At 38.8% G+C, this 139,378-nt stretch overlaps 15 protein-coding genes and 2 long non-coding RNA genes across 28 annotated transcripts in view; 6 read left to right on the top strand and 11 right to left on the bottom strand.

Annotated features, from left to right (window-relative positions):
- LOC111330924 (zinc finger protein 330) overlaps positions 1-4,171 on the bottom strand; it is a 5,596-nt gene extending 1,425 nt beyond the window's left edge. The window contains exons 1-8 of one of the 2 annotated variants that reach the window (XM_022935921.2): positions 3,948-4,171; positions 3,833-3,852; positions 3,461-3,531; positions 3,271-3,350; positions 2,730-2,856; positions 1,625-1,729; positions 731-777; positions 1-109 (exon numbers count right to left, since the gene is read on the bottom strand). The exon at positions 1-109 is cut by the window's left edge and continues 9 nt beyond it. In XM_022935921.2, the coding sequence (XP_022791656.1) occupies positions 1-109; positions 731-777; positions 1,625-1,729; positions 2,730-2,856; positions 3,271-3,350; positions 3,461-3,531; positions 3,833-3,852; positions 3,948-4,064 (676 nt within the window). In that variant the 5' untranslated portion in view covers positions 4,065-4,171. The remainder of the gene's footprint in view (positions 110-730; positions 778-1,624; positions 1,730-2,729; positions 2,857-3,270; positions 3,351-3,460; positions 3,532-3,832; positions 3,853-3,947) is intronic. The other variant, XM_088744779.1, reaches the window with a different exon arrangement.
- A 1,178-nt stretch (positions 4,172-5,349) lies between these two features.
- On the bottom strand, positions 5,350-8,763 carry LOC111330874 (beta-1,3-galactosyltransferase 6). The gene is made up of 3 exons (XM_022935849.2): positions 8,696-8,763; positions 6,561-7,018; positions 5,350-6,327 (listed from the first exon to the last, which is right to left on the bottom strand). Exons 2-3 carry the CDS (start codon positions 6,972-6,974, stop codon positions 5,554-5,556), a joined length of 1,188 nt encoding a protein of 395 aa, XP_022791584.2. The 5' UTR covers positions 6,975-7,018; positions 8,696-8,763; the 3' UTR covers positions 5,350-5,553.
- Positions 8,764-14,770: 6,007 nt separating this feature from the next.
- LOC111330929 (neuropeptide FF receptor 2) lies at positions 14,771-17,002 on the top strand. 2 transcript variants are annotated; one of them, XM_022935929.2, is made up of 2 exons: positions 14,771-14,932; positions 15,666-17,002. In XM_022935929.2, the coding sequence occupies exon 2, from the start codon at positions 15,743-15,745 to the stop codon at positions 16,811-16,813; it is 1,071 nt and encodes a 356-aa protein (XP_022791664.1). In that variant the 5' UTR covers positions 14,771-14,932; positions 15,666-15,742; the 3' UTR covers positions 16,814-17,002. The 2 variants fall into 2 exon arrangements, with proteins under 2 accessions (XP_022791664.1, XP_088600899.1); XM_088744773.1 differs by lacking the exon at positions 14,771-14,932 and adding an exon at positions 14,940-15,467.
- Positions 17,003-18,413: 1,411 nt separating this feature from the next.
- LOC111330927 (tubulin alpha-1D chain) lies at positions 18,414-22,464 on the bottom strand. Its single transcript, XM_022935925.2, has 6 exons — positions 22,305-22,464; positions 21,825-22,047; positions 20,534-20,682; positions 19,294-19,686; positions 18,906-19,193; positions 18,414-18,788 (listed from the first exon to the last, which is right to left on the bottom strand). The coding sequence occupies exons 1-6, from the start codon at positions 22,305-22,307 to the stop codon at positions 18,486-18,488; spliced, it is 1,359 nt and encodes a 452-aa protein (XP_022791660.2). The 5' UTR covers positions 22,308-22,464; the 3' UTR covers positions 18,414-18,485.
- A 709-nt stretch (positions 22,465-23,173) lies between these two features.
- Positions 23,174-26,710, bottom strand: LOC148717043 (tubulin alpha-1D chain-like). The gene is made up of 6 exons (XM_088744772.1): positions 26,556-26,710; positions 26,092-26,314; positions 25,398-25,546; positions 24,662-25,054; positions 23,702-23,989; positions 23,174-23,582 (listed from the first exon to the last, which is right to left on the bottom strand). Exons 1-6 carry the CDS (start codon positions 26,556-26,558, stop codon positions 23,280-23,282), a joined length of 1,359 nt encoding a protein of 452 aa, XP_088600898.1. The 5' UTR covers positions 26,559-26,710; the 3' UTR covers positions 23,174-23,279.
- Positions 26,711-27,954: 1,244 nt separating this feature from the next.
- LOC111330928 (uncharacterized) lies at positions 27,955-32,877 on the top strand. Its single transcript, XR_015995236.1, has 2 exons — positions 27,955-28,633; positions 31,615-32,877. It is a non-coding gene; the product is annotated as an uncharacterized LOC111330928 (long non-coding RNA).
- Positions 32,878-33,453: 576 nt separating this feature from the next.
- Positions 33,454-37,475, top strand: LOC148717042 (uncharacterized). The gene is made up of 3 exons (XM_088744774.1): positions 33,454-36,072; positions 36,163-36,408; positions 36,807-37,475. The coding sequence occupies exons 1-3, from the start codon at positions 35,828-35,830 to the stop codon at positions 36,967-36,969; spliced, it is 654 nt and encodes a 217-aa protein (XP_088600900.1). The 5' UTR covers positions 33,454-35,827; the 3' UTR covers positions 36,970-37,475.
- LOC111330901 (uncharacterized) lies at positions 37,301-42,152 on the bottom strand. Its single transcript, XM_088744771.1, is given in 10 exon segments — positions 37,301-37,437; positions 37,738-37,929; positions 38,171-38,215; positions 38,218-38,318; positions 38,705-38,876; positions 39,119-39,554; positions 39,833-40,373; positions 40,659-40,882; positions 41,035-41,481; positions 41,811-42,152. Coding segments are annotated over 10 exon segments (2,568 nt in total). The 5' UTR covers positions 42,084-42,152.
- A 5-nt stretch (positions 42,153-42,157) lies between these two features.
- LOC111330886 (uncharacterized) lies at positions 42,158-60,975 on the top strand. 5 transcript variants are annotated; one of them, XM_088744768.1, is made up of 22 exons: positions 42,158-43,819; positions 44,385-44,771; positions 45,226-45,279; positions 45,972-46,219; positions 46,313-46,402; positions 46,890-47,025; positions 47,361-47,584; positions 47,718-47,791; positions 48,063-48,129; positions 48,229-48,438; positions 48,944-49,131; positions 49,511-49,967; positions 50,158-50,362; positions 51,027-51,196; positions 51,400-51,624; positions 51,920-55,406; positions 55,656-55,839; positions 56,320-56,645; positions 57,274-57,499; positions 58,617-58,678; positions 58,767-58,865; positions 58,996-60,975. In XM_088744768.1, the coding sequence occupies exons 1-22, from the start codon at positions 42,979-42,981 to the stop codon at positions 59,028-59,030; spliced, it is 7,995 nt and encodes a 2,664-aa protein (XP_088600894.1). In that variant the 5' UTR covers positions 42,158-42,978; the 3' UTR covers positions 59,031-60,975. The 5 variants fall into 5 exon arrangements, with proteins under 5 accessions (XP_088600894.1, XP_088600893.1, XP_088600892.1 ...); XM_088744767.1 differs by having other exon boundaries at positions 45,948-46,219; positions 47,364-47,584; XM_088744766.1 differs by having other exon boundaries at positions 45,948-46,219.
- A 2,554-nt stretch (positions 60,976-63,529) lies between these two features.
- LOC111330891 (uncharacterized) lies at positions 63,530-78,339 on the bottom strand. Of its 5 annotated transcripts, XM_022935873.2 has the most exons (6): positions 73,695-73,892; positions 73,527-73,550; positions 70,838-71,007; positions 68,961-69,028; positions 63,931-64,150; positions 63,530-63,675 (listed from the first exon to the last, which is right to left on the bottom strand). In XM_022935873.2, the coding sequence occupies exons 1-6, from the start codon at positions 73,699-73,701 to the stop codon at positions 63,601-63,603; spliced, it is 564 nt and encodes a 187-aa protein (XP_022791608.2). In that variant the 5' UTR covers positions 73,702-73,892; the 3' UTR covers positions 63,530-63,600. The 5 variants fall into 5 exon arrangements, with proteins under 5 accessions (XP_022791608.2, XP_022791605.2, XP_022791609.2 ...); XM_022935870.2 differs by lacking the exons at positions 73,527-73,550; positions 73,695-73,892 and adding an exon at positions 78,222-78,339; XM_022935874.2 differs by lacking the exon at positions 73,527-73,550.
- On the top strand, positions 74,044-104,075 carry LOC111330890 (uncharacterized). The gene is made up of 15 exons (XM_022935868.2): positions 74,044-74,206; positions 74,324-74,471; positions 79,029-79,161; positions 84,383-84,497; positions 85,023-85,078; positions 90,210-90,239; positions 96,974-97,047; positions 97,218-97,248; positions 97,375-97,457; positions 97,610-97,673; positions 98,025-98,143; positions 98,636-98,691; positions 98,802-98,870; positions 99,226-99,332; positions 99,691-104,075. Exons 1-15 carry the CDS (start codon positions 74,044-74,046, stop codon positions 99,790-99,792), a joined length of 1,350 nt encoding a protein of 449 aa, XP_022791603.1. The 3' UTR covers positions 99,793-104,075.
- On the bottom strand, positions 101,399-108,986 carry LOC111330897 (uncharacterized). The gene is made up of 7 exons (XM_022935879.2): positions 108,558-108,986; positions 108,193-108,311; positions 107,142-107,211; positions 106,071-106,187; positions 105,003-105,191; positions 104,663-104,773; positions 101,399-104,384 (listed from the first exon to the last, which is right to left on the bottom strand). The coding sequence occupies exons 1-7, from the start codon at positions 108,726-108,728 to the stop codon at positions 104,208-104,210; spliced, it is 954 nt and encodes a 317-aa protein (XP_022791614.1). The 5' UTR covers positions 108,729-108,986; the 3' UTR covers positions 101,399-104,207.
- Positions 108,987-111,815: 2,829 nt separating this feature from the next.
- On the bottom strand, positions 111,816-118,361 carry LOC111330918 (protein Wnt-3a). Its single transcript, XM_022935917.2, has 4 exons — positions 118,142-118,361; positions 117,777-118,024; positions 112,719-112,984; positions 111,816-112,424 (listed from the first exon to the last, which is right to left on the bottom strand). Exons 1-4 carry the CDS (start codon positions 118,210-118,212, stop codon positions 111,954-111,956), a joined length of 1,056 nt encoding a protein of 351 aa, XP_022791652.1. The 5' UTR covers positions 118,213-118,361; the 3' UTR covers positions 111,816-111,953.
- Positions 118,362-119,932: 1,571 nt separating this feature from the next.
- On the bottom strand, positions 119,933-120,247 carry LOC148717041 (uncharacterized). Its single transcript, XR_015995506.1, has 2 exons — positions 120,110-120,247; positions 119,933-120,031 (listed from the first exon to the last, which is right to left on the bottom strand). It is a non-coding gene; the product is annotated as an uncharacterized LOC148717041 (long non-coding RNA).
- A 146-nt stretch (positions 120,248-120,393) lies between these two features.
- On the bottom strand, positions 120,394-125,466 carry LOC111330933 (thioredoxin-related transmembrane protein 2-A). 2 transcript variants are annotated; one of them, XM_022935934.2, is made up of 8 exons: positions 125,236-125,465; positions 124,396-124,462; positions 123,842-123,955; positions 123,325-123,401; positions 123,045-123,151; positions 122,628-122,693; positions 121,642-121,771; positions 120,394-120,798 (listed from the first exon to the last, which is right to left on the bottom strand). In XM_022935934.2, the coding sequence occupies exons 1-8, from the start codon at positions 125,374-125,376 to the stop codon at positions 120,691-120,693; spliced, it is 810 nt and encodes a 269-aa protein (XP_022791669.1). In that variant the 5' UTR covers positions 125,377-125,465; the 3' UTR covers positions 120,394-120,690. The 2 variants fall into 2 exon arrangements, with proteins under 2 accessions (XP_022791669.1, XP_022791670.1); XM_022935935.2 differs by having other exon boundaries at positions 120,478-120,798; positions 123,842-123,880; positions 125,236-125,466.
- A 2,927-nt stretch (positions 125,467-128,393) lies between these two features.
- LOC111330938 (dual adapter for phosphotyrosine and 3-phosphotyrosine and 3-phosphoinositide) lies at positions 128,394-134,896 on the bottom strand. The gene is made up of 10 exons (XM_022935942.2): positions 134,745-134,896; positions 133,189-133,311; positions 132,580-132,713; positions 132,065-132,225; positions 131,507-131,554; positions 130,911-130,973; positions 130,592-130,677; positions 129,971-130,058; positions 129,091-129,121; positions 128,394-128,504 (listed from the first exon to the last, which is right to left on the bottom strand). The coding sequence occupies exons 1-10, from the start codon at positions 134,801-134,803 to the stop codon at positions 128,494-128,496; spliced, it is 804 nt and encodes a 267-aa protein (XP_022791677.2). The 5' UTR covers positions 134,804-134,896; the 3' UTR covers positions 128,394-128,493.
- Positions 134,876-139,378, top strand: part of LOC111330899 (cilia- and flagella-associated protein 65-like) — a 26,129-nt gene continuing 21,626 nt past the window's right edge. The window contains exons 1-9 of the mRNA XM_088745529.1: positions 134,876-135,005; positions 135,572-135,740; positions 136,408-136,510; positions 137,249-137,284; positions 137,466-137,596; positions 137,878-137,992; positions 138,122-138,212; positions 138,631-138,785; positions 139,192-139,305. Of these exons, the coding sequence (XP_088601655.1) occupies positions 135,592-135,740; positions 136,408-136,510; positions 137,249-137,284; positions 137,466-137,596; positions 137,878-137,992; positions 138,122-138,212; positions 138,631-138,785; positions 139,192-139,305 (894 nt within the window). The 5' untranslated portion in view covers positions 134,876-135,005; positions 135,572-135,591. The remainder of the gene's footprint in view (positions 135,006-135,571; positions 135,741-136,407; positions 136,511-137,248; positions 137,285-137,465; positions 137,597-137,877; positions 137,993-138,121; positions 138,213-138,630; positions 138,786-139,191; positions 139,306-139,378) is intronic.

Genomic DNA, 139,378 nt, shown 5'->3' with positions numbered 1-139,378 from the left:
TTAGATCTTTGGTCTCTTTGGTCTGGTATCCACATTTTGGACAAGGTAGGGGCTGTCCTCTCGTGTACTTTACTCCTTTTCTTCTGACATGATCTTCGCAGTAACATGCCTGTACGAATTTTTATATTTGAAAGCTTTCACTCTGGCCTGGGGCCGACTTTGGACCAGGGGGGTCCCACTTCGCTAGCAGTGATGGACCGGAGGAGGGGGTGGGGGAAAAGGGCTATATCCTCAAAGACACAGGTGAGTGAATCGCGAAAAATGAGGTAACACCGTAATTACATTACTGTTCATGGATAATTTTTCTGTGTTGGTTGGTCGCGGAACGCTGTGACACGGTTTAGTTACTGTCAGTAGTAACATAAGTCGCAAGTGGTGTCCAAAACTAATTCACAGAGGGAGGGGGTCAGTAGGTCCTATGTATTGCAGCTAATTTGTTTGAGTTCTATACGAAGATTCTAACTCACCAAGCTGCATAGGACTGACAATTAAATCTAAAAATTACTGAGCCACAAGGCCAGAGGCTCTTGGTAACAAACCAGGTCGGTGAAAAGAAATATTGAATGAACTTTGTTTAACACACTGTTTAAACAGTTATATTTATCAACAATTTGATAAAAAAAATTAAAAAAAGCTGGTATGGCAGCTAGGTATACTGTGTGTGGAAAAATCACAATCAAAATTTTTCCACCAAAAAAAACAAATGTGCATTTGATAGAAAAAAATTTACCTTGCACTTGAGGCATGAGTATTGACCTAATCTGTTACAGGAACCACCTGGTGAATGTAAAATAAAACACAAAGCTAGATTACCTGGATTCTACTTTACAATCCAACTGATTTCTCTCTCTAACAACCCTTTATATACCAGGCATACACAGGTAGCCCAAGCTCAAAAAATCACTTAGCCTTCTTAAATATGCAATGCCTCCCAGTTAGCTCAATGGATAGAGCGTGGGACTGTTGTGCGGTAGGTTGAGGGTTCGAGCCCCGGCCGGACCAACACTCAAGGTCTTAAAATAAGTGAGAAGAATATGCTGCCTTTCGATCAAGAAATGGTTAGATACTCTAGTCTTCTAGGATAGGGACGAATAAATGAAGGTCCCGTCTCCTGCAGCATTAGGGGTAGGAGACGTTAACTTCCCTCGCACGAGATTGCTGTGATGGATGTCCTCCCCTGGGGTGGGAATTGGCCCTGAAAAGCCCCCATGGGGAGTGGTCAACTATGTATGTAGGTAGGTAGGTAGGTAGGTAGGTAGGTAGGTAGGTAGGTAGGTACTGAATGTTAACATTGTGCAGTGGGTGAAATACAAGGTTTTTTACAGGAATAAATGGCACGCTCCCAACCTTAAATTCCCAAGCTAGTTTTGAATAAAAAGAAACTAACCTCACTTACTGGTCTCTTTTTCTCGTATGTATTTTCTGGGCTCATTTAGGGTCATTTGATCCAGATTTAGTTCATTTCCTTTGCCCTCTGTATAATCCTTTTTCATATAATCCTTTTCAATAATAATATTCAATAACATAATCCTTTTCAAAATAACTTCAGATTTAATAGGGTGAGAGTGCAACTGTTTTTTCCCTTATGAATCCTTTAATTTTGTCAGCTCATCAAAAAACTTACATTTTAATGTCTCAGACTCAAGCACTTGGCATTTGGCTTGATGCTCAAATTGATCATCTTCACACAAATATGATGCACAATATGAACACACAAAAACACGTCCACCTGGAAATAAAGAATGTGGTTGAAGATTTGATGCTGTTCCAGTTAAGGAAAACCAAGAGGAGCAAGAACTCTTCTAAAAGTCTGGCAAAAGGGTTTATATGCAACGTATAAATTCACAATTTAAAAAGCCCTTATTGCAAGCCTCTATGCACTTTAAAATATAAAAAAAGATATAAACAAATACTTTTAATAAACATGGGATGGGTAAATTTACAGAAAGAGAAGTGTGGTTCATGAATTTATAAACCAGTGTGGGGCATAACACACAGGACCCACAAAGTTTTCTTTCATTTCAGAAAGGCCTCAAGATTTCCCGCAACCCTTGCAGACAAGTAAAGAGATTTGAAGTTTTTCACTTAATATTTGTGATGCAAGAGATGCTGTTTGAACTCTGTCATTTTTGTATGGAGCTTGTTGTGCTTGGCCCGTACTGCCACGGCCTCAAGCCAATATTTCCCAGTAAAATCCTCAGGCTTAGTTAACCAATTGAGCTAACCGCCTCCCGGTTAGCTCAATTAGTTAAGCGCCAGACTGTTGTGCAGGAGGTCAAAGGTTCAAGCCCCAGCCCGACCAACACTCAGGGTCTTAAAATAATTGAGAAGAATATGCTACCTTTCTATAACATCGATCAAGAAATGGTTAGATATTCTAGTCTTCTCAGATAGGGACAAATAAATGGAGGTCCCATCTCCTGCATCTATTTATTAGTTAATTTGGTTAGGCAGGGGACAAGAACCCACTTCACGAGATTACTGTGATGTGGTCTGGCCTGGTACTGGGAATTGGGGGAAGGGGGCATGTGTTATATTCGCCTTCATTTGATTGTAAACTGCTCAGCAGTCTGGTAAAGTCCCCCGCACAGTGTTGTAAAGCACCATGAGTTCAAGATATGAGCTTATATAAATACAAGTTATTATTATTATTATTATTATTATTATTATTATTACTTAGTAAGAAGTTATAATTCTGATAAGTTGACTTTTTGCGATGTAGTACATACCATGATCCCACACACCTCGTTGACATTCAATGCATTCACCATCTCTTACAGCACAGTCACAAGCGTGAGTGGTTAAACATTTTTTGCTGTGACAGATAAAAGCCTCACAAAAATCACAAATAGCTCCCTACAAACAGAAGGAAGTACAAATGATGTCAACAATAGATACTGCAGCCCACCTTTCTTTTCCTGAAAGTATATCTCAAAAAAGTTACACGCTGCAAATTTTGTAATCAAAGTTAAAAAAAAAAAAAAAAAAAATCCACAACTGTTGGTGTTCTGACACTTTAACTTCCAGGAGTGACCAAGACAGAATTTCTCCCAACAATATCAATACAATATCAAGCAGATCAGTGATTAAAATGGAGACAAATAGAAATTAGGGGATTTTAGTTGATCCAATACCAAATTCTCTCAAGTAACATCATGACACTTATATTACAGACAGTAAGGAGAATTATTAATGAGACCATTGGAGAGAGAGGGCTAAAAGAGCTGGTATTTCGACTAAAAACATCTCAATCAAACATATAGCACATACCACCATCCCAAAGCCAGTTGTGAAAGTTGCTCCGTGTTTAACAACACAGTCTCCACTTTTAGACATACATTTCGTCTTTCCTACACCACAGAAAAATGATATAAACTTTAGTTTCTTTGTTTATTTTATATGGACAGCATAAATACTCCTCTCATATTATAAATTGTCTACAGTATAAAGCTAAATTTACCACAGTTTCCACAGATAGGTAACTTCTGAACTGATGAGCAGAAATAACAGAAAGCTCGATTTTTTTGTCGCCTATGAAAAATAATAGAAGAAAGAGATTTCACACTTGTTCAGTTCATGAGCATGTGAAGGTAAATCAGTATCAAAACTTTGGGTTCTGTCCTCGTGTACCGGTTCACAAGAGCCGTTACAAAAGACCGAACAATACACAACAGCTAACCATGACTCCTAAACAAAGAAAGACCAATGGTAATTCCCTTGTGAACCGGTACACCAGGACAGAACCAAACTTTGTTGTTACGATATTTCTTTACCATGGCGGCCATGTTTCTTTCCATAATATTCCAAGCGAAATAGGAGCTATCATCCTTACCTTTTGCATTTGTCACATTCCTGTTGATTCATTAATAAAAAAAGGAAAAGAACAACGAATTATTAGCATCATCACCAATTTCGGACCTAGCTCAATATGGACGGTACAAACCCACCATTATCGCATTGCAGAAATAATCCGTAATAGGTCTATCACGACCTTCTCTTATTCCTCGCTGGCGTTCCTTTTGTTTTTCGGCTTTTTTTCGAGCCCCTGACTTTTTCTTAGGCATCTTGCATCAAAGAAAAATTACAAATTTCGAAGAATTGTTACTCGACTGTTTCACGTGCGCGAATGTGTGAAAAAATTTGTAACAGGCGACAAATTTGAGAGGAGTCTGGGGCTAAACGCATAAAGTAAGAGAAGGAATACTGGATAAAGACTCTCACAGGGAAACTGGACAAAGGAACGTTGTCACAGAAGTATATAAGATACAACGATACTTGTATGCTCCAAGAAGAACGATTACATGTCCCCAAAGATGGATGGGATCGAATTTTCATGGCTGGATTGACTATAATGATGTTTGATTTTGGTTTTATTGACTGAGTCGATAGAATCGCTCGAGACGTCAGCTTTGTAAGTCTTTACGATGGCCAATTTACTTTATAAACCTGGTTGATAAAACCAAAATTACCTTGTTACTCCGACCAAAGCAGCGCCATAGTTTCTTTAGAAACTTACCCCTTTGAAAGTGATGTTTATTTATATTTTCAACACGGTTACTACAATGTTATCGCGCATTTTCAGGATTCTTGAGGTAAAAAAAATTCCGGTAAGTAGGGATTTAAAAATGGAAAGATTCAAATTTACGAGGATTATTCTACTATAGATGAAAAGTTAAGTGCTCTACATTCAGTTTATTAAATACGTCAATTTGAATTAGGCCCTAATTCAAAGTAGTTCAGTGAACTACTTAAAGGCTTTGTAAGGCATGAACAGAAACTGGCTAAGTTGGGATGACAAAAGTTACATTTGCCCAAATGTGACCAAGACGGGGCTCTGTCGTGGAATAGGGGGTCTAAGAGGTAAGCAGCACAAATGCAGAAAATTTTGACCGAAGTACCCCCACCCCCTCCCCGCCCGTTGAGCTCCGAGGAACGGATTATGTCTGAGGACAAATACGCAAACACAATTTAACTACAGAGGCTACTCTATTTGTTATGAATAAAGGCTGATAGTTTCTAAAGAAACTGTTTGGGGCTTCGTCGGTGGGGTTAACGAAATAATTTTGATGTATCAACAAAGTTGAAATGGTAAATTGGCCACCGTAACGATTACAAAAGCTGACGTTTCGAGCGTTAGCCCTTCGTCGGAGCGAATAAACTTGCTCCGACGAAGGGCTAATGCTCGAAACGTCAGCTTTTGTAATCGTTACGGTGGCCAATTTACCATTTTAACTTTGTTGATACATCCAAATTACTCTATTTGTTACTCTGCGACCATTTATCGCTGCGCACGGGAACAGAAACTTCTGTTTAATAATTCATGATTTCGAAGGTAATTATCCACCGTAGTTCTTACATTTTTAAAAATTTAATTGAATTCAATCAAAATATCATTTCCTAACACCATCTTATGAATAAGGGTTTCAATTTACCCTTGTGAATTGGTTCACAGTTTGGAAAATACTTGGGTTTTTTTTCTTTTTACATTGTCATCTTTTCTTTAACTGTGCTTGAGAATTGAAGCTTTGAAAAGTAAAACCCCGGTAATCGAGGCTATTCGTCTTGTTGATCTTTCTCACGTAGGGAGCTTTCATCTTCACGGCCAGTAAATTTGGAACCCTTCCAAGTAGGATTTCGTATACAAGGCTTAGGATGAAAATGATACTTGCGTGAAAACCTTCGATGATCAAAGTTTTTGAATGGGCAGAAGGTTGAGAATTTAGGGATAGTGTCTATTTCTTTTGCACCATCATTTGCAACCTTCGCAAACTTCCTCATCTCGTCAACATAGGTACCATGTATTCCAATATACCAGTCACACAGGTTTCTCATTTCTCGAAATTCTGGAATAAAGGAAGCTGGTGGGTCGTGGTGAAGCCTTGTGTCATGGAAATAAAGCTTAGTCATATGTTTCATCCAAATACTATACTGTTGATCAGCAAATGGGTGACAGAGAATTTTGTTCTTATCTTGCGCCAAGAATTTGCGGATCATGTCGGCAGAGAATATCACAAATGCTTCGTCAGCCCAAGTCATTTCAACCTCACAATGAAAATGTCCCCACACGAGATTGCGCTTCGGTCGCAAAGGAAGTTCGAATAGAAGTCTGTTTAAACAAATGAAATAGTCGTCATCCAGCTTGAGAAGATAATTAAAGTCAAATTTGGCTGTGGCCCACTTGATGGAATTTAGAAACCTCTGCCCAAATTGAACACCAGCTGGAAGCGGTTGTAGCTCCAAATCTTTGTAGCTGTTTTTTTCCTGGAGTAGCAGGGTAAGAAGAGTTTGGTTCTTTATGATGCCATCTGTAAAGAAGACGCATTTCACCTGTTCAATAGAAATCATCAACCAGCATTAGGCGACTGTACTCTTAGCATGCTTTTATATAAGGAATGGAATATCGTTCTAGTTTCACAGGATCAACTGAAAGGGTTATATTAAGATCATAAGCCTTAAAGCTACAAAGAAACATTAAAGCATAATACGTACGCTTACTAGCAAGGCAGGCGTCGTATTCAGAAACATTAATTAAAGGTATGTGTGTATTCTCAACGTCTCACCTTTTTCTGATTGCAATATTTCCACCATGTATCTCTTATGGCCTGCCTTCTGTCGAATCTTTGTGGTGCACTGCCAACAGTAACTAACAAAAGCACTCGTTCTTTTCTCCCTCGTAAGTCTTTGAAGTCCATTAGGGGAACTGATTTTCCTGAATATGACAGATCATCTATGTTGCGCTGAGAACCCTTCCCGTTTACCATGAAGTGCGTGGCACGTTCAATGCTGGCTGTACTTCTGCTTCCGTGCGAAATATCTACTTCTAGTCTGGTGACAAATGATGGACTTCCTTTTTTCATCGGCACAATCAAAGGATAGTATTGAATGTAAATAAACGAAAATATAAAAGATACAAATACTAAGATAAAAAGCAACAGATATATCTGGTACGACGTTCTTTGTTCCACATAACCCATGGCGAACGCGTGACGATCTTCTACTGATGTTTTTACTCCAAATGCTGAGATAAAGGGGAAAGTGAAAATGTTTCAGTACTGATACCAGATATCTGGCCGTTCGGCCTGATGTTACTGTGTAAGAGGGAGGTGATAGGTTCACACATCGACGGAAACAACTTCAGCCGAATTAACTTTACGCGTTTCCACCAAGTTGAATTACGGACATTGCTCTCAAATGTTTGACGTGATATCATGATCGAGGATTTTAGAGACCAATATTCTATTCGCCAGTTAGAGTGATTTCATCATGTTTATGAACTGTAACGTCATTCTTTAGTTAACAATTATTCCACGAGCGCGCGTTGGATATGAGATGATAGATAGCCAACGAGGCACGTAGCCTAAATTATTAAATTTATGAAATTTTTAGCTCCCTCTTAATTTTAAGCTGATACGTGCGCTTACCATGTTTGTAGATTATGGTATATTGGCTCATATACCATAATGACTGAGCCAATAAAAAGTCTTGAATTGCATTATCCAATGATCCAGGTTTTAATAATTATATTTACTTTTTTCCTCAGGGGGAAAGGTAACGAATCATGCATTCTAAATGATTCTTAGCACAAGCTGACACTTTCATGAGTCGTCGAGTACATCTTACCTCCCGTTGCCATTTTTCATAGACATATTTCGTTTAGTCAGCTGGGCGTTACTTTTAAGGAAAGATGTCGGTTACTTTTTTTAATCAGTATCACCTTAAGTAATGCTTAATAACGCCGAAAATTTACTTGCATTTCGTCTTCATTGCTGTTATGTTTCCGCGTTTGAAAGGGAACTCAAATGCCCTTAGTTAAAGAAATGAACATTTGGTGTCTCAATTTAATCTATCTCTTATCCTTTATAAAAATATCATGCTAAAGCGACTGTATACCCTACAGAATGCCAAAACCCTTTTTGATCAATATCGAAAAAAGTTATTTTTAAACCCTCTCAGTATCTATCAGTTTTGCCTCAGAAATAAAACGTCTTTTAATACTCAGGCCAATCATTTCTATTGTTTTAGCATAATGTGACTGATGAAAATGTCTACATTAGTACACTTAGCATATAAAGCAAAAAGAAAACTTACAAAAACTTTAAGAACAGCATTGATCCAAAGTTAGGGCTTGAGAAACATTATGGAAATTCTGGCATAAACCAAGTATTGCTTCAAAACGACAACCGGCGAGAAAAACAAAAGGCCCAGCTAATAAGAATGTCACCAACATCTGCCAATATGCTTCAAATTTTTGATCAGGTTGTTACCGTCTAGATCTATGAAAATCATTGTGAAAAGGCCAAGCTGGTGTTTGAAAATCTCATCACTTTTAAGTTTATTTCATATGAAACGCACGATGTATTATTGTGGATTATAGAAACACATTTGTATGCTTCATGAATCAATTTTAGCTGAGAAATAAGTTCAAATTTACTTTTGAGACTACAAGTTTGCATTCTACTCGAAGCACATCTCAACAGTTATAATATTACTTTTAGTTTTATTTGACAGCAGTATATACAGAGTTTTCCAAACGGAAAATGATGTCACTGTAACATCCTTAGTCATTCTAAACTGCTGGCTGTGTATTCTTATCTACCGTTTAAAACTATATCAAGAAAGAACGATACGATAGTAAGGCGAGAAAAAATTATAAAGATGGGAATACACTAGGTTATGAAACATGTATACTGCTTACCTAGCTCAGAATCTTGCAGTAAGTTTTTATTCAACTTAGCTTTCCGTGTGCAACTGTCACCCAAATTGGTTCACTGCAAGGATATATTGCAGTATTGTCGTCTCAATTGTATCCTCTTGTACTGAATTGTGATTTACAGTTACTTGAAATTATTATAGTAATTAAGTTAGGTATGAATTTTAATAGTCTTCAAAATGATAAAAGAACAAGTATTCACCGAACTACGAAACAACATCGTCATTTTTTAAGAGTTCAAATTCTCTAGGGAGACAACGAAAGTTGTTTTCTTCACGATAAACACTCGAAAGGAGGTGATGTATCTCCTGATAATAACTTAATTCGTAATCATAACGAATTAAGTTGTTATCAGGAGTTACATCACATAGATATCGCATACCGTGATAGCTATCCAGTTCCCTTGGTTTTCCTGCAGTATTTTTGCCTGTGTGAACTCGGTTCCCTAGCACTAAGTGACTCACGCTGTTTTGGAGATATATCGCTCACCGTCACCAAAATGCAGTATTGAAAAAAGTAACATCTTGCGGCATTTTTGCTTACGCGAATTCGGTTTCTCAGCAATGACGCTCGCTGTTTTCATAGAAAATAGATGTCGCTCACCGTCATCAAAATGCAGTATTAATAAAGTTACATCGAAGTACACGTGAAGCAAAATTTATATTTTCGTTTTCTGTCAATATTTGAATTTTTAAGGTAAACAAAAAAACCATATGAGTGAATCACCAACTCTCTGTTACCAGTTCTTTTCGCATTGAAGGAGATACAACCTGGTGGAAAAAAGGCGTTCCAATGAGGACGGGGCAAAAAGTGCGTCATCATATATTTGTGACTTAGGAAACCTCCTACGATCATACTGCAATAATGGAAGAAACTATGGCGCAAGAAAAGTTTGGAAGGAAGAAACCAAGCGATCAGGATCCATCAGCACCGCTGCACAGGTAGCGGACGACAGGTCTATGAAGGGGTCTTGTTCATTTTCCTGCGAGCCCTCGCGGACCTCAAACGCGTTCACATCTCTCGCTATCTCGAAAGGCTCGAGCTTCGCCGCTCGTGTTACAGAGAAATATTGAGAACCTTCACACAGAATGGACGGAAAGGGGAAATTAACGCGCGGCTGGGGCTTCAATAGTCTCTCTCGCAGCCGTTTTTAGTCGTCACGTAACGCTCCTCCCACAAACGGCTGCTCACATTCGAACAACATTCCTTTCCGCTACTTCAACCAATCACCATTTTCGGGTTAAATATGTCGAGAACTCTGCGCGCCAAAGTAATCTAACCAATCATATTGCTTGTTTCATCTTGGAGTTCAAAGCTTTCACTCGGGGGTCTTACTGTCAGTTGACAAGGAAAAGCTTCTAGCACAAATCCGTATGGATGACTTCGAATAGGAGACACAGCAATAGAACCAATAGAAAATCTTGCCGGAAAATAACGTACCTGTTAGCTGATCGCGTTAGAAATACTAGAATTGGCTGTAGCATTAGAAGTACAAGTACGCCCACTGTACGAGAGCTCAGCGGACTTTGAAGTTTCGAAACGAGACTATCGGGTCACACAGGTAAAACTTTCAAGTAAAATCGACACAAACGGCTACGTTTGGAGGCCTTTTTATTCATTTTCTTAAGGATATAGCGTGTTCTCGTTATGGTTAGACATTGTATTGCGTACGGGTGCAACAGTCTATTCAGTGAATCGGCAACTGACGAGATCCACAAGATTAGGATCGAAACCGCGATCTTGCCAAACAAGTTCAACTATCAAACCAGAGGCGAACAAAACGCGCATAAAAAACCTCTCAAATAAAGAACTTACAAACGACCAGATTAATTTACTAGCAAAAGGGCTTAAATTCATTCCAACACCCGCTACAAAACAAAAACAGATCAGACAACAACTATTGTGTGACTTTGATCAGTTCGCAAGGAGAATGCGTCTGATTTACATGTTCCGAGGGGAGGACAAAAAAACCCATCCCTGCCACGTCAAATCTACATGGATACCACCAATACAAAAATCAGTAACCCTTGAAAGCTATTTAGAAGAGGTTAAAAGTGACCTTTCAGAAATAGAAATTACAAAGCCAAAAGATAATTTGCTTCCGGCCGAACGCAAGAAGCTGGGGACCTTGAAACGTGACTCTGAGTTAAACCTTAAAAAGGCCGACAAAGGAACAACAACCGTAGTCATGAACAAACGCGACAAAATTTTGCCGTTCCTTTCCGAAATGATAGCCATTCTTTCAAACTTCCTTTCGTGATGCCAGGACTAAGAATTTTAACCTTTTCCTCGGTAGAAAAAAACGCAGATTCCAGAGTTATATGGTCAGACATGGAGTGTTTCTGGTGTTTCTCGAGAAACGTTGACCCGATAGCCTCGTCCTGAAACTGTAACTCCGCGGACCCTTTGCATTACAGACACAAATGCGATAAGGGCTATTGTAAACATTTCGAGGATTTCCCGCGGCACGAAGCTTGGATTTCTCCACTGTCGCTCTCAACGTTCAATAAGCGCTTCGTTCTGGGAAGTTCCCGATCCTTGAAGATTCCCTTCAATTCATCTTTGAGCTCTTCAAGATGATCAGAGGCCTTTTTGAATTTGATCAATCGTCGGTAGCAAACTGACAACTCGCTGGTCGCTGAATAGCAGCCCACATTCACATCCGTTCTTTTGGGGGAGCGTTGCGTGACATCCAAAAAAACGGATGCGAGGGAGACTAAGACAGGAACGGCATGTACTAAAACCAGTAACACCGTAACACCGTAACACCCCGGAACACCGTAACACCGTAACACCCCGGAACACCGGAACACCGTAAAAGCCGAAACACGAATTTGACGGTGTTGTTTTGTTTTCCCATTACAGATCCTGTAAAGAATAAAATGTAAGGGTGTTGTAGGGTCTTAGCGCGCGAAATGTTTTCTTTGTTTTCTCATTATCAGTCATTAGGGTGTCTCTGTGTAGTCGCTGTTCCTCGTCGTTCGTTAGTATTTTTCGCTGGTTAGTTAGCTTCTGTTGTTTCTATGTCACGTATTTTTCGTTCATGAGTTTCTTTCGTAATATAGGCGTTAATTGCACTTTAAGTTGACTAGTCGTTTTCGCATATAACATATATTTTCTGCTGGTATACGGTGTTTACAGTTCACTGACAGTTTGTTTCATTGTCGTTTATATTCACTGTAGGACACGCCATTTGGGGGCGTGTCCCCTGGGTATTCCTGATTGGTGTGGTTACAGTATTTATAGACGGTTCAGTGTAGTCCTCTCACTCTCGCTTTCCACGCTGACATCGAAGTTGTAGCAATGGGCAGTAAGACAGCTCGATCGGAAGCAGAAGTCCTTATCACTCCGGCACCCGAAGTCACGGAGAACTCTTCATCACAGCAAGAACAATTAAATCCACCTTTGGTAGATCAAGTGTTGATGATGATGATGAAATCTTTATTATTATAGATCAAACTAAACACTTGCAGACATACTTGCAAATTTACAACGGATCTCTACAAACATTAAACTAAATAAAATTAAAAAGAGACCTATTTATAAAACAGCGCTTAAAACGCTCTGTGCGAACACACGGCAACGTATAATCATGACCACGCTGGCGTAAAGGACGTACACGTTTGCTCGGAAGGAGATACGCCAAACAATGCGCGTTTACATGTGTGACTTTCTCCCACAATTGTTTATCCCTAGTTAAAATTACATTGTTGATGGATATGCGATCCTTGGTGTAACCATATTGCCATGCTCGCTTACAGAATTTATCAATCTCTTTTCAAAACCTACCTGGCCTCCCAACTCGACGAACAAAGCAAGCATCTCGAAGGAAAGTCGAAAGTCGTTAAGGAAGCAACCGAGTTCAAATTCAAGGGTAATAGGAAGCAGTTCGAGTTAAATGCCCTACTGGACCACATCTTTGGTGAGATAGAGGTCAGCCTGAACGAACAGCAAGAGATCCGCAAGCTGGCGGCAGAAGGGCGACAGCTCATGAAGAGAAGACAGAAGTTAATAAAGCTCGCAGATAGAAGCAAAGACGGGTGGCTGGTTGTGTAGGAATACGAGTCGCACGAGCTTGCCTTCCGACTCTGAAGATGAAAAGAAAATTCTGAAGGCTAAGATATCGGCAGAAAAGAAAAGGAAGGAATCCAAACCTACTTCTGGCAATGCTTCTAGAAAGTTTAAATCTATATGTGCACGATCCTTCGCAGTAAAGCACTATTTGAGCAATAGTGAAAATCAGACCTGAAAAAAATTTCAGGCCTCTACGGGATTCGAACCACTGACCTCTGCGATACTAGTGCAGCGCTCTACCAATTGAGCTAACAAGCCAACTGGGAGCAGGCCATCAAATTAATTCGACATAAACCCGTAGAAGATAAATCAAACAACAACAAACATATGAAACATACGTATGAACTGCGGTTATGAAACGTATATGTGCACGATCCTCAATTGGTAGATAGCTCAATTGATAGCTCAATTGGTAGAGCGCTGCACTAGTATCGCAGAGGTCAGTGGTTCGAATCCCGTACAGGCCTGAAATTTTTTTCAGGTCTGATTTTCACTATTGCTCAAATAGTGCTTTACTGCGAAGGATCGTGCACATATACGTTTCATAACCGCAGTTCATACATATGTTTCAAAAGTTTAAATCTGCTAGCGATGTTCAGCTTTTTCGCGGTAAGACCTTTTATTTTCTTTGTGATGTCTCACGTTGGGTTGGATTACCTGAGCATCCAACCATCATTCCTTTGGTGTTGTATTTCTGTAGTATTTAAGGAGAAAATAATTTACGCTCGTCTGAGGGCAGCGAATTAGAACGCAACTAGTTTTTCTCAGTTCAGAGTTTTAGTCTTCCGTTAGTCATACAGTAGTTCGCTTTGAGTAGTTACTCCAGTTTATCTTTATTTCGCCTTTGGGCAGTTTCTATTCGTCCAGCAGTTTCGTAGAAATCGTAACAATGTAAGTATTGTCATTTCAAGTTTGTTCAATGGTTCATTGTATTTCTTTCCTGTCACTTTTACTAGTCCATTGTTGTAATTTCGTATTCATTTATTGTTTTTAAGTTTCAACCCACATACCGTCAACGTCATTCGTACCTAATAAATCGTCTTTGTCTTCGTGGTGTTGTAAGGTTACGATTACTGCAGTTACAGGTGTTACAGGGTGTTCCGGTGTTTCGGGGTGTTACGGGGTGTTCCGGGGTGTTACGGTGTTACGGTGTTCCGGGGTGTTACGGTGTTACTGGTTTTAGTACATGCCGACAGGAACTAATAATCGCCGGTAAATCAAAATAACTTTTTCAAAAAGCATAAATTTTCTTTTTTCTCAACTGAAGTGGAACAAATAAAGCAACGATCACTTTACAAAACCTTCTTCGGCGTTTCCTCCATCTAGAAACTACGATCAAATGCAGAATTTGAAAACGCGGGAAAAACGATATTGATCGCAATCTCTTGTGCTTTGATTGGTCACATAAGAAACGATGTCAGTGATCTCATTGGTGCAAAGACAACAAAGGGAAAAGAATGTTGTTCGAATGTGAGCAGCTGTTTGTGGGGAGGAGCGTTGCGTGACGAGACTAAAAACGGCTGCGAGGGAGACTAGGGCTTCAAATGATGTTAACCATAGTAATAAAATACACTTACAACGAGCATTTTAACGCACTCTCTTCAAAGAATGATCCTTTCTATTTCGTGAGTTTCACTTTCTTCGAGTCCCTCCAATCTGCCACCCCTCATACGAAGCTAAGTGGTTCACTTGTTTCTAAAACAAAGATGACGTTGTTCTTTCATTTCCTCTCGGCTTGTCACGTAAGGAGACTCTCAACGAAGCGGGGGGGGGGGGGTGTGAGGGTGGCTTTAGCTTTTGCTATTATGATGGATAACGAATAACGACCGGGTTCAGTCTCTTTGAAAATAATTCTAAATTACACAACGACCCTCAAGTTAAGTAACTTCGATTGAAATTTAATAACCAAGTCGTCGCCACGTAATATTTATTTCAAGCATATATCACGTGCCATGATTGACAGTCTTCGGAAAACGGTGTCAAATGTTGCGCTTCGATAGAAATCATGGTTATTCGGTTTCGCAATAACTAAGCTCGGTCGAGGGTCTTCGGTAAATTCCACTCGCCTGCCTTTTACAATCAACCCGTGAATTATAAGTTTCTCTTACCGGACTGCACGCTTTTGGCGCACGTACCCAAAGGACACAGGTTTGTGAAATTGTTCAAAATTCGAGTGGGAATCAAGTCGAGGCAAGGACAATTTTAGGTTTTCTTTAACAGTGGCTGTCCCTGAACTTCTGACTAAGTCGGGGAATAAATCAATTCATGTATCTCATCTTCCATACCGTTATCATGGAATTACGAGAAAAATATCACGAAAGAACTGGCCACTTTTTGACCGCCTGTAAAGTTTGATAATCAGTTTTGAAAAAACAATGTTTCATTGCTCTTCACAATATAATTATTGATCGGTGCTATGCAGTTGTCGAATACAGAAGTCTCTGCAGTTTGTCCATGAAAGTCATTGTACCAAAAATCAAGATAAGCAAGACAATCGTTTTCAAACAACAACATTTATTTAGTGAAATTTCCCTGGATCAGTCAAGGTTTCTGAGCTATGCTTGAGCGCCCGTCGTGTCATGTCATGTGATGGCCACTGTCACGAGAAAAACCACGGACCCCAAGATGTTTTTTTTTTAAGCTAATCAGAGGATGATTTCGAAATGATGGTATAATATATCAGGTAAGGTATCATTAAGTTGACGGCCGTTTACCTGTATACTAGAGAAATAGAGTCGTTTTCTTGCGATTTAATCGCAAGTCAAAAGGTCGAAGCTCACAGAAAACTCTTAAGAGCCGCACGGGCCTCTTGTCATAGATGATATATACCACCATTTTATACTTCTTTACGTATAATATTTATGTATTTTTTCGGTTTCAGCGATAGAGGTCAGAAAGGAAAGTGAGATATCTCCACAACCGAGAGGTTGAAACTTATTTTTGGCATCGTGATACAACATGTCGACCCTTCCAAATGACAAAGCCGACATTCTCAAGATGACGTGCGCAACGGCCAAACAAATTGCCAAGGCGTCTGAAGTAACAGTTTTCTTTCTGATTTTCACCGGTATTGTTATCAACGCCACAGTCTGCGGAGTCATGCTGAAAAACAAGTGTGTGCTAAAAAACTTGTCAAACTTTTTTGTATTTCATTTATCTGTGGCAGATTTGATATTTCGGGTGTTAACCGTGGGACCTCTGATATATCTGAGCACAGTATTCAGCACAAAGGAGGGGACTGTCCCATGCAAGCTCCTGCATTTCTTCTCCTCTGCTTGCGGTGCGGCTTTTTTTGTTTCGCTTCTAGTGATTTCTGTTGATGTGTATCGTGACGCGGCATACCCTTTAAAAGGTCTTATGTCACGCCGTACGCCCTTTGTTGTGGTTTTTGTTGTTTGGTTGTACGCAGCTATCTGTAGCGGACCATTAATGTACAGTGCACAGAGTATCCTCTACACGCAAATATCAGAAGCTGATCAAAATTTAACGGAAGAGCTGAAAAACTGTAGCGTCCCTAAACTGTGCGATTTGTATCAGAATTGGAGTGGGCAGCTTTCTACCACCATGTACTTTCTGTTGGCTTTTACTGTTCCTTTGATTGTCATGGTTTTCTTGTTTGTTGTGACGTTTATTTATCTCAAGAAAGATGTCAAAAATGGTACCATCAGCAAGGAGACTGCCAACGCAAAGAAGAAAATCACGCGCATGCTGAGTGCACTTTCTATGGGCGTGGTCATCTGTTGGGGCCCTTCTGTGTTCATCTCCATGCTTCGCTCTTTTGACGTCCTTGCTGAAGTGCGCCCCGACATTGTTTTGATCCTTACAATCATAACAGAACTGATGAAGTTTGTTAATTCACTCTTCAATCCATTAATTTTTGCTTGTTACATACCCAATTTTAGGAAAGATTGGTTTGGGTTCTGCTTATGCCACAGGTGCCGAAAGGAAGAGATCGAAACTCCGAATCCCGCCATACGGAGAAGGCAAATCCAGTCCACAGAATATCGTGACAGCCAGACAATGATGTGACGCTTTACTTATAGTGTGACAGCGTAATACTCACAACTTTGATGATTTGGGAATTGTACAGCCTTTTTAAAGAAAGCTCAAATCAATCATTGATGCGAGGTTTTTGTCTCCAAGATAATTTTTTCGCCGACCGATTACGTTTATTACGCTGGAGAGAAACTGAGAAGAATTAAAAGTCAATAAATACAAGACTCCTCTCAGACTTACCCAGTAAAGTGCAACTTATAACCTTTCACTAATAATTCAGTCGAAGATGTTCACAAAGGGCAAGAGTTCCATAGAACCCGTACATTAATTCTACATAGAGTGTTGCAAAGAAACCTTCATCTTTAGTCTTTATGAAATGGAATGCATAATTAATATTGGGTAATGCAAAGTAACACATGGGGCTATGGTAGTTTAATTGAGAGGTATAAATACTGCCCAAGTCTTTCTTAGCTCGTAATCGAGGTTCGTACTCTTTGGAGTGGTGAATATTACACGACTTTTTCGAAAAATTCCAAGACCTAAGAAAAAGTGGTTCATTCCAAATGGCCCACAAATTTGCATAAATGTCACGAAATAATGCATTGTAAACAAATATGTCCGTGAGCGTAAATCTTACAACGCGTGCAAATAGGTGGTTTGCAACCAATCTCTAGAGACACAGGTAACAATGTTGAAAAGGAACAAATGCTTTTGGACGAACAAAAGCAGCTGATGAGATATCTATTGTTTACGTCTACCAACACGGCGGCAATGACGTAACGTGCAAATCTCCTCTGGGAACCTTAAGCAGTCACGACGGCAACGCCAAGACGTCGATTACAAAAATGAATTTCTCTTTTAAGAAACTACTTTCCATTTTAAGAGTTTCAAAAATGGCTGCACGGTTTCACCGTCTCTTACGGTACCACACCCCAACTTCAGCATAACGTATATAAGCATCTGAGTTCCAAATGGAAATTAAAACAATTTGCCGTCGCGGTATCCATTTGTAGACGACGCCAATTTTGATGATTTAACGTTGGGCAGAGGACGACTAAGAAAAGTTTTATAACGCATGCTCTGCCCATTAGATCTTTTGTTTTTCCACGTCCTTGATGCCTTCGCCATCGCGGTTTGCTGAAAGTCCCTAACGGCTTATTTCTGCTGAAATGAATTGTTTACTCCCCGGTAATTTTTCATCTTTGGTTATGCATTGATTTACACTCATAGAAAACCTGCTGCTTTTCCAGGAACCAAACCTAAATTTGACGACCTTCCGAACCTGTGAAATGAAGTTATAAAATTCCTTGACTTGCCAGGTTATCCGGGACCCGCCCGAAACTTTTTAATTATTTGTATCCACTCAGGCTCCTGAGTGGGTAAAAATAATTTAAGTCATACGAGGCGATTAATACCAGTGCTTGGCCTAAAATATCGCGAACGCGTGCTAAAACGGTGCAATTGGGCGAAGACATGCTTTGCAGCCAAGTGATTTGACCCTGACGTTTACCTTTCTAGGTATGTTTCGGCAATGTTGATCCATCAACTGGTTCTTCCTTCAACAAGGGATGGTTAAATAAAATCAAATAAATTTAACAATATAGCTGATATGGAAATAAATCCAAAGACAACGTTTTCCAGGGAAAAACTCTTTATTGCATATCTTCCAAAGCTCTGACAGACAAGTTGATAGACTATCACGTGACTAGTACTCGTCTCCTTCTTCTTCCTCCCCTTCAGCATCAACAGAATCCACTCCAACTTCCTCGTAGTCCTTCTCCAATGCAGCCAAATCCTCACGAGCCTCAGAGAACTCTCCTTCCTCCATACCCTCACCAACATACCAGTGGACAAACGCACGCTTGGCGTACATCAGATCAAACTTATGATCCAGACGGGCCCAGGCCTCTGCAATTGCAGTAGTGTTACTCAACATACACACAGCACGCTGAACTTTAGCCAGGTCACCACCAGGAACAACTGTGGGAGGCTGATAGTTAATGCCAACCTAACAACACAAATCAAAAGTTTTCAATAAGTGAAGAACAACCCTAAAAAACTAACAAGCCAGCAATTTGACAATTTTTGGAACATCTAGAATAGCCTTCACATCTTAATTAAGCACCTTGAAGCCAGTTGGGCACCAGTCCACAAACTGAATGGTCCTCTTGGTCTTGATTGTTGCAATGGCAGCATTCACGTCTTTGGGTACCACATCACCACGGTACAGCAAACAGCAGGCCATGTATTTGCCATGACGTGGGTCACATTTAACCATCTGATTGGCTGGCTCAAAGCAGGCATTGGTGATTTCAGCAACACTCAACTGCTCGTGATAAGCTTTCTCAGCTGAAATCACTGGAGCATAGGTGGCCAAAGGAAAGTGAATACGGGGGTATGGTACCAAGTTGGTCTACAAATACAAACAAGCTGGTTATCCACTAGATAAATTCCCTAACTTGCACCAGTAGTATGCTGATTCACAAAGTTTAAAGTACTCATCTGATAAATACCTGAAACTCAGTCAAGTCAACATTCAAGGCACCATCAAAGCGCAGTGAGGCAGTAATAGACGACACAATCTGACCAATCAGTCTGTTCAAGTTGGTGTAAGTGGGTCTCTCAATGTCCAGGTTGCGGCGACAGATGTCATAGATGGCTTCATTGTCCACCATAAAGGCACAGTCAGAGTGCTCCAATGTGGTGTGAGTTGTCAGGATAGAGTTGTAGGGCTCTACAACAGCTGTTGCAATCTGTGGTGCTGGATAGATGGAAAATTCCAGCTTGGATTTCTTGCCATAGTCAACTGACAGACGCTCCATGAGCAGAGAAGTGAATCCAGAGCCAGTGCCACCACCAAATGAATGGAAGATAAGGAAACCTTGCAAACCAGTACACTGATCAGCCTGAGAGGGAATTCAAAACATTAATATGTGTCTTACCATCCTGAGATACAAAATAAAAGAAGGAAACTTGGCACTAACAGTTTAATTCTATATCTTGATTTGGGACATTGTTATGACAGACACCACTTAAGCTGTGTTTACAGTTTGGCATTTACTGGGGTAAACCTTGAATGACTGAACCTTGGTACATCTGTCTGGTGTTTATACTGGCTCAAATATCGGAGGTAACCCTGCCATCAATCATGATTACAATCAAATCAAATTTGCAGCAAATTCTAAAGTCCATGTATAAAATACACGCGTTTATGACAGAAGCTGTGGCTCTCGTAGTCCTCCCAGTTTATTTTCTTGTACTTGGGCAGCAAGCCCGGGTCTCAAGATTTTGGCGGATCTTAATTTTGCAGCATCTCAAGAAGTTGAGGCAAAAGTGATTAATTTTGCTTCAATATGCTACTTGAAAGACAAGGCCTGCTTGGTGAGTTTGTTCTTGGCTGAGAAACAAGTTCTGGTTTAAAATCCTTTTACATGGAAACTTCATTGAAGATTTGTGGAAAGAAAACAAAGTCGTGGAAACATCACTGAATGAGACTGATGCAATCTGGACACCACAGGATGTGACATACTATGTGACCACAAGTGGATATATCTGTTATCTCACCTTGGTTACCAACCTAATCCATGCCTGACCAGGAGGTTAATCAAACTTTTACCTTTGGTTAACTTTCTAATGTCTTGGCCAGTGTTGACACATGCAAAATATTTACCTAGGTACATAAACTCTAAAACCTTAGTAAAACCCTGAAGTCCAAACATGGCATTCATTGAAAAAGAAACTTGGGTGGCTTACCAACTTCCTGATCCTGTCCAGAACAAGATCAATCATTTCTTTCCCAACAGTGTAGTGCCCACGAGCATAGTTGTTAGCAGCATCTTCTTTGCCAGTGATTAACTGTTCAGGGTGAAACAGCTGTCTGTAGGTGCCAGTACGAACCTCATCTGAAACAGCAAAATCTTTGTGAGAACCAGGGGTGGATCCAGTAATTTTTGATTGGGGGGGGGGTCCAAACTTTGGTTTTGAAAGGACTGTTGGATTCTTTTGAGGTAAATTTCTTCTCCCCCACATCCCCAACACCCCCTTCCTTGGCCGCTTACTGTTTACTTAGATTCATTAAAAAGATCAGCCAAAAAGTGATAGACAATCCTGTCGATGCAAGAATTTCAATTTCAAAGTTGTAAGCATGAGGTCTGTTAGGGGGGTCCAGATCCCCCAGACCCTCCCCCTGGATCCGCCACTGAGAACCCTTCCATGATCATTTGGTTTGATCAACAGAGTGGATAATGTAAATTGGCCACAGTAAAGATTTTCTCAAGCTGATGCTTCAAATGTTAGCCCTTCATTTACCTTTCACTTAAACTGACAATTGGCTGTCACCCAAAAGTCAGCTTTAGAAACTCTCTTTGGTGACCAAGCTACATCATTCACTCGGTTGTTAAAGCCAAATCATCTTGTAATACCCCTCGGCAACGCAACACCTCAGTCCACGGTTCCCCCCTGGAAACTTACCCTCTTTTCACGATCAGAGTGACGAGTAACAACTTTCTCACCGTGTCAAGAGAACAAGGCTAAACTTTTCACTTTCTCTGATCACCTTTTCTAACAAGCGAAAGAAAGCTTAACCAACGAACCCTAACATTGATGTAATTTCAGCTTTTGTTCGTCTCTTCAAACGAAGCATTGTGTACTCTGTTTACAGTTGTTGCTAAGTACAACACTCTTCGTCTAGCTGCTTTCTTCTACATTCGCTTCGACAGAAGGCTCAATTTTTAAGAGTCAAGAGTAATCAACGATATATGAACACTCGAAGCCCAAAAAAAGATAGCAGAGTAAGGATTCTAAAAACAGAACGCCTCCATTGATAATTAATAATTCAGACAGCGTATAACGCCTCAGCGAGAGGTAGATTTGGGCGGATATCTTCGAATCATGATATCATCTTCGCTTTTACCACAATTTACACACTGGATATAATGACGCTTGCGACGAAAAGTGAATGCTGACGAATTTCATCGACGTTTGATAACTAAGAAATTGTAACTTAACTAAAGGAGAAACATTTCCGACATATTTGAATACTTACCAACGACGGTTGGCTCCAAATCAACGAACACAGCGCGAGGAACGTGTTTTCCCGCTCCTGTTTCGCTGAAAAACGTGTTGAAGGAATCGTCTCCTCCGCCGATGGTTTTGTCGCTTGGCATTTGGCCATCAGGCTGAATTCCATGTTCCAAACAATACAACTCCCAGCACGCGTTACCGATCTGAACTCCGGCTTGGCCGACGTGGACGGAAATACATTCACGCTATGGACGTTACAAGAAAAATCGAGGAAACATATTAAATGTCGCAACTTAATCTCAACAAAAGCTTTTTCGAATTATTATGTAAAAATGAAAAAGTGGAAGGTCCAACACGAAGAACTGAGTGGTTCAAAAGATCGAATCGTAACCTCGAGAACGAACATGATAAATTACTTCGAAACATAATTTAATTAAGAGTGTCTTCGAAATCTTCGCAAAATCTCAGTAAACAAAGACCAAAAGGGGGAATTCATGCTTACCATGTTGATGTAGTGTTAGATATTGGGCAAGAAAATGCAGTATGAAGCGCTTAGAACTTCTCTCGGAAAGGCAACGGCTTTCGATTGAAGAACGAAACGGTAAATTATACCAAAGGATAATTTGCGCGCTTATAAAAGCACATACTCTTAGAAACCGCAGTTGTCATAGTTACCTATTGCGTCAGGCAAAAGATCCAATCAAAGCGTTGTATTCAAACAATGTCTTTCAGTTTCAATGAGCCCCACCCAATCCTGTATTGGCATATCCAGACGCAATATAACTCGGATGCGAGAGTCTCGAGAGTAACCCCAGATTTTGCCTCCGTTGCCCCGCTTAATATTTTAGAGTGCTTACTAGTTCAATCAACCATGAACTCAGGAATGAACCACGATTTCAAATAAAAATGACGCACTTTTCTCTATTAAGTAATGCACAATACAAGGACAGGGATCTGTCCCTCCAAGAAATTAGTCGAATAATATTTTCGGTAAGAACTTAAAACAAGGCCACCGAATACAGACAGACTTCATTTTTCGCGCTCTATGTCTCACTCGTGTGCGCTGGTTCTATTCCCAAGTTTTCGAAGATTCTCTCCATCTTGTATAATTGTTTGATTCTCTGGGTTTATTCACTTTTCTTTTTATTCATCATTCTAAATGTTTCCTGAAGTTATATATTTTTCTTTATCTTATGACACCTCTGTAACTCAAAGAAAGAGGTGGGGGGGAGGAAGGGTAGTCTGAGACTACGTCATTATAAAAGTTGGAAACGATGAAAGTTTCAATAAAAATAATCAATTCATGATCAGCACAGTAACTGGGGGCAAGGTGGCACAATATCCAAGAGCTGGGTAACATAATCTTGGAGCTGGATGCTAATGAGTTTTATTCAAAGTGTATTTTAAAGATGTTAAAATATACAATGAAAGTTCTAAAAAAAAGTTAGTTCCTGTCCTTTTAACTGAGATGAAACGACTAATATTCGTCTCCTTCTTCTTCCTCTCCTTCAGCATCAACAGAATCCACTCCAACTTCCTCGTAGTCCTTCTCCAATGCAGCCAAATCCTCACGAGCCTCAGAGAACTCTCCTTCCTCCATACCCTCACCAACATACCAGTGGACAAACGCACGTTTGGCATACATCAGATCAAACTTATGATCAAGACGGGCCCAGGCCTCTGCAATTGCTGTAGTGTTACTTAACATACACACAGCACGCTGAACTTTAGCCAGGTCACCACCAGGAACAACTGTGGGAGGCTGATAGTTAATGCCAACCTAACAACACAAATCAAAAGTTTTCAGTAAATAAACAACAACCCTAAAAAACTAACAAGCCAGCAATTTGACATAATTTTTGGAACATCTAGAATAGCCTTCACATCTCAATTAAACACCTTGAAGCCAGTTGGGCACCAGTCCACAAACTGAATGGTCCTCTTGGTCTTGATTGTAGCAATGGCAGCATTCACGTCTTTAGGTACCACATCACCACGGTACAGCAAACAGCAAGCCATGTATTTACCATGACGTGGGTCACATTTAACCATCTGATTGGCTGGCTCAAAGCAGGCATTGGTGATTTCAGCAACACTCAACTGCTCGTGATAAGCTTTCTCAGCTGAAATCACTGGAGCATAGGTGGCCAGAGGAAAGTGAATACGGGGGTATGGTACCAAGTTGGTCTACAAATACAAACAAGCTGGTTATCCACTAGATAAATTCCCTAACTTGCATCAGTAGTATGCTGATTCACAAAGTTTAAAAAGTAATAATCATCTGGCCCTGATTGTTCAAAGGGTGGATAATGCTATCCAGTGGATAAATCTCTAACCAATTAGCTAGAGCGCTGGACTGTTGTGCAGGTGGTCGAGGTCGATGGTTCGAGTCCTAGCTGGACCAACACTCCAAGTCTTAAAATAACGTAGGAGAATGTGCTACCTTTCCATAATATCAAGAAATGGATAGACATTCTAGTCTTCTCGGATAAGGACGAATAAACCATAGGTCCCGTCTCCTGCATCTCTAAATTAGTTAATTTGGTAAGGCAGGGGACATTAAAGAACTCACTCACGAGATTACTGTGATGTGGTCAGGCCTGTTTATTGGGAATTGGGGGAGGGGGCATCTTAAATAAGTTTCCTTTCATTGTTTGTAAACTGCTGATGCAGTCTGGCCAAAGTCCCCCAAAAAGTGTTGTGATGTGCATTTGATCATATCCACATGTTAATTTGCGCAATATAAATAATAAATTATTATTATTATTATTATGTTTTGCTAACACTTTTCCACTGGATAGCAATTTATTCATTGTATGGTGTTATCTGCTCTTTGAACAACTGGGCCCTGCTAAATACCTGAAACTCAGTCAAGTCAACATTCAAGGCACCATCAAAGCGCAGTGAGGCAGTGATGGAAGACACAATTTGGCCAATCAGTCTGTTCAAGTTGGTGTAAGTGGGTCTCTCAATGTCCAGGTTGCGGCGACAGATGTCATAGATGGCTTCATTGTCCACCATAAAGGCACAGTCAGAGTGCTCCAATGTGGTGTGAGTTGTCAGGATAGAGTTGTAGGGCTCTACAACAGCTGTTGCAATCTGCGGTGCTGGGTAGATTGCGAATTCCAGCTTGGATTTCTTGCCGTAGTCAACTGACAGACGCTCCATGAGCAGAGAAGTGAATCCAGAGCCAGTGCCACCACCAAATGAATGGAAGATAAGGAAACCTTGCAAACCAGTACACTGATCAGCCTGAGAAGATTCAAACAATCGTTAAAATCAGATACGATGAATATATGAACTTCATATATTCATTGTATCTGATTTATCATCACGGGTTTATTACGAATCAACTTAACGGCCTGCTCCCAGTTGGCTTGTTAGCTCAATTGGTAGAGCGCTGCACTAGTATCGCAGAGGTCAGTGGTTCGAATCCCGTACAGGCCTGATTTTTTTCAGGTCTGATTTTCGCTATTGCATAAATAGCGCTATCTACTGCGAGGATCGTGCATCATACGTAAAGGTTAAAATGTTTGACAAAAGAAAGTAGAATGTAAAGGAAGCGGATGTAACTTGCAAATCAAAGGAAGCTAACCAGTTTTCTGATCCTGTCCAGAACGAGATCAATCATTTCTTTTCCGACAGTGTAGTGACCACGAGCGTAGTTGTTAGCAGCATCTTCTTTACCGGTGATCAGTTGTTCAGGATGGAACAGCTGTCTGTACGTTCCAGTGCGAACCTCATCTTAAACATGAAATTTTTGTTAGCCTGTAATCTAATAAATCGATTCCAATAACTCGTGAGCGAAATAAGGAAATTCGTTATAAAATTACGCATCGCATGCACATATACAAGAATTCAAATCTTTAACTATTTAGTTTGTTTTATTTTTGGGGATCTTTGGTTTGCATTCGCATATTATTGTTGTAACTTGCCCAGTCGCCTTAAGTATAGCGGGATCTGTTTGTAAAGCAACAAAGTTAACTCGTGAGAGTGCCCTGAAGAATATCAATTTTACCAAAGTAAACCGTAGCGATTGTAACGCACAGAGACAAACGTAACACTAAAGGAGGATTTCATTTAAATTCAAATATTGGATTGAAACCAAAATGTCCACGAGGGCAGAATTAAATCAGTTTCGAGATACATTTCGAGTTACGCGATGTCAAGAGCACACCCTTGGATAACAGTAAGCAAGGTTGCAAATCGCTGATACAGCAATATAAAATTTGCTGTGGATCTCCCAAACACCAATTAATATTACAAAAGAAAGGTTTGATCGATCTTACCGACAACGGTTGGTTCTAAGTCGATGAACACAGCACGAGGAACGTGTTTTCCCGCTCCTGTTTCGCTGAAAAAAGTGTTAAAGGAATCGTCTCCACCGCCGATGGTTTTGTCGCTTGGCATTTGGCCATCAGGCTGAATTCCATGTTCCAAACAGTACAACTCCCAGCACGCGTTGCCGATTTGAACTCCGGCTTGGCCAACGTGGACAGAAATACATTCACGCTAGGAAGAAACGATATATGAGGTTTCTTAAATCGACTGGGCCGGAAAATACTGTCCAGACTTGATCTATGAGAGGAGAAAAACCTCTAAAGTAAGACCACAGATGAAAATCGACACTAAATTACTCGCAACTTTAGAATGAAAGCTACCGCCAGTTTTGAATTTTTCTCAACTCTACTGAGAAGGTAGAAAGTCTTTCCATATGGTTCGTTGGTTTAACTTTTCTTCCCTTGTGACTTACCATGATGACGAGTGATTAATTGCTATGAAAACTTGGTTAAAATCTTTAGATATATGGCACCTTCAGACGAGAGTAACGGCTTTCGTTAGAAGTAGGGTTCGACGGAATCAAACTGTCTTTTATGTGGTGTTTCCATAGGAACTTCTTTGTTAAGTTTCGACCAATCAAAATTTAACATGGAACGTGTCAAGCTGAACAGGTTATGCAGGTTTCTACGTACATACCCGCATTGTTTGTTATAGTTCATCACAGATGATAGTTACCTGGTGACGGGCTCGTGGGAATTTAACGATAACAATGGACTTAGTTTAGACGATTGTGACGCTGGATAAATTAACAAACACACTGTGGAATGACCAAACTAGTTTTACAAACCAACCATACTTTTGTACTTTCGGAACTGTCCTTTCTTCTACATGCAGTAAAACCTGGCGTGATTTCAAAGGGGGCGCTGGAGCAAGAGTCAAATTGCTGAAAGACAGGAAAAGAACATTAGGAATAAGACCTAGCGTGACTCTTAAACAACAGCAATAGCAGCTGTGACCTGTGCAACTCTTAGAGACCACCTTTTATATACCTACTGTTTTGATGTACAATTTATTTCTACATCCTTCATAATTTTTTATTTGTAAATAATTCTGTTTTATCTATCTATTAATTTACTTATTTATTTATTTATTTATTTATTTATTTATTTATTTATATTTTGTGTCCCTAATTCGTTGTGAAAACTAAATACATTGACACATTAATGAAGCTTTTACTTTTACTAACTTGGGAAATTCAGGAAGAAAAAGGAGTTGATGCCAAGGAAAAAATTCAGAAATGTATAAAGGGTAAATTTCTAATTCGAAAGAAAACGTTATGCAGCACCGGTGGGGTATCAGAAGATAATCTGGTTTTATCGACTGAGTTGATAACAAAGGTTGGCTACCGTAAAGAGTTTCTTAAGCTGACATTTAGAGCGTTAGCGCTTCCAAAGTCGTCGGAGGGAATATAGAGGAATTGTGGGTTAGGTGTACTAAATATGCTGAAAATTTTTCGCTCCGGACTTTTTTTTTTCCGGAAAGCCACAGAAGTCTGGAACAAACAATTTATCTTCCAGCTTGGAAGTCCCTCAGCACCACCAACAACAAAAGGACTTCTGTTTGTTTTTGAAAAGCTGAGCCGCAATAATGGACCACTTCTTGATACGTAAATCGGTATTCTTAACCTACCCCTGTGAGTGACAAAGAGAGAATTTCCCCTAACAATATCAACACAATATCAAGCAGACAGTGATGTGAATAATGAAACATATCAATGAGGCCGGGATTATTAATATTTGATCCAACACCAAATTCTTGGAACTAACATCACAAGGATTGTGTGACAGACAGTAAGGAGAATTACTAGAGATCTTGGGAGTGAAAAGTTTAATTATAATCCCCACGGTATCAACAAATGCTTTTTATATTCATGTCCACAGCCATAGCATAGCTCCATACTCCTGCATATAAACACACACAACCCAAAATTCATGTTTTCGCTCTGACGAAGGGCTAATGCTCGAAACATTAGCTTTAGCAACTATTTTAGGTGGCTAATTAACGTCATAAACTCACTTGATAAAATCTAATCAAAGTTTTTTTAGAAATGTAAGAGAAAAAAAACTTCGCAACAGAAGAGACTTGGAGTAAACAGTGCACTCGCTGTGAAAATAGATCAATTGCAGCCAATTGTGTCATCAATATTCTGTACAATCTTTTTTAACCTGAACACCGCAGGAAATATTTCTTTCGTCTTCATTATTTGAACAGCTGACTGAATGTTCGTTTGAGAAATTTACGCTCAAAAGTGAAATCGTCATCACTTTTTTTCAGAATGAAACTGAAAAGGGGAAATGAATGAAACATCAGACGGTTCTTCCTAGTCACTAATTGGTTCTTTTCATGACTGGGTCAGTTCATATGTCAGCGTGCGATCGAGTAAACGCATCATTTATACCCTTCAATTCACGAAGAGACTGAGTCTTCGCAAAAACAAACTCTTCGATGAAAAGCAGGTATTCGGGTTTCTTAACAGGATCCAGCATATAGGTAAGCTTGCATACTGAGGTAATTTTGCCGTCTCGATAACTAGATGTCTGATCATGTGCAACATACATGCAAACTTTTGTTTCACTGGGTTATAACTAGGCTCGTGGAATAACAAACTGTTTGTCGTTCATTACTCTGTCTCTTCGCGTATATCAAGAATTCGTTAGAAGCTTTTGATATCCGAGTTTCCCTATTAAAATTGCAATACATAGTTTGGGCGACCAAGGTATTTGTGCGGAAGAATCATTTTTCATTAATACATGCACAGGCATGCGCGGGAAACTTCCGGGACCGGGGATGAACTTTCACTTTCAGAATTACCATTACGCGGCTGCTTGCTTCCTATCATAAACAATCATAGTAGCAATAATAAATAATAGTAATAATTGAAAGAAGCACCTTATCATATCACCTTTGGCTATTATTATCAAATGGTATCATGTGATGTGATCCTTCGGGTAAGGAAGCATTCGCAACGTTAGTTTCGAAGCAGGCGGTGTGCGCACTCTGATTGCGTTGCATCATGGTCGTAAAACAAAAAGAGAGTTATTTACATCTTGACGCGTTCCAGCGAACTTCTCTGGCGGTAGCGAGATAGCGTGAATATACCTGGATTGAAATGGTGATTCATTGTCCGTTGCCGTTCCTTAGAAAGTTAAAAAGCTTGAAGGGCCTGCGTGACTCCTGACATTCTTCCGTGACAAATTCGTTGTTAGGAGGAAACTGACGTTGGTAAGAAAGATTCGAAACTGCAATCTGCCTTAGAATCTCCACACGAATGACAACAGTTACACTTACAGCCGATGGCGGGATGAATAATATCAAAGCCAGAAATTATATTCCTAGACGCGAGTTATTTGACAGGGAATTGACATGCAAATGCATATTAAAGAGACACAGACCTTCTAATACACGAACTTTTTCCACCGAGCGTAAATACGGAATTTGTAAAAGGAGAAGCTCCACGCCTCCTAAGAACGAGTTTCTCTCGCTCCACGTTTAGTAAAACGTACAGAGTTTCAAGATACGCTTCGAGAATAGAGGAAACCTAGATGCGGGTTTTGAGAAACGTATACGTTAAAACAAAGAAAATAGCGCGCGCAGAGAAGAAAATATTGCCTTTTGTAACACAACTCATCCGGCTTTGCCAAACCTCAAGAACATACAGACGGGGAAATGACATCTTAAAACTGACCGTTATTATTACATCGCAAAGGAAAGTCATTAAAAAAAAAGTCATCAGGGTTAGGGTTACAATTAAATGCCGCGGCGGAAATTCCACGTCACGCCCGGAGAGTATAAGCGAACAGTTGCCATATTTTTAATCAGTAAGCATCCCTTCGCGATCAGCGAGCGATCAACGCTATTGCATTGGTATCTGGTGCAGTTTGTAAGTTTTTTTTTTCTTTTTCCTCTACTTACCCCCCCCCCCCCACCCGTTAGGGGTAGCATCGCGTACGCGTATGGTCTTAGGCAATAAAGACCCAGTTACCCCCCAACTGAGTTGGTGTGTATTTAATAAGAGCTAAACTTTGAGGGTAAATTGAAAGATTTAAAAGCGCTAGCGAGTGGTAGGAGACTCAAAGGCCTATCAACACCTTTCAACGGTCGACTGCCTTTTGCTTTCCGGTGTACGTGTACCGGCGTGTCGTCTCACGCAAGGTAGAGGGTTTCATGGATCAAGTGCCCGGGGCGGGGGGGGGGTACTCCCTTGTTAGGGCTAAATGGGGACGTGCGGCCAGCAAGGTATGTTTTTCGAGATTTTTGTCTTAAACACGGTATCGAATTCATCATTTTTTGTCTTACTCAGGGTATCGATTTATCAATTTTTGTCTTAAACAGGATATCTTTTCTTGGAAGATAATCAAACAGCAACATTTTTACAAGCTCTAATTCTAATTAATATTGAATTCCGTTGATTTTGGCATTGATACCAGGCACATTAAATGTCTTAAACAGGGTATCAAAAATCGGAAATCTGTCTTAAACGGGGTAGGAAAATCAGCGATATTTGTCTTAAACAGGGTCAGGGTATGGGGGGCCGCGCCGCACCTCCCCACCCAGGAATATATCGAGTACCCCCCGGATCAAGTGACTCTTTTCATTGCTCTAATTAAACTGTCCTTCGTTAAAAGATCAGAATAGTAGATTTACCATACGATACTCGTGATTAGTTTATTTGTCTTCACTCAAGAAAGTAGACGATTGAGTACATATAGCAAATGTCCTTGCAGTAGTAACGCCATGTAATGCAACACACTAAACGGAACAATGGGCCTTTTCGTTGCCATAACAGGTCTCAAACACGATCACCTAAAATGCATAAAACATTTGTACCGTTGGAGAGCTTTTGAGAGCATTTGATCAGAGCTGTTGAAGAAAGATCAAAATGGCCATACAAATTTTTGAGAGGCTTCAAACTACGACGTACAACGAATTTCACCCTCTCGAAAACCGGTCTCAAATTACTTAAAAACAGTGCTTGCGTTTGTCAATACGAGACAAACATGTTCAAAAAATACTTCTGCACATTCATAATATATCAAATTACATTTACCCAGAGTGAAAGGAAAAAGAAACGGTCAAACTTTTGGGGAATGTTCAGGCAAAATGTGGCGATTTCTGCCGCTTTTACCGCCATATAAAAAAATAACCCTACCACAATGCAATGTAATCTGAGTGCGCACACCGCCTGGTTTCGAAGCGTCCATGAGAAGCCCAAACTCCTGATGAACATAAGAAAGATAAATTTAAACCCCTGGTACTCATTGTTTAACGTTGGTCAATGGATTCTCCTCTAAATCTTGTGTGAAAAATTCTCTTCTCCACAATTGAATACCCTGGGATGTATATTAGGTGATTATTTATAGCCAGGGGGGACCAACCTAAGTCCTCCAACCCCTCTCACCACCCCCCCCAGGTGATCAATAATGACCGGTCCCGTAGAATGATTGAATGACATCATCACGCTTTATTGACAGTTAAACTGACTTGCTTCTCTGCGGATGAACCTCAATATGTCGGGCACAACAGATATCCACGTACTGCACATGTCCTGCCACACAGTCAAAATCATCGATGTAGTTTGGGGAAAATCGGTTCCTTGTCTGCTGGTTATTGGAATATTTCTGAATGCAGTCTTGTGTGTTGATATGTACCGGTCCAAGACGTACAACTCAAGCTTGGTTAACTTTTTCGTATTCAAACTGTCGCTGGTTGACATCGTGTTCAGGTTGGCAACCATTGTACCATGGGTACTATTGCTGGTAAGCGATAGTACATCCTCGGAGACCCAGGGGCTGAGTGGATTTCAAGTTAGGGCACGAAGAGCCCCTGGGGACATTGTCTTACAAGACTAGTTCCAAACGGTCGCAGTCGTTCTGCCATCTGATTGGTGCCAGAAAATCTTTGTGTTTTTTCTGCCCAATCAGAGTGAAGTGTGCTTTAGAGTCCTTTCGTGTGTTTTAACACGGACGTATACTTGTAGCGCAGTTGCTCGCCATGTTTGTTTGGACCGTGCGACAGAGATTTGCTTGAGGTGAAAAGTTTCAGTCTCGGCACACAACGTAAGAGAAATCGATCAGATTGTCCGCGAAAATCTTACCGGAAATTATACTGAATACTTTCGCAGGTATCACTAGAGAACGTGTTTTAAAGTTCGCGAGGTTTGTATACCACACGATGGTTGCAGTCATTGATATGTCGCTTTAAACGATAAACGAGATTTAAACTTAAATCTTTCTAGATTTTTTGCATAATTTGCTGTGACTGAAACTTTGCCAATCCCGTGAAGTTATTTCGTCGCACGGGCCACGCAGGTATGTCGAGCAACTGGCGCTTTCGCCTACGCAGCTTTCTGCTTTCTCTGCGCGCCAAAATCTAATCTTAGTAGTAAAGTCATTCACAATACGGCCAAGGCTGCAGAGAACGTTAAGTTCGTGGACGACCTCCAGCGAGTGCTAAGAGAAAGCTTAGCTGTGTTTCCGGTTTGCTGATTAAAATCTGAACAAAAACTTATTAACGAGAACATCGTGGGAAGGAGAGATGTTTTCGGGCAGTTACCGAAGGGGTTTGGAAAGAGCTTAATCTTTCAACTGCTGTCTAGAGTGTTGAAATTCTTGAGCTGGGAAGGCCACGGATTCTCTTCTAGTCCCTTGGTCATTGTCATTTCACCTCTTCTGTCGATTGTTGAAGACCAAGTTAAATACCTTTGATCATTGGGAATCGATCCGATGCTGTTTTCAGTGGGAAAAACAAAACCAAACACCAAGAAATATCGGATGGAAAGGGCGGGTTTGCTTTATTGCAAATGTCAGCTTAGTAGTACAAGATCATCTACCCACATCTAATAAGCAAATATTTCCACGCGTAGCTTTTCTTTTTTTTCGAGCAAAGATGAGATTAGAGTTTGGCATGCACAGAAAGTTTCGCAAGTACCAGTTGCTCGACATACCTGCGTGGCCCGTGCGACGAAATAACTTCACGGGATTGGCAAAGTTTCAGTCACAGCAAATTATGCAAAAAAATCTAGAAAGATTTAAGCTTAAATCTCGTTTATCGTTTAAAGCGACATATCAATGACTGCAACCATCGTGTGGTATACAAACCTCGCAAACTTTAAACACGTTTTCCAGTGATACCTGCGAAAGTATTCAGTATAATTTCCGGTAAGATTTTCGCGGACAATCTAATCGATTTCTCTTACGTTGTGTGCCGAGACTGAAACTTTTCACCTCAAGCAAATCTCTGTCGCACGGTCCAAACAAACATGGCGAGCAACTGCGCTACAAGTATATGTCCGTGTTAAAACACACGAAAGGACTCTAAAGCACACTTCACTCTGATTGGGCAGAAAAACACAAAGATTTTCTGGCACCAATCAGATGGCAGAACGACTGCGACCGTTTGGAACTAGTCTTGTAAGACAATGTCCCCAGGGGCTCTTCATGCCCTAACTTGAAATCTTCTCAGCCCCTGGGTCTCCGAGGATGGCGATAGTACAGAAGAATCGAAAAACCCGTGCAGGGCGCTACAGGCAATTGACGCAATGTGTGGGGCAGCGTTTTTTATAACACTTGCTTTGATCTCTTGGAACTACTACGACAAACTAAATTTGAGAGTCACGCAGACATTCCCTTCTCGAAAAGCCTGTTGTATTTTCATAATAGTTTGGAGTTATGCAGCAGTTAGTGCCATTCCGATCCTCATTAGTGCTCGTAGCGCGAGGTACACCGAAATCCAAGAGGTAGGGGTAATTTTCACGGAAGATCTTAAAAACTGCACTGTCCCCAAACTGTGTGATTTGGAGAGAGGTCACGGGAGGGGTCAATTCTCATCCACCTGGTATTTATGTCTTGGCTTCTTAATCCCCATGCTGGCCACAATAACGCTGAATGCGATGATTGCGATAAGTCTCAAGAGAGGAGCCCAAGGGATAAGATCGACATCAGAGAGCCTCATCTTGGACCAAGAGACAACTCCGCAAAGTTCCATTTATGAAAAAGACAAGATGATCCGCCATATGCTGATTGTGCTCAGCCTGTTATGTGTTATTTTCTGGGGTCCTACATCTGTAATTTTCATGTTGCGATCATACAACCTGTTAGGCAATGCCTCGTCTGATAATGTTTTGAAACTATTGGTTTCATTCGAGATTTTAAAGTTCTTTAATTCCCTGCCCAACCCCTTCTTTTTTTGGTATTTCATGCCTTGCTTCCGCGACAAGTGGGGTAGTCGCTTAAATTGCTGTAAGCCACCTAAAGGGACTGTCTCGGTTGACAATAACTACGGATCTACTACCTTTATGCACGCATTGACCAGCACTGACGCATAGCACGCACAACACCGTGAATTTTAATTGACTTTGCTAGTATTACTTTTAGTTAATACTTTGTGATTAGTATTTTTAATTAGTTCTTAGATTTAGCTTTAATTATTTGTTGCTATTTGTAATTTATCTTTGTATTTAACAATTATTCGCCTCAGGTTCGGTGAATATCGTCGAATAATCCCCGAGACGAAGTCGAGGGGATTATTCGACGATATTCACCGAACCTGAGGCGAATAATTGTTTTAGTATAATTTCAGAGCTGAACAACAGAGAAATTTCTAAAATCATAACATTTTAGTAACTTTATTAACATTTCATTTTAACATTTTATATAAACCGCGTGGAGCGGTTTATATAGCGTCATAAGGAACCGCTCGACCAATCAGATCGCTTGAAACTCTTTGCTTAGCTCTGAAATTATGCTTATTTTTTTTACTTAAGAGGACCCTCCTGTAAACCACTTTTGTGACGTTGGCATCCTCATTAAAGATTATAGTATATATAACAACAGGGGAGGGGGGAATCAGTCGTCTCCACCAGAGTAGAGAGGGGGAATATAGAGAATTCAGTGTTTCTTTTGTCCCACTCACCCTTTCTCCTCTTCCCTCCTTTAGGAGCCCGGCTATTCAAGCTACGGTTTTCTGATAGAGTAAATTATCCATATTGCATTGATAGAATGTTTAAAATTTATATTTTAAGCTTTTTTTTCATTTGGATAGGCTCAGTCAGTCGTGCACAGTTGTACTAGGAACTTACTGTTCTGCTTTGTAGCAAACGTTTATTTGTAAAAATTATGTTGTATAGATTTTGAATATTAGTATTTGCACATAACCAGCAAGGGAGGGGGAAATCATAAAATTATAACCGGGGGTAGGGAGGAGATTTATATGGGGTATCAGGTAATTGTAATGGGACACAAATCAAATCCTTCAGGCCCCCCACCCGTTTGTTTATCTTTTAATGTTTGTTTTCTTTAGTTATTGTGAATACTTCTACCCGTTGTGTCTACGTTATATTTCATTATCTTTGGCAGAGATTGAATTTCCTTCAGAGCTGACACACCTTTGTCTCTCGTACTATTAAAGTGTATATGACACGAAATTTTTTTTTTCGTTGATAGCTAGTTCCATGTGTATAATAAACGGTTTGAGATTTTAAAATGAATGAAACAAATTTTTTGGTCGATTTTTAGCCCCCGAAACATGCTAAATTTATGTGTAAAATTGTTCCCGGAGACTGGGGCGAGAATTGTACTCGTGACGTCAGGTTGTTTGATCCTTTGATTGGCAAGGTCAACAAATATCACTGTTTTCCTTGTAACACGCTGTGATTACTCGCTTAATTCTATCGTTTCACGCTTCGAAATGTCCAGCGATTCCGAGAGTATTGAGTCGTCTGACTCTATAGAGAGTATGGATTGTGGAATAAGCGACAGTTCTGAAGAGGAATGGGGAGTTATCACTGGTGTGATAGCTCCATATCAAGATGAGCCGCTCGCGGACGAGAACGACGAAGAAACTGGCGTTTCGAGCGAAGAAACCGATGTTGATGGACTTACCCCGTCAACTCTGGAGGCTAGATACGAGAGAACTGTAGACGTAGATTCCTGGTTAGTAAAACTGGTCCTTTAAAATTCCTTCTATATATACTTATAGCAAATCTTTGTTAGACAACAATTCATTTTTGCTGTCTTCTTCAGGTGTCGCTGCGAGCAATGTAATACCGGGACGTTAGTTGGTTCCCTGGAGTTTCGATGTTGCAGAGAGGTAACAAATTCATCTGCAAAGATGGTTTTTGATGGTTCCATTGAACGGATAAAATGCATCACACAACACGAGGACTACGATGCGATTACAAACCGCGCAGTTCTTCTCCAAGTGGCTCCCTTGTTGAGAAACCAGGATGGAGGGACTTACCGTCGCCGAGGTGGAATGTCAGAAAACGAGTCAGTACATTTTTAGTAAAAAACAGAAATAAAAACATACAATGTTTAAACTAGCGTAATCACTTGGGTGGGCATAAAGCATTAAGCTTCAGATAAATCAGGGTAAATTAAGGCATCTCAAGCTGTAAAAGTTGACCAAGTTAGATTCGGCATTTACTTGGACTTTTATCTCATGCACTCACCTAACATAAAACAGGAACTAATAAGATTGCTTGCAAAGTAGCTTGTCGGAAAATGTAAGCTTGAGAAATGCTCTGCAGTTCATTATCAATTCGTAAACATAAATATTTTTTTATTTCAATGTGTGTCTCATGGGGAGGTGAAAGGCAGGGTCCTGTAGTAATGTAGGGCATTCTTACACACCTTCCCATATAATTTTCATTGTGCTTTTACTCTAGGTTCATTAGAGCTGTTGCATACCGATGGACCACGAGGTGGCATTGTGGCCACATGGGCTGGGATAACAGAAGACCACTACCAGCCTGTGTTTACCATAATATCAGAACAAAATACCAGTCACAAAATACCAGAGGTTTTGCTGCTGCTCATGACAAAGAGTAGCATGGTACACATCATCAAAACTATGACGTGATTCTTCTACACTAATTTCACATACAGTGTTTTGTGTCTCGGTAAACAACAATTTTCAAATTGATTGTTATGGGTGGTTGTTTCTAGTTCTATTGTTTGGTAATGTATGGACTGTGAACCAGAAACAGCGTAGGTTCTACATGCACACGAGTTTGACTACATTTAAAATTTCACCTTGTTGTAGGTACAATGCAAATATTGTAAGTTGATGAGTACAGTACAATGCAGGCATGGAAAATTTGAAGTAAAAAGGAAAATTGTACTATGCAGAATACCTTCCTGTGAAAAAAGTTTGGTCACTTTATTTTTTGCAAGGGCTTTTGTGACTTCGCAATGGTTTTAGGCATATTGAGCAATTGTAAGGTCGTCTTGAAGTGGGTTGACTGCTGCTTGGGGTATTGTCACTGATAGACATCTGTACTTTAGCCTGCTCTGCTTCTGTAAAATAAATAAATTTATTTAATTATGTTAGTGCATTTTTAGTTTGTTTGTTTGTTTGTTTGTTTGGCATGCTTTTACCATGGAAAAAACATGTAGAAGATATCCTCCGTGGAGACAATCAGATTGTGCATTACCATGATGGCAAACTTGTTCCCAAGGTCTATCTTTTCCCCAGTTCAAGTGGGTGGGAAGAAGATAGACCCTGAGGACAAGGTTGCATGACAGTTGGTACGTAGAACATTATGTCATATTTGAACATTGAGCTTCATGAGCTTTGAAGAGTCAAAGCAAACTAACCTGGTGGAAATAGTGACATTTTCTTCATTGCCTTTCTTGCCTGGTAAAACTTTACAGCATCCTCTTTATTTACTCTGTCTGGGAACTGCCGGTTGAGGGGTTCTGGTACCCTTGCTGCATACTTCTCATGTACTTTCTTCATTTCTGCCTTTGGCAAGGTGAAGAGAAGATTCTTCAGTGTGTCAACATACCCTGAAAAGATCACATCCCAATTCATATAAAATGTCGACGTAATTTGAAAAACGTGCAACAGCGTTTTATCAGGTATAAGGAAACAAGGTGAAGCAGAGTCTTTTACACAAGATGCTGGTCAGTAGTACTTATCATGGTAAAAAGAGTGATCTGACTCATAATTAACAAAAGAGCATAACATTTCCTACACTTAGTTCAGTGTAGCCACTGTACTTTTAAAATAACAATGGTCGATAATTACCATAGCTAGGTGGGGATGCCACCTCTCTAACAACGTCTTCTCCCGTTTAAATTTTGGATAAGTCACCCAAATGTAATCTTTTCCATCTCTTGATGTTTGGGTTTCTCTTCTGAGGTTTTCATTAAAATGCAAGCTTGCCAGTATGTGCCTAGAAAATTTTACTTTAGATGAGCAAACACATGAAAATCTGAAAATGAGATTGTGTATGATAATGGTTGGAACACAAGGGAAAGAACCAAGGAAAGGAATTAAGGGGATGGGAATGTGATAAATGATAAAAAATACTGTTTTGTGTACTTGCATACATTGTAGACATGTTGCATGATGTCTGGTCAATAGATCATGTGTAACATTTAGCAGTCACATACCCATTCATTTTGAAAAATGACAGTTTTTAGCTAAAACTGCAATACAAAACACTACTCTGGCCATAAAACTTCCAGGAATACTACATCTACAGAGTGTAAAAGGAAAAGGATAAAATATTGTATGCAACATATTTAGGTGAGAGTCACTAATACAACATACACATACCTGCAAAAAGAACCTAACCAAGAGTAACAAATCAACTTAGGATGCCAGTTGTTTAGGGTGGCATGGAAGCCTTCTAGGCAACTTGTCTGGGCATCTGGTGAGAGTTTTTTTATGTCATTCAGAAGGATCTTCTTTGTCAACAGCAATTTCAATTTGTCATATGCTGCAGTGCCTACCAAAAGTATTATTGAACAATTTTAAAATGACACACTACATTGTACATTGTTGAGATTAGAGGATGTAAAGTATGTATGAGCTCATTTGCCAATTTCAAATGATAGACTTTATCCCAAGAGTGTCATCATCCAGTCATTTAACTCCACACAAAGAATATGACAAGGAGGATTGAGAGAAGGGTAGCCACATGGGTACTGATACTGTATATCATCAAAAGCAACGAAAAAAATTCCTCACCAACTCTTATCCACTTTCTGGGTTCAAGTTCTCCATGATGACATTGTTGATAGAGTGGATCTGGGTGATTAACATGTTTATTACTGACATGGCGCATAAATGAATTCCATTTGGCGATGATAAGAGACTCAAAGCCAGCTTTTGTTGAAGTCGCACACCAGTACATATGTCTACGTATTCCTTCCATCCAATATTTGATTATTTCACATCCTTTCTCTTTACTTAAACTCAATAACTTCTTAGTTAATGATCTTGCCACATGCCAAATATCATAGTAATGCCTGGTATTGACACAATTCTCTTGAATCCACTTTGCTATGCCCCTGTGCAGGTCAGACACAAAAATAGCAATTGTCAGACCAACACGCTGCAAATAGGAAAAACATCTCTTTGCCCCCTCGAGTTCTGTCTGTTGGCTGCCACCAGTTTCATTTGCCTGAGTAATAAAAGGAGAAATATAAGGGAATGAAAGGTTACTCACTACAATTATAATTGTAATGTTCATGTTAATCTTGTTTGAAACAAACATAACTCCCACTGATAATAAATAATAATCTAGTAACTGGGAATGTACTACCAGTTAGAATACCCTGAAAATAGCATCGTAATAATACTATAAAGCAATGCAGTAATATCATGCAATTCCATTAATATTTTTTACATTTCTAGTAACAATTGATGATAATTTATTCTTCCAAAAAGAACTTGACTTACCTGAACTAATTCAAAGTGGACGATTTTCATGATTGTGGTGCAGAACATTGTGTAGACCCCATATTTGGCAGAGTGCCCCACTGAATCAAACCGTCCATCCCCTGTCCAAGCAACATTTTTTAACTTTCTGATCTTGCTGATGAGATTGGCTTGGTATGTTTCCCAGTGATGAAGAACAACTGGAACTAGGAATGACTTCTGGTGCCTAAAATAGGTACGGGCAGAGAATACATGGAGCCCCATGTGGCGGAAAACCAGCAACATCTTCTTTATAGATGCTCCAGCCATCAAGACTGCAAAGCTCAACAAGATATTGCCAGCAGGATATTTTCCAAGAACAGTAGGCTGGGATTTCCAGATGTAGTTACCATGGCATTTTGAACAGCTCTGTGTTACAGTAACCATGGTCCCAGCTTGCTTCATCCTTGCTGTAAGATTGCTTTCTTTACACTTGAAGCAGAAAAGTGTGAAAATATGAAGCAGCATGCTGTAAAATACAATGAACTTGGGTTCATCATATTCAGGGGTATCTGGATCAACTCTGCAAAATAAAAGGCATGGCTGATTCCTTTCAATAATATACTCAAGTTACATAATGAATTATTGTCAAGTGGAACAAACAATAAACTCAGACTCAAACCCAGTAGCTACTTATATGTTTTGAGGGTGAGAGAAGATTGGATATGAGAGTGAATTGATGAACATGAGGAGTTATGGATGGGAAAAAGGGCTATTTTCCCTTTGTCCTTTCCCATAACTCCCTAAGTGCCTCAATCCACTCAAGCAAGTGGTATAATTACAGTGAAAGCTACAATAGTAGTCTCACCTGATATCTTTTTCCATGCTTTCTTCTGAGAGATTCTCTTCCTCTTCATCATCCTCAGTACCTTCAGCTTCTGTGGAACCTCCTGCCTGTGACTTCCAGTCACCATCCTCATTCTCTGTTGCCATATCTGTATCACTCCCAGTGCTTGACCAGATAAAGAAATCTTTGGACCCACTTTCCTCCTGCATATCAATTTCCCCTTCAGACGCTGTTTCAATTACTTTCTATAATAACAAACAAACAAGAAGGAATAAATGATCCAGTACTAGTGAGAGTGAGTAGCACTAGGAACACTTGAATCGAGTTCAATATGGATATTCTTTCGCCATTATACAAAGCTACAAGAAAGCATAAATAGGTTTTGTTTAGCACTCACACTTTTGAGCTCTCCTATCTCCTTTTTCTGTTCCTTTACTATTCTCCTTAGACACATAGTTTGCTTCTTCTGATTTTTTAATTTGGATTTATATACACAATCTACACAAGAGCTGCCTTGCAATGGTGTTATGTTGGGGGATGGAGTTGTGAAAGAAACAGGTGCTGTATTGACTGGCGTAGCACAGGTATTGTTGGTGGAGGTCAAGGCAACTGGAGAAGTGAAAGGAGTGATAACAGAAACAGTAGCAATTGAGGCATTGGTGCTGGCGGAACTTTTATCAATTGGGCTCATGCACACATCTGTTGCGATGTTGAACGGATTCTCTTCATTTGTATCATCATCATGATCATCTACAAGGTGACTCATTGATTCTTCCCTGGCCTCATCAACCTTCCTTTTCTTCGCCTCCAACTCATGAAACTCTGCAAAGGCATCACGCCTTAGCTGCAGCAAAAACATAAAATATCCTGGTTGATAAAATATATCGAGCACAAGACACCCTTGCTTTTGCTAAGATTATATCCAGGATTCGAAACGATCACAAAGCTAGTATAAATCAATACTCAAAACTCCAGTGAACATGATGATGATTCAGTAAGGTATAGGTTTTAGCAGTTCAGTTTGCTTTCAGCACGGCAAAACCGCAATTAGATACGGACATTTTACACAATGCTTCCAAAAATTTTATAAACTCACCACAGAATAGGTTATTTACATCACAAAAGCTTACACATGTTAATGTTAATGATCGGAGATCACGAGAAAACGCTTACCTGTCGCCTTTTGCGATCTGTCAGAACTTCAGGACCTTCTGGTAGAACTGCATGTTTTGTTGGAACAGAGCCCTTGATAAGAACTTTGTTCCGTTTTACTTGCGTCATACCGTCCAGTGAAAATGCCAAGCTGCCCTCGTAACAACTTTTCTCAAAGTGAGCCGAACACAACGAGGCATGTTTGGCAACAGGTTCGCCGAAATCAACTCGGTGCCGCTGCACGAATTTCACCCATTGGGTTCTCACTGTTGGATTTACAGGAAACTGGTGCATCGGTGTGTGGCTGGTATTCGTACAGCTTCTATTGTTGGGCAAAAGTAAACAAAAATGTAAACAAAAGAATTTTAATCCGGCAGCCACTTGTGAAAGTGGTCTAATGAGAGTCAAACAACCTGACGTCACACGTTAAGTTCACGTGACCTTTCGGCCGCGCGTTCGAGGGGACAAATTTTAAGCCAACTTAGCGCGTAGTTTAACGAAAACTATGTGTTTATAATTATTTTCAACGATTTTTAACTCTCGAACCGTTTGTTTTATATATCGAACTAGCAGAAAAGAAAAAAAAAATTTCATGTCATATACACTTTAATCGTAAATCTTGTTGATTTGATCTTTGGACTGTCATGGTTAAAAACATTTTCGTGCGAGTAAATTCCTTCTTTGTCACGTCATTGTTGAATTCAGAGTGAAGAAGATCTCCTCAAACGCCTTCGTGTTCAAGGTATTTCTGTGCGTGAAATGAAAATACGTGACAAGGAGTTTTTGACCTTTCGTGACCCTTTGTAGTTTCGTGGTCACCTTCGATTGCTAAATGGATTTAATGCGAAAGGTATGACGTTGAAGTTTTTAATTCTCTGTCGATTGCAGACATATTCAAGAGAAGTAATTTTTTAAGAATATTTTCCTGTTATTAGTAATAAACTTCAAATAGCAAGCAAATGTTCTACAGATTTACTTGATCTGCCGCCAGGAAACATATCACTTTCCACATCCATCAAGTAAGTGTACGCTTTTGCAAAAAGCTGTTATTTTGGTAATGAGAGCCGATTAGCGGTATGGCCAGTGACGACCCACAAATATTTACCGATTACCCCGTGTGGTAAATAATAAAACCATTAAGGGCATAAGCCGTCAGCATAAAGTCGGAAGCGGAACACGTATTACAGAGATGCCAAGTACGATGGCCGCCTTCGACATCTTGTTGGCTCTGTATTTTCTAGCGATAACATCCTCTTACGACGTACACAACTCATTCAATTCACGCAATCAAACGCATCATCCCTTGGGAGAAAGATTTCCTTGGCATGTGTTCGTGAGTTCTGTAAAATGTAGCGGAGTTTTAGTTCAGGAGCGATGGATTTTATCATCAGCTTTGTGTACTAGACTGGTGAAAGAGAAATTGAACCTAAAGCGCAATGACGATAGCGATCATTCGACGGTGTTCATCAGAGTTGGAAATCATCATGTCGATCTCCAAGCATCAGGCGAAGACACAGCGCCGGTGCTGAGAGCGCTTGTATATCCTAAGTATAACGCTTCAGCTTCGACAGGTAACGTCGGTCTGCTGTACCTTGCACGCAAAGTTATGCTGCCCGATGATCATCCTGTATCTCACGCGAAACTACCAGATTTTGAGACTAACAAGGTCTCGAACCGTCTACTCGGAAAGATTACGGGATGGGGTTACTTATCTGGGCGAAGCTCCCAGTATAAAACGCTCCTCCAAAGTGACGTTTTATTAACTGCTGGCCGAGATTGTCAACGGAGTTTCAGGGACAGGAGCATGGGAAAATTGTTAGATGAATCGTGGTGTGCCGTAGCTGGAAAGAAAGGAATTTGTTCAACTGACCAAGGAAGTCCAGTTGTCGTCAAACAGGACGGTCATTGGTTTGTAGTCGGTGTTTACACATACGGACAGACTTGTTCTTCCGCTACCAGAGACGTCGCGTTATTTTCAAGAATTGACCCTGATGTGCTTCAATGGATTCAAAAACTCTTCACAGCTGGAGGTGGGAGGAAGATGATTTTTATTACTATTATTACGATTATTAAAAGCTGAACAATACATAATATATCATTAAGGTTACTTTATTTCCCCAGGGAGCGGGGGAGGGAGCACTTCCTAATAATAGGCCAATGGGGGTGTGCCTGAATGGGATCGCATTTCCCAACTGGATTGACTTTAATGGGGTTACATTTTCAGTTGAGGTACCAGGAAGGGGTCGCACAATTTCGGGAATTGCGAGGTAAAAAAATTCTGTCAAGTAGGGATTTAGAAATGGGAAGATTTCCGGCTTGAAAGTTGTTACCGTGTTTAAAGTCGTGTTTTGTTTTAAATGGCATTATAAGGTTAAGTTGGGATTGCGAAAATTACATTTGCCCAAAAGTAATTAAGATGGGGTCTATAAGTGGCCATAGAATAGTTTAGTCTAGGTTTCGAGAGGCCAACAGCACATACCAAGCAAAAACAAAAGGTGACCGAGATATCAGTTCATCCGCTTTAGACACGCACTCGCTCCTCAGCGACGTCATTTCTGCATCACAGAAACTTGTCGTCATTATTTTTTACCGCAGACAGACCACAATGTCACCCATCAGGTCACAAAATTCTTGACATTCCTACGCGTGCGCAGTCCAATCAAGTGGACTCTGTCCTTCCCCTGTGTGATAACAAGTTACAGGAGGCCTGGTACAAGTTGGAGCTTGATGGGATTCCCGCCGAAATTCCTACGAGCTGCCCTGAAATTGGTTCGTGTGGTACTCATGCTCAGATATGGTTGCCACCCGCGGGACATCCCGAGTTTGGAGAGGAAAGGAATGGTAGCGCATGTGTAGCGTGGAAGGGGGTGGACAGGTTTTGTTGCTTGTGGCGGTTACCTGTTCACGTGATTCATTGTGGTGGCTTCGTTGTTTATCGTTTACAGAGTACGGACGATTGTTCGGCTTACTGCGCTAAATCAGGTGATTAAAATTTGAACTGTGTCAGGCAAGCAATTCCACCCTTATAGATGTGTTATTCTATGTTTCTTTTTCAAACTTAACTCAAGGAAGTATCTCGGGTTGCTAAACTATCTCGTATTTTGTCAACCTCCCGAATGTTACCTAAGACGAGGCAATGTAAACACAAAAATTCATCTTTGCTTACATTAAATATTCCGAAAAAACATCCGTGAGACCAAAAAAGTTCACTTCTGTGTTTACATACTCTCGTCTAAACGTATCTACCGACCAAACAGGGTGCATCTACTGCCTTAAAGATATAGATTCCCTAAAAAAGTAAAAATCAGTGCAGCTCCGCTGTGCACTCACCCAGCGACAACACCGCACGTTGTCCAGGGTTTCATTTTAGCTTAAGCGAGCGAAAAGCCAAAAATATGCTTAAGAAAGGACTTGTGTTTTTTTTTTTTTTTTCCAGCCGGCAAAGTTCCTTGTGGACCCGGTAAAATAGGATATGCACCAAAATGTAGAGGTAAGAAATTCGTCAGCTGTGGGTTAGACGAGAAAATACATTAATGTAGAGCGCAACAAGAAAAAGTTATGTGATATCTCGACAATGTAGGAACTTTAAGAAGTTAAGCAGTTCTATTTTACAACACGGAATATAAAGTTATCTTCATTAAATACTTATCAATAAAGATTTGGAAATGCAAAGACAAGCAAAAACCAACAATAAAAACCGACGTTTCGGTGTCTTCATGACGCCATTGTCAAGGAGAAATAAAAATTACAAAGTTTGCGGCAAGGTGTAACACTAAATTAGCATAAATATGTTAGGAGCTAATTATACAAATACTTTTGCGCGAATGGAATCGCTTTGCACGTTCAGAGTGGGTTTTAGGTCTCTGATGAAAAGCATTTCGTTCACCAATCAATCGAACTTGTGAAGGTGTAAGGTGCTAAAACGTTTCAGTAGGTCTTTCGGGACTTCGCTGTGCCGTTCGTGGTAGTGTTTATATATTGAAGATGCCTTTCGTTTATGTCCATCCACGCGTGTGTGTAAGTGTATAATTAACTCCTAACATATTTGTAAAATAGAACTGTTTGGCTTCTTAAACTTCCTACATTGTCGTGATATCACATAACTTTTTCTTGCTTGTCTATGCATGAAATACTATCATCTTAAATATCTCTTCACAGTTCGTGAACAATATCCCATCCTAGATGGCCCCCCACAGATAACACCAGTAATCCCCCCGGATAAAATCCTGGCAAGTGAATCAATCCATCTTCTGTGTACGTACGATATCTTGGCTCCAGGACCCTATAAAGTTGGGTACAAAGTCACGTGGTATAAACTCATGAGCTTCTTGGGTGGGAAGCCTGGGAAACTGGTACTGCTGACCAACAGGACTGAAGAGACCGCGGTGGTGATGAGCACCAAGTCAGCTGAGTTTTACCTCGGTGACAGAGTTAGTGCTGCTCTGTGTTAATTTTAAGATGAATTTGTGGTTATGAGCAGTTGTGTTAATTTATAGTTATGAGTATTGTTTGTTTATCCTCAGATCATTTGTGAAGTGATGGCATTTTTCTTAGAGAGTCCAGAACGAACAAGTCCTACTTTCTCCAGCGACAATTTCTTCGTTGGAATTAAGGCAAGTCTAACTCTTCTCCCATATTTGGCTTAGACTTACGGTGGTAAATTGGGCTTGTGAGCCTTCTGGAAAGCTTTGTAGGCCCTCTCGACCAGTTTCAGTAAAAAGTCATAATCAAAGAGAATGTGACATATTTTCAGGGCATTCGGCTGGACGTAGAAAAATGGACCTTTTAACGATGTAAAACATATATCAACTCTCCTTTGCTTTACTTTCCTACAATAAGTTGAGCAGATACCAAAATTTCTATTTCTCGTTTTGCTTGTCATTTTTATAATATTCTTTAAACAGAGGGGTAACCTTGCGATGGACTAGCATCCCATCCAGGGGGGAGTAGTGACACTCTTAGCTGCTTCATGCCAAAGAAACCCGGATAAGCTCCGGATGGTGGGCGACTTGGCTCGAGTATAGATTATGGCACTGCCATTTCAGCGTCCTCTCTACTTAGTACCCGCCAGTAACCAAATGATGTCATCATTTCTGACAGGTTGAACCTCCGTTCATTGTCACCTCAGAGGATCATAAAATCAGGGAATTCACTTTGAGACTTACCGTGCCCCTTATCTGTCAGCCGGACCACCCCAACTGCACGATACGGATATCAATGCACTTGGTACCAGTAGGTATGAAGTATACAACTGTGATAGTTTGCAGTAAATGGCACCCTACGAACGACTTCTTTACGACATGTACACCACAAACGAACCGATCCCAACGACCTAACATTACCGACGGGTCGAAACTGACCAATCACGACCAATCAATTCACACGAACTGGATTTCATACACTCGACTATTAACAACTCTTCACTTGACTCTGATGATAACTTCTGCTAAAGTTTCTGAGGACAACAGCCCTGCCCATGCGCACACATTTGACGATGTATTCCGCGCGTGAACGAAACACCGATATTGAAGTGTAGCTAACTGGTCTGTCCGCTTTGTTGTCTCTACTCAGTAGACAATCTACAGATGTCATCAACGTCAGATATAGCCCTATCCACCTGTGAAGTAATACTGAAACCGCAACCCTGCTCTCGCCGTGACTGTGGGCGCAAGGTTGTTAGATTTGTTGCTGTATCAGACTACATCGATGACGGAGACCGCAGGACACGTATTGTAACTGAGCCTACCAGGAGCCAGTCGCTACTTTGGAATTCTTACGATCCAGCTGACGTTTTCGTAAGTATTACTCTTTCGAAGCAAATGCTACACATATATATACAAATTTTGTTTGTTTATTTAATAGAAAGCTTATCTTAGTGCTCACGATCTTATGTCATTCAGATTTCGTCCTGGTATTTCATTTTTACAGGTTCTCTCTAAAGATGTGAAAACCCCTCGATGTTACCTCTTTACGGAGTCTTACATGAAGACGCTAACCGGCAGGTCAGAGTTTATCGATGAAGGTGGTTTTCGCAAGAGTAACTCACTTCTGAAGTACAGAGCGGGTTGGAACCTTTTTTTCCGCTTCGTTTCTGATCTAGGTTTCATTCATCCACTTTGTTAGATAGGCAGACTATAAACTGATAAACGGATTAATAATGAATACATTATAGGCAAAGTAAACAGTATCAACACCTCTGAATAGCTTTGTACCTCACTCTCATACGAAGGCCTTTTCGACTTATGAGTATTTTCTACTTGCTAACTCTAACAGGTATTACCGGATTTCAACAGGAGCAACAACACTCCTGTTGTATAAAAGTGCAGCCAGGCTGTTTGAGGTTTGCAATAGTTGTTGTTGTAGTAGAATAGTTTGGTGAATTTTTATTTAGTAGGTCCTGAGCGCAAGTATCATTCATTGTTTGTTCAACCCATTACAGGTTCACACGCGATTGTGGGCTTGTAGCAGGTCTTCAAACCGGGGATTTTGCGCATGCGGAGTCGCTGTAAGAGATGGAGATGACGTAATCGAGATCAATATGTGTCGTGGAAGATTTGCAGAGACCAGTGTCCAAATATCTGTTAGGTCCAGGCCTCCTCTTGCAAAAGGAGTACGGATAACAGAGGCTCTAGCAGGAAAACGGTACACGGTGGGTGAATAAACACCAACAATTGAGTTATAAAAAGTCGTGACGCGACGAATATGATATTTTCCTTTTCCTAGCTGGGTCTCCTTTGTGAGAGACTCGGGGTCCTAATGATTAGTGGCTGGACACCGGGTCGAGAGAGGTCTGGGTGCAAGACCTAGCCGGGTCAATAAGGTGTGTTCTTAGGCGAAACACTTTACTGTCACAGTGTCTCCTCGCGCCCAATAATGGACAACCTCGTTCCCAGGGCCTTTAAGCCTCATGTAATGCCAGGGTGAGGAGGGTAACCTTGCAATGAACTGACATCCCATTGGGGGGGGGGGGGGGCGGAAAAGTAGTAATACTCCTTGTTTTTCCATGTTATGGAAACTACGATAAGCTCCGGCTGGTTGGTGGCTCGAGTACAGACTTGGGAAACCAATTAGGTTTTCGTTTCTTGAAGAAAATTCGACTTGCTGAGACACATCTTTGCGTGACCAGTAACTTTGATCTATTACTTCCTTTGTAGGTGTATTTTCCTTCAGGAGTTTATGTTCGAGTGGATGTGTTTAATTGGGGATTGAATGTACAAATACAATCGTCTGGACGAGACCTGAATCAAGTGACAGGTTTATGTAGCCTCGGTGAGGTCAGCAGTTCTTCTCAAACACCAAATGAAGGTTTACCACTTGAGATGAATGAAACACAACAGTGGAGGTAAAACCGCCCCCGCACCCCCCCCCCCCTTCCACACCACCTCCCACCACTCGAAATCTTGATCACTTACTTTCATTTCCTGATTGAAGTTCAGTTGAACTAACTCCAACCCTCTAACTCATTTCATTACCAGATCTCATTAATAATTCTCCTTACTGTCTGCCATACAAATCCTATGTTGTCAGTAAGTTAGAGAATTTGGTAGTGGGTCAAGTAATCATCGCCGAATTGAATTTTTCTTTATTCTCATTACTAGTCTACTTGATATTGTATTGCTTTTGTTAGGAGAAATTCTCTCTCGGTCATCCATGGGAGTTAAAGGGTTAACCCTTGAGAAAAACCAACCCATCATTACAACAGTGGTAATTTTTTTTGACAGGATTCTTGACGCCCATAGTTTATTTAATCATAAACCGGTACATTATCGACAACACCGGACGGAAAAGCCCTTCTGTTTGTGTACCTTAAACAGCAATATTGAAAAGAAAAGGAAGTGTGCTTCCTGTGAGTTAAAGTGTAGAAGACACCAGCATGTGATATGGCCAGCATTATTCCGTGAAAGAGATATCACCAGAAGAGTTCACGCGCTACAAATCGGCCGTGATCTTGAGCGTAGAAGTAACCGGTCAGATGGCTATCCCCCTCTCTTATACCATCCCACAAACCAATCAAACCTATCAGAGGAAGGAAGACCTGACACATTTTTAGCTGTCTTGGCTATCGTTAGTTACTGCAAGAGGCTGTTGACTGACACCCCGCTAGGAAAAGCTTGCATTCATTTAGTTGGTCAGCGTACTGTCGATCAACTTAAGAGAATTTGCATAAGAGACACGAGGGTACTGCAATTGCTTCTTCTTTGTTGTTACTTCTAGTAACCGTGTCCGTTTTTGCATGTTGATGTGTTTGTATGAACTGGTATCTGCGTGTGCTTTCCTTCATATTTTCCTGCCCCTTCTCATTCTCTTTATTCTTTATCTTATTGACGCTTTTGACGCTTCTAATCCAATTACACCGATGTGGTTTTAGTTCACCGGTGTGTTAGGCATGGCCTGGGGAGTAGCTTCAATATTACAAGACACGTGTGAAGACACATTTCTGAAAAATACCTCCCTGTGGGAGAAGTCTATCTCAACTGAAGGGCTGACACCAAGGAGGATAAAAAACGTTATGTGCCCACGACTGTGTAGTGAACGAGGAAGGTGTATCAATGGAGCCTGTAAATGTCGGCGAGGTATGCCAGAGTTTTAAGAATGTGTCGATGTTTTCACGTTAATTGAGTAACACTATCTCAAGAGCTTACTCAGTGACAGCAGGAGCACATACATTCATACATAGGTTAATTGACCACTCCCCATAGGGGCTTTTCAGGGCCAACACCCACCCATCCAACCTAGGGGACGACATCCATCACACAGTGCGTGGAAAATTGACGTTTCCTACCCCTAACCCTGCAGGAGACGGGGCCTAAGGTTTATTCGTCCTTATCCGAGAAGACTAGTATATCTATCCATTTCTTGATTATAGAAAGGTAGCAAATTCCCCTCACTTATTTTAAGACCACGAGTATTGGTCCAGCCGGGGCTCGAACCTTCGAACTCCCGCACAACACAATCCGGCGCTCTAACCAATTGAGCTAATCGGGAGGCGGTAGTGGGAACTGTCCCCTCAGAGGGCGGTGGAGATGGATCAAACATTTTCTGAGGAAGGAACAGCATGACGCGTATAGCGCTCACTGGACAATTGAAGAGAGGACCTTCGTAGATGCCCTATTATGTCATCTGGCATAACGGGCAGTAACCACTACCTACGTTAATTAAGCGTCAAATCGAACGCGAGAGATCAATATTCTTATCTATTGTTAGGGTTATGTTATCCACGAAGTTTTCTTTTATCAGGTTACACAAGCGATGATTGTTCTGTTCCTTCCCGAAGTCCACCACAACTCATCGGTGTACACAATGATGGAACATGTGATATGAAAGCTTTTCACTGCAAGCAAGTCAGGCTGGTTGGAGAGGGTTTTCACAACTCAAGAGAACTGAAGTGTTCCTTCGCAGAAGTCAAGGTAAACATATTCTTCTAACATCTCATAATCATTCCAGCCTTATTCGAAGTAAGCATTGATTTAGGACCGGTTATAAATGTATCATCATCAACTAGATTATCGGTGAGAAGCTATTTTCAGATACTGCACCGAAAGCAGCATCTGTAGCTAAGAAAAGTGATATAACCCCTCTCTCTTTTCTTATTTCCTCTTGTGCTGTCAAGGATACCACATTTGAAACTCAGACTTTCTTGTCCAAGGCCACATATGAAAGTTTTCGTGGTCTCACTTGCGAAACACCAGGGTCACATGACACAGAGAAGGCATTTATAAGTTACCAAGTACGTGTCAGTAATGATGGCAGTTTATGGAGCCAGCCTATTCCTCTTTTTATCTTTGATGGGGGTTGTCTTACATGTACCACTCGGAGAATGGGCTGTGAAATTAAGGTTGGTAAGTAGAAACAACATTTTGTCTCTTAAAAGTGAGTTTCCACATCTGCGGCGACTGTAGCAAAATCAGGTCTTGGTCGCTGTTTAAACGAATAGGACCTCTAGTTGAGTATCACTTAATAGCCGCAGTCAATAACTAGAGATACTATAAATTTTAAATACTTTTGTACGTCACGAACCTTTTTACAAAAGTCAAGTGAGAACTAGCAATAAAAGTACCTAACACAGACACAACTGTTGTTTGAAAGAAGCTGCGAGAGTAACGTCAATTGTTTCTTGATTTTATGTTTAGAGTGAAACATGCCATATTGATGGACGTTGTTATAGAAAAAGCGAATCCAGTCCTCAAGATCCCTGCAAGTGGTGTTCACCGACAAATAGTCAGCAGGCGTGGACCGACATACCATGTCAACATGGGAGTTGCAATGCCTCTTATTGTGTGCATGGTGTCTGCTTAGATACAACTATGGGAAGATATTTCTGTTTCTGTAATGAAGGATTTACTGGTGTAAATTGTGATATTGCTGAAGATCCTTGCATTTTTAACCCCTGTGGCGGTGGAGTCTGTGTTCGACTTGGAAGGACGTTTCGATGTCAATGTCCTCCGGGATACACTGATATTCAGTGCTCCGTGCCAGTCAACCCTTGTTCTTCAAATCCCTGTAATAACGGAAGTTGCGTCACTAATGGTTCACACTTTCGTTGCTTCTGCGAAGAAGGTTTTACCGGACTTTTTTGTGAAACAGGTGTTCAGAGTTGCCCGTGCAAACATGGAAAATGCGTTACTCGAAGAGGGAACTCTGTTTGCATGTGCGAAGAAGGATTCGCGGGAATATTATGCGAGGTGGAACTGTTTGGAGAGTGTGGCTTGGCGTCCTGTAAAAATGGTACTTGTGTTGAAGTAGATGGGCTAACCAAATGTGTATGCACTTCGGGATACACTGGCTCTCTCTGTGATATTAAGATCGGTTCTTGTCCGGATGCACCCTCTCTGCAAGGAGATTATAATTCCAGTTTATGTTTGAACAATTCGTGTTTGGGCGAAAACTACAATCTCACTTCTCTCTGCGAGGTCGGATTTACAGGGACGGTTGTTCGTAGAACAATTTACATGACACAAGGAATACGAACGCGAGGAAATACGAATCTCAATGTCACTATCTCTTTTTACCATAAATATTTCCATGGGTCTTCTATGTACAACGTCAACGTGTCATTTAACAGTTCTGACGAAGTTGCGAGTGACAAACGCATATCTAATCTTGATGAGATCACATATGTGTGTGAGGGAAATCATACGGGCTTCGGAAGGATTATTTCTTGTGAAAACAAGAACTGCATGATCAATGAAAGCTTATTGCTTTGTGTATTAGAATCTATTAACAGATCACGTGATTGTCGTCCCTCTGTCTTCGAGAAAGATTGCTTATGGTTAGGTTCAATTTGCGAATGTTATTCTCAGGCTGAGGAAGATGAGAACAACTCTTACAACGCATGCAAAGGGGGGACTTTTAGCTGTAGTATCTTTAATAAGACCACTGGATTACCGTGTGATGATGTAACTAACATTGCACTTAGTAAAGGATTTGTTACAGAATGCTCTGAGGGACAAAACTGTAGCCAGGCGGTTGATTTATGTTACCTTAATCCCTGTGTAAATGGGAATTGCACTTCTTCCATCGATGGGATACATTGCTTGTGTAAAACTGGTTTCACTGGTGATAAATGTGATAAACGGGACTTCTGCCAGCCCGATCCCTGCTTTAAGGGTAAATGTCACAACACAGCGAGCGGTTTCCAATGTGAATGCTCTAAAGGATATACTGGATTAACTTGCACTCATTTGAAAACTCGGTGTAAAATAAACCTCTGCAAGCATGGGGATTGCTACATAGAAACGAACGGAAAGCTATCGTGTGGATGTTACCATGGTTACCAGGGACCACGATGTGAAAATGTCGTCGACCACTGTAAGCGTGATACTTGTAAGAACGGGCTTTGCATCAACACCAGAATAGGATTTCAATGTCTTTGCCGCAGGGGATTTTCGGGAAAACGTTGCCACATTAATGACCCATGTGTTCCAAGTCTATGCGTGAACGGGAATTGCTCAACGAAATCAGATGGGTATCACTGTGTGTGTCACCAAGGGTACAGAGGAAGACACTGCAATGAGACCGCAGACCACTGCCTGAGTAATCCTTGCGCTCGTGGACAGTGTGTTGATGCTCAGGGCACATATTTGTGCAAGTGTCCACCAGGTTTCACTGGCGACACCTGCAACGCCACTGTTGATGTATGCCAGCCTAATCCTTGTCTTAATGGAAATTGTATCAACGTGAAAGTTTCTTTTAAATGCGACTGTTACTATGGCTTTGTAGGAACTTTCTGTGATAAACAGATCGTCTTTGACCCATGTGAAAGGAATCCCTGTTATAATGGTAAATGTGTCGGCGTCCAAACGCTGAAAAGGAGTGTTCCCTCATTTAATTGCTCGTGTCATGAAGGTTTTACTGGACAGTACTGTGAATCAGTTATCGGCCCGTGCAATACCAATCCTTGCAGGTACGGATTATGCAAAGCAACAAATGAAAGCGGCTTTCTTTGTGCATGCTTCGATGGATATCAAGGTGTTCTCTGTGATACGAAGATCAATCACTGCCTGACCGGGCCATGTGTGAATGGTTCGTGTATTTCCACCAATGCGTCTTTTGAGTGTTTGTGTCACCGGGGTTACGCAGGAAAGTTATGTGATCAAGCAATGGACATGTGTCGGCCAAATCCGTGTAAACATGGAAGTTGTCACCAAAAGGGGACATCATTCAGGTGTTCTTGTTTCGAAGGATATACTGGAGGCGTTTGTCAAAATAAGATTACTAACTGTAGTTTGAATCCATGTAAGCACGGAAGTTGTGTCGATAGAGGGCAAACGTTTCAATGTTATTGTAAACGACGCTATTCTGGAAAATTCTGTCACCTAAAAGTGAACCCATGTGAACCAAACCCATGTAAACACGGCTCGTGTTTGCATAGATACTCTTCATGGTTTTTGTGTCGGTGCGAACTGGGCTACACAGGTAAAAAGTGCGATAAGAAAATCAACATGTGCCAGTCACAGCCATGCAAACATGGGGAATGCGTCAACATGGGAATGTCTTTTCGGTGCAATTGCTATCCTGGTTATCGTGGACGTCTCTGCGATAAAATCGAAACCTGCCAATCTCGACCTTGTGAACGTGGTAATTGTTTTCCTTCAGGAAATTCGTTCACTTGCGCATGCCCAGAGAACTACACAGGTCGTTATTGCGAGAATATGATTGATCCGTGTCAATTAAGCCCTTGTAAACACGGCCGCTGTTCACTTCTGAACCAATCCATCAAATGCACCTGCAGCAAGGGATACACTGGTGATCATTGCCAAGTGACGGTGAACCCTTGTTTCGATCACAACTGTAAGCATGGGAGGTGTATAGCACATGGTGTTCAATTTTCATGTCAATGCCTACTGGGATTTCGTGGGAAATACTGCGAGACAGATATCGACGAATGCTTAGAAGCACCCTGTTTTGCTGGTGTCCAATGCACAAATTATCCAGGGAACTACAGTTGTGGTTCATGCCCTGCTGGTTTCATTGGTGATGGTTTACGTTGTGAGGAGATAGCTCACCCCTGCAAAAAGTTAAACTGCTTTAGAGATGTACCATGCGTCCAAAGAGGTCAAAGTTACCAATGTGGAAATTGCCCGCGTGGATTTACTGGAAATGGCGTTCTTTGTACCGGTATGTTTGTTACTCAACTGTTAAGATTCTGATTTAAAATAAAGAATACGGTCAGGCACTTGGGGTTTTGTCAGGAAAAACTTTACCTCAAAAAACCAATGTAAACACCGTGCTCTTGTAAGTGCTTTTACAGTTTTCATTTATTTTAACACGTTTTACAAAGATGTTTTGTAAATGGACAAAAGTGAGATACCCAGCTCAGTTTTGAAGGAAGTTAGTGATACACTGGCATATTACTTTCTCTGTCAGAGATAGATGCCTGCTCATCTAACCCATGCCATCACTTGACTCAGTGCATTAAAGAGAAGAGCTCCCCTGAGGGGTTTCGTTGTGGTCCTTGTCCTAAAGGGTACAAGGGAAACGGATTCACGTGCACTTCTTTGTGCCCTGTTCCCTGCCCTTATGGAATGGAGTGCAATGGTAATGATTGCAGGTAAGGTAATGTAGTTATGAGCTGATGAAATTGTGCCACAACTTGCTGAAAGGACTTTGACCGTTTACCATTTATTTCCTAACATCAGTCTGCATATTTTCCACACTGTTCCTTATGCATAACCTACGGCGCTGACAAGAAGAATTTGTCGAAGAAACAGAAGGTTTTTTTAGCTGGTGATCATATACTTTATTCTCGTAACCAGTAATGTGTGATTCAAGGGTTTTTTTGTGGGGAGAAAATAGATGCTAGTCACTCATTGGGGTCGAAGGGTTAATTAATTTAATAACTTGTTCCAAGACGGACGAAATATGGAAAATCGTTCCATAAGGAAACTTTTCCTTGGTTCAAAAATTTTTTTTAGCCATTAAGTATCGCCAAATATAATTCTGCTGTGTCACCGTGGTGATCGTAAACTCAGTTAAAGTGAACCAGTGGTGTACTCCTAATCGCCAAATGTCAATCATTTCTTTTTTCCAGGTGTCCGACAGGTTACCAAGGCGTTGGCTGCCAAACGCCATTTTGTCGAGCTGGTTGTTTTAATGGCGGTACCTGCATTATGCCCAACTTATGCGTTTGTGCAAAGGGTTTTGAGGGACCCGCTTGCTTGTCGCCCGTATGTCGGCCTCCTTGCAGGTATGGCGGAAATTGCATCGGCCCGGGAAAGTGCCGCTGTCCACATGGGTTTACGGGCCCGCGATGCGAGAAGAAAAGCTGCCTGGTAACTTGTTTGAACGGTGGAAGGTGTCGTGGACCCTATATTTGCCAGTGCATGCTGGGATACTCGGGACAAAGATGTGAAATTGGTAAAATTGTTTTTTCTCTGAACAAAAAGTTGCGGATAAGTTGTCTATTGATGTTGAGGTGAACCCTTTAGATCCCTAACATCAGAACACATATTCTCCATACTGTATTTTATACATTTTCTAAGGTGCTGACAAGGACACTTTGAGCTTCTATAGTTGATGATGAGTTCTCTTTTTCTCATGACCTGTAAGTGTGATTCAGGGGTGATCTTTAAAATCGGTCGTGGGGCAAGATGGCGGCCGATTTTCCGTATTTTGCCTGGGCACAGAAAATTAAAGATTTGAGCAAATAAAAAAATTGTTGCACAGGAATACTCCAAAAAATAAGCTTATTTCATTAAACAACAACAAACATATGAAACATATGTATGAAATGCAGTTATGAAACGTATATGTGCACGATCCTTCGCAGTAAAGCACTATTTGAGCAATAGTGAAAATCAGACCTGAAAAAAAATTTTTTTTTTTTTTTTTTTTTTTCAGGTCTGATTTTCACTATTGCTCAAATAGTGCTTTACTGCGAAGGATCGTGCACATATACGTTTCATAACAAAGAAGGAAATGAGGCGTTTCGTACGTTAATAACGAACTTTTTTCATTTCCTGTAATTACCGTTTTACTTGCCCAGCCCGTTGTACTTCAAGCTGTCAAAATGGCGGATTGTGCGTTTCCCGTGATGTCTGTGATTGTCCAGCAGAATACATGGGCGAGAGATGTCAATACCCTCTGTGTAGACCTCCATGCTTAAATGGCGGAACCTGTGTTCGACCAAATGTCTGCATGTGTCCTGCTGCCTGGAAAGGAGATCGCTGCCAGATACCAGTGTGCCATCTCCCATGTCTAAATGAAGGAAAGTAAGTCGTCCTATGCAAAATTAATCTGTAATGCGTACTTCTAGGAACACAGTGGTGAAACGTAGGGCATGCGCAAGGAGTTCAATTTTGGACGCCCGCGCGCCAATCTCCCGCGCAAAATTTTTAAGGAAAAATAAGAAACTACGGCTGTCTCGTAAATAAGCGAAAGAAAATTGAAATGTTCATAGAGTTTTTCAAAAGGAAACAAAAGTAGGGAAAAGAAAAACTCGAGACTTTTCGAACATAAACCTTATACGAATACGGGTACAGACTAAAAACATATTGACGACTTCAAAGCTGATTATTCATCGCAATGAAGGTGGCAGCGATTAACCACTTTACAACTAACGGGTGGCACACATCCATCTATCATTTTTTAATGGGAACTAAAGCCTAAAATTGAACCATTTTTAAACTGCAGCTTATAGTTCAAATAGCACTTTAAGCAAAGTAAACCACTATTGTGATGGAGCTTCCTAATAAAAGATTGTTATTATTATTAGCAATGTTCGAGGGTTTTTTTCAGTCTTTGGGCCCAACTTCGCCTCGGAAAAATAGTTTAAAGTGGTATTTTGGCCTCGTAGTACGGTGGCTCAGAAAAGCGATGTCAGCGGTCATTTTAGCTCGCTCTTACGTCACTGGTGGGGAAGAAAGATAATAAACCCGTACTCTTCCTTCAGAAATTTGGTTTGGTTATGGAGTTATCGAAGTTGCGTGACTTGTAATGGGGATTAACTACGAAAATGAAATAGTAACAGTTGTTTTTCTTAAGTTGGTTTCCACCACTGACGTCATAAACGACCGCTGCTGACCTATTTTGAGCCGACGGTCTTACAGCCCCAAAAGCGTGAAAAAGGCAACTTCAAATCGAATTTTCTCGTAAAAAACAAAAAGTGAACGAAAATGAATATCGACACTTTATCTTACTCCTCTAAAGCTAACTAGAAATGAATGCAAACAATATACCAATTCTAGGCTTCAGTTCCCCTTTAAATGGAAAGACAGCTATGCCGGCATACCAGTTCCTCTCAGCCGCCTCTCACGTAAACAAAAGCCACAGACTGAGTTACATTCAATTTTATCGAGGTGAACAAAGGATATTCTTTGTTATCCCCAGGTGTGCTCGTCCAAACCAATGTACCTGTCCCTCTGGATACACTGGCGTCATGTGTGAAAAAGGTACAGAATCTGATAACTGAGAAGCAATCTGACATTAGCTGGTTTGAGCCAGCTACAGGGCTGACGTTTTTATCCTTCAAATTGGCAGCTATTTGTAATCGGCCATGTTTGAACGGGGGCCAATGCTTTCGCCCAGGTGTCTGCGCATGTTCCTTTGGATTCACTGGTCGACAATGTGAAGAGACAGGTTAGTGATAAATCAATAACTTTGTTGTGCGAAAACGCGAAGAAAGTTACAAGAGCTGAGTATGGTGAGACGCTTAACAGGTGTGTTTGTTGATACCGTTGTTATTTCCTAAGTTTCCAATGTTTTTCAGACCCGTGGTATAACAAAAGAAAACACGAAAGATGACGAAATCTGTCTGACTCAGAGGCCAGCCCAAGGGACTTTCAACTACATATCAGCTTCGCCTTTTTTATTACATGGTTTTGTTTCTTGATGTCAGTGGACAATTATTTAACCACACATAGTACATTCCGTTCGTTTTACTTGAAAGAACCACGCCACTGGTCTGTATTTATCTCTACCTATAGAATTACTTGAAGATTAGGTTTAAATTATAATTCACTAGAAGGGAATCTTTTAAACGATTGGCTTGTTGCATTGGTGCGTATGAAAACAATAGCATCAAGATGGCGCGAAAATATTCGTTGAAATTCGTCCGCGGACCGCCCCGCGAACAATTTCCCAAGAGCAAAACTCGAAGAAAACTGTGAACTTAGAGGAATAGAGAATATCCAAGAACAAACGTTTGAGCATATTGGGAAGGCGAGTGTAGGCTATTGTGTTTGTTACTCTTTAAATAACTTTTCGCAGCGCACAAACACTAGTTTTCATATCAGCTCTATAGACAAATAAGCGACTGTTATTCTTGAGCAACAAAATCTCGTCCAGCTTTAATCAAGTTTTGAAGGATCACCTTTTTCTCGATGGATTCAATCTCTTAATGCTGAGGAATATCACCTGAGGTATATTTCCCTGTGTTAGCTAGAGCATATTTAATCACGGTGCGAAAAATCACCCGCCCTCGAGCGAAAACATTTGCAGGATTGTAATTCTTGTTTATATACACTGATTAGCTTTTCAAGTCAGACGTTGAACACCAAAACGTCTTACACTTAAAAATTTAAAAGACCAGTGTCGCAAACATATTCACGCGAACAAAAAAACCGCTTTGTAGAATTTTCGACTTTCCTATTTTTTTTCTTAAGAGGGCTTATCTCGTATATGTCCAAGTGCTTTATATGTTAAGTTATATGTTAGTGAAATATATTAGTACCTAACCTCACACTCATCTGCAATCCTCTTCTAAACGCACGTGACTGACGTGTACGGCATGGAAGCACAAGGTGAGATGGTTAAGAAGAGAGTTTTTTTCTTTCTCCTTCTGCCTCACAGAACTCACGTGATATGCGCGCATGGAGGAGACTTGGCAGAGTTCAAACCCCACATTTCATGTTCTGTCAACAGACAAACACCTCATCTATAAGACTCCCGCTCGTTTCACGAAAGCCGGTATTATTTGACGCAAAGAAACAACTCCGTAGACTGCAAAATAAACATCGCCACAGCCGGCATCTAAAGTTCACCTTTTGTTCTTATACATGATTTTGAATTTTTATGGAATTTTCGTATGCAAAGACTTATAACTTGTTATGTACGTCAAGAGACGTCAAATTAATCAATAGTTTATGATATTTCCGCTTGAACTGCTCACTATTTTAAGCAACATTAGAAAGTTTGATGTTTCGGACACAAACTTTTTTGGGGGGGAGAAAAGTTAATTATGTTACAAGTTCAGTGACAAACGCCCTTCCGGATTAGTCTTGGTTAGACTAGATAATATGATTGTCTACATCTTTCATGCCGGTTGGGGACCAGCCGCCAATGAAAAGGATTAATCATTGCGGTTTACTTGTCATTGCTGAACCTTAATGCACATTCCCCTTTCGATGCTACAATAAATTTGTGTGCCTATAGCTCTGATTTATTTTTGATGCCAGTGTTTTCCACCCATGCTTACGAAGATATCTTTAGCTTGTTTGATTATTTCTTCAGCAAGCAGTGACGATTCAAAGAGGGTGATTTTCACTGGATTGCTTGTAATTTGTGAACTTCTTGACAAGCAGTTGCCAGAGCCCAACCTTTTATAACATTTTATTCCTGTTTGAAGACTTTAAACAGTTCGGCGACCTTTCCGGTCGGTTGGCATGTAATATTATCCCATCGATTTTGTATTTTTTTTTCCTTTTGCTTTGACCCTTTCAAATAAAGGTGATGTTATTGAGAGGCTTAACTATCCTTTGCGTCTTTGATTGGTCAACGGTTATCCAATAGTTTACACTGACTCTTGACATTGCGACATCAACATTCACAAAAAAACATCAGATCAAATGACTTCCAAGTCCGTCCACTTCCAGCATTTCCACCGACAGGTGAACCCTTCTTCGGTCAAGCTCCTCCCAGCGAAGTTCAGTGGTAGGTGCCCTCTCCGTTTCACTTTTATTTTTAAAATTGCACAGGCTGATAACGTGAATTTTTTTTTTTTTGCGGGCTTGCCGCTTAATAGCCAAAGAATTGTAGACGGAGCTCGGTGTCGTCGGATGTCTGGCTCTTGTCAGGGAGACGCATTTGAGTGTTGTATCATTGCAGTTTATGTCTAAACCCGAGTCATTAAAGCACTGTGCTTTCGCCTGGTAGACTAGCGCAGGCCAGTCGGCCGGGCCCAATGTCTTGGCCACTTTTTAGAGTGAACAAGCGTGTTTCCAAAGATTTTTTTTACTCCTAATTCCCATTTATGTTGTTACGTTCAAGTATTGAGTCCTAATATTATATTAGCAGGCCAAAGGGTTATTCACCAGTGCATATGGTTGTGTGTATATCGCTGGGTATCAAACTGAAGCCCTCTTTCAGCTCCTCAGTCAGCCAAACTAATCCCGTCCTCAACTACGTTAGAACATTTGAGGGAGAGGATTCGTTGGAAATTCATGCACTAGGGTATCAATATAATTTGGATATATCAACAAAGTTGAAGTGGTAAATTGGCCACCGTAACGATTACAAAAGCTGACGTTTCGAGCGTTAGCCCTTCGTCGCTCCGACGAAGGGCTAACGCTCGAAACGTCAGCTTTTGTAATCGTTACGGTGGCCAATTTACCACTTCAACTTTGTTGATATATCCAAATTATTTTGTTACTCCCACCTACGCAGCCCCAAACAGTTTCTTTCGAAACTATCAGCCTTTATTCTAGGGTATCAATAGATTGGTAATACGAGTTTCTGATGAAATATTGTCCATCATTGACTTATGGGTATGTACTATTCGTTATGTGAAAGAGCCGACTTTTAACTGCACGCAGAACGTGTAATCCCCGCGAAAGGTATTTCTTGAATCTTCACTGGACGTGACACAATACGGCAAGGCTGCTAAATAATAAGATTATAGAACAAGGTAACAATGCGCTTATGAGTAATGAATTGTTTTCATTATTATTATTATTCCACTGATGCGCCATATTGCCATATCAGGAAAGAAGAACACGCAATAGATAAGCCAATGATACACTGTAGAACAGGGAAAAAACACAGAAGGTAAGCGAAGAAACAAAATGGCCAAACTTAGTAAACGATCTTTGACTTGAATGATGTCCTTTAGGCGCCGTCTGACTTACTAAGCGCCGCACTCTAACTCAAACATATATTTTTGGACAATTTAATGGTTTGGATTGTGTTGTTTCTGGCTTTTTCATGCACCTTGTGAAAAATGTGTTTCAAAAACTTGAAGCCAAAATGGTTTAAAATCTAACTTGCGCAGACATATTCTTCGTCGTTGTGATCTACAAATCGCAAAATATTTGCGGGTGTTATGTTTTTCAGAACAACTATAAAATAGTTGTTCTGAAGACCCGGCTACTGGCAGAACGCTGAACTTTTAGCACAACTACATGAGTCTTCCATGAAAAGTAAACTGAAAAAAACCCTCGCATCACAAAGTGAAGATTTCGGAGAACAAGATTAAGGAACAGGCAATTGTGGTTTTATGCTTCCTGCTTTTGTCTCCAACAGACTAGAAGGCGAAGTCAAGTTTAATAAACACTTCACAAAAATAAAAGTAAAGGAGTCGAAGGCTAGAAAAGAAAAAAAGGACCTTTACGATAAAAATCACTGTCAATGGACTTCAACAATTCTGTACAATGGTACCCTCACTTTCGGAAGCCAAACTGATTGATTAAAAAATAATTGCTGTTTCCTTTACTGTAAGACACTTTACAGGACAAAAGACAACCAAAGCTTCACTGCATCTCCGACAATCGCACGCGACAACAAAGAGGCAATAGACAAACATGACTGATACAGCTTTTTAAAGTGTTGCTTCTTCTACTAATCTACTTAGAGTTTATTTTTAGTGTTGGTTACACGTAAACAGTATTGAACTCGTGTAGTTTTTAGTATTTGATTCAACCGAAATAAGAGGACATTTAAAAACCCTTGCAGAGTTCATCTGAGATGTGTTTGTTTTTCTGCTCGTGTATTAATTTTATCATCTGATCACTTACGATTCTTCCATAGGCCTCGCTTGATGCGCGAGTGAACTTTAGTTACGGTTTAGCATAATTATCCCCCGCAACGCTACAACTGCCCTCCACACTCCCTTCCCCCAAAAAAACCCTATCTCGAGAAGACCCAGTCCCCCCCAAAAAACAAAACATAACTCGAGAAGTTTTTGCGTCAAAAGGACACAAGTGATGGTCGATAAAAATTCTTAGTTTATGAAAACCACGCCGGTTGAAGAAACGTAGAAAAAGAGAGTTCCCCAGCCGCAAAAATCACCCATGAAACACTAGTACGAGTTGATGGAATTATCAATTTAATAATCAATTTAATATCAATTCAAAGTCTATAGATAGCTATGCGAGTTTCACTAGCTACCTGTCAAAAGTGACTCAATTTCTCTGAGTTCATCAAGAATTTCTTGTTCTTTTGCGATCTTGTCCAGCTGTAAAACAAAGGAAACAGTTTTAAAAAAGAACTGACTCGAACAGACGACTCACTGAGGTGGGGGGGGGGGGGGGGGATAGATCGTAGGATTTTGGTTGTGCCACAATAAAATTTACATGATATCCCATAAAGCTCTCTAATACTATCCATGCCCCCCGGCAATAAATTATCACTGGTTCTTAATCTGAATTTGGTTTCACCATAATCCCGTTCATAGAGAAAAAATCCGATGAACTGACGACGAACAACTAACCTGCGTTGTCTCTAAAACCTCTCCCTTTTCTCTTTTTTCTTTTATTGATTCTATTTGCTGGAGTTTTTTCTTCAGAGTTCGTAGTCTTTTCTCTGAGGGGGTAAGACCGCTGGCTTGTGAGACTTGCGGCGGTGATTCAGAGTCCGATTTTGTTTCTTGGACAAATTTCGTTTCAGAGCACGATGAAGTATCAGCTCCTAGCATCTCAACCTCCTCCAAGCTAAAACATTAAAAAAAAAGGGTTGGACTTTGAGGGAAAATCATACCTTTCGCCTGAAATAGTAGCCCACCTCCGAATTACCCTTGGCCCCATTTTCAAAACAAGGCCTGGTGCTCAACCATTCTTGTGAAATTGAGTTTAATTTGCTTGTGAATGAAAACTTATAATCATATGAAAGGATGAGCACGAGGACTCGTTTTGAAAATGAGGCCAAGGTTAATTCGGAAATGGGCTATTCACCCAACTAGTCTCAGTGACATCTGGAGGTTTCGCCCCTTTGCAAGTTCTCTCCCAACCACCTTTACGAATGCGCCCCCTAACGTAAAACGGGTTGCTACCCAAATCATCCAATTCGTTTCTTATAGTGCGTCAATTAACACGGCTAAGAATTTGCATGTTGATTGAACTTTATCGTTTTCACAGCGAAGTTACATGTTGGTCGAAACTTGTCATGATTTCGACAGGAAATCATACCTTCTGTGGTAAGAAAACTCGTCGAAATATTTGGGTGCGGACTGTTATAAGTGAACGCAAAGTTGTTTTGCGTAGTAGGGGTTGACTCGCAAAGGTGGTAGGTGGTAAATAACTTGCAATGGGTGAAACCACTGTAAATAAAATCAATCTGCGGGATCAAACAGGCACACGCCGCCTTCTTTTCATTTGGGTTCTCTTGAAAACAGAGTTCGGAAATGTGTATCATTTGTTTGTCGTATTGCATCCCTGCCGTCAACGCGGTTTAGTTAATTTCCTGATGATTTCATTGCGTGCAGCAGTGTTGCAAATTTCTAACCTTTCAGCACGCGATGCAGTATATGTCACGTGAACGAAATCTCTAATCGTGTAAAAGCCAACACGTGCTCAGTCTAAAATAATCACTGACGTAAGACAAAATGCGTAATTCTAACAATTATTTGTTCAGGAAAACTGAAAGATTTATTGCGGTGTGTTAGACCATCAATTTCAAAACAAATTGTAACGGCACAAATATCTCTCCAGTCTGAAAAGACTACTTAGCTGATAAATGAATGTCCTGTTCAATTTCATAGTGGCATCTTCCTTCCCCACCCCACCCCACCCCGTGTGAGCGGTACTATCCAGCCACGTAATTGCACACATAAACGGAATTTGATAGCTTTGTCATTTGTGACGACAAAAATCTGATTTCCGGATCAACGTATTTCCTTGTGACAAGTATCGTTTAAAACAACTTTTGAACGAAAACGTGCTCAGAACTGCCCGAGCTACACACAGGTAAGTTTCACATTTGTTTTCGTTCTCCCATTATGTTTCAATTTAAGTTCACCCCACAAAACTCATCTTTCTAAGATGTCATGTTCTTTGTCCCAGATTTAGGTTTTCTAAATTTTCCTCACTACCTTGTTTTGGTTATCGCCATGTAAATGCTACCACAATGATTCGTGAATAACTTACAACTCTAAGAAACATTATAAATAGTTCAACAGTCCAGCGAAAACACAAGCTACTGATGCAATATATTTTTAACCCTTCTATTTGTGACTTGTGCAATATTTGTTGAGGGAGTGAGATGTGCCCATATTACTTATAGAAATGTTCTCCTTGGGTTGTTCGCTGTTGCTGGTTACCAAACATTACTTTCGAATTTATCGAAAATTTTGCAAAGAAAAAAAATTCATACAACTAGGTTCCCTAGCGCTAATATACAAAGGAGTTCTCTCCAATAAAGATATTTTTAGGTAGGTTTATTTGAAGTTACGAGCGCTGACTTCTATGAATGTAAAGTTGTTTCAAACTTATGTTGGATTCGTGTTGAATTTGGTGCCAACGAAACAAATTGAGGGCGAACCAGAAAAAAACATCTGTGTGATTTACGGGATTGTAATATTTTAAATATTTTTAAATTAAGGGGGATAAGCACGATATTGTGTTCTACTCATTGGGGACTTAAGGCAGTCTGGACGGCAACGCTGAGGAAGGCGTCGGTTGAAAAATTAAATTTACAATACAACTTTTGTTAGAATTTGGCAAATGGCTGGATGTGTTTACCGTCTCTCACTTTGCCATACCTCAATTTCAACATAAATGATGTGAGCAGCCTTACGTTCCAAATGGAAACTTACATATCAGTTTGCCGTCGGAGTTTCCGTTTTCAAACCACGCTAATCTGGTGATTTCGCGTTGCTGTTTTGCAGAGGACGGCTAAGAAATGTACAAAGTTTGAAAACGCACGTGCTTAGCTATTGTTCTGTTTATTGAAAGTCTTGTTTTGCCATGTCCTCGTTGCCGTCGCCTTCGTGGTTTGCCTAAAGTCCCTAATAATTACCTGTACAACAAGCAAGTTTAGATTGTTCATCTGTGAAAAACACACCCTATTTCAAAATATTTTAAAATAAATCACACAATCAAGCAGGGATTAAAATCTATCGTCTTGTCGAAAGTAAAGAAACATTTTCAAAATTCTAAGCCTATGCATGTCATTTAGATGAAGACAGACACCCAGCCCAAACCACCCCAGCCCGTGCCCGAAAAAAAAAAAAAGTTTTGTTTTTATTTTAAATTTTTTATTTTGTGTCTGTGGTTGGGCCGGTCACGTACGGAGAACTAAGATAACTAATAAACCACAAGTCAAACATTAATTGGTCTTGGAAGAACATTTCTTAAATGCCTTGGGGTATTGAGCTTTGGTAAAACGTAAAAACCCCGTTACTGCTCGTGAGTTTAGTTATCATTTCCAACGCTTTCTGTCTGCAAGAAGACAATGTTTGATGAACACCTTAAAACTATTTCGCCAACGACGTCTCAGTGCACTTTGCTTAACTAGGCTCATTCCTAATTCTCAAAGAATTGAACCACGTGTTTATGTCAATCAAACAATCATCTGGCAAAAAAATATTTGCATCAAGCTGCAGTTGAAAATAAAGCCACTGAAATTTTGAATAAAGTTGCACGCTGAAGGGAATCTAAGACAACTGTGAACAGCACCGTCAAGAGGGAGGTTTTTTTTTATATCTCGTTCGGAGCGATCTTTCCAAAGATAAACTCATTACTCCCACGTACGTAGGTCATGATATCAGCTGCCGAGATAACCTTTTTAGGCACGCTGATCGTATGAACGAAGATTCTAGGTCAAACGAAAAGAAAAACAACAAAGTTCTTTAAACGTCAAAACCTTCAGCTGGATGAAGAGTGAATGCAACACAAAAGCAACATAGTGTATCTGCCAAAATTCAGCGCACTGCTCGCTTTCGTTCAAACGCTGCAGAGACAAACATTAACTTTGAACTTTGACCGATTGAAGTGCGAGCATTATCTGCCTAATGAAAGATCAAATATTGATAACATCTGGTAAATTAAGAAAGGTAACTGACTCAACCAGAGCACGTACTGAGCAGACGAAGACGCAAAGCGATAATGACAGACCAACACAGAAAACAACAAAGTGGACACGAAGTCCGCTCGGGTAGGAGCGTGAATGGTTGCATGTTGGAAGCCGGATATACTCAAAACTTGAAACAAAAATAGTTAAAAGTTATATCAGACATAAATCATTTGAATGCCGCATACTTTGTTTGTTTGTTCTTTTATTTTTTATATATCGTTTTCAACCGCTTTATACATTTTCAACATTGAGGAGCCAGGCATAACCTACCAAAGTGGAGCAAAACAATTGGAGCAAAACAATTGGAGCAAAATTTCGAGATTCCTTTGCCACTTCATCTATCTTTTTCCCGTTTTTTCGTGTGGTGAATGGCTAGACTTGTTCGTGACTATAGATAGATAGATACCTCCAGCTGAGATGTAAAAACTACCCCCGGTTGGCTTTAAATAAAGTTCTAGACAACGCATACCTTCACGTAGAAGGATAGGAAACGAAAAGTACTTGAGACAAACGTAACATACATACACTTAATGCAATTAAAGATTTCATGTTTTGGAAAATGCTATCCTTTGAATGAATCTTAGGAGAAAAGTATGTCTGCATTGTGCGAGGTGACATCTAATACTGACCGAGAACTTACTGGAGAACGAGATGTAATTACATTACGTTTTTGGGCCCAGTTCAGATCAATCTGGCATTAACTATTAAAGCAAACTGCTCACGCAAACAGGCCCGCCCGTCCTTCTTTATTAATAGAAGCAATGCATACATACATACATATATACTTTATTGAGACTCCCTTCAACAGGGCTTTTCGGTCACAATGTTAACTAACTTATTTACTGTAATTTAATTAAAATAAAATGTCTTTAAAATCATTCAAAGTATATCCAAATTTACTACATATAGAACATATTGTTAAAAAGTTTCCGCTTAAAAATATCAATATCTTTAGTATTCCTAATGTTGTCAGGTAGACCATTCCATTCCCGTGGGCCGCGAAAATAAAATGCCCTTTGTCCCATCGACAATGTCAGTCTACAAGTGTCAACGGTCTGAAGAATTCCGCGAGAATTTTTTCACAAAAATTTCCCAAAGCACGACTTTTTCATTAAATACAAAAGCATCATTGGTACTGAATACCCCAACCTTCGTAAGCCGTCACTTCATTTTGGAAGTTGGTAGGGTTCGGATAAGGGGTGGTTCCATGCTAAAAACCAAGCGGGCAGACTAGATCTCGGCGTTCAAAAATCGCTCGATCCTTTCAAAACCAAGTGAAAATGAAATATGAACCCGTCAATCATTGCAAGTGTAACGTGAGTATCTATCTGACAACATCTGGTTCAAACACGAGTGATGCCGTAGAAAGTGTATACGTGTGCGTGCAGTTGTTCATGTATGATCACAGTATGAAATCAACACTTTTGATTGAAGTATTCATTCAGAACTCACCTGACACCAGCGGCACTGTCTTGGGCTATCCACAACTGTTGACGTAACCTGGCTGCAAGTTTATGATCCTATGTAAGTAAAACATGATACAGTCATGTCAGTTGTGGTTTCAATATTAATGTTAAGAACAGTTTTCCCTCCAGATGCTGAGGTTTTCAGCCGAATTTCTGTGCAAAGAATTAGCAGCCCGATTACACAATAAAAAAAGAACCCGCCTTTGCAGATTTCTTGAACCCAAGTTTTTCTAATTTAGATTTCAACCAAGCTACGTGGTCTTTGGATACACCTTAAGATTTTTCCTTTCAAGGAAAAGTTGTCTACAGAACAATTCTATTTTAATCTGAAGTATGATGTATTATAATTCTTGGCTTTTTAGACTGCAAACAAACACCTCTATAAAACTGTGGTAGTTGATAATCACCACAGTGTTTACGACTGTACTGGCTTTAATCAAATCTTACGATGAACAAAATATTCAGTTACTCTTCCTGAATAAATTAAACTGAAGCTTTGCATCAGATTTTTCTTGAAAACATTGCTAGCTTTAAAAGAAAATAAACTCCCAATGCAAGAGATTACAAATAGGTTCAAGCATTCCGTGTTTCCATAAAATTTACCGTGAGATAACAAAGGTCAACAGACTTTAACTTTATCAAAAAGGAACCAAGAACTACTCTGTCCAATCAATCCAAGGTCATTTCAAAATTTAATTCAAATCCTTCACTTTTGGACCCACAAGAGTAAATCGGAAGGAGCAAATTTATTGGTTAATGTTGTGTAAGCTGCAGGCCCTCAGATCACTGGTTAAACTATTTTCACCAACATTTAAAGGAGCCAGTTTTACAAGTACATGCAGTGTTCACCAAGCATTCATGTGGCCACTTTATGAATTCATACATTTGATAACTTTCATGAAACATACGCATCATACAGAAGTTTCAAGGGAGAAGACTTGTCCTCAAACTGTAGGGGGGATTTTTACATGTGTTTTAAGTCAAGAGATCAAATCAATCACATGACCTGCACAAAGTCTCCTTTAGCCTCCAACAAAAGTTGAAAGGTGACACATATTTGTGCTCTACTGGTTTTTGTTTTTTAGTTGCTAGGTCCTGTTATGTTAAGTGGATCACAAGAGTTATGTTGGATCCCTTCCATGTTTACACCGTAGTTCCTTAAAGGTTCATTGGCTAGTTCACAACAAAATATTTGAAAAAGTGTTTCATCCCTTATCAGTGCACCACTAAAGCCATATACAGTGAAGATTCTATGCTATAAAAGGATTGGGAATTCTTTGGTCATTGTAGTGTGTTGAAGAACATAATGTATTATCACAACAGCTCTAACTTTGACTATCGTTTTGTCCTGCTAATCAGTGTTAATTTTCTAACATACTTTAGCACTTTCTTCTCACCCCTTCAAATTTACTTCAGGCATGAGCTTTACCTTGCTAAGACAGCATGTTTTAGTTGTATCAGAAGTCATGGGGAATCAGCTCTCGTGTGATTTGGTGCTGTGATAACCAAAGAATGAATTATTTTCTTTGTTATTGATAACCAAAATGTGCAAGAATGTGTACTTGCTTGCAAGAGATGATGAACACTTGAATGGTAAATTTTTTTTTTCTGCACCAACAATATTTCCAAGAATATCGTTAAAGAGAATGGGTACACAGAGTTGTCAAATACGTCAGCAACCAGGACACATCACTGTCTACTCTGAAAAATGCACAAGCTACTCCGAATTTTGGTGGCTCCCAGAGCCCTTGTGTGCAGAGGGGCCTTCAACCTCAACTGCCTCCTACTTTGTATCAACCTCCAGTTACTCAAAACCCTTTTCTGACAACCTTGGGTACATCAGGATGTTTTCATATTTCATACCTTGTTGTTCTTTGCTTCCTGCAATTGCTCCCTCAAACGATCAACAGGATCCTTCATTTGCATTGCTTCCAGAATGCCACCATTTTCTTTTATCTGCTCTATCCTAGCTTTTGATCGCTTCTCTGCCCTTTTCTTGTTCTTTAAAGCTGATTTTGATAAATTAACTGAATCTAACAAATGAAACAAGTCTGGTTGGTAAAACATTTTCCTGATCATAGTTTTCAATGAAATGAATTTCCTCCATGCGGCTGGTAGGTGGCTTTTTAACTCAGTATCTGGGGAGAGGGGGAAGGAGATTGAGTTTGAATCCTGTAAAAGCCTAAATTTTTTCTGGTTCCTTTTCTGCATTTGTTAAATTGCTCCTCTCCTGTGAAGATCATTGCTTTACTTGACTACATTATTTCTGACTCATCAAAAATCGGAAGGAAAATGTTCCAAATTTGCCCCTTATCACTCAGCAACAAGCATTCAATTTAATGGCATTTAACATATTTTAAAGAATTGGCATCATTTGATCCTAGTCACACCTATTTGACGCATTAGAGGTAATTACTACAATCTGTTAAGTCACTGTCCTCCTGTTTCTAGTGGATTAGTTACAAAGATCTAAGTTTGAAGTGAAATCGAGAGGTTAAAGGGCAACAGAAAAAAAAACATAAATCATAAACATGTTGGTGCCGATAACTGGTGACCTTATGGACATTTTGCAACTCCAAGAACCAAATGGAAAAAAAAAAAAAGACCACATAAACTCTAATCAACTGTTGTAGATAAATCAAATTTTATCATTTTCATTCTTATATGACACATCTAGATTAATGAAAGTTGTAAAAGTCTTGAAATTTTCAAGTTAGCAGGCATGAATTAAGAGTAAATTCCCAACTGTAATGTAAAACTGTGCCAAGGAAGTGTCAAAACATTTCATTCCTAATCCATTAAGAATATCGTTCAGTCTGTTTCTTAGAGATCTGTTACAATAGGTTCAAATGGCGAAGCAAACTAACAAATTGCTGCATAGACAAATATACAAACCTCTTAACAAGATTACAGGGCTCAAGTAAGAAATGGGTTCTTCACATGCCTCTCCCATGGATGTACTTGGGATACAAAAATCCTCTTTTCCTTCGGAACATTAGGGCTATAAGATCTTATGCTTAAAAAGAAGTATCCGGTTGCAATGCAGATGTTAGAGCTGCAATTAAAATTCTTATTTGCCCCCTACAAGCAATGTTAGGGATACTTAAGCCAAAGGACCTATTTTTGACTATGTTGATTATCAATCACTTTGATCATGCAAATTCACGCTCCGTTTGATCTTGATTGCTATGTTTATCTGTTTTTTTTTTTTATCTTTCTATTGTTCTCAAAATTAGACCCCTTAGTGTCATTTTTGCATCACCCCACACTTAGAAAAGGCAAGTTTAGCACTCATTTTTAACAAAGTTCCTCGGTTTACGTAAGATCTTAACTGTAAGCAATTCTTTGATTTATTCATAACCTTTAGCACAAACGGAATTGATATTTTACGGCAAGTTTTGGTTTAACCCTGGTGAATTTTGAGGCAAGTATTTGTTATTGTTCATTAACAAATTGCCGTCACTTTAGTTTTCTGTGATTTTGTAACCCCTAAAATACTACCAAAACCTCATAACCACCTACCTAAAGCGATGCCAAGCTTTGATTTGTATTTCAATTACTGCAAGCATTAAAAGTACTTCAGATGCGATTTTTGGGATTGATCATTCACCCCTAAACTACACCGAAACCTCATTAACCATTCATCTAAACCTAAACTATGCTTTGATTTGTATCTTAGTCACAGCAACCATACAAGTACATCAAATCTGATTTGTGGTGTTCATCATTCACTCCTAAAATATTACCATAACCTCATTAACCTCCCACCAAAGGGATGCCATGCTCTGCTTTGTATCTTAATCACTGCAAGCATTGTAAGTACATCAAATGTGATTTGTAGGATTGATCATTTATGATGCATAATATCAACTAATCAGAAACTTAATCAGTTATTTGAAAATCAGCTATTTTCTGTTCAACTTGTGACAAAGTGATCTACTGAGATTTCCATTTTAAGTAATTTCCAAATACCTTGACAAATGATAGAAATTTCCATGAATACATTGCAACCATTTGCACATTTACAATAGAACACATTGTATAATAATGTAGGGAGAAACTTAACATTGATCACTTTAGTTCAAGAACCAATACTTCTATAATTTTCCGCCAAGGTACTTTTGACATCAAATTGTATAAAGATTATCTCTTTCATCACTCCAAATACATTTCAATGTTAAAATACTTATCTTCACTTTAACTACACAGATAGGTAAACTTTTAAGGACTACCAATGTACAATCCAGATCGAATTAAAATTGTCCAGAACTTGTTTTTTCTCTATCACCTCTACGATGGCATTAAAAAATCCTCGAATACATAAATTCCATTTGATGAGACCCACGTTTGATAGAAGCCTTTCGTTAATGTGCGCCTGGCCCAGATTATGAACTAAATAAATTAGTAATTACACCGCAAACAAGATTTATATTTATCGTATTGATTTAGTTTCTTTGCAAAAATACATTAAATATACTGAACTCTATTTATAAAACGTTTATTGATCACCAAATTGAATGAAAATATTGATTCCAATAATCACAAGCCATACCACTGGACATAAGCTTGAATTCATCTGCAAAGTTGGAGATAAAACGGCAGTTTCTTTTTACACGCTTTTCTAGAATACACTCTCTAATTGATTAGGAACAAGTCCTTTAAACAAAGTTATGCAAAATTTAGTTTTACGCTTTGAATATCTAGATTTTTCACAACTTACCCGCCATTTCAGTTTCCTGCAGGACGAGCGAACGAGTAAAGGTTACGGTTTGTACCGCGGGCTCACGCAGTATTGTTCTCCAAATTAGAGCCCCCCCGTAAAAAATATTGACTCGAAAGTGTGCAGGGTGCAGTTTAAGATTCGCATTAGGAAACGATCATTACAGTAATAATAAGTTCCTTCGCTTTTTTCCTTAGGTGATACATGATTGTTGATAAAACTTCTTGTAGCTATAACCTGAGGATTTTGTGTTAAACCTGTTATGAATACGCACGTCTCGAATGACAAGCCTTTGAAAAGTCACGTACTGAATTTGGCAAGCGACTAACACAAGGCAAATGCTGGTGACATGACTGATTCCACGAGCAGTGAAAGCGGAGGCAGTGGTTATTCGCGAAGAAATTCAAGGAGGATTCATCGCACAGATTGTCCTCTCTCTAATCCGAAGTTTGCGAATTATGATTCTCCAAACGATGACATGTCCTTCTCAGTTGACGAGCAAAGTTTAGTAGGTGAGCGAGATAATACGACGGCTGTTAAGCAAACTTGTGGGCGGAAATCAGATAAATATCGACTGAGTCACAAAGCTTTAGAAAAACTTCATCTGTGAAATTATTTTTATGTTAAAGGAAACGCTACTCAGCACTTCAAAGGGAACCGAGAAACTGTAAGACAGGCTGTGGAAATTGTGTTGAACGCAACAGCGAAAAAGCGCAAGATGAAGGGAGCAATTTCCCTTTGTACGGAAGTCGCTAAACTTTTGGACGACATCAGCAGGTAGGGTCATTTGCATTATGTTTTAGTTGGCATGAGAATTTTTCAAAGTTTTTTAAGGGCTTCTTGGTTTTGCCATTAATCTTACAAAAACCCTTGAGCATCGATGGGTTTCTGCACATTTTGTGGAAAGCATTACACATCAGTGAGCTCAAAATGTGCAAACTACATTTCAACTTGCTATCTTCTTCTAATTTAAACGTAGAGTTTCTGTTCCGACACGGCTGAAATTCCCGTAGCAAGTCTTGTTTAACGATTACGAAGGGAATTATACTGTATTTCCTGAGGAACTAGAGGGAAAGTAGATAGTATTTGCAAAGAAGAAATCGTCAAGAGGTTATTAGTTCCTCATAAACATATAATTAACTCGATGTTTATTCAAAGTGAGGTTGTGGCAATAACTTCTATCTACTTCGACGATTCCCTGCAAATGAAAGCTGCAGTGTGGGCAAGAAAGGCCTTAGTTAATTTTCGATTAAAAAGTCGTTCCACTCTCTTTTGTGAAAGAACAATAAGTCTCTACTCGCCATTGTCACAGCACTTAGATCGGTGTTGTGATTTTAGTGTTTTATCTCGTCAACTGGGCAATTAATGGGTGTTTTGTTCCAGAGCTGTTGTTCAACAAAATTCCTTTGTGGAAGTGTACTGAGACCTTATTGAAAGCGCAAGTGAAGGTTCTTCGTTCATGATTTTTGATGCACGCAAACGATTTAGTGCGTCTCAGGGAAGGGGACATTTTTAATAGTTTTAAGTTTCTTTTGTGTATGTGGAATCCTTTGATGTCGAAGGTTGGGGGACAAAAGGTCACGGGAATGCTTACGTTGATAGCGGTATACATCCATCAATATTGGATATCCATAATCAAAATTGACCCTAAAAAGGAAAATTGGCTGGAGGTGAAAATTGTTGTTCCAATTGCATAGCGTCCAGCATCATAAACAGTTTCGTGTGAAGTATTTCTGAAGTTCCTCTTTGGAATTTTTCGGGAAATTACTCTCTTTCGCAAACAATAGGAATCGCAGAATGTTGTTTTGAGTTTGTCGTATTTGACAGATTGCAAGCATTTGCTCCGTACGTGACCTCTATTTGCCGACAAGCAGACTCCATTGTGGGATCAAAGGCTTTTGATTGTTGAAACACTTTTTTTTTTGTCGAGGTGATCTGTAAACCTAAACGCGGACGTATTTTTCCTTCGCTGGCTCAAATTACAAATGCTACGTACGGCTGGTCAGAAGTTCGCCTTTTAGTGAAAAATCGTCGAGATTGGCGGATGTGAATTACAGCGATAGGGACCGTACTTATGACCGCCACGTTGATTAAAAGTTTAAACCTTATTTTTCTTTTCATGCTCATCATGAGGGCAAGATTGCCCTTTGTCAAAAATATACTTTGTTTACTTATGTTTGTGCAGGTTTACTAAACGGATTGTTTTTCCAACTTGTTCTCCATAGTCTTGATGAATTCCACACTTGAATGCTTGCGCTGATATCTTACCTCTTCCGATTTCTTCCATCTTTTTTTTTTTTTAATCTGGAGTGCAATTCGTTTGCATTTAAAATTTTCAAACTTACCTCGAGTTTTTTATTTTTATTTTTTTTATCTGCTGATAAGCTCAGAGGAGATGCTATCCTGCAGGGAGAGACTATCATCACCCCAAGTACAGTTTTTTGATGCTAGTCAAAATTCAGTAATAATGAGATTATTGTTCCTGCTTGTTAATATCTGGAATTTTTCACTGAGAGAAGTGAAAAAAAATATTTATTCCAATCATAACAGGGTGTGCTATTAGAAATGGTCATATTTTGTTTTTCAAGAAAACATTAAAATTACAGGGGTAATCAGATGATTTTCTTTGATACAGTGTTTTTGTAAATGTTGCAGAAAACTGAATTCTTTTTGGAAATCAGCTTTAGAGACAAATCCACACATGAAAACAACAGCCTGCTGAAAGAACACATACTAGTAGAATTACTGTGGAGGGACTGGGTTACATGCTACTTCTGAAACAGCATTGAAAAGAAATTTTTAACAGTTAGGTCTCTGCATGAAGGGGCTATTTGATTCTCTTTGAAGGCAGATTTATTCTTGGGATTCCATTTCATTCTAGGAAGAAAATTATACTGTTTTTTTTTTCAGGTCGGACAGTTGTTACATTGACTCACTTCAACCAGTGAACTTTGTTCTTCTTCAAATGCACCTCATATTTTAGGTTGTATTTTCAGAAGTGTCCCTGTCTCTAAAAGTTCAGCTGGGTTGAATTACATCTTTCAACCCTAAAGAAGATTGGGAATGTTTTCTTCGATTGTTCAAATCAAAGAGAACACTAAACTTTGGGCTGTAATTATACAACACTTGCAGGTTAATTCATTCATTCTATGGGACATAATAAATTGGCATTGACTGCATCTGGTTAAATAAAAGGAGGGATGTTATAAGGTTTTCTTGTTAACCACAGAACAGACAGGTAACTGCAGCAAATTGAGTCTGACTAGTTCTCCAAAAAGTTTTCTGTTTTGAAATTGAGTGAATTGGTATTCTCTGTTTGATGTCAATGTTCTGTTGTGGATGTATTCCTGTAACTTTTATCAAATTGCATCATTAAATGAGCCATTGTCAAACATTATTGGGTTTCATAGTAAGGTTGTTTTCTATTTTTCCTAAAACATGCCAGAAATAGTGATAGCTTTTGCCCCTAATAATTTGTGGTTCATGTTTCAAAGTATTCTGAATGTGTCTTCAAAATGTATTTCAAGTAACAAGTATTCTATTCAGAAGACCAGAAATTATTGTAAATATAAGTATCCACTGTACTGGTGAGCTTTTCTCAGCAAAAAGAATATTTTGAATTTTAAGTAACTGTGATGGCTGTAATTATTCAATAAACAGCAGATGATGGTAATGGTTGGACTTTAAACTGTGGACCATGACACTTTTCTCATGAAAACTCCCCCTGATTACTTTTTGCAGCCAAAAAAAATGTCAGATGGGAAAGAATGCTGGAGCTAATGATCTAAATATCTTGTCCCAAACACAGCTACTAATATTACAGCAATTTATTTGCAAGCTTCCAACATGATCCAAAATGTGAAACCAAGAGAGAACTTTGAACCATCCTCCCCTAAAACCCAAAACACTATTCACAAAAATCATACCACAGGTACAAGCATCAAAACAAACTTGCAATTAAAGTTTCAGAGTTATAAAGGAATAGCAAAGCCAGAATAAATGAAAATGTCTTACCTTTGACAGATATTTATCTGTTGTAGTGCACAGAACCCTGTGTGAGTTAAGGAAAGGTCAAAAGGCAACATTCTGGCCGAAGCTCACTTGTGGTTATTTTAGGGATTACTAATAACATTTGTGTATTAATAACCCTACACATGCTCAATTTTTGCCTCTTTCCTTTCCTTTCCTTTCCAAAAATTCCCTAAGAGCTAGACTGAGGTAGTTTCTCTGGCTATATACTCAGAAACAATGAATATATGAACTCTATTTTTCATGCATCAACAAGTGTAAGCATGCACAAGGCTTACAATATGAGCAAATTAAATTTAGGGTTTATAGAGTGTGCACGTAATCAATTTTTGTGGTTTTGGTTTGGTTTCTCTGCTGACAGTGATTAATTATACTGATCTACCTTTATAGAACTTTTGTTAAATGAGCACTAAGAAACTAGGCATAGACATTTTCTCTGGGTCTACTCAGAAACAATGCATGTTGGAGCTATAAGTGAAACATAGACATTCAACATACCTTTTGGGCAGTCATTAATCAAACCAGACAGAGTTAGTGTCGGATGAACAGGAACATCTTTATGTATCACAGTTTGGATATCAACATTCAGTTTTCTTCTCATGTTATATTTATCTTTCCCTAGCTTTGTATTTTGATTGTTCAAACACAGAGCTAGGGCAGAGTTACTTTACTGGGGGAGCCATCAAAGAGTTGATGGAAGTTCCAGTAAAGGACTCTATTGAAGCGAATATAATCACAGTAGAAAAGCGACCGCAGAGTGCAGAAAAAATTACCATGTGTTTCATGCGTGTGACGCATGAGCATATGACTATCATGAAACAAAGCAAAATGTTTTCAAGTCAAATGTTCAGTTTTTATTAAAAGTGATTTTGACTATTCTGTTGTAAGAATTAAGGTGAAAAAAACCCTAACCCAAAACTAATTGTATGGCTTACTATGTTGAAATAATTAAGGTCATCTTCATGTTAGTAGCAAGTCGCAAACAGTGAGTTCTCTAGATGTTTGGAGAGAGAGAGCTTTCGTAAGGCTCTTGATTAAACTAGGGAGTTGTGGTAAGAGCAAAAAAAGTGGCACAATTCAGGCATGGCTGACTGTGTCAATGTTCTTACTGACGTCTCCTCTGATCTATTACTGAACACACTCACAACAACGTGCAGTCTCAGTATTTTTTTTATCATAAAGAGGCAAAATTTTTTAATGGTGACATAGTCTACGATTGAGTCTGTTCTCTAATAGATCACGAGTAAGAACCAATCAATGTGCTTGACAGTGTGATTCAGCTTATCATATAAAAATTGTTTGCAGACTAGAACACCAAGTAATAGTTCTGAAGATGAGAGATAAAGATGGTTCTAAGGGAAGTGGCCACACTGGGTCTTCATTAATTAGTTCTACTGAATCAAACAAGTCAGAGAATCAACATGCAATGCAAACTAAGGTGAGATCTGATGTCCTCCAAGGTGGGTGACCATGAAAGCTGGAAGAGCAGAGTGATGGAATGGTGAACAAAATCACCCCAAATCCTAAAGGATGGAGTGGTGAAAGATTACCTTAAATTGTGAAAGACTGAATGGTAGAAAACTACCCAAAAATTAAATGGCAGAAAGTCACCTCAAATCCTAAAAGACAGAATGGTGGAAAATCACCCCAAATAGTAAAAGATGAAATGATAGGGCACACATCCTGAGCAATAGGGTATTTTCCTTTGCTTCATCATTGCCATGTTCTGGTCATGTATGTTAGTGAGTGAGATCTTCCTATGCCCTTTTTTTTCCTCTCATGAGTGTGACTTGTGCAGAAATTAAATCAATACCCAAAAAAATATCTTTGCAAGTAATTCTTAACACCATGATGTTGGATGGCTGCTTAGTTTGTCTGAGATGATTTCCTGCGGTTGTGGAGGTGTTAAGTTGCTTGACAGGCTGACACAGCTCTTGATGTTTTTGCGGTTAGGTTACTTTCCAACCACTGAGTGACCTTTAGACCTTTTTCTCTAATGAGCATACTTAGAATGATTTCCCCCCTTTTATTTGAAACTATTGAATTAGCTCTTTATAAATCCCCTGAAGCTTAGGCTTTCACATTAATTTCCCAGTTGCTCAATAAAAACCACTGTGACATGGGATTGTTAAATCCTTTGGATAGCCCCTTTTGTGTAATTAGGACTTGGGAGTGTCTAATATTGTCTTTAAAGATTATTTTCATTGTGGCGTTTCTCTCTTGTAAAAGGCTTCCTGAAATCTGTGTTTAATTTCAATTCCTTCCCCTTACAGAATATTGCCATCTTTTAGCATTTGGGATAATTTCCCACCATTCTGTCTTTTAGGATTTAGGATAATTTTCTGCCATTCGTTCTTTTAGGATTTGGGGTAATTTTCCTCTGTTCCTTTATTCCATTATTCCATCATTCCATCATTCTGCTGTTCCAGCATTCAGGGTCGCCCTCCAAGGTCACTAAAGGAAATAGGATTTTACTTATTAAGAACTAAATTGTGTTAGTAGGTATGTACATTATAAACTGGAGAATTTAGAAGACAAACAAGTAGATTTAATGCAACAAACTGCAATACTTCTTTTATATGAGCATTTGATTGCCTTTCAAAAACTATGTTGATACAAACTATCATGATAATCACATTTTGTTGAGCAAATAGATTCCATGTTCCTGAGTGTCTGTTTAGTATAATAATAATAATAATAATAATATTTATATAGCGTGCTCATCAAAAGCTTCTTGTGGCGTTTTACAATACTATAAAATAATAAAATAACCTAATGCACATATTAAATAAATTCAATCAAACAGAAGAGAATTACTAGTTACAAATTTTGAAAAGAGAAAAGTCGTGATGTTCTTTTTAAAAATATAGTTATGGAGCTAGATTTACGAATTGAAAAAGGAGTACTGTTACACAACTTAGGTGCACACACAGAAAAAGCTCTGTCCCCGTAGGTCCTTGTCTTTGACACAGGTTGCACAAGATAGTCCATAGAGCTAGAAAGTCAAGATCTTGATGATAACTTGATCTTGAGTAGATCAGAAACATGGTGAACAGAGACCATTGACAGACTTGTACACGAGCAACAGAAGCTTGAAGACAGTACGATAAGATATAGGAAGCCAGTGAAGCTGCACCTGAGTAAGGGAGTGACGTGATAAAATTTGCCCTTGCAAGTGACAAATCGAGCAGCTGTATACTGTATTTTCTGTATTTTATCAAGTTGATGCTTCAAGGTAAGCCATAGTACAGATGACTACAATAGTCAATACGCGAAGTAATAAAAGCATGTATAACCTATGAGGCACAGTCACTAGTCAGATAACAACGTATCCTGAACAGATTTCTTAGGTGAAAGAACGAGGTTTTGCAGATATGTTTAAATTGATCATCAAAAGTCATGTTGTTGTCAAATATAATACCAAGGTTGGTAACTGACTTAGCAATGGAGATATTTTCATTTCCAAGAATAATGTGATCAAGCGAGACTCCATTTCGGAATTTAGAATGAATTAAGGATACATCGGTCTTATCCTGATTTAATTTCAAGTCGTTATCTTGCATCCAGCGGCAAATCTCAGTCACGCAGGCAACTATACGCTCTATAACCAAATCCACGTCACTGGTATCAAAAGACAAGTACAGCTGGGTGACATCAGCATAAAGGTGGTAATTAAGATTGTATTTCTTGATTATTTCCGAGAGAGGGGATGTGTATAATAGATAGAGTACAGGTCAGAGTACAGAATCTTGAGGAACACCAACTAACAGGGACTGAGATTGATCAATGTCAACAAAACGAGTGCGTTCACAGAGGTATGAACTGAACCAATTCAGAACTTACAGTCATGCCTTTAATACCAAAACGTTTTTCAAGTCTCGCCAACAAAAAGGTGTGGTTTACAGTGTCAAACGCAGCAGACAGGTCCAGGAGAATCAGGATCACATTCTTGCCTTTATCAAGAGATAACATGATGTCATTGTGTACTTTCAAAGCTGCTATGCAGAGTCTTATATGCAGAGTCTTATATGCAGACTGCAGAGGTTCGTGTAGTGCATTGGTACGTAGTAAGATATGTGTTAAGTTGTAAAAACACAGCTTTTTCAATTAGCTTGGAAACAAATTTCAGATTGGACACAGGACGAAAATTAACGAAATCCCCAGAGTCAGAATTAGATTTCTTTAACAAAGGTTTCACCAGAGCAGTCTTGAGATCCCGCGGCATCTCACCAGTAGAAAGTGATAGGTCAATGATATTCTTCTGACAGAGCAGGCACCAATGTCAGGTAACACTTCCGCACAATATTAGCAGGTAGAGCATCGAGTGAGCATGACATATATCTTATTAACCAAGCGCGAGGGCTGTACTGGGAGAATATCGGCCTGAGGTCTTGACAGTACAGACCTCGCTGCGCTCGGTCCGTACACAAAAGACCGAGGGCTGATATTCTTCCAGTACAGTCCTGAGCAAGCTTGGTTAATAAGAGATTTATTATACGACTGAAGTTCAAAGGGACACAAGTGCGGTATCATTCGGGACCATTTGGGACAGTGCCTGGTCCAATACTTAGAGAATATTTGACCGGGAATACAACATTTTGATTGGTTGATTTTAGTTATTGGCCCTCTGACTGCCTGAGTCGTGTAATAATTAATTGTATTGTTTTTAATGAGATCAATGACTTCAACATCAGTAAGAGGAACAAATGATGAAAATACTGATGAACAACATGATTCCTCAGCAGAACAGGGCTCAAATTGTTGGTTGTTTACACGCCTCGCCCATCAGCAAGTCAGCAATCTTACGCTGGATGCCGTTGACTTTAGATTGAAAGAAGTCAGCAAAAGCATTTTGCAAGTTCGACATTGTTTTCAGCAGTCAGATAACTCTTATTGGGATTTCTGTTAAGCAGCTTGTTAACAGATCTAAAAAGTAAAGTTGGGTCGTTGGGAGTTTTCTTCAATAGAGGTAGAATAGTTAAGGCCTCCTTCGTTCGATGTAGCAGTTGATTAATAATAATACATTGAGACAAGAATTTCACTTTGTCAGATTCAAGTTTAGATGATCGCCATTTGTTCTCAAGCCTTCTCCATAGTCTCTTCTCGGTAGCAATTTCATCAGTGTACCAGGGTGCGTTAGGATGCAGAGTAATAGTTCTTGATTTCAACAGTGCCAACTTGTCAAGAGCACCCAATAAAGTTGCATCATACATTTGTAAAAGAGAGTCAAGGCTAGATGTTTCATCCAACAACCCTGAGTGGCGTATAGCATCAGTAAGCTTAAAAAAAAAAAAAAATTAACTTCAATAGCTAACACAATTACTGGTAACCCAGTAGTTTACATTGTGGGCTATAAACAAATAATTCAAATTGAACATAACATTGTTAAGAATCCCAACTGGCGGGAGGCAAACCAGTTGGCTAATTACAAGCATGGCCGAGGATTTGAACTCGGAGCCACCGTGAAACAAATTCAGGTAGTGGTCAGGGCGGGACTCGAACCCAGGAGCGACGGATTGCGAGTCCGACATGCTGACCACTCGGCCATGCTGCCTCCGACAAGCTTGTTAGTATCGACAAGCTTGTTAATATCCAGGCTCTAGAGTCTTCTAGAGACAATAGTTTTACGTGTTTTGAGTGGTTTTTCAAAATTCAGGTTAAAACAGATTGGCTTATGGTTAGAGATAGGTAATTGCTCCAGAGTAAATAAGCTTACCAGGAAAAAAAAACATCAGCATCAGATCTTGTTATTACCAGGTCTAAAGTATGACCATGGTGGTGAGTAGATGCCCTGACATGCTGTTTTAAATTAAAATTCTCGAGAAGAGATGAAAAACGAGTAGATTTACCATCATCAGATGCATCCACATGAAAATTAATTAATCACCCACAATAAGAAGTTCAGCATTCGAAGTGATGACTTCTTCCATCAAAAATAGAGAATTCATTAAAAAGTAGGTCAACAGTGAGGGCATTATCAGTTGATGGAGGTGGACCATAAACAACAATGATCCCCACAGATTTATAATGGATAAAGATGTAGTCCATGTACTCAAAACTTTTGAAAGATAAATTTATATGTCTTGATTTAACATTGAGCACAGTATCATACAGATGACCTCAAAATGTGGTTAGAACAGAAATGATGTGGCACATAAGGCACAGCAGGGTTTGTGGACATTAATTGATGGTAACAAGCAATTGATATGTGTGTGTAATTCAGCTTATTACATTAAGTTCCAAAGATTTAAACGATAAAAAGTTGTGAAATACTTTTGAGAAAATACTTTAAAAGTTCAATTTATAGAGTAAAGTAAAATTTATCTTCAACATTTTCCAAGAGAGGGCACTTTTTTGTTCAGAATGGTAGGGTGTAATCCTTTACAAAAAAGAATGATTAAACAGTACCTGCGTATTCTCCAGGTGGCTTGTAAACTACTTGATAGGAGGGAGGCTGGGGGATCATCTTTACTGGAGAGCATCTTATCCAATACAAGGAAATTAGTACTCGTGATTGTTGCTTGCTTATGATGACAAGTCAGTGAGAGTTTGCATCATACACCAGTCTATAACTGACATTGTCATCTCTCTCAGTTAGTACATGGGCTATGATTGGTCAATTTAATCAGCTGTATTTTACTGTATGGCTTCTTTTGTAGACAATCCAAGTTCAGCCAATCTTGACAGACCGCAGTACGAGTCCATTACTAAAGGAGGTTCACATGAAAAATGCAAGCACTATTGCTTGTCAGACAGAAGTTACTTCAGATACAGGTTTGAAATAAAACCCTGAAAAGGGGAGTTCATAAAAAAAAAGCAGTAGAAGGGTTTACAATTTAGTGAATGTTCACTCCGAGAGGACTGATAACCTGGACTGCCCCAAAAAAATGCTCAGAATAAAGCAATACACATCTTAGCTTCTTTATTTTTTTTAAACAATTTTCCATTGGAATATACCCCAACCCCCTACCCCTCCCCTCCCTCCCTTTCCCTGTATTGTCTCAGTTAATGGCTCTGTGCTCAAGAATCTCACTCTTTGGCAGCAAATCAACTTAAAAGCGGTACTTCAAAGGGGTGTCATGTCTGTGGATACCTTGTATGGATAACATAGCTGACCACTATGCAATCAGTTCTTAAAGGTTGATGTTAATTTCATTTTTCACTGATGGATTCCCTGTTATCTCTCATGCCAGAAACCTTTTTCTCTTATGATAAGGGCCAAATACTTAACAAGGCTATGGCTTCTTGAATATAAAATTGAATGGTTCTTATTGTTTTCTTTTCTGTCATTTTTTTCAGAAAAAGAAAATGTTAGACTGAAGAAGCAGTTGTATGCTGTGAGAATAGAAATGGAGGTAAATACAACTTATGTACTAATTTCTCTCATAGGATGTCATAGTATTATTGCCTACCAACAGTAAGCTTTTGGATTATAAACAGTAAGTGCGTGGATTGTTTTTGTGGCAGTATTGTGTGATTATTGAGTTGTAATGGCCATGCATGCTTGGTTAGCTCATGTTGTAGATCAGTAAGTGTGTGGATTGTTTTTGTGGCAGTATTGTGTGATTATTAATTTGTAATGGCCATGCATGCTTGGTTAGCTCATGTTGTAGAGCAGTAAGTGTGTGGATTGTTTTTGTGGCAGTATTGTGTGATTATTGATTTGTAATGGCCATGCATGCTTGGTTAGCTCATGTTGTAGATCAGTAAGTGTGTGGATTGTTTTTGTGGCAGTATTGTGTGATTATTGATTTGTAATGGCCATGCATGCTTGGTTAGCTCATGTTGTAGAGCAGTTAAGTGTGTGGATTGTTTTTGTGGCAGTATTGTGTGATTATTGATTTGTAATGGCCATGCATGCTTGGTTAGCTCATGTTGTAGAGCAGTAAGTGTGTGGATTGTTTTTGTGGCAGTATTGTGTGATTATTGATTTGTAATGGCCATGCATGCTTGGTTAGCTCATGTTGTAGATCAGTAAGTGTGTGGATTGTTTTTGTGGCAGTATTGTGTGATTATTGATTTGTAATGGCCATGCATGCTTGGTTAGCTCATGTTGTAGATCAGTAAGTGTGTGGATTGTTTTTGTGGCAGTATTGTGTGATTATTGATTTGTAATGGCCATGCATGCTTGGTTAGCTCATGTTGTAGAGCAGTAAGTGTGTGGATTGTTTTTGTGGCAGTATTGTGTGATTATTGATTTGTAATGGCCATGCATGCTTGGTTAGCTCATGTTGTAGAACAGTATAAGTGTGTGGATTGTTTTTGTGGCAGTATTGTGTGATTATTGATTTGTAATGGCCATGCATGCTTGGTTAGCTCATGTTGTAGAACAGTAAGTGTGTGGATTGTTTTTGTGGCAGTATTGTGTGATTATTGATTTGTAATGGCCATGCATGCTTGGTTAGCTCATGTTGTAGAGCAGTAAGTGTGTGGATTGTTTTTGTGGCAGTATTGTGTGATTATTGATTTGTAATGGCCATGCATGCTTTGTTAGCTCATGTTGTAGAACAGTAAGTGTGTGGATTGTTTTTGTGGCAGTATTGTGTGATTATTGATTTGTAATGGCCATGCATGCTTGGTTAGCTCATGTTGTAGATCAGTAAGTGTGTGGATTGTTTTTGTGGCAGTATTGTGTGATTATTGATTTGTAATGGCCATGCATGCTTGGTTAGCTCATGTTGTAGAACAGTAAGTGTGTGGATTGTTTTTGTGGCAGTATTGTGTGATTATTGATTTGTAATGGCCATGCATGCTTGGTTAGCTCATGTTGTAGAGCAGTAAGTGTGTGGATTGTTTTTGTGGCAGTATTGTGTGATTATTGATTTGTAATGGCCATGCATGCTTGGTTAGCTCATGTTGTAGAGCAGTAAGTGTGTGGATTGTTTTTGTGGCAGTATTGTGTGATTATTGATTTGTAATGGCCATGCATGCTTGGTTAGCTCATGTTGTAGAACAGTAAGTGTGTGGATTGTTTTTGTGGCAGTATTGTGGGATTATTAATTTGTAATGGCCATGCATGCTTGGTTAGCTCATGTTGTAGATCAGTAAGTGTGTGGATTGTTTTTGTGGCAGTATTGTGTGATTATTGGTTTGTAATGGCCATGCATGCTTGGTTAGCTCATGTTGTAAAACAGTAAGTGTGTGGATTGTTTTTGTGGCAGTATTGTGTGATTATTGATTTGTAATGGCCATGCATGCTTGGTTAGCTCATGTTGTAGAGCAGTAAGTGTGTGGATTGTTTTTGTGGCAGTATTGTGTGATTATTGATTTGTAAGGGCCATGCATGCTTGGTTAGCTCATGTTGTAGAGCAGTAAGTGTGTGGATTGTTTTTGTGGCAGTATTGTGTGATTATTGATTTGTAATGGCCATGCATGCTTGGTTAGCTCATGTTGTAGAACAGTAAGTGTGTGGATTGTTTTTGTGGCAGTATTGTGTGATTATTAATTTGTAATGGCCATGCATGCTTGGTTAGCTCATGTTGTAGATCAGTAAGTGTGTGGATTGTTTTTGTGGCAGTATTGTGTGATTATTGATTTGTAATGGCCATGCATGCTTGGTTAGCTCATGTTGTAGAACAGTAAGTGTGTGGATTGTTTCTGTGGCAGTATTGTGGGATTATTGATTTGTAATGGCCATGCATGCTTGGTTAGCTCATGTTGTAGAGCAGTAAGTGTGTGGATTGTTTTTGTGGCAGTATTGTGTGATTATTGATTTGTAATGGCCATGCATGCTTGGTTAGCTCATGTTGTAGAGCAGTAAGTGTGTGGATTGTTTTTGTGGCAGTATTGTGTGATTATTGATTTGTAATGGCCATGCATGCTTGGTTAGCTCATGTTGTAGAACAGTAAGTGTGTGGATTGTTTTTGTGGCAGTATTGTGTGATTATTAATTTGTAATGGCCATGCATGCTTGGTTAGCTCATGTTGTAGATCAGTAAGTGTGTGGATTGTTTTTGTGGCAGTATTGTGTGATTATTGATTTGTAATGGCCATGCATGCTTGGTTAGCTCATGTTGTAGATCAGTAAGTGTGTGGATTGTTTTTGTGGCAGTATTGTGTGATTATTGATTTGTAATGGCCATGCATGCTTTGTTAGCTCATGTTGTAGAACAGTAAGTGTGTGGATTGTTTTTGTGGCAGTATTGTGTGATTATTGATTTGTAATGGCCATGCATGCTTGGTTAGCTCATGTTGTAGAGCAGTAAGTGTGTGGATTGTTTTTGTGGCAGTATTGTGTGATTATTGATTTGTAATGGCCATGCATGCTTGGTTAGCTCATGTTGTATAACAGTAAGTGTGTGGATTGTTTTTGTGGCAGTATTGTGTGATTATTGATTTGTAATGGCCATGCATGCTTGGTTAGCTCATGTTGTAGATCAGTAAGTGTGTGGATTGTTTTTGTGGCAGTATTGTGTGATTATTGATTTGTAATGGCCATGCATGCTTGGTTAGCTCATGTTGTAGAGCAGTAAGTGTGTGGATTGTTTTTGTGGCAGTATTGTGTGATTATTGATTTGTAATGGCCATGCATGCTTGGTTAGCTCATGTTGTAGAGCAGTAAGTGTGTGGATTGTTTTTGTGGCAGTATTGTGTGATTATTGATTTGTAATGGCCATGCAATTGCTTGGTTAGCTCATGTTGTAGAGCAGTAAGTGTGTGGATTGTTTTTGTGGCAGTATTGTGATTATTGATTTGTAATGGCCATGCATGCTTGGTTAGCTCATGTTGTAGAACAGTAAGTGTGTGGATTGTTTTTGTGGCAGTATTGTGTGATTATTGATTTGTAATGGCCATGCATGCTTGGTTAGCTCATGTTGTAGATCAGTAAGTGTGTGGATTGTTTTTGTGGCAGTATTGTGTGATTATTGATTTGTAATGGCCATGCATGCTTGGTTAGCTCATGTTGTAGAGCGGTAAGTGTGTGGATTGTTTTTGTGGCAGTATTGTGTGATTATTGATTTGTAATGGCCATGCATGCTTGGTTAGCTCATGTACGTTGTAGATCAGTAAGTGTGTGGATTGTTTTTGTGGCAGTATTGTGTGATTATTGATTTGTAATGGCCATGCATGCTTGGTTAGCTCATGTTGTAGAACACTGGACTGTTTGTCAGGGGAAGGTGAACAGTCTCAAGCACCAGACTGCATCAACACTCAGGGTCTTATATTTAGTTCTTATTAACCGAGTGGGAGGTCTATGTAGGAGATTCTTGACTGAGATCGCCAGTACAGACCGAACGCATTGAGGTCTGTACCAGCGACCGAGGTCAGATTCTCCTATACAGACCGACCCAGCTCGCTTAATAAGATGTTCATTATATGGCTGTGTCTTATATGCCAATCTTTTATATTCTTTGTACCTTTTTTTTCTAGACCGGTCTAGATGCTGGTCTAGATGGGAAAATCTAGATCGCTTTCAATATTGATTTCAGCTAATCAAATTCGTGAATTCGGTAGTTCCCAGTCCTTGTGAGACACAGCCATATAATAAATAGGAATATAGGAAGAGAATGCTGCCTTTGCTATGATTTGTGGAAATGGTTAGACATTGTAGTCTTCTCAGTTATGAATAAAAATCCTTGACCCTGTCTCATGTATCTTCTCCACACTGGTTAATGAGGATGCAGGCGTTTTGAAACACCAAGGTGGAAAACAAATAGGTTCAGGGACACATTTTTAATGAAATCTTGTATTGAGCATGATATTATATAAATATAGCTTTATTAATTTTAATAATAGGTTTCATCATTTTACAGTATTCAATTTCACTTTTAAGCTTATTATTAGTTTAGTTTAGTTTAGTTTAATTAATTCGCCACAAGAATGGGAGGAGAAAGGGAACAGAACTTTCGTTCCAATTGACACCTAACCCCTTTTTTACCCACCCATCCCACCCCGAGGAGGACATCCATCACATAGTAATCTCATGTGTGGGAAATTAACATCTCCTACCCCAACCCTGCAGGAGACTGGAGACCTCCATTTATCATCCCTATCCGAGAAGACTAGAAAGTCTAACCATTTGCAGATATTATTACAAAGGCAGCACTTTCCTCTCAGTTAATTAAAGACCCTGAGTGTTGGTCCGGCCGGATTTGAACTCACGACCTCTCACACAACAGTCAGGCGCTCTATCAATTGAGCTAACCGGGAGGCAATACATTCTTACATTAGCCATACTATTAGATTTCTGTTACAATTTTTGTAAATATACAATTCAGCCCCTTAGAGGGCTGCCATGTATTTATTTGTGAAGTAAACCTTTACTAAGATGCTAGAGAACCCTGCACACACTTCTTGCAAAGACTAGGGAATGTATCTTCCAATGTTGTGGTCTGACCTTCTAAATGACAGGCCCTTGTTAATACACCAATTTTAAAGCTGAACAGGGCCAGCCTGTCTAAATAATATCTCAAATGAATGAATTAATTAATTTGAGTCATGTAACAATATTGCCTCAATACAACAATTGTTTTTCTGTCTTTCTAGGAACTAAGGAAGAAACAAACTATACTTCCAGTAAGTTAATTAATGATAGCCTATATAGGTGAGGGGATGGATACATTACCCAAACTTAATTTATTGGGAAACAAAAATTGTCAAAGGGTCAAACTGTTGGGGCAGTCTCCTAATTAATGAGCATGTTATTACTAGCTTTTCATTTATGGACTGAGCCCTGGATATAAATACCTCTTACTAACCAAGTTTGAGCCAGTACATTGAGGTACAGACTAAGTTTTTGAGTTATTTTTTTAAAAAAAAATAACTATATGTTAGCATATAGGTTGGTGTATTGTGGTGTAGTGTAATCTGATCAGCGCAATTTGGTGTTTCTCTAAGCAATCTGATTGGCGCGTCTTTTTTTTGGTGTATCTTAATGCAATGTGATTGGCGCAATTTTTTGGTGTATCACAAACCAATCAGATTGTAGTACTTTTCGATATCACACCAATCAGAGCGTTCTTGCTAATTTGTGGTTTGACAGGTCTTCAAATTTCAGCGAATTAACGCTTGAGTCGAAGAGAGCGGTTCGCGAATTAAGGAAATGTATCAGTCGTGTTGGGAAAGTGGTGGAGTTGTGATCGTTGTACGATTATGCTTATTCTTCCTTCTGAAGGAGACTGAGTGGAACATGAGAAAAATTTTGATTCAAATATTACTTCAGATGTTGATAAGAGCAACTTCAGGATATTTCATTGCTATATATGAGTTAATCAGCGATTCCAATTTTGAATTTCGCTCAAGGAACGAGCTAAGATGACATCTACAAGAGTTATAAGATCATATATTCAGTGTAATGGCTCATGTCCTTCATGAGGATTTTATCGCTATGATCTGTCTGGATTTGAAAGGTCATCAGGGAACTTTTTCTACTGATTAGCGAGTTAAAACGTGCATGTTTTGTGTACCGCTCCTTCACTTACGATGCATACACCATCAGCTGGAGGCCTAACACGAATTTAGCGCTATAGCGTGTTGTTTCGGAAAGGCTAGTTTTACTGACTCTGGTGAATCTTGCGCAAGATATTTGCGTAAATCATATTTGATTGATAATTTTTTTTTTTGCCATATTGTTGTTCTTTTAGCAGCGGTTGAAACGACCACCAAGTTACATTTACTTTCTGCGTCGACTGCCATGTTACATATCCGTTTCTTTGCTTCTAAAAGTCCTCCATGAATTAAATAATAATAATAATAATAATTTACATTTCTAAAGCGCTAAAATTATAAAATATTCTAAAGCGCTTTACAACATTATTAACTACAAATATTAAAATGATAAATGACAAAATATCAAAACAAACTGTAAGCCAGCTTGAATAGATGTGTCTTAAGCTTTGACTTAAAAATCGTTACACTTGGACTGTTTCGAATTTCAAGCGGCAGTTCGTTCCACAAAAAAGGTCCAGAACGGGCAAAGGCACGATCACCAAAGGTCTTAAAGTTAGTTCTTGGGACCTTAAGGAGACCCTGATCGCAGGAACGTAGCTGATGACCCTTGACACTGTGTGGCTGCAGATATTCTTTTATGTATAGTGGGCCTTGGTTATTTAAAGCTTTATAAATTAAAAGTAACAACTTAAAATGGACGCGATAAGCCACAGGAAGCCAGTGAAGATTATATAAGGCGGACGAGATGTGGTGAAACTTGGGAATCCTAAAAATTAGTCGAGCAGCGGCGTTGAGCACCTTCTGAAGACGCTCTGTCTGGTACTTGGGTACGCCAAATAAAAGGGAGTTGCAATAGTCTAAATGCGAAGTCACAAATGCGTGAACAAGAGTCTTCGTGGACTCAGGACTGAGGAATTTCCTAATTTGGCAAATTTTATACAATCCATGAAAAGCTTTGCTGCAGATCTTACCAATGTGAATGGACATGGACATATTGGAGTCAAACCAGGAACCCAGGTTTCGAACACTGTTGAGAGGCTGAATGGTAGAATTACCGACTGTGATGGAATCAATTTGATAATTGATGGCGGGAGCCAACAACTAAGAATTCTGTTTTAGAATCGTTAATTAACAGGCGATTATAAATCAACCATGAGCGGACATCTGAAATGCAGGCTTCAAGAGCAGCTATGGCTTGGTCTTGCGAAGATATGTCATTGGGTCTAAACGACAGATAAAGTTGTGTATCATCGGCATATCCGTGAGCAGAGGGGAGATGGTTAGCGATCACGTGATATAGTCGAGATATGTATAATATGAATAAAATAGGACCCATACAGCTGCCTTGTGGGACACCGCAGTTCAAATGAAAATCATCTGATGTTCGATCGTTTATGAGAACATGTTGTTTTCGGCCAGACAGATAAGACGCAAACCATTTATGGGCAGAGCCAATGATTCCAAAATCGCTTTCAAGAACATTAAGGAGAATCTGATGATCGATTGTATCAAAAGCAGCGCTTAGATCCAGTAGCACAAGAAGCGTAATTTCCTGATGGTCCATTGACATAAGAATATCACTTTGAACCTTAAGCAAGGCAGTTTCGGTAGAGTGAAATCTTCTAAACCCTGATTGAAACTTCGGCAGAGGAGCATTGTATTCACAGTGCTTAAACAATTGAGAAAGAACCGCCTTTTCGACGATCTTGGAGATGAATGTTAGATTGCTTACTGGACGGAAGTTTTTATAAGTTAACTCTAGACCGGGTTTCTTTAATAGAGGTTTCACAATTGCAGTTTTCCAATCATCGGGAACATAGGCGTGGCGAATAGACAAATTTACCATGCGAGTAATGGAGGGCGCAAGGACGTCAAGACAAGACTTCACAAGCCATGTAGGGATTGGATCCAGGGAGCATGAGGCATTAGACGATGTACTGATTATATTGCAAACATCTTCCACTGATAATGGCGAAAAACTGTCAAGTTCTACAGCTGGAGCAGCAGTATCAGAATAAGGAGGATTAACTTCAATATCACTGATGGAATCTTTGATGAGTTCAATTTTTTTAACAAAGAATTCCCCAAATTTATTCGCAAGTAGAACTGGGTCATCATGAGGTGGTAGATCATTAACATTAGGACCCTTACAAAGGAATGAAACCAATTTGAACAACTTCCCGGAGTCACCAGCGCACTGACCAATTAAATCTGAGTAATAAGAAGCTCGAGTAGACTTGAGAAGAGCAGAATATCTATTACAGATTTTACGATAAGCAAGCCAATCTGAAGAAAGACCACTTTTAAGAGCTTTCTGCTCAGCCTTGCGACGAATACGTTTAAACTGGAGAACATCAGCGTTAAACTAAGGGATCTTTGCACTAGTAACAAGAGTTTTTGTCTTTATGGGAGCATGTTTATCCAGGATTTCTGTTAAAGTCGAGGAGTACTGCTTGGATAAATCGCCAAGGTTGCTCCAGTGTGTGTCACTGCAAAGTACAGACGAGGTGATGTCCGATTTAAATGCATCAATGTCGATGTTCTTTAACCTGCGATATGACACAGACTTGGTAGAGATTGATGAACTTGGGAAGCGAATAAAACACTCAACAAAAAAATGATCCGAGATGGGTAAGGTGACGTTAATGGGACCCAAAATTAAGTCACTGGTGGATCGAGTGATGATAAGGTCCAAAATATGCCCAGAAATATGCGTGGACATCGTTACGTGTTGTGAGAGGCTGAAAGTTTCCAGCAACTCTTTAAATCTTATAGCACAATTGCTATGCACCAAATCCATGTGAAAGTTGAAATCCCCAGCAATAATAAGAGGTTCAGGACACATGACAATGTTTTCAAGATACGACGAAAACTCATCTAGAAATACCGACGCAGAAGAGTTGGGAGGGCGGTAAACAGCAACAATACGGATAGAGCGATTTGTTGTCTTCAAAATCCATTCAGAAAATTCAAAAGAATTATGTTCCTTCCCGTCCAGAAGTGTGGCATCAAAAGAGTCGCGGAATAAAATGCCTGTACCACCGTCAGATCGATTTGATTGCCGTGGAAAGCTCTGGAATAAATAGCCATGACGAGAAAGATCAGCAATGCAGACAGAATCTAAATCGTTTAACCAAGTTTCAGTAAAAATACAGATACCGATGTCATTGCCAACAGCATGGTCAATGATTGTTTCCACTTTGTTCTTGATAGAGCGAGCATTACAGATTGCAAAGCGAAGATTATTTGAAGAAAGACTCGATGACAGCAATGATCTCAGAGGCTTCAAAACGGACGGATTGACACCATTAGAGGTGACAAGTTGAATATTTAATGATCTACAATCCCGGCGTGAAGAAGAAATCGGAAGAATATTATGAAGAGCATGTTTCCTAGCTTTATCAGCCTTTCCAGCGCGACATCCTCGGTACTTAAAAATACCAAGGGCTTGAAGTAGACATAATGAAGATTGATACAAATAGCTTGGACCGGAAGAGCGCAAGCGAAGAAGATCAGTTCTGGAGTAAAACTTTGTAGCAATTTGGGCTTGACTTGATGGCTTATCGGCAAGCGAAATAGCAGAAGGAGGCGGGTTAGCGCGACCAGTAGAATGATGAGTAAGTGGGCCAGGATTCCTTTCAACGTCCTGACAAATAGTAAGGTCAAGGGACGGCAATAAGAAGCAAACGTAACCGTGTTTGTGCCAGGAAGAAATTGGTCGTCGACGAAGCCCAAATGAACTTAGTCTTCGAAAGTGAAAGGAAGGTCGATCCAATCCAGCTGCTTGAAATGAAACAGGAGCTGTGTTCAAAGTGCGATCATCATGTAACCAAACTGATAAAAAAATTGACTGAAATCCGAGTAAAATTAAAAATATTGTTTAAACGATACTTTCCCGTTACAATTGTGTGTTACTTTTTACTCACCAGTATGGATTAGATTTTTTTTAGATGAAATGCCATTTTCCAGTAAACAACGCAAATTTTATGACATAAATCTACCTCAATGAAAAATATTTCACAAGGGACAGAATGGTACGGTCAGTTAATTTTCCATGAAACTCTCACCTGCTTAGACATTTTCTACCAATAAAATTCGCTTATAGCTAACCTGGACTTTACCCCCATTGCGTGTCAATTTCCTGTAAACAACCAACATTTTATCACGTATTTCGCACGCAAAGGGCAAAGTCCAGATAGGCAACAACCAATCAAGTAGCCCACCTTACTATCCTTTGAAGAATGATACTTTCTCTTGGTTCAATCTACTTTCACTTGTTCGAAGAACGGCGGAGACTGGAAAATATCTTTGTCCAGAGGCTGTAAGAGATAAAATAGAGCTTTCCACTGCGAAATTATATGGAAGAGTATTTTGAGGCAACCATCTGTTACTGAACAAGAAGCTACACAGAGCCTATATTTAGGCCAGATTTGTGGATCAGCGGATTGAATTGAATTGGTTCGAATTGAGGGCTTTGCTGTTTTAGCAAAATCGCTGTCGAGTGCTTTTCATGGTTTGTTAACATGGAGAGTTATGGAGACTAAGACTTCGGAACAAGTTGATGCCATCCATGACAATTTGGAATTACTAAAATCACCGGAGGAAAGGCGGAATCACTCAATAAAAAGTTGTATTTGAACGCGAGGACTTTATTTACAAGGATTTCTCTTGCTTACGTCTAATAACAAACCTTTCAAGTTTTTTTTGCCTCGGAACGATATATCACAGAAGGCATTTTATAGACCTCAAGTTTTTTGACTGATTGAAATTAAAGGTATGTGGCAGTGACTTCCACAAGTTTTTTTTTTGGTCAGAAAAGTACAATTGTTTTGTTCGCAATATTTATTTATGGATGGTTTCAATCGCTAACGTTTACCTAAGATGGTTGTATTACTGTTCCCAAGGGTTGTTGTTTTCATCAGTACATTAACAATAGTAGTGACTCACAGTATTAGGTTTGTACTTTAAATAAAATTAATATATTTAAGTTCACTCGAAAGATGAGTATAAACTGTAACAAGCTTATCGTTGATGCGCGGCCAGTAACTCAAATCCTACTGACACTCGATGCCAAAACTCAACCTCGTTCCCTGGATATGCCACCACATTACTTTACGCCAATTAAAAACTGCACACTATTGTGCATTTTCTTGCACAGGAAAAACCAAACAGAATTTCTGATTCTGGCCCTCAATGGTCAGAATAATAACTAGGAGTTTTTCTCTGACGAAGGAACGGCAATAAGCACAATTTTAACCTACGAGCAGGTTGTTGTTTAGTCTCGTCATGCAATGTTGGAGAGAGAGATAGCGTTGCGTGACAATTTCAAATTAGGGCTGTGGAGGGGACTGCAGGAAGCATTGTACCAATGCAGTTTATTTTTGCCAACAATTATTCAGACACCAGCATCAGTTATATAGTGTCCCATTTCAACCTACGTATCCAAAAAAATAACTCCTGCATGCATAGCATGCCTATGTTTTTTTTCAGCTGGAATTTGTGGTCCCAGTATCAAGCACATAGGCAATAAGTTTGGGCAGAAAAGAACCAGGTTTCATAACTTACAATAAAGACTGATAAAACAGTGTTAATGAGATATTTAGACCTGAACCTGGCAGGGCCACTATCTTGTTTTTTTGGGCAAAACATTTAACTCTCACAGTGCCTTTCCCCACCCTGGAGTAGAAATAGGTACTGGGAAATTGTTAGGGAAGCCCGACGTAACCGGTTTGGGATAATACACCTAGTAGCTTCATTGTAAGGAAACTGGGAAAAGCTTCAGCTGGGCGGTCAACTTGGCCCTATACAGTACAGACATTCAGCTGATTTATGCCAATTGTACACATGTATGCTCATTACAGATGATTGTTGGAAGCCAGAGAACTGCGTCAAAAGCTGGGAGTCAACCAGACCATCAGAAGAGGGGCACAAACATGTAAGTCTGTGTTGCTTTCTTTGTTTAGGCCTTCAAGTTTATTACTAACAGTATTTTATGAAAAAGGACAACTATAACTTGGAAAATGTGATCTTGATATTAAACTAGTACTCAGCCAAAAGAAGGGTTATGGTTTTCCTTAACCTAGATTTCTTTTATTTAATTTATAGTGTGCCAGTATCTCCAGTCAAAAGACGACCAGTGAGTATATACCTACAGCTGTGTTCATTTTGCATTCTCTTTGCAGGAATCATGTCTTTCCTGATAGTACTCTGGCTTTTGTCAATGAATTAGCTGTATTTACTTTAATTTATTATTTGTTTGCAGGAGTCAGTAGATCACCAAGTAGAATTACCACATATTCCACCAACTAAAAATCCAAGTCAGTTAGTGGATTGTAATAAAAAGATGTGAGTGGCACTTTACAGTGAAGATTTTTTCCTCTTCCTTTGAGATACATGAATGGACCTTTATTAATGTTTCCCTCTGTTTTACTCAGTGTTGGTTCCAACATTAGTGTGATTTGATATTAACTTGATGTTACGTGTTCTTCACTCTGTAGTTTAGTTCATCAACAGAGAAGGAAGGGATATAGACCACTTTCTTCTCCACCAAAAGGATCATGTGTAAGTGCTCTTGTTTTGTTTTTTGTTTTGTTAAATTCTCTTTTGTATTGAGATTGTATCTGATTTAGTTGTGCTGGTTTTGCTGCACACAGTTTGCTAAATCAGCTAAACCAAGTTTGCTACCACAAAAAATACAAATGAGTAAAATGTGAGAAATTACTAAGAAAAGGCCAATATTCACAAACCAGCTGTTACCCTGTACCTCTGTTTGTATTCTATATTCCTTATAGACCGAATATCACATAATAAAAGACATAACAAGACATTCAGGCTACTTCATTACCCTCTTGGGTATTAATTTTATAATGATGATTAAAGTGATATCTAATTTATTTGTTATTTCATGCACAGCATCAACCCATCAGACCCAATGAAATGTATTCCCAGTGTAAATGTAAAGGTTGTGTCAGAGCCCTGGCTGAAGAAAGTGAAATAACATTAGCTGGCTACACAGACAAGAAATCTCCCAAGTATGTCATGACGTTCATGTGTTGTTTGAAATGTTTGTTGTTGGTTTTGGTGGCATTGTTGAACGTAGTAAATATGTTGTTCATTTGAAATGTTAAGTTCTCTTTTCAAAATGAACAGTGCTTGCCTTACATTTAATGAAGACAATCCCATGGACATAAGGAATCTCCCATTCTTTATCACCAAGAAGGTTGGGGGGTTAGGGGTCAGAGGATTTTGGTTGCATTGCAGTAAAATTTACCTGTTCCCTCCATAACACACCCTAATATTGTTATGATTCCCCCTCAACGCAATTACTTGATTAGCTTTTATACTCAGTTGCGGATGACTGACCCCTCCTCCATTCTCCCTGAAAACCATGTGATCCCGCTAAAATCCCTGGGGCCCCAAGGCAATAATTAATGACTGGTCCTTTAAATTGTTTCATTTTGTTGCTCGGGATCATTGTGATGTAAGATTTAGATCAAGTTTCAATTTGGTTCATTCATTCTTAGGTCAGAGATTTTGCCAAGTATCGGTGATCATATTGTTGTTCGAAGTCATCTTACAGGTATGGATGTAGTATCCTAGACAATGATAAAAAAAATCCATAATTGATTTCATTGCCATTAAATTTTGCTATCATTTGTCCGATAGCTAATTGCATGTGCTGATCTCTAGGTACAGTAAAATATGTTGGACCAGTTAATGGGGAAGAGTCTTACATCGGCCTCCACTTAGATTCACCAGGTAATATTTTAAGCGACACACATCAGAAATTATTAATAAAAGTTCTCAAGTGGATTGGTTGGACCATTCAGAAATTTTGTTTTCCACATTATTACGACTCAAAACTTCATCTTCTGACCATGCATCAGGTTTAAGTGGGTCTGCCCCGGGGAATTTTGCATTTTATTAGTCATATTTTTAACATCATATTTTTAACATCATAATATTTTTAACATATTTTTGACATCAAAAACCTCCACCAAATTTCCAATCATTCTCCTGAGTGTTAACTGCAGGTGTATGTAGGAAGGTGGGGAAATGTTGACCACCCCAAATTTGATTAGAAGCTGATGCATCAAACTCTTTTTAATCGTAGTGGGGAATCACAGTGGATCTTTGGATGGAGTTCATTATTTCTCCTGTCCACCAAACTATGGAGCTTTTGTTCATATTGATGATGTGTTATGCATTACAACCTCAAAGGTGAGAAAAATTCTCTGTGTAGAGTAAACAGAATCAGAAAACTTCATCCTGAAAGGGAAGAGTATGGTGGGGGGGTGGGGTGGGGGGAAGGGGGGAGAAGGGGGAAAAAGGGGGGAAGGGGGGAGGAGTGCCTGAACACTGAACAGAGTCACAGATTATAGTTTAGATATACAAGCTCTGAATACATGTAACCTTGCATTGTATTGGATTTTTATACATGATAAAAATAATTAAATCAAATATGTATTTTTTTGTTTGAATATCTTTTTGCCATATTTTCCCCAGTATTTTAGTTTATTTTATTATAAGTGATAAGTGACCCTTTATTTTGCTATTGCCTTTCATGTATACCCTCCAGGAAAAGCAAGCTGTTGGATTTTCCACAGGACTTCAAAAATCTTTCCCAAATGCTTTTACAGCATTATACCCAAAGAAAAAGAATGTGCCAGAAGGCTCTTAGAAGTTAATTTCAACAAAGGCCAAGAGCCTGAGAGGTGACTAGCCTGGCTAACATGAGGTTTACTCTCGTTATCTGACTAAGGAACTATTATTATTGTTATTACTAATGATAGTTTTTCTGCCATAAAAAAATAATCATGCATTGCATGACCTTCATTTTGCAGCCAACATTTATTAAGAGTGTAGTGCTTGTGACAAAATTGACCAAGAATTGTTTGCCTCTTGTTAATTAATACTCTTGACTTTGTGACAGTTTCAGACACAAATATGAACAAAGGTCACACAAAAAGCATAGTTTGGCTAAGGAAGGCCAGTGTAACCAAATACTTAATTTTCCTCTTCAGTCAAATGCAATTGATACAAATGAAATACTTTTGAAAATATCAGGCTGCTTGCAAAAATCAGTTGGAAAAATAATTAGGAGTGTTTTTAACTCTTTTATTGTCATTATGTTGGGTTGGATTGTGGAAATGAGACTGTGTTTCCTAATGAACTGAATAGGCCATTTTACAGTTGTGTACTTAGTTGCCAAGCCTTTGATTCAGAGTGAGGCTGAAGGTGACCTTGTTGTGATAGAGACCTGTATCAACTTAGCATGATAACAAAGTGATTAACATTTGAAAGGCAGCAAGTTTGTATCATAACAAGGTCACCCCTTAGCCTCACTCCCGTTCAAAGGCTTGGCAACCAAGCACACAACTGTAAAATGGACTATTGAGGTTTCTAACATGTTTGAAAACCTGACAAGCATTTTTAGCTTTTTTTGCTTAAAATATTACATTTCTTATCCAAAATATATTCTTTAGTCTGTGCAATTAATTAATTTTGTGCATTTACAAAAGGTCCTTTTTGACAGAAGAACAAGAAATGTCCAGAGATGTTTTATTTGTTCTTTAACGGCACATCTAAAAATGTTTTTGTGGTTACCATAGTAGTATATTTTTATGTGTACTTTCCTACACTTGAAATTCTCAAGTTTCAAAATAAAACAAAAACAACAACACAAAAACATTGTAGTGGAGGTAAAAATAAGTTAAAATGAGGAATTGGCTAGCAATGATGGCTTTAAAGAATTCAAGAGACTAGTAATTCTATTGTAGAGCAGTTTTTAATTGAGCATCAAAAAAAAAAACCAAAGTAATTCCAGTGACCAATTATCAAAGCAAAGGGTTACTCATCATTAGCCAATGAAAACTGCAAGTGAAAAACAAGAAAACTGCTTGAATGTCCTTTTTAAAGAGAATAGTAATTACAGATAAGTAGGTTTGCTGCCATTTTGTGACACTTTCTTGCAAACAAAATCTCCGTAAATACCACACTTTCAGAACTGGGTTAGTTATGTGTTAATGATTATGATATGAGTTCTTTTCTATTTATTTTTTTTTTTCTTTCATGAAAAGGGACTATAACAGTAAATTTTTTGGGTGTTGAAAAAACCAGACCTTCAGTCATTTTCTCTATTTGTTAGTGAGACAATTATTCCCTCAGAAGAGTCTTGTTAGAAATTTTGGGATGCTTGTTTCATTACATTTATTTTCAATAGCAGTTCTAACCAACATTCAAAGAGAAGACTGTCTTTTTAAAGTGCTGTTAGATGTGTCAAGTCCCTTTTCATGGCAGATAGTCACATCCGGTCATGTTGAGAAATGATGTGATGATCGCCTGTGGATGCGCAAAGTCCTGTTATTTATACATCCATTTAGTTATTGGCTTGTGTCAAACACATGACCAAAATAAGGAAATCAGTAATGTTATTTGTTAGACAATAATTGCTATTACTGCTGGTGTTTGGAAAGGATGCAATTACTGGAAAGGGTGTTATTGTTGGAAGTCAGCTTTATAGTACTTCAAAACTTTTATCAGATCAAGATAGTAACTTTAGTCATAACAATTAATCTTGGTTGTGATGGAACAAGAAGCTGGTGTATCAGACACTTTTTGGGGTGGCTTACAAGAAACTATCAAAAGATTCACTCAACTATTTCTTGGCAGAATGTTGCTGTACTTTTCATCTTCTATGAAGTACAAATTGATTCTGAATTTCAATGAATGTTTGAAACATTTGAACTCACTGTTAAGAGTTATTAGAGTAAATGAAACTACATATCAGGGAAAGAATTATGTATTTGCTATTTTCGGATTTCTTTAATACTATTTTTGTGTTGTTTATGAATATAAAGTTCTCGTCTGGGCATAGACATGTTGACAAAGAAACATCTTTAGGAAGGCTAGTTTTAAACTGAACATCTCAATTCTTCTTGGCTAATAATTTAATCTAATGTAAATATCAGCAATGAGAGTTTCTCATTACTGATATTTATTGTGCTACCTGAAATCATGGTTAGCTCAATTGGTTAGAGTGCCAGACTATTGTGCGTGAGGTCAAGGGTTAGAGCCCCGGCCGGACCAACACTCAAGGTCTTTACATAACTGAGGAGAATTTGCTACCTTTCTATAATATCAAGAAATGGATAGACATTCTGGTCTTCTCAGATAAGGACAAATAAACCGTATGTCCCGTCTACTGCATCTGATAATTAATTAATTTGGTTAGGCAGGGGATGTTATAGAACCCACTGACGAGATTACTGTGATGTGGTCTGGCCTGTTTACTGGGAATTGGGGTTAGGTGTCAATTGGGACAAAAGTTCTGTTTCTTTCTCCTGCCATTCCCATGGCAAATAAATTAAATTAAAATTAGAAAATTAATTAAATTAATTAAGAATAAATCAGTGATTACCATTAATAACTTATTTCAATAATAAACTGATATTATTACTCAATTATGTATACTTGCTTCAAGAAGAAAAGAGATGTCAATCAAACCTAGGAAAAAACTTATCATGAAATAAAATAATTAAGTAAGGGACTTCATCCTCTGTATGTAGGTAGGTAAGTACCAGAAGGTAAATAAGTAACTGGCTGAAGGAAATTAAGAATAGCTTTTCCTTGGTTTCCATTTATTTAAATCCTTGGGAACGGTAGTATTTATAGTCCCAAAGGCAATGATTTAATTTGTATTTTTATGTGTTTTTTCTGTGTCCCAGATAGCTGCTTTTATGAGGCTCATTCCCCATTCACACCAAAGCTGAAACATGTTTGAAAGCTGTTTTTACATAAATGGTTTGAAATTGTTTTCTTGATAGAAGCCTAGCTTTAAAACATCAATTTGAGAAAAAAAAAACTGTTGACTCCAAAATCAGCAGTTCAAAGTTAGTGGTAAGACAAGCTCTTTCAGTTTTCTTGCACTGATTTTTATTGGTGTGAATGGGGCATAAGGCAATGATTACATGTTTACATATATGTTTGTTAGTGTACTTAATGATTTAATGTTCACATGCAAATGGCGTTAAATACTGGTATTTCTTTATGCATTTGCAAAAAGTATGGGTTCTGGCAAATGTCTTTGAAAACATTATTTTTAGATTGTTTTTGTATAGATGGACAACAAAAGGCACAAAAAATATACATTTATGAACATATACTAATATGCATGGCCATGGGCCTTTTTTTCAATGTGATGAGGTTTATCTATATATTTATATTTCAGTATTCATAGTTTGGGAAGTTTTGCAGACATTATTGCAATCATAGAGAGAGGACAGAGGCACTTTATCAAGGGTTACTGGTAGTTAAAGGAGTCTAACAAAATGCCTTACACTTTTGTATTTCTGATATGGAAAGGGTTGGGAATCTTTTTTCTTTAGAAATGATTGAAATTTCTTCAATTAAACTGTTTAAGGAATGTTCAATGAAGGTTTGTCTGTAATCGACAGAATTAAGCTGTCATATCTCCTTTGTAATTTTTTTTCCTTGTAAGCTGTTTTCCTACAGAATTGTAAAGGAGCATGACTCTTGGGAGGGATGTATCACTAAGCTGTCATGGTTACTTTGTGTTGGTGACAACAGCTTTGACAGTTTGTAAACTAAGGGGTTTTGTTACTCACATAAGTAACTGTTTTTGTTAACTAGGAACAAAAATTAATTGATTTTGTGGTGGTACAGCCAAGCTAGAGGTACAAGGTTTCATTACATACCGCAGTGTTTGATTCAGTATGCTTTATTCATTTTGATTGAAGTTTAATTTGTTTGTGTTCTCTACCAACAAAAACATAATTATATAGACATTAATAATTCTGAGCCTTTTTCAGTTTTCATTAAATCAGTATTTTCATGTTTGGTCAACCTTTCTGAAATTTAACTTGATAATAAAAAGTATGTGGCAATAAAAATCAGTTATTAGAAAAGACAAACAATAAAACATTGTTTACTTGTAGAACAGAATTTTGTCAGATCCATCTTTTTCACCAGGGTATGTGTCATGATACTTCTTATTAATATGATCATGGTTTCCACCCTATAGCTGCATCTAATAAGCCTACAACATTCTTAATTCATTCATTTTCTGTTGCTAAGTTAATAAGTTGCAGCAAATCTCTGCTGTAGATACCCCATCGATGTGATTGGAGGATGTTTCTTTGATCCATCAAGACATTCAATCATGACTTCATTATCAGGGTGAACAAAGAAGGCTAATGATTGACGTACAGTTCTTTGCTTCACCTCTTCTTCTGGTATGAGTACTCTATGTTTCTGGAAACCATTAATGAGACAATTAATTGACAAATGTCACTTTACTGGTATTTCAATTGATGGTAATCACAGCTTGCAATGGCATAATTCTTCACTGACTACCACCAACTGAAATAATTTGAAAAAGAGAAGCAGGTAAAAGAAATTAAACAAAACAAAATTATCCACCATTCTGAGCACACAACAAGCTAGCTTTACTTTTCCTACCAAACTTCATCTTACCTGTTTTGTGGTTCTTGAAACTTATTTTTTAAATTAGAAAGTGTGTTTCTTCTTACCGTGGAGATCAATTTGTCAGCTGTCCATCGTTGCATTAGATCTCCAATATTAACCAGCACTGTTTTAGGAATAGGTGTGGCAGGAGTGTATTCTCCATCCACCGGAAGTACCTGATGTGGCAAATTATGGAACAGTAGGGTCAGTTTTTTCTGGGTATGTGTTGCTGCCCTGTTAGAACTCCTACCCCTTAATACTCAATTTCCGTGGCAAATCATAGACCCTATCTTAGTCACTTTCACTTTTGAGCAAATATAATTTTAGCAATCCCAAATCTTCCCATTCTTAAATCCCTACTAAGCAGAATTCCCCCTACCCCTCCCCCCCCACCTCAACTCATACCTCTAATCCACCAATCTCATCTTGAAAAAGCAGTGTGATTGAGCCATAGTCACTATGCTCCCCACACCGCACCTGTCTGGGCTTTATACTACATTTGTCAGGGAGGGGTGGGTAGTGCAATAGCCGTAAGGCAGTTGCATTACCCAAAGTACCTATGGCACCATGTACTTGCGACAGCCAGCTTGGCTCCTTAAAAAAGAAAGAATAATACAAGTATGAAAAGAAGTAACCCAGCTAAACACAGGATTTCATTCACAAAATGCAACATGGACAAATAAATTTGATCAAAAGAGCTGACAAACAAGTAAATGAATATTAACCATAAAAATTAATCAAATGAAGCCTTAAACTGCTGCATAAAGTAAATTGTTTCACAAATCCGAGCTTTCGCTGATCAACGGCATCATTAGGGATAAGCATATATATATATATATATTGCACCCCCGGAATATTTTCTTATCCCTGATGATACTGTTGATCGGCGAAAGCTCAGATTTGTGAAACAATTTACTTTATAGAGCAGTGTGAGGCTTCATTCGATTAATTTGTATATATTTCAACAATGCTGCTAAAGAACAACATGAACAGATTATTAACCAGATGAATAAGTAATGGGGAATAATAAACTATGCATCTAAAAAGTATAGTAATAATTTGGATATATCAACAAAGTTGAAATAGTAAATTGGGGTTCTGTCCTCGTGTACCGGTTCACAAGAGCCAATACAAAAGACCAAACAATACACAATAGTTAACCGAGAACTCCTAAACAAAGAAAGAACAATGGTAATTCCCTTGTGAACCCGTACACCAGGACAGAACCTAAATTGGCCACCGTAACGATTACAAAAGCTGACATTTCGAGCGTTAGCCCTTTGTCGGAGCAAATAGAGGAATTGTGGGTTGTGTGTGCTTTTAAAGGTAGAAAATGGAGCTACGTTATTGGTGGGAACATGGCAACGTGAAAAACTAGAATAAATTAGTATAGTACTCTTAAAATTTGAAGGTGTGACTTGTCTACTAGTGTAGCTTATACCGACAAGGTTTTACAACATTATAAATACAAACTTGTAAGTTGAGTCCAATGCCAATAACATCCAGAATTCTGAATGCTAGATCTTTGCATTTGTTGAAAAATGAAGTAACCACAGGCTTAAATTCTGGTACTTCTTGATCTGGCCATCTCTAAAAATAAACAAGGCTTGCTTGAAAAGCAAATCAAACAAATGACAGTTGGTTAGAAAATGTATCAAATTATCTGATTTCACTGTGTAGAGCTCTCAAATGTATCAGATTATCTGATTTCACTGTGTAGAGCTCTCAAGTGTATCAGATTATCTGATTTCACTGTGTAGAACTCTCAAATGTATCAAATTATCTGATTTCACTGTGTAGAGCTCTCAAATGTATCAGATTATCTGATTTCACTGTGTAGATCTCTCAAGTGTATCAAATTATCTGATTTCACTGTGTAGAGCTCTCAAATGTATCAGATTATCTGATTTCACTGTGTAGAGCTCTCAAGTGTATCAAATTATCTGATTTCACTGTGTAGAGCTCTCAAATGTATCAAATTATCTGATTTCACTGTGTAGAGCTCTCAAGTGTATCAAATTATCTGATTTCACTGTGTAGAGCTCTCTTGAAAGCTGATTTGCTGGCAAAGAGTGATATACCACAGGCATCACCCATCTAGAGTGGGAGGGGGTCTGGGGGCAGGTCCCCCCAGAAAATTGTGAAGAATTGAGTAACGATGAGGGATACTTTCCTTTATTCTGAGTAAGAATTTCTAATGTTAAAAAGTCATTCATCATAATGTTTTGTCAAAAAAGCAGCCAGTTTAAATAATCAAAAAGAGCAAATAATACAATCACGATAATAGGTCATTTTACAGTTGTGTACTTAGTTGCCAAGCCTTTGAATCAGAGTGAGGCCAAAGATGACCTTGTTGTGATAGAGACCTGTATCTAGTTAGCATGATAACAAAGTGATTTACATTTGAAAGGCAGTAAGGTTTGTATCATAACAAGGTCATCTCTAGCCTCACTCCCGTTCAAAGGCTTGGCAACCAAGCACAGAACTGTAAAATGGACTATTGGAAGTACTGATACATTCTCCAGTCAGTAATCTACTGCTAACCAGTGTTTCATCATGAAGTTCACAAACATTAAATGCTTCCTTTAAGTCACCAGGTCGAGAAGGATTCAAACTGTTAGAAAAAAATGATTTTTGGTTTACATCAAAAACACAGGGAATTAACCACTGAACTAAATAATTAATGGTTGTTAGGATAACTTAATGAGTAGTTTCTTAGAAATGAACTTTGAAATAAAAGCTAGCGCTAAGAAGTCATGACGTTTCGACCTCTCTGAGGTCATTTTCAAGTGAGTAAGTTTTCCAAATCAGCATAAATATGTTGAAGCAACATATTTATGCTGATTTGGAAAACTTACTCACTTGAAAATGACCTCAGAGAGGTGGAAACGTCGTGACTTCTTAGCGCTCACTTTTATTTCTAAGGATAACTTGTTTTTAATTTAAAAAAGGGTCAAATTTCACCATCTGTTTGTATTCAACTTGGCTGATATAATATCTGAATTATAGCGACCTATAAATGGTGGCTTGATATAAAAATCATGCATTAATCAATCGCATGAGAGACATTGACAGACCCCTCCTAACTAAGCGAAAAAACCCATTAGACACTCCCACACCCTTATCACTTATTTTAACCTACAAATCAGCCTGGGAGAGGTGGGGTCTATAAACTTAGGTAAATTTTTTCTGGGCATGTGCTGCTGGCCTCTCAGAACCCTAATTCATCCATGTTTGAGAACTGATAAGAGCATTGTATGACACACTAGCACCAGCAGCATTGTCTGTACTCTTATCAACAATGGCAAATTGACCAATCAGATTGAGACATTACTGCCAATAAAAATGAATTGACACATTGGTTAAACTTTGTAGAACACTATTTTCTTATCCCAAAAACCTGAAAATGCATGACTTCATTCTTCAATTTTGAAATTGCACCTCCATTACAGTCATTCTAGTCATGAAAATGCCACCTCATCCAATGGCACATCCACATCTGCAAATTACTAAGAAGTACTCCACCCCCCCCCCCTTCCCTGGGTAAAACTTTGCTATTGAATTTATTCAAATCACCGTTTCTTATTTTGATTACCTTTCCCTCTCTAGTGAAACCCAGCCAAAGTTTTTACCATCTGTAGGTCTGATAAAATGCTTTTTCACTTCAGTTGAGAGATTGAAAAATCCATCTCCTGCCTGGCGAACTTCTGCAATCTAACAGAACAGAAATTCGAAAAGATCGGATCAAAACAAAACATGTTGTTAAATTTAATAATTCGGATAATAACGTAGTGCGATGTTAAGTAATTTGTTCATTAAGTTATTCAACTTGCACCTGTACAAACTAATAACATATGAAACCTGGGATACTTCACTTTCAAATAACTGATGGATTATTTTTCTGTACACAGCACAATTTTTTTGAAAAGGCATGCAACAATTATGTGATTATATACCTACCTCCTTCTCAGATATTCCATGATTTGTTAAATACACAAAGCCAATTGTACTAAACGCTATGTGAATTTGATCTGCAAGTATCCTCACGGATTCTTCGTCGAGTGATGGAGGCTTATCGAGATCTAAACCCATTACTCCAAAGTCAACAACTGGGATCGTTCTCTCCACCATCTTTAATCAATTCATGAAGAGTTAGCTGGGTGTAGCCTGGGCACATGAAAGCGCTAAATCGAAGAACCGTGTTTCCGATTGCGGTCTCTCGACTGCCCTGAGTATCAACATCTGATATTTTTTGAAGATTTCACCAGAGAAACATAGGCCAAACTAAAGACCCTCTTGTATTCCTACCCCCAAAAAGGTTTTTCTGCTGGCTTCCGTAATGTGGACAGCAGACAGTGGAAAGCAAGCTTCGCACTAACGACTTTGAACGACATTGCGCCTGCGCCCGGTCCGCAGGTCACGACCTCAAGCCAAATATTTTATTTTGTCCGGCCCGACCAAACTCAGTCAATAAATATATCTTATTAACCAAGCGCGAGGGCCATACTGGGAGAATATTGGCCCGAGGTCTTGGCAGTACGGACCTCGCTGCGCTCGGTCCGTACAAAAAAGACCGAGGAGCGATGTTTTACCAGTACGGTCCCGAGCAAGCTTGGTTAATAAGAGATTTATTAAACGACTGAAGTTCAAAGGGGCACAAGTGTGGTATCATTCGGGACCATTCGGGACAGTGCCCGGTCCAATACTTAGAGAATATTGGAACGGCAATAGAGCATTTTGATTGGTTGATTTTAGTTATTGGCCCTCTGACTGCCCGAGTCGTGTAATAAGTACACAGTCTTACACTTTATTGGTAGAAAATAAGACATGACCGACTCGTGCTTCCACATCTGCATGATTGGTTTTATTTTCTTGTTTAAATCTGTTCCTGTTGTCTAAAATCATCACTTTGGCTTTTTTTTTTATTTTTTTTTTATAAGGATGCCAATGTAAACAAATGACCCATCTACAAACCTAAAAATCCACTGACGCACTTATAGCTAATTTTAACTGACATAGTTTTCTTGAAATCAGTTACTCACATGTGTGAATAACTGGCTTATCGGTGAAATAATTAGGCCACAGACCGATGCACTAAGGGACATTAGTACTTAAGTACATTTCTACATTAGCACATTAGTATCTGTTCTTACGGCAGGTTCACGCGAGTGTCTCAAATGCGGAAGTAAATGCCCCTACCTCAAAAAAAAAAAAAATTTAAAAAAATAAAATCATTTAAAACCACCGATAAAAAATGGTAAAAGGTGTCGAGAGCTAGTCCATGCTTTGGAAAATTCAAGAAATTAATAAAAAAAATGATAAACAACAACAACAAAAAGAAGAAACAAAACTTGAATAGTAATGACTATGCTAAAGAACTGAGGCTAAAACTGGGTATATATTAAATAGTATCACATCGACTTCGTTCGTCACCTTGGGATACCGAGGTTCGTGCGTACATCTCAGTATTTTGCTTTTCAGAAAAAAGCGGTGAAGGAAAAAGTTGTGCCGGAACAAACAGTGCTAGAAAAAGTCGTACCAAGAAAAGTCGAGCCGGTAAAAATCATATCAGAAAAAGTCGTGCCGTAAACTGTCATGTCAAAAAAAGTCGTGCCGTAAAAGTTCGTGCCAGAAAAAAAATCGTGAAAGAAAATTGCTTAGGGTTACGTAAAGAGAAGGTGAGGTAGTGAAAGTTAAAGTTGTAGATGAATATTAAATGGCACTAACTGGGCTCCGTAGTTATGTGACCCTTATGGAGCCTCGTTTTTCTGCTGGGATTCACTGCCGGCGCGGCTGGGCCACAAATCCGAGCCGTAAACTGACGAATTTATATGACTTACATTATCATATAAGGGGCAAAATTACTGAATTGTGAATGGTCAAGACAGAGGGCATTTTTTCTTAATTTTTTTAATTGCCCCGGGCAAAATTACTTGAAAATGATTGGCTAAAAATCGCTTAGCAACAGCTGCCAAGTTAAAGTTATTTCTTTGTTTTGTAACAGTGGCGTCCCTTTATTTCTGAGAATGATAATACAATATTAACATACAAGTGTCACTAATTCGTCTTCCACTCAATCTCATTGTTACATGCACTCCAACTGACCAACTGAGGTAAGTACTTGGTGTAATCCTCAATGTATGTTAATGAATGCAAATGACCATGTATTCTCATATGTTCTTCTGTATTGATGCATGTATGAAGGATTACACCAAGTACCTACCCCAACTGATCCGACTGACCGCTGATCATTACGGGCCTGTTATTTTATCTTTCCAACCATAATGCACGTTGGCGAACCTCTATGTTTTCTTAAAATAAAACCACCGACAGACCCAAAAAACGTTCGTTGGTGAGACTACCAGCATTCCCTGCTTTTTGGTGACGTTCGTCACACGAGAACAAAAAATCAGAAAGTGAAAAATTTGGGAATGTTTGGAGAGCGAGAGAGCGTGCTGTGTGACGAGACTAAACAAAAGCTGCGAAGGAGACTATTTTTACCGCTGCAGCACAAGTTTTGACAAAAATTAATGATATTGTTCTATCAATTACCACTTTTCAAGGAAAAAAAAATCGAGTTTCCCTCCTAAAGATTAATTCCAATATGATTTAACTTTAATTTTATAGCACCATCATTGTAAAAAGTAGTTAAGTATGAAGTTTGAGTAAGTTTGCAAATGTCAGATACGTTCTCTCTTCACTAAGGTGAACCCTTTAATTTCCTTACAAAGTCTATACTAACCTTACAAAAATACACTCACTTGCATCTTTGAATATCCGTTTACGAACATACAAAAACGCACCTAAAAGGTTACCCAACGTATTCACCCATTACTACCATTAATCGTATCCACTTTTTTAGTGTATTTTTATTTATTTATTTATTTTTTTATTTGCGCGAAGGACTTGGCCAAAAAGGGAGGAACTGCTGGTAGTGCACTGTTCACGTTCTTCCAAGAACCACATCGAACCCACAAGTATACAACGCTCAGTTTTGTTTGGTTTTATTTCCTGTGAACTCTTCAGACAATTAAAGACATTCATTCCATCTTGCACTCTTTTAGGTAGGGCATGCTTGTAGTGTCACAATTAATTTAAAAGAAAACTTCTATTATAATCTCTGCAGGAAGAACGTTGAGTTTTATAATCATATGTGATGCAAATAGTTATTTGGCGGGAATCAACGATCAACGCTCCTTTAATTATTAAAAGATGAACAAACTTTGTGTTTTTTCTACCCACGAACATACAATATCTTCCACTAAAATGTTCTTAAAAATATCTACAAGTATAAAAATGATACAAGGCGAGAAGAATTTAGGCTAGTGTTGGACTAAGCAGTGAGTCCGGTGTACCTTATTTACATGTGTAGATGTTTACAATCTCTCGACACTTTTGACATTTTACTTGACAGCACCATAGAAATACACAGTTACAATTTCTGACAACCTTGTCCTGTTGTATATTGTGACCGCGCCCGCAGCACAAAAGCTCGCACCCATCGATTCCTTGTGACGAAATATTGCACGCTCTTCCCGAGGTTCCTAGGGTTCCCTCGTTGACGTCTGCGTCACAGTAATTTGGCGACGATTGGTAATATATCAAATCGGAGTCCGAGGGTTTCTTCAAGCGAGTGTTCTTAGGCTTTAAACGTTCTTTTCCTCTTCTATTCAGCTTGATTGTCATTTCAGCTGCTCTATCGAATTTCTGTTTAAGATGATCGCCAACTTGCCGAAATGAGGGTTGTTGCATCCAGCATGTTTTCATGGAGCACGAACCAGATAAACCATGGCACTTGCATTTCTTCCAGACCAGCTTTGAAAGAGCCTGAGTAATAAAAATATATGACTAAAGAGCACTTATCTGCCATTTTTATCTCAATACTGAACGGTTTTAACTTTATAACTGAGGGACCGACCAACCTTTAGGGAGTGGTCATTAGTACTGAATTTTCTTTAGTCCCCCTCTATACCCTCTCCCAAGATCTGATCTATGAGAATTTGGTGTTAGATCCAGATAAAAAACTCTACTTGATAATTTGAGTATTCTCATGACCTGTTTTCTGGATAATGTATGAATGTTATAGGGAGAAATTAAAGGGTTAAAAGGCGAAAAAGTAACCTTTCGTCCAGCCTTGCAGTTATGTCTGTTCATGACAGCCTTTGGACTGTTACCTCTCCACCGCGCATCAGTAAACTGCTCTGAAAACCAGCTCCCAAACTTGATGTTGCTGTTACAGCCAGCCCATGTCCAGCCCTTCTGGGTGGAACCACTCAGTGATCGATCGCAGTCACAACTTTGAGTATTACCAACACTACACGAAGCTGTAACCGCATGAGCCACTCCTGCTGCAGTGATGGCGTACAGATAGGCTGATTCGCGACTGGCTAAGAACAAAATAGACAAATGCTTTAATAGCCATGATACAAATCGTTATTTGATGTGTGACCGGCTTTATTTTTAGACAAAAAATAACACTCGTATTTGGATAAAAATGACAATAATAATAATAATAATTATTATAATAGAAATTTATAACTTGTTTATACCTCGACTATACCGGCTTACGATATCTTATTAAAATAACTCAGAAAGGCTAGAAAATCAGGGCTAACTAAGTAAACACAGAAAAAAAAACTTATAAAATGTCTTTCCAAAAAGAGACGTTCTAAGTCTCTCTTTGATTATATTAAAACTGGAAATAGAGCGAATTGAACTGGAATGTAGGTTCCCAAGTCATGGTCTAGCACTAGAAAATGATCTATCTCCCAGTCCCCCTGAGTATATCCTTGGCTATCCCCTCTGTGAATGTCAGTAGGATACTAGAGTCATTATTACACCGTATATTACACATGGACGGAGGCAATATAGACAGTGAATAACTCAATACCTCGGCGTCACCCAATATCTTAAAGTAAGTATTATTTCAAATGAAAAAACGATTACCACGAGAAGTATTTTTTGCAACTTATTACAGAAACATTTCAGGTCTCACAATTCATTGCAAAGCCATAAATTCATATATGCGGAAAGTGTTTTTCTCATAAGGGGGGGGGGGGGGGTGGATATGGTGGGAGTGAGCAAATATATGTGTACCGAGTTAATGTGGGAGACTTAGTGCCATGTGCTGGTCTTCTTAAATTGTTTCAGTCAAGTGCAACAGCATTTCTGTACCGAGATCTGAAACAACAATATAGACAGTAGCGGCTACATATATCTACATATATATATATATATATATATATATTGTGGGAGGAAAAAGACAAGTAAACTCAAGTAAACAAGTAAAAAAAATCCCCTGATGAGTGGGCGACCACGAAACAGGCTTGTAAGGATGAACTTGTAGTTTACTTGTCTTTTTCCTCCCACAATATATACTTCGCTCTACTTCTATGTATTGAGCACTGTTCTACGAAAATCAAGTCACACTTTATATATATATATATACATATATAAAAAATATTGTAGTACACCAGGACGGACAACTTCGAGCTAAGAAAGACATATACTCAAATAAAAAGTCTAAGAAAGTTTAATAAAATACGTGTCGGTCCGAGACCTTCATCAGTTGTAATACAATGACTTACAAATTCCTTAAATAGATTTATATAGGGCGTGATGACACATAAACAAACACAGTAATTACTACGCGAAAAATTATCACAATAAAAAGAAATGGAAAATTGTCGAATCCACTGAAAATGTTAAGGAACCAGCGTTGACTTGAAAGGCGAGAATTGTACTATAATTTCCAATCAACGCTGAGACTGGGACCTTTGATGCCCGCCCAATTTGGAAAAATTTCTCCGTATTAATTATAGTTTATTCTTTTTTTAAGAGTGAAATTCCTGGCGCTTATTCAAGCCGAAGGGTGCCAGGGAGAACAATTGTGCGCTCCAATATGCTTCTTTGGTAATTAGAGGTTTCTCGATGTTACCTGAATTGTCTACTGTCGCCTGCACTTGATCAATGCATTGGAATGAGAAATTGCTTAAATTATGTGGTGTTTTGTTAAAATGTACCGCTACTTCACAGGTCTTTTTCTTAGTGACCATAGCAGACTTGTGGATGCGAAATCTAACTCTAAAGTCATTTGTTGTGGAACCAATGTATCGTAGGCGACATTTCTTGCAAGAAGCCAAATAAATTATATATATATATATATATATATACAGAATTTGTTTAATTGAAATTAGCCTGTATCCGTAATTGGATCCTCCTTTGCGATCCGCTAAGTTGACTTCGGTCGTGTATCTTTAATAGATCCTTAGTTGGGTTTCATATGGGGTTATAGGCTTCCCCTACCCGGTCACCTTGAAAAGTTAAATTTCCCGGGAGACCACGTCTCCGATCACGTAAACCACATCTTCGATTTCCGTGTTGCCACCATGGTTGTCCTGATAGTGTAGTGGTCATCACACCTGACTAGTAACAGGGGGACGTGGGTTCAAATCCCGCTCAGGGCAAATTTTCTTTTCAAACATTTATTCTATTTAAGTGTGAATACTTGAGGTGTACAGGGTCAGGGTTTCCCTCGCATACAGAATTTATATATATATCTACATATATCTAAGGGAGCTGATCCTATTTGGAATCTCCAAAATTCTCATATATTTTCTCCAAAAACAACTACTTTTCCAAGATATCAGGTGATAAATAGGGAAAGAAAATTAAGGCTAACTGCCGGTATTGTAAAGTACGCTGTCCAAAGAAGGATATTGTGTAAGCAGATTTGCTTGTTTTTACAATACGTCTTGGTATTGACAAACCCTTGAATGAATTTTTGTCACTTAACGAAACGTTTTCAATGTTACTTTCCAAACAAGAGAAAGTAAAAAATTCAATACAATACCGTATGTTATAACTAAGATTTTATCCTGCCCCAACCGCTGTTTTAGGCTCCTTTTAGGTCTTTCTCTTCCGTTTCCCTCAGTGTGCAGATGATAAATGAACTACTACAGTGGAGATAATTCTCATTTCCGCCCTATGTGTTACACCGTGTGAATCACTTTTTGTTCCCACCTAAGTTTTTTTTAACCACAGCCGCGAGCGGTGATGATTCAGCTGTGCACATGAAATGTGCATGCACGAAAAGTCAATTAAGCGATCTGTCATTATCTATCACCGGGGGGAGGAGTCGGAGGATTTTAGTTGTCTCACGATCTCCCCATAAGGCTGTGTAACATTCTTACGACCCCCCTCCACCCGCATTGCCGGTTAATTGGCAGTCAATTTTCTACAGTCCTCCCCTTATATGCCGTTCATACTCTGTTAGCGACGACTGACCCCCCTTCGTCCCCCCCTGAGAAATTCTTCGCCTTACCCCCCCCGGCAATACATGATGACTGACTCCTAAGGTCTCGCGAAATCCTAATTAAAAGATGAGTTTTACAAAAACCCACTGTAATCAGTGTTTTTTAACTACACAGTATAGAAGCAAGAGGCGTTCAGGTGACTTGCCCTGACACCTACTGGTCAAGTTCCTGTTTAGTCTACGTCTAGGAGTTAAACTGAAAGTATTACCGGAATATGTACAAGGAACACTGACAGATCCGAAATAAACATTCTCTGGAAGGCGTTACAATTAAAAAAAAAATCTATAACTTTTGTCGAGCTTATCGAAACTATCGCCAAGAGAGTGTATTCCCGAAATAAGATGTTCATCGTTGCCACCTTCAATAGACAGCAACAAGCGACGAGAAAAGTTGACATCATAAGACAATAAATAGAAGAGAAGCGCTTTAACAGATCTAATCAGTTTTTCTTCAGATCGATGTAGGTAGATGGACCACTCAGGAGGTTTGAGAAAAGAGAATCATTTAGAGAGCTAAACTGAAACTTACCGACATCATGATGGGTGCAATTGTAAAGCTACCAAATATATATATATAATGCCGGGCTGATTTGTCCGCGCGATTTCCTCGGACGAATTAAGAAAAAGTTATTCTACTGTAAAAAATACATCGCTGCCTTAAGGTTCGTTTTAATTGTCTCTTTAAAAACGTGTCTTATTTTAATGTTAAAACCAACATCTGCCGAGATAGCGATTACACCGCAAATTGATTGATTAAATTGAATAAGTCGTGGTTCGGCAATTTCCTTCCAGGAAACAAGGCTTAAGACACTAACCACATTCCCTGAGCGAGGTGTTTGTAGTTTCTGTACAGATATGACTGAGTTTCACGAAACTGTATCATAGCTATGTAGCATTCGGGCTTATCTCACTGAGATTGCTTGTCTCGAATTGTAATCAACAACCACTCCTGAAGTCGAACGAACCAGTGCACCCAGAGTTGAAAAAAGGAAACGTCTCCAAGATAAAAATTGAAAATAATTCAAGCAACATCAGGTAGACTATTCATTATGGTGGAATATTATCATGGCTTAAATAATGATCTCAGAGATATGAGTCCTGCGCTGCACATTGGACTTTAGTCAACACAATGCATCCGTCAGTTCACTTCGGTACAGAATTGCGTGTTAATGATAATACCTTACGCTGGCAAAGTGAGACCGTAGCATGTTCAGATGCAACAATTTTTCTGTGTAACACTCAGAACTCAGTGTTTAGGTGCACTTGAGTACATATTTGATAAAATTAAAATCAGTGTCGTTACGACACTGAACTTTTAGCTTTTTTTGCATTACTTCTAGAAGTTGTTTTTCTTAGTTGACTTCGGTTGTTAGTTCTTCAAAGGGGGTTAACAAAACACATTTTTTTTTCCCTGCATGTCTCTCGAGACAAAATCACGTCCTAAATATTTGAAAAGAGTCGGAAAGAATCACAAGCACAAGATGTGTCAGATCGAGAACTGTTTTTGAGTCTGCTAAGAAACAACGAATCTTCCTTTTGTAAACAATCAATAAAGTAGTCAATGTGTCATTTTCTTAAAACAAAGGCAAGCTAAGATCAGAAGCGTAGCGCCCATGAATAAGGTATAATGTTATTAGAGTGTTTCCAATAAGAGCCAACAAACAAAAAGTTAAACTTAACCGTCAATAAAAGCTGCAACTATCGATACAAAACTTATGGTTCAAACTAGACTTATAACTCTGTCCCTGACAAATAAACTATATCCTAAGAAAACGAACCCTTTGGGTTTAAGTAAACAGATCTTGAAGCTGTCACCTCAAGTGAGACATAAGTAATGCTCACGGCTCAAGGCAGACCTCGCTTACCTCGCTTTAAGATCGGGTCGAACAGTGTTCCAGAGTCAGGAACAGACGAACAATTCCATCGCCTGTGTCGAAACTGAATCTGACATTCTTCCACCGCTTCTCTGGCTCCTTTAGCCACACTTGCCATCAGAGTTGGGTGTCTCCGGCAAATATCTTGTTGTTTTGTGTTAAGCTGAGGAGTTGTGAAGCATAGGAGAGCTGCTTTCTTCGCTGGATCCGTTGAAAGTGTGGTATGTGTTCCTAACGTCCTGGAAAAAGCCCAAAAAAATCAGTCGAGTTTAGAGAGGTTTCGTGGGAGACATTTACACAAGGAGGCTGCGATGACTCAACAAAATTCGAGGTAGAAAAACAGTTTGTTAACTCACCACCAAACTGACTTGCTTGGCTTGGAGAAACTTAAACAAATAATGAAGAGCCACAGAAATGTTATCGTCATTGCTTGGCTGAGTCAGCGCAGGCTTTCCACCCTAAATCGTTCTAAATCGTATTCTGTTTCTCTTGAAAGAAGCACGCGTTTTTTATCTTAAAACTCAATGGACGTGGTGTCTTTTCCTAACTGCCGAATAAAAGGCTGGAATTGGAATTAAGCAGGTGTCAACAGTTTGCGAGAGTGTCATTAAAACCAGCTAATAAAACCTGTATTCAAAAAGTGATTAAATCGTACAACCCAACCAAAATCAACTATGCAGCAAAATGACGCAACGTCGCTACTACTCCAAACAATTTATCGGACCCTTAATAGAATGCGCTCGAATTAAAACCAAACGGGTTCATTGTTCCGTTCTTATTAAACCGGGCTCTGTTAAAATGTATAGTAGAATGAATATTTCACCAATTTGCTTTAGGTAGCAAATCTGTTATAGGTTCAAAGCGTTGATTAAAAAATGCTTTAAAAATATTTCACACGAAAGGTGAAATTATAACGATTTAATTGTCATCATCGGAAACGCTTTAAAAGAATCCCACTGATCGGAGGAAAATGGTGGAAAGCCAAGGGGCAAAACTAAATCTAAGTTTAAGTCACCGAAACAGTTTTGATCATCGGTACATATTTCCTTTCCTTCCCCAATCACCGCCATGTCAGCATTTGTCGGAAATGCGTAACTTGTTCATTGTGGTGGGCGGAATTCGGCTAGCGCAAAAACAAACTATGGGAGTAATTAGCTGTTTTCTACACAACACATTACATACCTTTCACAATCAATTAATTGCAGTTATCAGGGAACGATCACAATACACTTGCGCTTTGTGAGGTCTCCAGGGACTTCTAAGGAAGGATGCCTTCCTTTAAAAAAGTTTCATTAGTTATAATAAAGATACGACGTGTACCGTAAAGACTTGATCACTTGCTGGAAGTTTTGCAAAGACAACTTAGACTTGCAAGTTTTGTTTATTCAGGGCTTCAAATGATTTCTTTTGCGCCATTGTCAGGTGGGTGCTACACCGACACTTGGTTAATTCATTTCAACTTTATCCCTGAAATGTTAATCAAACTCCTCCATAACTGGGAGTAATGATCGTAATGGCTGTCTCGATTTTTGTCTGAAAACTTCACGAGCTGTCTTGAGATTTGCCACATGAAACAACCCCCAGTCAAATCTGTTCAAAGATATTGACAACGGGCAAATATTATGTTTCTTAAGTTTGTGCATGGCTTTGAGAGGAGCGCTTGCACCACAAACCAGGAAAAATCTCTTTGACCAACGATTTATGAGTAAAAACCACACATGATGTTAATGAAAGCATCACAAACTTTGGTTCATGTAATGTAAAGCTATGTCAACATATCATCAAAAACAATCCAGCGCAATATACTGAGGATTTAGATTTTAGTCGGTTTCACTCTGTGTAAACACTGTTGCAAAGCGGCTTACTTGAAAGACATAACAAATTAGTGCGAAAAATTGTTTAGATCTTCTAAAAAAGATACCATAAACGAAAAACGAAACCTTTATTTCCTTTACAGGTTAAAAATTTACGACTCTTTGTTCTCGCATTGTCGTTTAAAAGGTTTATCTGACCATAAAATGACGTTCAAATGGTTTTTCTTAGCGTGTTCCTAATGGAAAGACGTAGAGAGTTGTCAACGTTGGAGGACGTGTTTAGTTTACCCAACCTCTGGTACCTCGTTCCTGAGATCAAAAGCGATTCCTCCGTTATGTTATTTTATAGTATGTATTCATAAATGTATTTGCAGGGACAAACATGTTTAAATAATACTCCTCACACCTTGGCCATTAGAGAGTTCATTCCTTCTCTCCCTTACACTGTAGTGGCCCACCCCTCCCTTACACTATGGTGGCCCACCCCTCCCTTACACCATGGTGGCCCACCCCTCCCTTACACTGTGGTGGCCCACCTCTCCCTTACTCTGTGATGGCCCACCCCTCCCTTTACTGAGTTATTTCACTCCCCCTTACACTGCGTCATTCCTTTACCTATCCTACTCCACCTTTCTCAATAAAAATGAGCCAAATAAAGCTCGCTTGAGTTTACAGTGTTAGAGAACCAGTGATCTTGTTATGCTGCAGTAAGCGATTAGAAATGCATCTCCAAAGAACAGCAGTAGTCAAGTATAGCCATAACAGATTTCCGCTAAAAGTAACGTGCGCAAAAGTCCATTGAGGGCACTAACTAATAATAAGATCGTTGTGACTTTACGAAAAATAAAAGAAACAGTATTAAGAATTAACAGTGGTGCTGTGAGGGAAATGTCTGAAATGAGAAGAACCTGTCGTTTCTTTTTTTTTTTTTCTCTCTGCACTCTTAGTACGGTTCCAACGACCAAAAACATTCTCTTTTTCTTTCATCATACGCCAGCAGTATGACCAGAAGTCAGAATTTAATGAATCCTTTATAAAGGTGTTATTGTTAGCTAATAAATTTGTAAATTATTCAATTCCTTTCTTATCAGTTAATCGTCCTTATTTTTGGTCTTCTTTGAGTTCTTCTCTTCCAGTTTTTGCCTGTCCTCAGCAGATTTCTTAAGTTCCTTTAAGTTGAAATCTCGTTCAATGTTGACCTGTTAAAGAATGGATAAAATTGAATTTGCTTTGTTTGCTCTGTAAATCGTTTTGTTATTAACACCGTAACATTAGTATGCATATTCTCCATACTATTGTTTATGTATTTCCTATGGTGCTAACAAGGAGAATTTGTATAGAAATCAGACGTTTCCTCAGCTGCTGATCATTTCCCGTATTCTCATGACCTTAATAAGTGATTCAAGGGAGATACCGTAAGGAGAAATTAGATACTGGTCACATCCCTAAGGGTCAAAGGGTTAACAACCAGGAGTGACCAGGACAGAAAGAAAGAAAGAAAGTCTTAAGCACTCTAAACAACAAACGTGTCTAGTTACAATGATAAGGTTGAGATCGGACGTCAGCATTATCAGGCGCCTCTGGCAGCCACTTCAGTCCATGTAACGATCTCACCTTCCCTCCTGTCCCACCCCAGGGGAGGACATCCACCACACAGTAACCTCGTGCGTGGGAAATTAACATCTCCTACCCCTAACCCTGCAGGAGACGGGGCCTACGGTTCATTCGTCCTTATCTGAGAAGACTAGAATATCTATCCATTTCTTGATATTATAGAAAGGTAGCAAATTCTCCTCACTTATTTTAAGACCATGCGTACTGGTCTGGCCGGGGACACAATTTCTTAACAATATCAAAGCCATTTCAAGCAGACTAGGGATGAGAATAAAGAAAAATATCAAATAGGGGATTATTAGTTCATCATTAGAATTGTATGGCAGACAGTAAGGAAAATTACTTAAGAGATCTTGAATGAGAAAGGGTTAAAAGACTGAAAAATGATATAAAGTTCTGTACTATTCTGTAGAGTGAACACAACTTACCTCAGTGAAGGTATAAGGAGTTATAACACGTTTCCTGTCAACCAATGGCCTTCTTTTTGTTTCCTTTCCACCCTCAAAGAGAATTAAACTTGGAAGCTGTTTAGAAATGACAGATTCATCTACCTTGTACCTAGAAAGTAAAAAATTAAAACTTTATTTAAACAGGTGTGTTGCTTAAGCTTCATAAGATGCTACTACTCCTCAAAGGTAACTGCTATTATTAAAAACTGGATCATTGGATAATGCAATTCAAGACTTCTAATTGGCTTAGCCATTATGTTATATGAGCCAATATACCATAATCTAATATCTGTACATTGTAACATCCGGTTTCTTCTTACAAAATAAAGTCGAGAAGATTTCTCTAATATCTTGGGGGCCTTTTTTTTAATAAAACAATTATTCCACTCGCTCTTTTTGGATATGAGATGATCATAGCCAACTCATATCCAATGCGCACTAGTGGAATAATTGTTAACTATAGTGTAGTGAAGCTACAAAGGCATGCAACAGAGACTTAAAAACAAATGCTTTATTCCAAGCACATGAAGTTCATCACTCTTCACTTTCCTGCTTTCACACACACTCTTCTAAGTTCCCAGTTATTTGTGAACTACCCGTGGCATAATACACTACACTACCAATGTCATTTCTAACATTAAAAAGAACTACCTAAGAAATGGAATATTCCTAGTTGAAGTACCAATACATTATCTCCATTTTTTCCATTAGAAGGAAAACTTAAAGGGTTTCAAGTTTGCTTATGATTTAATAACTAATAATTATGTGATAATGCAGCTCAAAAAAATTGCTCTATAATAAATGAATTCACCCCTGAAAAAAATACGGAATCTTTGCGTCTGACTCAAAAAAACGGTAATGTAAGATATTACTCAGTACCTGGTGGGTTTTAATCAATCCCATTACTCTTGTTACATGATCTGGACAACAATGTTATTTTGTCAATCTCTCATCATTGTACTTACTTTTGGGCTATAATTGGATATTTTCCAACATCTAGTTTTCCAAACCGAAGATGACTGTGGTTGTATCTTAATTGAAAAATAAAAAAAAAAGTTGAATGTGAAGATGAATACCATCTAATCATCTAGTTGATTATTCTTTTTACATACAATTTTAATAGAGTTAAAAAAAATTGCATGAAAGGACACAAGTCAAACTCTTTTAATAATAAAGTTAACAGCTCCTTCTACCTTATTGCAACATGAACAAATTCTGATTTGTAAAAAAACCTTCACCACAATAAGTGCTACGTTTTATAAGTTAAAGACTCGTCTCTATCTTGAATCATAAAATGTTCTTATGTTCCCTAAATAACATTAATGGATTTAATTTAATACTCTTGCCTGATACCTGGTATCAGAAATATTTTGAATATTTACCTGAGAGAAAGTTCGGCAAATGTTGGAGCAAATCTGACACAGGGGGGGCACCAGGGGGCATAAAATTCTACCAACCATGTGACAGAAGGGTTATCACGTAAGGCATCCTGAAATTAAAAAAGTCGACTCTCATGAGGTCAATAAGAACAAGTAAATTTAATTTTTGATCATTCATAATAGTCTTTAAAAATGCTATTCACATAATTTGTCACTCCAAAAAAAATGTGCTCAAATGTCATGTTACAAGGTTCGCGGCAGCTTCTATTTCAAGAATGCTTACATCAAGTGCTGGTCCTCTGAAGAAGAATATTTCATCAGGTCCACTGTACGATGGCTCAGGAAATAACAAAAACAAAACTGAGGATGAAGAAAGAAACAAGAAATGAGAAAATTAATGATTAGAGTCAATCATTTTCTGCAAAAACCCTTGCACTCTTAGTGTCCTCATTGTTTTGTCAGAGCTTTTAGTTAACTATAACCATAAAATCAATTTGACTGAAATTTTGGTATCTCCAGTAGGTTTCCAAATGAAATACTCAGGATAAAATGGGTGAAAACATTATGACTGAACAACTTATCTTTATTCAGTTCATTTGTTTAATAACTTGATTACTTAAATTGCCCATTCACCCTATTGTGCTCACCTAAGAATTTTTCTTTGATATTTTTGTAATTATAGTGCATCTGGGTCAAATGTATCACATCCCAATATTGTTCAATGAAAGGTTGACTTTGATAAAACAAGATACACTCTGAAGTTCTAACAAACAAACAGAAATGTACCACAGGTCACTCACCCAAGCAAATGATCAGGTAAATAAGACCAAGCCTAAGATCTGACCGTGCAAAAAGAACAAAGTTTGCAATTTTGCTAAACAAGAACACCATTGATGCTATCTCTTGCCAAGAAGCTGAAAAAAAAAAAAAACTGTTAGTGAATGTTTGTCAAAAAATGACATTGGACTTCAGTTCAAGAAAAACTAATAAGGGACTATTGTTCAAACTTGATGAAAAAATCAAGTAGTTTGATAACAATAGAAAACAAGTCTCTTCACTAGTTGTACTTGCAAACACCTAATTTGCAGCAAAAAGTTTTCATGTCCATTTAGCTGTGTAATGATTTCATAATTTAAAAAAAAAGAAACTGTTTTCTCATAGGAAAATTCAAAGAGCAAAGAGGCTTTATGGCAAGCTTTCTACATTCACAGGATAAAGTTGCAGTAGGGATGAACCTCTAAAGGGCAAATTTTGCAATTGGGTAAAACTTTCAGAAACCAGTGTTTGCCAGTGAGGATTTAAGTAGGGATACTGACACTTCAATTAAATTTATGTTTACGATAAGTTGAAATACCTGGCTTCCACTTTCTGTTTTTAACTGCAAGGACAATCATAAGAAATGACAGTAGCTCAAAGTCCCGCTATGGAATGAACATATTGTCATCTTTCATTTTGTAGTTTGCTAATCAAATCAACACTTGTCACAGTAAGCATCCCAATATTATTAAAATAGTAAGTGCAATGCATGATTTCTTTAAATTCTCCATTAAATGCTTGATACACTGTCCCATTTACGATTCCCTTGTAAACAGAAACTAATGAAGGTGGCAAAGGGTTTAAACATGATGAGTGACAAAGGCCAAAACTTTTGATGAGCATGATACATGAATTTATGGACTGATGCGAAGTGTGACTTGCCTCTAGAAATATATGTAACCCGTAAATTTATCTTCTATTTCTTGAAAGTCTCAAGATTTTCCTAAAATCTCCCACACAAGAAGAGAGGTGTGAAGTTTTTCTTGTGTGAAACGGGATCAGAGCCCCCCTCCGCCCTTCCTGAAGAACGTAATGAGACTGTTGGTAAAGGCTGTGTACACTCTAACTGAATTTCCAACACTTCCTATCATATCCGTTTGAAAATAAAAATACCATAAATTACATTTCAGGATTTGAGGAATGTTACTGACGCTGAAATACTTCACCTGAAAAAGCGGTATTGATACGCAGAGTAAGGCGTTTTCACGAAAATTTTCTTACCACCATTATGCGTTTATTCTTTGTTATGGATTAGGTTGTAGGAATCACAGATATGGAATTGCCAAATATCGAGGCAAATTGAATCAACAGGCTTGAGAACGAAAACTTACGTGAGTATGAAAAAGTTTAGGTAATATCCTTACAGTCAGTCACCTACCCAGCTGATTTGACATTCCTCACCAGGGAAAAGCCAACCACAAAACGGCTCCAAACACCGTAATATAACGTATAATAAGCAAGCTATAGGATTCAAAATATAGTGGCCACTAAGCAATGGTTTTAACGAATCTAACTTCATGTTCTTTTTCTAACTAAACAGCGATTTTCTTGATGAATATCAGGACTGGTTTCATATTAATGTCAATTTTCCAAAATTACCGCTGAACTCATTGCGTGACAGTAGATGGCCTCGCACTCAAACCGAGGTTTCCCATTCATGGGTATCAGAAAGTAGAATGCTTTCAAACACGTAAAACAAATCATACCGTTCTTCTTTTTAAGTCTCTTCCGTTGAGAAATAACAATATACCCACTTATGCTATTTTCACCAGCTTCATCTGTCCACTGTCAGGTCTGACATAAAAAAAAAAAAAAAAAATAATGAAATGAAACAGATGTTCCCCACCAAAATCCAAACGGGAACTTCTGTTTTCAGGGAGCAGCTTAGCTGATTATTTTTATAATAAAAGAGGCTGAGAAAAAAAATCTTCAAATTGCTATAAGATCTACCGTTCACATAACTGTGTAATCCATTCCGAACAACATTCCAGACTTTTCTTTAAACAAGAACCGCTGATCAAGAAACTGCAGTTTCTTTGTTGTGATCAGCTGAGCGAAAAGTACGCGTGTAAACAAAGCGAAACCAACATCAACATTGAAATTCAAAGCGATTTGATGTACAAACTTGGCGTCTTTTAAAAACAGCTCGATTTGCGCCTTTCACGACACCTGACTCTATATAAATTAAGCGCCTTAGATTAGAAAGATGTGCGACTTTAGGTCGCTTCCACCTGAAATTATTTTCGAAATATTTTCTTTCTTGGATACGAAAAGTCTCTGTCAAGCGTCACAAACTTGTAGAAACTGGTATGACTTCATTTACAATTCCGATCTCCTGTGGAAAGGTAAATGTTATTCTCTCAATCAGGAGGATATAAAGAAAGACATTGAATCTGGTCTGTGGTGGCGAAGTATTTTCATCCGAAATTACGGGATAAATCTGATAAAAACGCGATGGCTTGAGGGCAAATCACTTCCTAGTGCTGTTAATCACCTTGGACCACTAAATGTCGAAACTTGGGGAAATATTCTGGATATGGAAGTCAGCCGAAGTACATAATGTGAATGTTAACACACTGGAGATCAATAATACTACAGACAATAATTGAAATACGTATGTTGAAGCTCGAGGCTAATATATGATGGACTTTACTCGACCTTTTCGTTCTCAGTGCGAGTGGTTTAGCATTCAGTTGGAAAGAATCATAAACTACTCATTGGTACTCGACAGAGAAAGCACCTTAAGACAGCTATCCAAATGTGGCCCGAAATCTCCGTCCAACAGCCCCAATATAATGAGAACTTGTGCGTAAGCTACAGACAGTTGTTTATTGTCTTAATGAGGGAATTGCAAGTCACTACTGGGGAGCAACTTCTCAAAATGACCAAATAAATATACAAACAGTGACAAAAGACATTCATACCTTTGAGAATGAGAGTGAGGGACTTCTCACAAGTCGGATTTCAAAACAGCTATTTAATATATTATCTTTTTAAAATACATATATATATATACACATTAATAATGGTATTTTAAATACATTTAGCAATACCTGCAATTATAGAAGTATAGTGTGTTTAGAAATTTTAACATTCTTATTCTTATTGTAAAAAAAACTGCTTTTAGGTGCCACAGACAGTTAATCAATTGATGTCTGTGTGAATGTGTAAAAATTTCCTTTTTAAAAATCACATTTAAGTACCTGTATTAACTATTTACAAAAATATATTAAATGCTAGTATTTTAACTAAATTTGTCTAATAACTCTTGTTTGCTTTTTAAGCCAGACTCCCATATGGTGGATTTAAAATCATTTAAAATAAGTATTTGGAAGAGTGTGCAATAACAGAACTCTAACCAAACTGACTAGACCAAATTTTTTCCAATGTATACAGTCAACTAATAATCCTGAATCAGCTACATTTGTAAATGATCTCTTTTTGTGTCTTTTTCAGGACAAAGAATCAGAAGTTAACCCAAGATATCAATATATGGAGATGAACCCTTTAACTCCAGAGTTGTAATTTTTATATTGTCACCCCTCTAACTGCTACACATTTCCTTGCAAATTAGATTTGAGAATTTGGTGTTAGATCAAGATAACAATTTCTATTGATAATTTTTTAGTAAACTCGTAACCTGATTGTTGTATACTGTATGGATATTATGGAGAGAACTTATATACTAATCACTTACGGGAATGAATGGGTTTAACTTCCGTCTCGTTTCGTTTCTAAAGATTTGTACATTGTACAGGTGGAAGAACAATAGGACACGTAGTCCCCTACTAGGTTCATCCACCAAAACCCAACCCACCCATCTCACCCCAGGGATTTGTACATTGTACTGGTGGAAGAACAATAGGACACATAGTCCCCTACTAGGTTCATCCACCAAAACCCAACCCACCCATCCCACCCCCGGGATTTGTACATTGTACAGGTGGAAGAACAATAGGACACGTAGTCCCCTACTAGGTTCATCTACCAAAACCCAACCCACCCATCCCACCCCGGGGATTTGTACATTGTACAGGTGGAAGAACAATAGGACATGTAGTCCCCTACTAGGTTCATCCACCTAAACCCCACCCACCCATCCCACCCCGGGGATTTGTACATTGTACAGGTGGAAGAACAATAGAACACGTAGTCCCCTACTAGGTTCATCCGCCTAAACCCTATCCACCCATCCCACCCTGGGGAATGACATCCATCACACAGTAATCTCGTGCGTGGGAAATTAACGTCTCCTACCCCTCCTGCAGGAGACAGGACCTCCATTTACTCATCCCTGCCCAAGAAGACTAGAATATCTAACCATTTCTTGATGTTATAGAAAGGTAGCATATTCTTCTCAATTATTTTAAGACCTTGAGTGTTGGTCCAGCAGGGGCTCGAACCCTGGACCTCCCACACGACAGTCCAGCACTCTATCCAATGAGCTAACTGGGAGGCAGTTAGGGTTTAGGAAAGGGTTTAACTTCCGTTGTTCACTTTGAGAGATATTTACAGTCAAGCCCAGTACTAGAAAAATACTGACAACAATATATACATTATAATTAAGTTGTAATATGTACAGAATATTTTAAACTTTGTAAGTGCTTGATATCTGCTGGTAAAACTCTTTTCAATTTCATACAGTTTCTGCAGACAACAAAAAAGAGGAATAACATTTAGTTTGTATGTCAAGAACAACATGAATGTAAAATGTGTAAAACACCAAACAGAAAGAGAAGCATTATGTGATGAGTACACTTAAGGGAAACAAATAATAATAATAATAATAATAATAATAATAATAATAATTATTATTATTATTATAATACTAATATAATAGTAATAATAATAATATATAATTATTATTATTATTATTATTATGACAATAACAAACAGTTCTTAGAACTCAATTCACAAATCTCAATGCATTTACAAATTTAGAAAAAATTGATTCATACAAATTGGAAATAAACATAGTAAATAGACAATTAAACACTGTGTTTAGGAACCCCAACTGTCAGGTGCCAGACCACTTGACTATATACAGGGCAATACAAAATAAATCCAGTGAGTAGCAGGGTGGGGCTTCAACCTGGGGCCACCAGATTTCCTGATTGGCACCCTCACCATTCAGTCACTTTCCCTCCAGCATGTTTACACATAGTGCAAGGCTTGCGAAGGTGGGTGTAGAGAAACAACTTAATTATCTTGGCACTTAGTACAAAATACTCACCACAGCGTTTTTTGAGCTTCACTTTATTCCGCTAGGAAAAAATAAATGATTTGAAGTTATACATAATTATTTATTTATTTATTTTGTCATATAACATAAAAAAAGAAGGAAGTTAACAGAAATCGCAAAATTTATAATTGTATCAAAGATGACAGATTACAGTTACAATCATAATTTACAATTTATACACCGCATGCAAATATGGCATCCAATTTGAATTGCCACTGTTCTGGACTGACTAGCCTCTCACACATGTAATAATCCTTTCGTATTTCCACGTGAAGACGAGGCTAGTCAGTCCAGAACAATGGCAATTCAAATTGGACGCCATATTTGCATTCGGTGTATAGCAGTTCAGTAATGTTGACAAATTTGAGGGGTGTAATGAGGAAGCTGAAATTGTACTACTATCAAATTCTGTACCATCAATTTATTACTTAAACAGGACAAAACAAACTAAAACAATACAATACCACAATATGTGGTCTTAGCCTTCTTTTCTTTTCCTACGAAAAATGGTCAGTCATCCCATTCGATAAGGGTTGGTGCTGCTGATAACTTTTCAGATGCAGTCTCAATCTTACAACTGGGAATGACTGTATCCAGTAACCATTTAAGTACAAGAAGTTGTTAACATGTAACTTCTTCCTATTAAAAATCCATAGTTACATTACCCAGCAAACAGGTAATGAGAATACTCAGATTTATCAGGTGAAAGTTATCTTGATAAAACATCAAATTCTCATAACTTATTTGCAAGGGAATGTGTAGCAGCTTGAGGAGAGAGTTAAAAATTTCATCTCAAGAGTCAATGAAGTTAATAAGACAAATAACTAAACCAAGTTGAACAATAAGCACATTTCAGACAAAAGAAAATTACCAATTTCCAACTGAGCAAGTCAATCCATTCTTGCATTTCCTGCTTAGAGTCGGCATATAGAAAAAATGTTCTGTCCGGAAAAACTAAGCTGAAAAATTAATATTTCCAAATTTCTATTAATAACAGATGAAATACAAAATCAAAGCTCAGCACTTAAGGGTAAACAAGGCTCATTTACAAAAGGAATCCTTTTTTGTAATAAAACCCTTTAACTCCAGACCTACAATTGACCAACACATAACCTCTCCCTATGATATCCTTACATTATCCAGCAAACAGGTGATGAGAATACTCGAACTGAGCAGGTAGAATTTGTTATCTTGATTAACTAACCAAAACCCTCATAGCTGAAAAGCCCACTTAGGGAGCATCAATAAAGTGTATGTATGTATGTATGTATAACTGATCTACAGGGAAATGTGTAGCAGCTAGAAGAGAGAATTAACAATCAGATCTTGGGAGTTAAAGGCCAGGTTACCTAGTACTCCCAACAGTGTGACTGGCCGTTAATACTTAAATTTGCATCAACTATCCTGTTTTACCAACTAAAATATACCTGTATGTACTTTGTGCTCTTTACTTGTAATCAAAATTGCACACTACTTCTTCTCTAGAAATTACCTAAAGGCATTGGGCTTTCCACATGTCTCATTTTTGACAGCTTCTTCTGCTAGGTGGAGGTCAAGCACTCTTAAAGGTTTCTTATCCTGAGAAGAGGTATTTGCAGCCAATTTTATTTAGATATTCCTTTCAAGTGTGTTGACCAAGAACGAATGCCATTTGTTAGCAAGAGCAATCACATTACAAATTAACCATCTTGAGAGTTTAAACAATCAATGTACTTGATATATATAAGGAACAAAAATATTAACAAAAACCAATGTACACCAATACCATACTTCTTGTACTATGCATAATGATCACTCAACTCAATTCTTACCCCTCGTTGGTTATAGTACTGTAGTGTATATCTATTTGTAACAAACCACCTTCTCTTCCAGTTCTACGAGAAAATAGCATGGTTTCATTATCAAATACTGTGATTTGATTGCTGTTTTAGACTGATGAATAAATTTAAATGTTAACTTTTTCATTTTATTCATTCAACTGAAAAATTTGGTATTGAGTCTTTTGTAATTTATTCATGGATATATTGAAAATCAATAATTTCAATGGATAGAGCGCTGGACTGATGTGCAGGAGGTCGAGGGTTCGAGCCCCAGCCGGACCAACACTCAAGGTCTTAAAATAATTGAGAAGAATATGCTGCCTTTCTATAACATCAAGAAATGGTTTAGATATTCTAGTCTTCTCGGATAGGGATGAATAAATGGAGGTCCCATCTCCTGCAGGGTTAGGGGTAGGAGACCTTAATTTCCCACGCACGAGATTACTGTGTGATGGATGTCCTCCCCTGGGGGGGGAATGGGTGGGTTTTGTCTTGCGATTATATGAGCCTCTGGCTCGGGCAATATGGGCAACCATGCCCCACGCAAAGACATTAAACTTGATTACAGGAATGATATGAATGTTTACCTTATGAATAGCTCCTTTTTTAGTAAGAAATCCTTCCTTTGATGCAACCTGACGACCACAATGAACAATTGTACTGATATAATTTTTTTCCATGTATAATTGGATAGGAGAATCCCATTTAAATGTGATCAGAACTCTCATGCTTAAACTAGAGTACCCTATCAGCCTTAATGGTAGTATTCAGCCGCGGCCGGACTGATACTCACCGTCTTAAAATAAGTGAGGAGAATTTGCTACCTTTCTATAATCAAGAAATGGATAGATATTCTAGTCTTCTCGGATAAGGACGAATAAACCGTAGGCCCCGTCTCCTGCAGAGTTAGAGGTAGGAGATGTCAATTTCCCATGCATGACATTACTGTGTCGTGGATGTCCTCCCCTGGTGTGGGATGGGTGGGAATTGGCCCTGAAAAGCCCCCATGGGGAGTGGTCAACTAACATATGTATGTATTCATATTCCCTATTCTGTTCTCTATGCAGTAATCAATCTTAGGCATAAAAGGTTTAAATCATTTCTAAATAATAAATAATTGTTTCTTTACACTGTTTCTTACTCACCGACCAATTTACATCTGGTAATTCTTTTATTGGGGAACTTGGGTTGGACAAGGTGTGGCACTTAAAGGAGCCACTGTGCACCACATGTCTGGTGATGTCCTCGTAGACTGACAGCTCATCAACCTTAGAAGGATATGGAAATGCCAGTGTAACAGCTTGACCTGTTTTTAATAGAAAGTCATCAAATTATAAGTAAATAATTTGGATATATCAACAAAGTTGAAATGGTAAATGTGAAATAAGTAAGATACTGGTAAATTCAATTTATATTATTTTGTATGTAAGATTTCATAATCCAAGAGTAGTATTGCATTCAAGTTTTTTTTAAGGTAGGCTTTTTTGTTCCTATACTACCTTAAAAAAGAATTAAACAGGAAGAAATCAAATGCTCCAAAAACCCGGCCTTTTTAAAAATAATTATATAGAAGAGAATAAGAAGTTTGAAGGGGCTTCACATGGTTGCTAAAGAATTAAACAACAGACAAAAGTAAATTGAAATTTCTGATTGATTTAACCTGTGTCTCCTGCAATTATTGGGTAATTCTTGAAATGTTCCACTAGCTGCTCAACATTAAAAAATTCTCCAACTCCAAAGACAAACTTTATGTCATCATAAACCAGTGGAAAGTGCCTTACTGAATTGACGCTCCTGGAAAAAAGAAATGATGACTATCATCATTTATTCACTGTAAAACTTTGAAAATGTTAACTAGAAAATACCTAGATTTCAAATTAAATTTCAGTTACAGCTTGGCCTAAAATTTTACAACCTATAAAAACAAAATAAAAGTACAACAGCTGCATAAAGTAAACACCATGACATAATATATAGATTTAGCCAAGCCTAAAAGTGGAGCTCCCAATTTCGTAATATTAATGGTAACATAAAAGATGTGCATTGGCCAAGACTTGCCTGAGACACCCCTCCCTTCGTTTTGATAGTCTCCCCTACCTACCTGTGCAATCTGAAGGCATGCATGTACATACAAATGTACGTACGTACGTACGCTCGGTCAGTCACGTGACAACCAAACGAAAAGAGGTTGACCATATTCCATGGGTATGGGGCTCTGCCCCACATGCATGAAGTGCGTATGGGAGCCCCGCTATTATAAAGTACTTACTTGACTGATATAGTGTACTGCCCTGGGTTGTTTTTACTTGGTCTCAGTAGGTAGCTTCCTTCACAGCCATACTCAAGTAGCAACACTTCAGCACCATTCCTGGTCAGATTATGATGATACCATCTGATAGATCAGAATTTCCCTTTAGGGTCACACCATGAAGATCAGAAACCTTATTTAAAGGAGATCTCAGTTTTCTTAGAGAATCTGTTTGAGAATGTTAACAGAATGAGCAAGAGCTCCATAAGTCTCTCCATAAGTCTACAGACTTATGGAGAGAACCCAAACCAGGAAGAAGCTATAAACAGGCAAAACTTCATATGTGGGAGACCAGAAAACAGAGTGAGAACAAGGATAAACTATCATCAAATGAACTCATTCAATTACAAAAGCACAACTCTCACATACCAGGCAACAATGTTACTTAATTATACTGCATTAAAGGTGCAAATGCACAAATTTAAAATGATTAGGCAATAAAAGTTAAAAAGGAGAAATTGTCTGAATAAGTTTTCAAGTTAACACCATCTAATATACTGCATAATGAGTTGCAACGGACCATTGCAGCAGCTAGGTGCGGTAAATAACTCTGGAGTGAGTGATCATTAATGACAAATCAAAGAGGAAACAAAATCCACAAAGCAGATATCCAAGATCTGGGACCAAAAAAAAGGGAGGGTCAATTCTTTCACATCTGGAATTTTTTTCCTGTCACTCTGAAAGGTATGATCAGACTACTCATGACTGAGATAAAAATATCAAAAAAAAAATTTCTCTCATATCTACTTTCGAATATATTCCCAGTAATTTCTATAAAAAACAAAACATGTTTACATTAGGCGTATTAACTTCTCAGATTTTGGTGTATCAGGTCAATATGATTTATAGATTAAGACATCACGTTACCAGGCAAGTTGATATAGCGTATTAATCAGCTGCCTGTCTGAACGTGTTTGTATACCTCTAGAAAACTGCGTTAAATATATGCCTGCCTGGAGGAATCCAACTAGGCTAAAAATATCAACATATGTGCAGGACTCAATATTGAAGCTTAAAATCGCATAAAAACACAGGATCAATCAATAATAATACCGCTCAGGTGAACTGAAACACGAAACCATCAACCTCACTTTTGTGATTCAAACTATCGTAAAAAATGAATAAAGGCTGATAGTTTCGAAAGAAACTGTTTGGGGCTGCGTCGGTGGGAGTAACGAAATAATTTGGATATATCAACAAAGTTGAAATGGTAAATTAGCCACCGTAATGATTACAAAAGCTGACGTTTCGAGCGTTAGCCCTTCGTCGGAGCGAAACTTACCATTTCAACTTTGTTGATATATCCGAATTATATCGTAAAAAATAAAGAATATATAGAAGCAAAGATCACAGCTTTTTTAAATGTGCTGACAAACAACACTCTTGGAAGTCATGAACGTTCGCCACATTCGTTGTATATTTGGATATGTCGTCCGATTGACTCTAAGTTGAGAGTATTTATCTTAATCTTCTACTTTATTACTTGAATTCAGCCCTACAACATGAAAAAAACTTACGGGATATCCTCGATACTTTTCTTTGTTAATGAGTCCATGTTTCGAGGTTCGCGGCTCATAGTCAAACGTAGCAGGAGACCTGGAACGGATTATACCTGTCCAAATATGGTAATTTCGTCACTACGGTGATTCCCAACAACAACTTTGTAGGCGCCATCTTTGTAAAGCTGCAGCGAGTTTGATCTTTCGTGTACTGACATCGAGGACAGCCCAGAATATGGATTATTGTATGCAGGAAGTAATGGTCTTTTAATTTAGTTGGTGAGTTCATGCAATGATGCTGTGTAACTAAATGATAACAATATTCCATCATACTCGGAGAATGTACAATTACAACTTCAGCTGATGAGACGGGAATGTTGCTTCCTGTCTTTTGAAAGAATAGAGCACCGTAGCAACGCAAAGAAGAAAATTGTATATCGTGTACCTCGGTGCATTACAGATCTCGATGTCTTAATCGTTTATTTAATTAGGTCTTACCGTAGGACTGCAAAAATGTGCAATCCATGCTCGAAAGGCTGTTTTTGATCTGATTGAAATGTCCTTCATACAAACAGTGTTTAATTTAGGAGAAAATGCGAGTCTTAATGTGACGAGTCTTTATATGTTATGGTGGGGACCACCAGATTTGTTCGCTGCGTTGCTTATAAATTAGATTCACTCGTCTGTAATGGTGAGAACTTGCTCCAACACCTTGTAGTTTTGTTGTACTGGTGTAGAGTTTAGTATGATTGCTTTTTATCTCAAGTCCTATGTAGTGTTGTAGTTTTTTACTTCCTGCTGTCATGCTCTGATACCTAACCAAACATAACTTCTTTTCATGTTAGAGGGTGTCATATGTTTAACCATGCCAGTACAGACAGAACGAAGTGTCAATCATTTTGGAATAGAAGTATCCAACAGCATCACATGGCAAGGATGGGAGCCTGGGGGAGAGTACACTCAGCAAATTGTGCTTAAAAATGTGCAGATTAAAACTAAAAAGCTCCAGTACAAGTAAGTACTTAACTCCACGGAGCTTATACAGTTTTGATGCTGTGATCAATTAGATCTTCAGCATTCTTCCCCCCCTCCCCCACTTAGGTAAGCTTTGGGCATTTAAACTTTTGAAAATTGGTTTGTTCAAATTCCTGCTCCTCCTGGGCCAAATTTGAGTTCAAATGCCCTACCCATTAGCACAATATTTGTTTTAAGGATTCTTTGTCTGGTCAAGGTGTTGTAGAATTTAGCAAAGGCACATTCATTTTAGCTGCTGCTGTTGGATTTTTTGCTTGTAAGCATCACTCTATGATGAAAACATTTTCTTTTTAAACCATTTGCTCGTGAAAGTGGACTTTTTACCTTTAGACTCCTTCACATTGACATTAAAACACATGTATTTGGCTGAGAAAAAAACTTGACAGTTCTGCTTCAAATTCCCCACCCCTGGGAAGGCCTTTTGGGTCAAATGTCCCTGGGTTGCTGGGGGGAATGTTGAATCTTCAAACTGATCAACTAATAAATACCATGAACTATCCTTTGTTATTTGTCCAGTTCTGGGAAATAGGTTTAGCATTTCATCTTGTGTCAAAAAGTGGGAAAGGTTTACATATGTTGATATTGCTGTACCAAGCCAAGAAAAGCTTCATCGCTTTCCGATTTTTTTCCCTCTTTCTATTTCCAGGTCTCCATCAAGTAGATTTTTTACAACACTTTACCCTAAGCCAATTGTGCTAAGCTCTGGAACCAGCTTCACTCTGCCAGTCACATTCAGACCTCTTGAAAAGGTATAACATGATCTGCTTATTATTAAGTGGAGTGAACATCTTATGAAAAATGATGTAACCCGAGTAGCCATACCCTTCAAGGACCAAGACTCCGCTAACATTGTTAAGACACAGTTGAAAGACCTTAGCATTAAGCTCCAAACCACAATCCAGCTCGTATTTATCAGTCGGAAAATTGGCCAAGACCTTAAAGAATGTGAAACCAAACCACAGCTGGTTAATCAACAGTGCGTAGTGTACCAATTTAACCGTAACCTGTGCGATACAGGGAGCTATGTTGGTTATACATGTGGGCATTTATATGCCCACGTGGATGGCCATAAGAGCACGTCATCTTCAGTACGCAAGCACTACAACAACGACCACGCAGGTGCTGTCCCTGAGGACCTTCTTAGCTGTTTCAAAGTTCTCAAGAAGTGCATGAACAAATTCGATTGTCTTGTCAACGAGATGCTTTACATCAAACAATTAACACCGAGTTTGAACGTGCAAACGGATTCTATCCGTGCTAAGTATTTGTGTAGCTACCTCCCCTATGCAAATTAGTTGTAACTCTTGAACTCACATTTGTTAATTTTATTTTCATTGGTACCCTTGATAATGGCGTCATGAAGGTGCCGAAACGTCGGGATATTATATCATTCATTTTTACCTGTCTATGAACATCTAATAGAGCTTATTTAAAACAGTTGCCTCGTTTATTTTTTTCACCGGAAGATTTCATCATTATTTTTGTAGGGACATTATGAAGACTGCATAGAGTTTGAAACAAATGTAAGTTGTTGTGAAGTCAGACTTACAGTAGCTTGATTATTATTGACATTATGAATAGTAAATGCAATAACAAACTAACTAAATGAAAAATATTTGCTTAAGAAGATTACCTACATTTGTTTGATTTTTCATCTTTTACTTTTTGACATCAAAGTCTTAAACTCTGTTGCTCTGTTATTAGGAGGGAATTTTTTCAGTTCCTATGAAAGCAGTCTTACCAAAAGCTGATATAGCAGTACCAGAATCACTTAAGTTCAACCTGTGTGCTGTAACGGACTGTGTAGAAGTTGTGTTTCAAATCACAAATACCAGGTATATATTTTATTTTCATTGATAACTATATTTTTATCTACTCTACAGTGAGGTACAGTAGATAATACATGTAACTACTGGTTGCAAGCAAAAGATTCCCTAATCAACGCACTTTTCCCAGCTCAAAACAGCATACAGGAATTAAATCCTTACTTAAGGCTTTTAGCTCCAACCTGTTGTGCAGATATTTCTGTCTAGACAAAGTTTAGCCTCATGTTTGCTTCATGGAATTATCTCGATGACCAGCAGCCTTAGTTAATTTCTTTTCTCTTGTTTTTCAGTGAACTGATAACAAATTTTCAGTGGAAGGTGTTGGAGCCATTTTCGATTGTTCCTGAAAGTGGCACACTGTCACCACGAACATCATGTAATATCAAAGCCACATTTAGCCCCAAGGTATTGTGGGAGATGTTTGTGGTGTGTATTGGTTATTGAGTATTGGGTAATGTTGAGCCATGAATCATTCCAATGCTCAAATTCTCCTAAAGTCTTGTATTAATTCACTTATTGATCACTATTTTGTAGGTAGCATTGGTTTATGAAGGCACTGCAGTGTGTACTTATAGTGCTGGACAGAAAGCTCCTTTTACAAAGCATGTCAAATTGGAAGGAATAGGTAAACTGAACAACACAGACTTACCAAGTTATGTTTGTTAAGCCTGTACTTTAAAGGCAAGTGGTCCACCCAGCTTATCCTTGTTTCTTTTATGCAACTGGGAGTATTACAACTTCCCCCCCACAACTGCCCCCAGGGGTAATTGTTATTAGTCCATCACAAGGTTACACCAGGCTTCCTTGACATTTTACAACTACCCATCATCATTTCTGCTCCTGGGTGGGGAGAGGCACTGTGAAAGTAAAGTGTTTTGCCTAAGAACACAAAACAATGACCTTAGCTAGGTCTCAGACCCAGACCTCTCAACCCACTCACCTACACTTACCTTTAGGCCACAGGATCTCCCACAGACATAATTATTTTCTTGGTTAGTTGCTGCATTATTATCCTTTTAACTAATTTTTATCTCATTCACAAGGTAAATTTCCCCATCTTGTAGCCAGCATATCCAGGCAAGCTAAGAACACATCCTCTACTGAGTTCACAACCAAGGATGAACTAGATTTAAATTTTGGTGAAGTACCCGTTCAAACAACAGCTACCAAGTGGATTGAACTTCATAACTTCTCTCCAGTAAGAGTTCTTGTTCTTTGACATTACCTGAAATACAAGGGGTTTTTTGAAAGGTATTATTACACGACTCGGGCAGTCAGAGGGCCAATAACTAAAATCAACCAATCAAAATGCTCTATTGCCAGTCCAATATTCTCTAAGTATTGGACCGGGCACTGTTCCAAATGGTCCTGAGTGACACCACTCTTGTGTCCCTTTGAACTTCAGTCATATATAATAAATCTCTTATTAACCAAGCTTGCTCGGGACCATACTGGAAGAATGTCGGCCCTCTGTCTTTTTTGTACGGACCTTGTTGCGCTCGGTCCACATTGTCAAGACCTCGGGCCGATATTCTCCAAGTATGGCCCTCGCGCTTGGTTAATAAGATATATGTTATATTGAAGCTGTTCAATTTAATTTACAGGTTAATGCACCATATCAAGTGTTACAACCCTCTTCTTCCTCCAATATGGACATGGTGTTCTCATGTTCACATTATCATGGTGTTGCTCCAGCAGAAAGTACTATCAAACTTAAGGTATTATTTGTTGCATGTGAATCTATGTATTACCAAGGCCACTGTAACGATTACAAAAGCTGACGTTTCGAGC

This window comes from Stylophora pistillata, chromosome 14 (genome assembly GCF_964205215.1).
Source record: "Stylophora pistillata chromosome 14, jaStyPist1.2, whole genome shotgun sequence".
Taxonomy (NCBI): Eukaryota; Metazoa; Cnidaria; class Anthozoa; order Scleractinia; family Pocilloporidae; genus Stylophora; species Stylophora pistillata.
Note: the sequence above shows the minus strand (reverse complement) of the source record. Positions and strands in the feature narration are given on the sequence as shown.

Bases quoted from the DNA above. Each gene is read 5' to 3' on its own strand.
- LOC111330874 (XM_022935849.2), bottom strand. From the start codon at position 6,974: ATGGGTTATGTGGAACAAAGAACGTCGTACCAGATATATCTGTTGCTT. The intron at 6,328-6,560 runs GTGAGACGTTGA...TCTATTGAACAG, and splicing joins AATATTGCAATCAGAAAAAG to GTGAAATGCGTCTTCTTTAC.
- LOC111330929 (XM_022935929.2), top strand. From the start codon at position 15,743: ATGTCGACCCTTCCAAATGACAAAGCCGACATTCTCAAGATGACGTGC.
- LOC111330927 (XM_022935925.2), bottom strand. The intron at 20,683-21,824 runs GTAAGTATTCAA...TTGCTGTTTCAG, and splicing joins TTTGGAGCCAACCGTCGTTG to ATGAGGTTCGTACTGGCACC. The intron at 19,194-19,293 runs GTATTTATCAGA...TTGTATTTGTAG, and splicing joins TTGACTTGACTGAGTTTCAG to ACCAACTTGGTACCATACCC.
- LOC148717043 (XM_088744772.1), bottom strand. The intron at 25,547-26,091 runs GTAAGATCGATC...TTCATGTTTAAG, and splicing joins CTTAGAACCAACCGTTGTCG to ATGAGGTTCGCACTGGAACG. The intron at 25,055-25,397 runs GTTAGCTTCCTT...GAATCTTCTCAG, and splicing joins TGGACAGGATCAGAAAACTG to GCTGATCAGTGTACTGGTTT.
- LOC148717042 (XM_088744774.1), top strand. From the start codon at position 35,828: ATGTCCAGCGATTCCGAGAGTATTGAGTCGTCTGACTCTATAGAGAGT. The intron at 36,073-36,162 runs GTTAGTAAAACT...TGTCTTCTTCAG, and splicing joins ACTGTAGACGTAGATTCCTG to GTGTCGCTGCGAGCAATGTA. The intron at 36,409-36,806 runs GTCAGTACATTT...CTTTTACTCTAG, and splicing joins GGTGGAATGTCAGAAAACGA to GTTCATTAGAGCTGTTGCAT.
- LOC111330886 (XM_088744766.1), top strand. From the start codon at position 42,979: ATGCCAAGTACGATGGCCGCCTTCGACATCTTGTTGGCTCTGTATTTT. The intron at 48,130-48,228 runs GTTTGCAATAGT...AACCCATTACAG, and splicing joins GTGCAGCCAGGCTGTTTGAG to GTTCACACGCGATTGTGGGC. The intron at 49,132-49,510 runs GTAAAACCGCCC...TTTTTTTGACAG, and splicing joins AATGAAACACAACAGTGGAG to GATTCTTGACGCCCATAGTT.
- LOC111330891 (XM_022935869.2), bottom strand. From the start codon at position 71,185: ATGCAGAAAAGGAACCAGAAAAAATTTAGGCTTTTACAGGATTCAAAC. The intron at 64,151-68,960 runs GTGAGTTCTGAA...TTAATGTTTTAG, and splicing joins GACAGTGCCGCTGGTGTCAG to CTTGGAGGAGGTTGAGATGC. The intron at 63,676-63,930 runs GTTAGTTGTTCG...TTTGTTTTACAG, and splicing joins AGGTTTTAGAGACAACGCAG to CTGGACAAGATCGCAAAAGA.
- LOC111330890 (XM_022935868.2), top strand. From the start codon at position 74,044: ATGACTGATTCCACGAGCAGTGAAAGCGGAGGCAGTGGTTATTCGCGA. The intron at 74,207-74,323 runs GTGAGCGAGATA...TTTATGTTAAAG, and splicing joins TGACGAGCAAAGTTTAGTAG to GAAACGCTACTCAGCACTTC. The intron at 98,144-98,635 runs GTATGTCATGAC...ATTCATTCTTAG, and splicing joins ACAGACAAGAAATCTCCCAA to GTCAGAGATTTTGCCAAGTA.
- LOC111330897 (XM_022935879.2), bottom strand. From the start codon at position 108,728: ATGGTGGAGAGAACGATCCCAGTTGTTGACTTTGGAGTAATGGGTTTA. The intron at 108,312-108,557 runs GTAGGTATATAA...CTGTTCTGTTAG, and splicing joins ATGGAATATCTGAGAAGGAG to ATTGCAGAAGTTCGCCAGGC. The intron at 104,774-105,002 runs GTATGAGTTGAG...TTGCCACATCAG, and splicing joins ATGAGATTGGTGGATTAGAG to GTACTTCCGGTGGATGGAGA.
- LOC111330918 (XM_022935917.2), bottom strand. From the start codon at position 118,212: ATGACGATAACATTTCTGTGGCTCTTCATTATTTGTTTAAGTTTCTCC. The intron at 112,985-117,776 runs GTAAGCGAGGTC...TTTTGTTCTTAG, and splicing joins CGACCCGATCTTAAAGCGAG to CCAGTCGCGAATCAGCCTAT. The intron at 112,425-112,718 runs GTTACTTTTTCG...TTTATTACTCAG, and splicing joins ACTGCAAGGCTGGACGAAAG to GCTCTTTCAAAGCTGGTCTG.
- LOC111330933 (XM_022935934.2), bottom strand. From the start codon at position 125,376: ATGAAGTTAGATTCGTTAAAACCATTGCTTAGTGGCCACTATATTTTG. The intron at 122,694-123,044 runs GTAAATATTCAA...TTTTCAATTAAG, and splicing joins TTTGCCGAACTTTCTCTCAG to ATACAACCACAGTCATCTTC. The intron at 121,772-122,627 runs GTAAGTACAATG...TTTACTTTCTAG, and splicing joins TATCCAATTATAGCCCAAAA to GTACAAGGTAGATGAATCTG.
- LOC111330938 (XM_022935942.2), bottom strand. From the start codon at position 134,803: ATGAGCCGCGAACCTCGAAACATGGACTCATTAACAAAGAAAAGTATC. The intron at 132,714-133,188 runs GTAAGTACTTTA...TCTTTTTTCCAG, and splicing joins CAGTACACTATATCAGTCAA to GAGCGTCAATTCAGTAAGGC. The intron at 130,974-131,506 runs GTAAACATTCAT...ATTTTCTCGTAG, and splicing joins AAAAAGGAGCTATTCATAAG to AACTGGAAGAGAAGGTGGTT.